Source organism: Geotrypetes seraphini, chromosome 7 (genome assembly GCF_902459505.1).
Source record: "Geotrypetes seraphini chromosome 7, aGeoSer1.1, whole genome shotgun sequence".
NCBI lineage: Eukaryota > Metazoa > Chordata > Amphibia > Gymnophiona > Dermophiidae > Geotrypetes > Geotrypetes seraphini.
This window is the reverse complement of record NC_047090.1, coordinates 191,116,035-191,254,641: the sequence shown is the minus strand read 5'-3', so window position 1 is coordinate 191,254,641 and position 138,607 is coordinate 191,116,035. Positions and strand designations below refer to the sequence as shown.

Below are 138,607 nucleotides of genomic sequence, written 5' to 3'. Positions count from 1 at the left end.
GAACCGCTGCCTCTGCTGCTCTTCACTCATGTCTGCCTTCGCCTGATCTCCTCTTCAAAGCTGCCTGCTGAGGATCGCTGGCCGGCTGTAGCAAACCTCACAGGCCGTTGTCGACCTCGGTAGCACGTTCCCTCTGATGCGATCCTGTACATCAGAGAAGGGGCGGGATCCCATCAGAGGGAACGTGCTACCGAGGTCGCCAGCGGTCTGCGAGGTTCACTAAAGCAGGCCAGCGATCCTCAACAGGCTGCTCTGAAGAGGAGACGTGGTGAAGGCAGCCGCGCATGAAGAGCAGCAGCAGCCGCTGCTGGCTGACCAGAGGAGACCAGGAAGCTGTGATGGAGGGAGGGTTGGAACAGCAGGCCAAATATTAAGCTGAGACTGGGAAGAAGGTGGGAAAACATGCAGGCCTTAGGAACGGGGGCAGGCCCTGGTGTAGAAGTACCCAGAGGGAGAGAAGGAGGAGTCCAGATGTGCATGTGCCAGACTGAGGAGGAGTGAGGGGAGAATAAGGATACAGACATTTAGGGACACAAATGGGGATACTGCAGAGAACAGAGTGACCAAGAAAATGCTAGATCAGGGGTGGGTGAAGAATGACAAAGGGAGATCATAAGCATGGAGAGAAGGAGTAAGGACACAGAGTGGATACTGGACATGTGGGAGGGGAAAGCAGGGAGGAAAGGGGAAGATGCTCAATGGAGAGGGGCTAGAGAGGAAATGCTGAACAAAGGAAGGGAGGGATAGAAAGAGATGCTAAAAAGAAAGGGAATATGTGGAGAAGAAATAAAACAGAGGAGAGGGAGAGAAAAATGGAATGGAGGAAGGGAAGGAACAGAAAGAGAGAGAAGTTGGACACAGGGGATGGTGTGGAGGGGGTATAGAGATACTGGATAGGAGGGTAGTTGGGAAGAGAAATGGAGAGATGGTGGACCCTGGGGTGGTGGGGAAAGAGGGAGAAATGCTGGATGAAAGGGTAGTTGAGAAACAGACAGATGGTGGGTCTGGGGATGGTGAGGTCCATTGCTGCACCTGCAAATATGGACACGAAAAAAAGGAAAGATGCCAGACCTCTGGATAGCGGCCCACAGAGGTCCTGTGATCCTGGTCACACTCAATTGGCTGAGGTGCCCGTGGAATGCCGATCTTGATTCATTCTCTTGTAATTTCGACTATAGACTACTGCAATGCCTTATATCAGGGCATAACCAAGAAAGAAATCCGTCGCTTACAACTACTACAAAATGCAGCTGTTAAATTAATTTATGCAAAAATATTTGACTATGTTACTCCTGTCCTCCGTAAAGCACATTGGTTACCCATCACTCATCACCTCACCTACAAAATACTTCTCACCTTTAAAACAAAAAACTCTAACCAACCAGCATTCATTGATAAACTACTGATCCCATATTCATCATCCAGAGCCCTCCAATCTAACAACCAAAACTTACTTTCCATACCATCAGTATGTGAACTGTTCTACAATACCATTCGCAAATCCATCTTTTCAGTTCCCGCTCCCTCTCTGTGAAATGCCCTTCAATTGGAGAACTCTCTTGAAAAATTTAAAGCTAACATTAAGACTTTTTTCTCTTTAAAGACGCCTGTACTCTTTAGTCCCACCTTTCGCTCGAAATGCCGTTTTATCTCGTGAACTCCCCTGGAAACATGTTGAATTGCCTTGAAACACCAAAACGCTTCTCTTGAAGCGATCCCCGCCCTAATGTGTCTCATACTTCCACTTACCTCCCCTTTTTCTTTTATTTCGATGTATTTATAAAACTTCCCCTCCCCTATTTCCCTTTTGTCCCATGTACGTCAGAGTGAATTTGTCCAGTATTTTAGTATTTCTTTTAATTTGTTCCTTTCATTCCTTTTTCTTTGTATTTATTTATACAATTTCACATTATTTATCAAGCATATCATCTTGTACAGAAAGTGTAATCAAGAAAACATAATTATTTCAGTTTACTTTCAGTCCTAAAAAATAAACCAAACTATAAAAAGAAGTACATCTTAAACTTAATCACACACTAGTCCTCAAAATTGGGATCCAAGACTTAAGAATAAGAGTAATTTAAATGAAAGATAACAGGCAAATGTGTTGCTGAAAGAAAGCTAATTATTATTTTGGTACAGATGTTTCTCCATTTTCAAGGCGCTTCAGAGAAAGGAAATCAGTCAAATGAGCCTTCATTTCTTTTTTAACCTCATTTAGACACTTGCTTGATAGACGGTATATCAAAAATAAAGAAACTTGAAACATGTCTGACTTGGAATCTCAATCTGCTTCTCCACTCTCTGGTTTGTCCGCCTTATGAGCCTCTGGAGCAGGCATCCCTCATGGATCTTACGATCAGGGCTGTATTTCTGGTGGCCATTACTGCCACCTGAAGGGGTTCGGAGCGGCAGGCTCTTTCCTACTAGGATCCCTTTTTGTGTATTACGGATTCCGGCGTGGTGCTGCGCACTGTTCCTTCTTTTCTTTTGAAAGTGGTTTCTGCTTTCCACATGAGTCAGGAACTCTGGCTTCCTGCTTTTACTTCTCCGGCTCAAGGGAGCAGGATAGGGTGTTGCAATCTTTGGACATGTGCAAGCTTTTGTTGCAGTACCTGAGGTTATGAACAATTTTTCCCTTCTTTTTATTCTGGCAGGTCCTGCCCGCAAGAGCAGGCTGACTTCCAAGGCCGCCATTTCCAGATGGATCCGTATGGCCATTTCCGCGGCTTACGTTGTGGCTTGTAAAAAAGCCCCCCCCCCCCTTGCGGTGAGGACTTTTGGGCAGAGTCATTGGCTGTTTCTTTGGACGCATTGTGCAGAGCCGCTACCTGGTCCTCTTTATATACGTTCATCAAGTTTTACACGATCAATGTGGTGGTCAAGCAGGATGCTACTTTTGGTGCCTCTGTTTTGGCAGCAGGCTCATCAGTCCCACCCTGATTCTCTGGGACTGCTCTGTTATGTCCCACTGGTCCCAGAATAAAATGGGATTGTACAAGAATGAAAGATTAGGTTCTTACCTTTGCTAATCTTTTTTCTTGTAAATCCACATTTTATTCTGGGAACTCATTCTATACCTTGCTGATTCACCGATTGTCTGCCTTTCCAAGAACTGGTAAGCTAGATTTCTGTTTCAGACCAACCTTTATAAGAGTGCAATCAGATTGGATTTAGCACTCAGTTTGGGGGGGGGGGGTGTCCATCAAGCCCAGTAGCCCATTCTCACGGTGGCCAATCCAGGTCACTAGTACCTGGCCAAAACCTAAGGTGTAGCAATATTCCATGCTACTGATACAGGGAAAGCAGTGGCTTCCCCCGTGTCTTTCTCAATAACAAACTATGGACCTTTCTTCCAGGAACTTGTCCAAACCTTTTTTAAAACCAGCTATGCTATCCTCTCTTACCACTTCCTCTGGCAAAGTGTTCCAGAGCTTAACTATTCTCTGAGTTAAAAAAAATTTCCTCCAATTGATTTTAAAAGTATTTCCCTGTAACTTCATCGAGTGTCCCCCTAGTCTTTGCAATTTTTGAAGGAGTGAAAAATCGATCTACTTATACCCGTTCTATTCAGGATTTTGTAGACTTCAATCATATCTCCCCTCAGCCATTTTTTTTCCAAGCTGAAGAGCCCTAACCATTTTAGTCTTTCCTCATACGAGAGGCGTTCCATCCCCTTTATCATCTTGGTCACTCTTCTTTAAACCTTTTCTAGCACCACTATATCTTTTTTGAGATAAGAAGACCAGAATTGAGCGCAATACTCCAGATGAGGTTGCACCATGGAACGATACAAGGGCATTATGACACTCTTAGTCTTGTTAACCATTCCTTTTTTAATAATTCCTAGCATCCTGTTTGCTTTTTTAGCCGCTGCTGCACATTGGGCGGAAGATTTCATCGTATTATCTACGATGACACCCTGATCATTTTCTTGGGTGCTAATCCCCAAGGTGGACCCTAGCATCTGGTGTCTGTGATTCAAGTTACTCTTCCCAATGTGCTTCACTTTGCATTTGTCCACATTAAATTTCATCTGCCATTTGGACGCCCAGTCGTCCAATTTTCTAAGGTCCACCTGCAATTTTCATCTGCAAATTTAATCACCTCACTCGTTGTTCCAATTTCCAGATCATTTATAAATAAGCTAAATAGCACAGACCCCTGCGGCACACCACTGTTTACTCTCCTCAATTGAGAAAAATGACCATTTAACCCTACCCTCTGTTTTCTATCCGATAACGAATTCCTAATCCACAATTGAACTTTGCCACCTATCCCATGACATTTTAATTTTCTCAGGAGTCTCTTGTGAGGAACTTTATCAAAAGCTTTATGAAAATCTAGATACACTATATCAAGCGGCTCACCTTTATCCACATGTTTATTCACACCTTCACACAAGTCCAGCAAATTGGTGAGATAAGATCTCCCTCGGCTAAACCCATGCTGTCTCTGTCTCATTAAATCATGTTTGTCTATGTGTTCCACAATTTTATTTTTTATAATCATTTGTACCATTTTGCCTGGCACCGAAGTGAGGTTTACTGGTCTGTAATTTCTTGGATCTCCTTTGGAACCCTTTTTAAAAATTGGTGCAACATTGGCCACTCTCCAATCTTCAGGTACTACAGATGATATTAGCAACAAGCTACAAATCAATAACAGCAGGTCAGCAATTTCATGTTTGAGTTCTTTTAATACTCTGGGATGTATACCATCCGGTCCTGGTGATTTATCACTCTTGCATGAGCTAAAACTCTTTATAGTTTATAAATCTTTCCTTTTGGCTAAGTCTTAATAATAATATTGTAATTTATAGCTAAAGAGACATATGCTCAAGAAACTGTTACTTTTGTGATTATGATAAACATACTGAGGGCCTCAAAATAGCACCAGGCGGGCTGTGAGTTTGAGACCACTGGTCTGACACAATATGGCTATTCTTGTGACAAGCAGGATTAATACCTCTGAAATAAAATTCTGAAGGACATGCTCTCAGAAGCCAGGTTTTGTACAGAGCAGTGGTTAGAGCTACAGCCTCAGCACCCTGAGGTTTTTTTTTTTTTTATTCAATTTTCTATACCGTTTTTTTCCCGAGGGAGCCCAGAACGACATACATGAATTTATTCAGGTACTCAAGCAAGGTTCCCATTCTGCTCCTTGTGACCCTGGGCAAGTCACTTAATCCCCCCATTGCCCCAGGCACATTAAATAGATTGTGAGCCTACTGGAACAGACAGGGAAAACTGCTTGAGTATCTGAATAAATTCATGTAGAACGTTCCAAGTTCCCCTGGGAGAACAGTATACATATTTTACAAATTGACATATAGCCCTGTATGATATTTGATTTTGAAGTGCTTGAGCACCATCTATGGGATTACCATCTGTACCCCTGAGGCAGGCTTTCATCACGAAGCCAAAACACGGACCTTGTCGGGTCCACAAGATAGATTGGCTATGATATATTGTGTAATATGAAATGTTTGGTTTTTAAGCATTGATTGATTGTACTCAATAAACTCCGCTATATCTCAGGTTGATGTGTGGGGTTCCTTCCCCACTTTCTTTCTGTTGCAGCCTCCGCATCCTGAGGTTGTGGGTTGAAATCCCACGCTTCTCTTTGTGACCCCGGGAAAGTCACTTAATCCTCCATTGCCCTAGGTACATTAGATAGATTGTGAGCCCGCCAGTTCAGAGAAGGAAAATGCTTGCAGTCCCTGACTTGTAACCCTTTGGGAGGATGAGCTAAAAAACCGATGAAGCAGCTGCTGAAAAGGAGTGCTTTGATGGTGAGGCGATGCTCATCCCTGCGAGTGGCTTTAGAACGTGATGATGTTCTAAGCTTCACAATGACCTGGTGAAGTCATGGAATAGTTTCAGGCTGGGGGGAGCTGAATCCTGAGATGGAAGCAGACACTGGAGCCAGCATGAATGTCGAGATGGAGCCAGTCGATGCCGAAGTGGTGCGCACCAAAGAGGTGGGGAGGAGTCTGGATTTTATATAGGGGGCAGAGCCTGATTAGCCAATTGGGTGCCAAGAACCAGTTGCATTTGCATCTTCCTACATTTTATAATGCTGTTAAGCCAAAGTGTCTCACCCACAATCCAAAAGGGGGCATGACCAGGGGAGGGGAATAGGCGGGTCAAGGGCATTCCATTATTTCGCTGCAGTGCTATTGAACAGCCGGGTTAAACGCCCAACTTGCGTGCCAGGATTTATGCCAGGTTTCAGCTTGTATAAGTCCCTACACTCAAAATTGGACACAGGAATCTGCTCTAAAGTGGTTTACATTTTATAAACAGGTAATTTCTCTATCTCTAGTGGGCTGACAATCTAAGTTGGTTTGGGGGGGGGGTTGTGCCTATGGTTAAGGGCCATTTTACTAAGCTCCATCACTACTACTAATGAACATTTCTATAGCGCTGATAGGCATACGCAGCGCTATACAACGGCATATTTAAGAGACGGTCCCTGCTCAGTAGAGCTTACAATCTAAATGAACAGCCAACAGGACAAGTAAGGGCTTAGGGAGTTTCTCAGGGTGCTTAGGGTGAGGGATTACGAGTTAAATGCTGTCTTGGCGGGCTTTTACTCTGGATTTGAATAGTTCCAGGGACGGAGCTTGATAAACTGACTCAGGAGAGAAAGGGAGCAGTCTAGAGTTGGGAGGAGAAGAGAGATTTGCCTGATGAATGGAATTCCCGGGTGGAGTGTAGGGAGAGACAGAGTGAATAAGAGGACTTTGGACTGCAGGTGGAGCCACCTGATGTGAGCGTAGCAACTCTGGTGGAATATAAGTTGTGCAGCCAGTGAGATAAGGGCTTTGCCATTGGTGTGCAGTATTTCCATACATCAGGGGCAGAAAATGAGTGTGCAAGCACTATTCAGCCAATGTGCACATCTGGAACGCCGGAGCCCTTAACACCTCCTGGGTTTCATAGTTTATTTAAAATTTGATTACACACTTATCACAATTCTAGGCGAAAGTACAATATTGATAGAAATAGGGGTACAATAGTTTACAACACAAATATCTTCAAACTAAAGACAAACCATACAGATTATACCTGGAAAGGAGGAAGGCGCTGGATGCGAAAAATGTCCTTGAAATGAGCTGTGTGCACTGGTCCCCAAAGTGACTTACCCAGGGTCACAAGGAGCCACAGTGGGAACTGAAAATATGACAGCCTTTGGCTTCCCTCAGACCCAGCGAGAGCCATCCATCCAGCCCCACATCCTAAGTCAGCTCTAGTCTTATTTTCCCCTTGACTTGCTGACCTTCCTTCTCGCCTTTGGTGCTGGTGAAAGGCCACTCGTAGACCGAAGCAGAGACAGTTGCAGAGCAGGCTGGGCACGATGGACCTCTGGTCTGACCCAGCAGAGGCACTTCTTATGTTCTTATGTTCCTCATACACCCTGCCTGCCAGTGAGCTGGAGCTGTCATTTCAGGCAGCCAGAGCCACTTGTGATGGAGGTTTGAATACATAGAAATGTCCTTGCTGACCTACACAGAGACCAACAACTCATTTTTTACACAACACAAGATCAGCCCAAGTTCTGTAGTCTTTTTCATATCTGACTCCTGTTGAAACAATCTCAGCTTTCAGCATCCATCACTCATGGTGATGATAAGAAAAGAAATTAGCAGCTGAATTAAAATGGTTGTGATGTCCAGTTTGATGGCCCTCCAACTGCAAAAGTCAATAAGAAAATGGGGAAAACGCAATTATTTGTCAACGCCTTCATGTGCTAATGCTATTTGCTGTTAATGCTTTCCCGTCCTGTAAATGTTTTTATGGGATTTTGTCTTTCCATCTTGTTGGATGAATTTGAAAAAAGGTTTTAATAATGATACTGTTAGTTAATGTTTTATTCTGCTTGTTCTGTTGAAACATATTTTAGTATTTTTAATATGTATGCATGTAATTTTGTAAACCGCATAGTTTTTATGCTGTATATAAATTTTTAAATAAATACAATAAATAATGTCTGATGTAGATTCAAGCTGCAGAGAGCCAGAAGGCCACATGGGGGAGCTGCTGTGCTACCACCCCATTTCATCTGAATTTTTCCCCCTCATCTGGGGAGTGAAATAAGGAGAGAGAGACAGGGCGCACAATGCCAGAGAGAGGGGGGAGGGGGGTCTCTGCTCTAGTTAACCTGCCAGCGCCGTGTCTGGCCAGTTAAATAATGCTAACTATTGGCTGGTGTGTGTCCAGGGAGATTTTGTAAGCCATGGGTTTGCAAGCAGTTTACCAGGGACTTTCTCTGTTCCTATGGAGGTCACAATCTAAGTCTTGAACTTGGGGCAACGAAGGGTTAAGGGTTAAAGAAGGGGCATGTACTTATCAAGCGGGAGAGGAGGGATTCTATAAAGTGGCAGAAGCCAGCAAGTATCGAACTGAAAATGTTTGCCTTTTCCTTAATGGGGAGCTTTTTCAAAGCCACGGTAGCAATTCACCAAAGCCCACTCAAGGGAGAATCGCTACCGTGGCTTTGGAATTACAATTCATCTTTTGTTCGTTGCTTTTTATAAGGCAATTTCCTTTGTATTATTGATGTTTTAGGATTGCTTTCTTTGATTTTGTTGCATATCTTTGGCTGTAACCTGCTCGGCACACGAGACTAGTGGGCTTCGAGTTTTATTATTCTTAATGACAGGATCTGGGTGCCCAGAATCGAGGAGATGATGCGGTATTTAAATCTAAATCTTAGATTAGATTAGTTTAAAGTGGCATGTACAATGACCATCTCAACTCTCTGGTAAAAAAAATGTTTTTTTAGTCTTCACATGTTGAGGAAAGTGAGATCCTGCTTCCGCCACCAACATTTTGCTGTCCTTGTACAATCAATCATTCTTTCCAGACTGGACTATTGTAACTCCATCTATCTAAGTCTAACCAAGAAAAGTCTTCAAAGGCTTCAGCGGATCCAGAACACTGCAGCTAGGTTGATCTTCGCAAAAAGCAAATTCGATCATGTTTTCCTGCTTCTGTCAAAACTTCACTGGCTTCCAGTTATTTCTAGGGTTCACTTTCAATGTTCCTGCCTAACATTCAAGATCCTACATGGCATTCTTCCTCCCCTAATTCCACTATCTTGGAATTCTTCAAGACCTGACACTACCAGATCCACCCAAAAACTTAAAACTATCTTTTCCCTCGTTAAAAGGCGTCATCTATGCAGGAAAATTAGGGAAATCTCTTTTCTTCAAAATCACTGAGCTTTGGAATAACCTTCCTGCCCTGCTGCAGAATCTGGGCTCCTTCCAATTATTCCGAAAGCATCTGAAAACCTGGCTTTTCTCAAAAATGTAAAGCCCCCTACCCTCTTTATAACCACTAATTCTTATTATGTTCTTCCCTCATTTATTAAAGTACCTGTAAACCGTGCCGAGCTCTATCTTTATGGAGAGGATGCGGTATATAAACTTAAGGTTTAGTTTACATGCCAGCATGAAGGAGTGCCCACTGATTTGATCATATTTCCCTATCTGTCCTGGAGGGCTCAAAATCTGTCTAGTGTACCTGCGGCAAGGAGGGGATTAAGTGACTTGCCCAGGGTCACAAGGAGCAGCAAGGGATTTGAACCCCTGCACCACAAACTCCTCGTACCATGCTGCCCTTTGGCACATAAATGACAGTATTTAAAGCAGGTGGCCATGATCATGAGAGATACCCATGCCTCACCCACATTGGCACAACCTTTCATTTGTGCCATGCAAACTAAGATTATAGAAAAATATTTGGCACTGACTAGCAGCTAGGCCCCAATCTGTAATATTCATACCTGCAAGTTCGACTATTTGATAATTTGAGAGTGCAGTGTGGATTTTTCGGCACACATGTTATAGTGTGAGGTGCAGGGGACAATTCTGTGCCCAGACACCTGCTCTTTAGCTTGTAGAGCACTAGTGTAACCCGTAGCAGAGTCCCTTACATGTCCGTTCCTCCAGTGGCGCCTAACTTGCAAACAGGCTCCTTCAGGGAACTGAGTGACTGGGCAGCTCTAGAAATGCAGCTCTTTGGGATTAATGGAGTGCTTTCTGCATTGCTCCTCAGTGCATTTCCTTTCTGTCTTTATGAATGATACTTGCATTTTTCAGGTGACACAGAGATCAGCAACTGAGGGGGGACACCCTGGAGGGATAGGCAATCTCAAAGCAATGGAAGTCAAACCCAGATGTCTCAATTCGTCTGGAGCCATATGGTAGCCCTAGGTGTGTAGGGACTGGGTCAGGAGCTGGTTGCACGGAAGGCGACAGAGGGTTAGGCACACTAGATAGGCCATATGGTCTTTATCTGCCTTCATTTTTCTCTGAATTGTTCAAGCAACCTGGCTTAGCACTTTCAGCTACTGTAGTTCAGGAGCAAAATAGGCAATTATTCTCTGGCCGAGTAGAGTGTTACATGCAACATTTGATCCTGCAGGATGAGTCCCTGAATCATTCTTTTGCTACAATTGTACAATCAATTATACATTAGGATGAGTGGAAGAAGATCCTTCCACAGACATTCAGGCGGGTCTGCCATGATATCTGTCACCACCGCAGATCTGGGACAGAGCAAATCCCAGAGGATGAAAACTTCTCGGATTAACTGTCCAGGAGGAGGAGCAGGACAAGGACTGAAAGATGTGTAGAGAGGAGAAGATTCAAAAAATGATAATGTTCAGTTCTCTCTGCCCCCACTTCCAGGGAACCCCCCTCCCCCACACACATATTCCTTCTGTATACACACTATACAGATAAATTGTATAGAGAGACTACAGACAGGCCAACCGACTCAAATGAATGGACAATATATAGAAACACATTTACACCGTAGTAATAGTAGTATATGTTTGTCCTCGGTGCATCTATCTTTTTGAACCCTTAAAAAATTCCAAATGAAAACCATCCATTAGGACAAAGGAAGGGCCACCCAAGGGGGCTCTGACTTCACATAAATGGTCCCCATAACCCCCTTACATTGCATGATGAGCCCTCCAAATTTCACCCAAAACCTACTGTACCCAATGGTATACCTCTCCAATAGAGAGAAATATATCCCACAACACGGAGGAAACACAACCCTATGTATGAAAATGTAAAACACAAGAGGAGGGGGAAAGGGACCCAATCAACCAACTTCAGGGACAATCGATTTATTTAAAAATATAAAGAACTGATACCCATACAACTTGTACACAAAAATATGCAGGTCTAACAAAAGAGACTTTCAATCCTTTTTGTGATGGTCTGTGTTTTGGCTATAAAAGCCTTCTTCAGGGGCATATAAATGTAATAATAATAATAATAACAGTTTATATACCGCAATACCGTTAAGTTCTATGTGGTTTACAAAAGATTATTGGGGTACAAGTTGAGTTGACGTACAAGTTGAATTAACTTAAGGGATGTGGGGAACAATTGGGAGAAAGGGCAAGAGAGGGGAAAGAGGGAAGTGGGTCATCTGTCTAGGTCTTTCGGGACTAGGTGGGTTTTGAGGCGTTTCCTGAATATCTCATAAGTGGTGGGCAATAGGAGTTGTTCTAGGTCTTTACCCCATAGAGCAGCCTGATGTGAGAGAAGATGCTCATGGTGTTTTTTTAGTTTGCATCCTTTAACCGGGGGAGAAACAAGGTCCGTGTTTCGGCAATAAAAGCCTTCTTCAGGGGGATATAAATGTAGTCCAGTAGATGGCGCCAAGATACAGGAAATAAAACCAAAAAGGAATACTCTTGGTGTGCTCTTGGCGCCATCTACTGGACTACATTTATATGCCCCTGAAGAAGGCTTTTATTGCTGAAACACGGACCTTGTTGGGGTCCATCACAAAAAGGACCGAAAGACTTGTGATCAACCTGCTGGGCACGATGGACCACTGGTCTGACCCAGCAGCGGCAATTGTTATGTTCTTAGTTCTTTATATTTTTTTCCTAAATTGATTGTCCCTGAAGTTGGTTGACTGTGCCCCTTGCCAATCCTCTCCAATAGCCCTTCTGCCTGCAGGTGTCGTCTATATGTCAGTACAGTTGGCTTTGGGTGGGTTTTGGAGGGCTCACACTTTCCACCATCAGTGGGCTATGGGTCTGTGTCCGCTCAACCATCACCAGGCCACTCCAGAAACTTGCTTGCTGCTCTAATGGGAGTGGCCAAACATCTCAAGCTGGTATTTACTGTTTCACTCAGATCTTTGGGGGGTGGGAGGGGGGCCATGCCTTCATGCCTCCAGTGGTCATCTGGTCAGTTTGACCACCTTTCTAGCACTTATTCATTACTGATACAGGTCTAGCCTCAAGCGTCCAAGTTTTGCCCTATTACATTATTGCAAAAAAAAAAAATAATAATAATAATAATAAAGTCCAAATCATAAGTCCACCCTAATCCCACCCAAAACTTGCCCCCAGTACGTCCCTTTGAGATTTAGAGGCACTGCTGATGAACAGCATAGAAAACTGTCTCAAAAATGTGTTTTGAAAATGGCAATTTGGATGTTTTAGCCGATAAAATGCCACTTTATGCTATTCTTTTGGATATTTTTCTGTTTTGAAAATGAGCAAAGAAGAGCGATGAACATACTGGATACTGGCCATGAAGCCCAGTATCCTTTTTCCAACAGTGGCCAACCCAGATCCTAAGTACCAGACAGAAACCCAAAGAGCTGAGATTCCACCAATAAGAGCTAAGCTCATCAGTGATGTCACAATGGCTTCTTTGTCCTAGACTTGGCTCACATAAGAACATAAGAAACGCCCTCACCGGATCAGACCGAGGTCCATCTAGTCCGATGATCCGCACACGCAGTGGCCCATTTAGGTACTCCTTTTTGGAGACCCGAATTTCCCGTATCCCTCAATATGATTTGCAAGAAGGTATGCATCCAACTTGCGCTTGAAACCCAGAACAGAAGTCTCCGCCACAACCTCCTCCGGAAGAGCATTCCAAGTGCCCACCACTCGTTGTGCGAAACAGAACTTCCCGACACTTGTCTTGAACCTGCTGCCACTCAGTTTCAGGCTATGACCTCTTGTCCATTTCACATCCGAAAATGTTAGTAATGCTGCTTCCTGGTCTATTATCAAATCCTTTTAATATTTTAAAAGTCTCAATCAAATCCCCTCTCAGTCTTCTCTTCTCGAGGGTGAACAGCCCCAGCTTTCGGAGTCGTTCTTTGTAGCACAAATTTTCCATACCTTTGACTAGTTTCGTGGCTCGCCTCTGCACCCTCTCCAGCAGAGTTATATCCTTCTTAAGGTATGGAGACCAGTGTTGGACACAGTATTCCAAATGCGGTCTGACCATTGCTCTGTAAAGTGGCATTATGACTTCTCCCGATCTACTCGTGATCCCCTTCTTAATCATGTCTAACATCCTGTTTGCTTTCTTCGCCGCCGCTGCGTATTGAGCCGAAGGCTTTAGGGTTCTGTCAATCAGTACCCCCAAATCCCTTTCCTGTTCGCATTTAGCTAATGTCACCCCCAACATCCTATACTCATGTTCTTTGTTTTTCCTTCCTAGATGCATCACCTTGCATTTGGCTATGTTAAAATTCATCTGCCACTTTGTCGCCCACATTTCCAGCTGGTTCAGATCCAGAGGGAAGGACAAATGCCTGTATCTTGGCGTAGTATACAGACCCCCAAGACAACAAGAAGACCTAGATATGGAATTAATCGGAGATATAGAGAATATCACCATGCGGGGGGACACAGTATTGGTAGGTGACTTCAACATGCCCGATGTGGATTAGGTCACACTTTCCTCTGCTTCCGGCAGCAGCAGGAAGCTATTAAACTCTTTGCATGGAGCAGGACTCAGGCAACTGGTATTTGAGTCAACAAGGGATTAGGCAATTTTGGACCTGGTACTTACCAATGGAGAAAGTATCACAGAGGTCTCGGTGGGTGAAACTTTGGCCTCCAGTGACCACAATATGATATGGTTCAATCTCAGGAAAGGTTTCACGAAATCTACCACACTGACCAAAGTTCTCAAGTTCAAGGACACAAACTTCCAAGACATGGGAGACTTCATTCACCAGGCGCTACAAATCCAAGCAGACACCAACAACGTGGAGGAAATGTGGTCAACTTTGAAAACTACCATACAGGAAGCAACTAACCGCTATGTTAAATCAGTAAGCAAACGGAGTAGGAACAACAAGCCACAGTGGTTCTCTATGGAGATCTCGGACCTCATCAAAGAGAAAAAAAAAGCATTCATCTCTTACAAACAATCAGGGACACAGGACTCCAGAGTAGATTATCTGACCAAGTCAAGAGCCGTCAAAGCTGCAGTTAGGGAGGCCAAATTCCGCTTGGAGGAGTCTCTAGCAAAGAACATCCAGAAGGGAGATAAATCCTTCTTCAGGTATATCAGCGAAAGAAAAAAGAACTCGGGCGGGATAGTACGACTCAGAAAAACAGACGGAGACTATGTAGAGACGGACTCGGAAAAAGCCCAACTGTTAAATGAATACTTCTGTTCAGTCTTCACCCGCGAGGCGCCGGGAATCGGCCCTCAGCCACAGACAAGGATTAAATCAGTAGACCTGTTTAGTAATTTCAAATTTACACCCAGCAGTGTCTACTGCGAGCTGTCAAAAATCAAGGTCAACAAGGCAATGGGGCCTGACAACCTACACCCTAGGGTACTCAGGGAGTTGGGTGATGTCTTAGCGGAACCGCTATCCACGCTCTTCAATCTCTCCCTTAGTACAGGTAACGTCCCGATGGACTGGAAGACGGCTAACGTCATTCCACTACACAAGAAAGGCTCCAGGATAGAGATGGCAAACTACAGGCCAGTGAGTCTCACTTCAATAGTGAGCAAACTAATGGAAACTCTGATCAAACGCCAATTGGATAGGATCATGGACGAGGAGAATCTACAGGATCCCCGCCAACATGGATTCACTAAGGGGAGATCCTGCCAATCCAACCTGATCAGCTTCTTTGACTGGGTGACGAAGAAGCTGGATGTTGGTGAGTCCCTGGACATCGTCTACCTGGATTTCAGCAAAGCATTTGATAGCGTGCCACACCGCAGGTTGCTGAGCAAGATGAGTTATTTAGGTTTGGGCGACACATTAACTAAATGGGTTGGGAACTGGCTTGGGGGTAGGCTTCAGAGGGTGGTGTTGAATGGCACCCCCTCCGAAATGTCCGAGGTGATAAGTGGAGTGCCACAAGGCTCTGTCCTGGGCCCAATCTTGTTCAACATCTATATAAGAGACTTGACAGAAGGGCTCCGAGGTAGAATAACATTATTCGCCGACGATGCCAAACTGAGCAATGTAGTGAGCAAAAGCACAACAGACAAAAAAGCAATGGCAGACGATATGGTGCATGACTTACTTCTGCTGGAGAACTGGTCTAGGTCCTGGCAACTCAGCTTCAATGCCAAAAAATGCAAAGTCATGCACCTGGGAAGCCAAAATCCATGCAAGATTTACACCCTAAATGGCGAGATTCTGACAAGAACTAAAGCAGAAAGAGACTTAGGGGTGATTGTCAGGGAAGACATGAAGGCTGCAAACCAAGTGGAGCAAGCTTCATCCAAAGCAAGGCAAATCATAGGTTGCATACGCAGGAGTTTCGTCAGCCGTAAACCTGAAGTCATTATGCCACTGTATAGATCCATGGTGAGACCGCACCTGGAGTACTATGTGCAATTCTGGAGGCCGCATTACCGCAAGGATGTGCTGAGACTGGAATCGGTACAGAGAATGGCCACCAGAATGGTCTCGGGACTCAAGGAGCTCCCGTACGAGGAGCGGTTAGGGAAATTGCAGCTCTACTCACTCGAGGAACATCGAGAGAGGGGAGATATGATCGAGACATTCAAGTATCTCACGGGCCGCATCGAGGTGGAAGAAGACATCTTCTTCTTCAAGGGTCCCGCGGCAACAAGGGGCATTCGTGGAAAATCAGGGGCGGGAAACTGCACAGTGACACTAGGAAGTTCTTCTTCACTGAAAGGGTGGTTGATCGCTGGAATAGTCTTTCACTTCAGGTTATTGAGGCCAGAAGTGTGCCAGATTTTAAGGCCAGATGGGATAGACATGTAGGATCTATCCGCAAAGATAGATAGGGAGGGTCACTGGGGTGGGCAGACTTGATGGGCCATGGCCCTTATCTGCCGTCCATTTCTATGTTTCTATGTTTCTGAAAATCCTTGCAGTCACTTAGAGAGCCAACCGCCCGACATAGTTTTGTATCATCTGCAAACTTTATTATATCGCATGTTGTTTCCTCTTCTAGGTCATTTATGAAAATGTTGAACAAGATAGGCCCGAGAACCGAGCCCTGGGGTACACCGCTAGTCTCTTCCATTCCGAGAATTTCCCATTTATGTTAACCCTCTGCATTCTGTTCTCTAGCCATTTACCGATCCATCTGTGGACTTCACCTCCTATTCCATGGTTTAATAGTTTTCTCATAAGCCTTGCATGAGGGAGACAAACAGGTTGCCGATAGGTTAAATTCATTCTTTGCCTCTGTCTTTACAAATGAGGACACTACAATAATGCCAGAAACGAGGAAGATATTCTCCGGAAGCATAGAGGAGAGCCTCGCAACAGTACATGTGGGGTTGGACATGATATATTTTTAGACTGATAGACTTAAAAGTAGCAAAGCCCCTGGACCGGACGGAATTCACCCAAGAGTATTAAAGGAACTTAAGATAGAAATTGGCGAACTATTACAATCCTTAGCTAACATGTCAATCAGAACCGGGCAAATACCGGATGACTGGAGGATAGCAAATGTCATCCCAATTTTCAAGAAAGGATCAAGAGGTGAACCGGGAAATTACAGACCTGTGAGTCTCACATCGGTTCCTGGGAAGATAATTGAAACACTAATTAAGGATACCATTGTACAACACCTGGAAGAGCACAACCTAATAAGTGCTAGTCAACACGGCTTTAGGAAAGGGAAGTCATGTTTGACAAATTTACTTCAATTTTTTTAACAAGGTGAATAAACAAATCGATATTGGAGATCCAGTGGACATAATTTATTTGGACTTCCAGAAAGCATTTGACAAGGTCCCGCACGCAAGGCTTATAAGTAAATTACTAAGTCATGGAATAGGAGGAGAAGTGCACAGATGGATCGGCAAATGGCTAGAGAACAGAAAACAGAGGGTGATAATAAATGGGAAATTCTCGGATTGGGAGAAGGTGACTAGCGGCGTGCTCCAGGGATCGGTTCTTGGACCCATCTTGTTCAATATTTTTATAAATGACCTTGAAGAGGAAACGACATGCAATATAATCAAGTTTGCAGATGACACAAAAATATGTCGGGGGGTTGGCTCTCCAAGGGACTGCGAGGATCTTCAGAAGGATCTGGACCAGCTGGGAAAATGGGCGATAAAGTGGCAAATGAATTTCAATATAGACAAATGCAAGGTGATGCATCTGGGAAAGAAAAATAAAGAACATGAATATAGAATATTGGGTGTGACATTAGCCAAATGCGAACAAGAAAGGGACTTGGGGGTCCTGATAGACAGAACCCTAAAACCATCGGTACAATGCGCGGCGGCAGCAAAAAAAGCAAACAGGATGTTGGGCATGATCAAAAAGGGGATCACGAATAGGTCGGAGGACGTCATAATGCCATTTTACAGAGCAATGGTCAGACCACACTTGGAGTACTGTGTCCAACATTGGTCTCTAAACCTCAAGAAGGATATAACTCTGCTGGAGAGGGTGCAGAGGCGAGCCACTAAACTAGTCAAAGGTATGGAGAATTTGAGCTACCAAGAACGCCTCCGAAAACTTGGACTGTTCAACCTCGAAAAGAGAAGATTGAGGGGGGATTTGATAGAGACTTTTAAAATATTAAAAGGATTTGACATAATAGACCAGGAAGAAGCATTACTGACATTTTCAGATGTGACACGGACAAGAGGTCATAGCCTGAAACTGTGTGGCAGCAGGTTCAGGACAAATGTCAGGAAGTTCTGCTTCACACAGCGAGTGGTGAGTGCTTGGAATGCTCTCCCAGAGGAGCTTGTGGCAGAGACTAGTGTTCAGGGTTTCAAGCGCAAGTTGGATGCACACCTTCTTGCAAATCATATCGAGGGATATGGGAGATCCGGGTCTCCAACAGGGAGCAACTAACTGGGCCTCCGCGTGTGCGGATTGCTGGACTAGATGGACCTAGGTCTGATCCGGTGAAGGCGTTTCTTATGTTCTTATGACCTTGTCAAATGCTTTCTGGAAGTCCAAGTAAATTATGTCCACTGGATTACCACTATCAATTTGTTTGTTCACCTTCTCAAAGAATTGAAGTAGATTTGTCAAACATGACTTCCCTTTCCTGAAGCCGTGTTGACTAGCCCTAATTAGGTTGTGCTCTTCCAAGTGTTGTACAAGAACATAAGAGCTGCCATACTGAGACAGACAGAAGGTGTATCGAGCCCAGTATCCTGTTTCCAACAGTGGCCAACCCAAGTCCCAAGTACCAGACAGAAACCCAAAGAGCTGAGATTGTGATGTCATAATGCTTCAATCCACAAATGCCTAAGAGCCAACCTCAGCATTGATGTCACAATGGCTTCATCTTGGCTCACATAAGAACAGAGGTGTCCAAAAGGTCGATCGCGATCAACCAGTAGATTGCAAAGGCAATGCGAGTCGATCGCAGAGCTCATCCCGGGCTTCGTGGTCGACTCGTGTTGCCTTTGCGTTCTGTTCTCCCTGCTTCCCAACGCCAAGCACCGGGCCCACAGCCTTCCACCTAATGTCAATTCTGACGTCGGAGAGGAAGTGCCGGGCCAGCCAATCGCCGACACGTTCACACGCACTGTGTGTGATACATTGTTCCCTGAGTAACTTGGATCCTAGTTGGGACTTTGTTTCATATTTTTTAGATGTGTTACTCTTAATAAAAGACTCGTCACTATCAGTTGGGTTTGACATCTCCAGTGCCTCTTTTTGTTGCTTGCTCTAGAAAGATACATCAAGCACAATTGTACAGAAAGAGATAGAAATAAACTTTACAAATACAGAATGGATTTAGAGTGTGTGTCTGGGTAGGTGAGAGGCTGTGTCCACAGAAAATAGAGAGAGAGAGAGAAACCCCCAAGAGGCCAAAGTGTGTGTGTGTGTGTGGGGGGGGGGGGGGGGGTGAACAAGGGCCCAGAGAGAGTGCAAGAGCGAGGGGGTGTGGGGGTAAAGCAGGGTCCAGAGAGGGAGAGAGTATAAACTGGTCCAGAGAGAGAGAGAGATAAAAGGAGAGAGTGTAAATGGGTCCAGAGCGAGAGAGAGAGGGTGGTCCAGGCTCCAGAGAGAGAGGGGGTTTTAAAACCTCTTACATTTATAAGTTTGAGACTTATTTTAAAAATAGAATCTATTGTGGTTAAGTGCCCCTATCTTTTGTAAACTGTTTGAAACAATGGTAAATAAGGTATGTGGGGTGTGAGAGACTGGGAAAGAAAAGAGGGAGAAACTGTCCCTCCTAGACTGCAGTTCCTGTTCATTTCCAGTATCCCTCTGACAATGGCTTCTGATTAACCGTGCAGCGGAGGCTACTGTCCATCTTATGCACCACATCTTATCTTCAGAACCTGAGGGCTGTGCCAAGGTCTTTTGTTACTTTTACGCACTGATAATTTAGATGTAATTTAGGCATTCTGAGGCTGATGGTCCGTGTGCGCTGACATCCCCTAAGATCAGATAATCTCCCATAGGCCTTTGCTGACGTTGGTTAGGCCAACAGAGAATGCTGACAGCTAGCAATGTAAGGCTGAGCTGACAAAGATTTTTGTCAGCTCTCAGTGGTTCTTGTTTAAAAATTAGTGAGCTACTGTGCCAGTCACTTGGGGTTATTGCCAACTCCCTCCATACAGCAAAAACAAACACATGCATATTAAAAGAGGTCAGTGATCTTTATAGAAACCAGATACAGTTGTCTGTCCTCACTAGAAGCATATACATTACAAACGTAACCCCCACCCCTTCCAAGAAAAGAACTGCAGAGCTGCCTGTACCAAGACCCAGAGAAGCAGCCTGTGTCTATCGGACATGTCGTGCTGTTACTTTCACTGTCCTAACACTGGGTCTGGGGCAGAATGTGTGATCTCTTCTCCGCTATGGTATCCATGTGCCTCACTGAATCTGCCGGTTCTACACTGCAGGAACAACCCATCAAGAAATCTATCACTTCTCCACTGCAGGAACAAACCATCATGGAGGAGAAGGAGGAGGACCATGACACAGACCTAGAGGATGAAGGTGAGTGGCTCTCCTACATCACACAGCATCTGGAATTTCAGAGTCAAACTAAGCCAATGCAAAAAAATTATTCTTTTTAACTCATCACTCATTGCATTGCAGTCTTCCCAGAGCAAGATTAAACCTTTGATGGGTCCTAGACAAATAAGCGTGTTGGGGCCCCATCATAATATTTTTAAATGTCCAGAAATGGGGGTGCATGTGGTTCTTTATGTAAGAAGTGCTGCTCGCTGTCTCCACCTGCTGACTGGAGAAAAAAGTGCAGGACACAGGGAGAACAGACAGACCTCTGTAGACAGCACTGGCTCTATTCCACACCCAATCTTTTATCTGCCGAGTCTTCCTCAGCTAGAAAAGCAGAAATACCGTACTTGCTAACCATGCATTGAACTGGTCAGTGGATGCCAGATGAAGAGAAGTGGGGCTTGGAGACCTTCATCACGCTTTCTTTTCATAGTTTGGACCAAAACACATATGTGCAGCTGGAGGTTTCCACTCTTACCTGGCTAGTGATTTTTTTCCTTTTATAATTAGTTTGCAACTGGAGGGTTAAAATGTGTGTGTGTGTGTGTGTGTTGGGTGGGGGAGGGGTGTTTCATAAAGAAGAAGAATTTATGAGAGGGAAGATGAGTGCTTTTCCAGGTGTTTGTTTCTGTTTTGTTTATTGATTGATTTACATGAACGTGATGTATCGCCATTGGCAATGACATGCAGAACAGTGGTCTACAATTTATATTAATGAAATAAAGAAATGAAAGGAGAAGGGAGGATAGGTTTAGGGAATATTAACCTTTTCTTCTTCACCCTGGCTCTCACAGGCCTGATGAATTGATAGACTCTGAGATTTCCAACAATGGCCAACCCAGGTCCCAAGTACCAGACAGAAACCCAAAGAGCAGCAACATTCCAGAGCTGAGATTGTGATGTCATAATGCCTCATTCCACCAATGCCTGAGAGCCAACCTCAGCAGTGATGTCACAATGGCTCGATTGTCCTAGACTTGTCTCATATAAAAACATAAGAGCTGCTGAACTGGGACAGACGGAAGGTCCATCAAGCTCAGTATCCTGATTCCAACAGTGGCCAAACCTGGTCCCAAGTACCTAACTAGATCCCAAGTAGTTAAACAGATTTTATGCTGCTTATCCTGGGAATAAGCAGTGGATTTCCCCAAGCCATCTCAAGAATGGCCTATGGACTTCTCTTTTGGGAAATTAGCCAAACCTTTTTTAAACCCCACTAAACTAACTGATTTCACCATATTCTCTGGCAATGAATTCCAGAATTTAATTCCACGTTGTGTGAAGAAATATTTTCCCTGGTTTGTTTTAAATCTACTACTTAGTAGCTTCATCGCATGCCCCCTAGTCCTAGTATTTTTGGAAAGAGTGAACAAGCGATTCACATCTACCCTTTCCACTCCACTTATTATTTTATAGACCTCTATCATATCACCCCTGAGCCATCTTTTCTCCAAGCTGAAGAGCCCTAGCCACTTTAGCTTCTCCTCATAGGGAAATCGTCCCATCCATTTTACCATTTTTTGTTGCCCTTCTCTGTACCTTTTCTAAATCCGTTATGTCTTTTTTGAGATACAGCAACCAGAACTGCACACAGTATTCGAGGTGCGGCCGTACCATAGAGCGATGTAAGGGCATTATAACATTTTCATCTTTGTTTCCCGATAATTCCTAACATTCTGTTTGCTTTCTTAGACGATGACACACATTGAGTTGAAGGTTTCAGCATATCCTCAACAATGACACCTAGAGCCTTTTCCTGGGCAGTGACTCCTCACAGAACCCAGCATTACATAGCTATAGTTCGGGTTCCTCTTTCTCACATGCATCACTCTACACTTGCTCACATTAAACATCATCTGCCATTTCTTCGCCTGGTTCCTTCGATATATCTAAACATGTCCTTCTCCAATGATTTATTTATTCTTCGTATTTATATACCACTTATAACCTAATGATCTTTCTCTTCTGACGGTCATAACTTCATAATTTGGGCTTCGAGTGATATCTTCCCGAATCGATTTGTTAGTTCTTTTGGCAGTCCACCGAATGCATAAAATCCTTCTCCAGCACCAAAGCTCAAATGAGTTGATCTTCTTTCTGTCTTGTGTCCAGATTTCACATTCATCGTTGACCACTGAGAAAATGAGTGCATGGACAAGTCTGACCTTTGTTTGGAGTGTGAATACTTTGCTGAGATCATTCATTGAAGAGTGACCAAGTGCTATTCTGAGACCAGGAGATTGAAATCCTTTATAAATTCTATTCTTTCGCTTTCAAGCTCAAAATCATCATTTTCCATGTTCATGATCTTCGTCTTGTTTATCTTCAGTTCTAATCCCATGTTATAACTTTCAGCTTTGACTTTTTTCAGTAGTTACAGCATATCTCCGTTGCTGGTGTTGAGAGTTACTGTATACTATCTGCATAGTGCAGGTTGGTTATATTTCAGACACCAACTTTGAAGCCAACGCTCTCTCCTTTCAATTTTACTTTTCTAATGATGGTTTCACCATAAAGGTTGAGCAGGTGAGGTGACAAGATGCATCCTTGCCTGACACATAGTACCATAGATGATTTTAATGACAGTAACATAGTAACATAACATAGTAGATGACGGCAGATAAAGACCCGAATGGTCCATTCAGTCTGCCCAACCTGATTCAATTTAAATTTATTACATTTTTTCTTCACAGCTATTTCTGGGCAAGAATCCAAAGCTCTACCCAGTACTGTGCTTGGGTTCCAACTGCCGAAATCTCCATTAAAACCTATTCCAGCCCATCTAAACCCTCCCAGCCATTGAAGCCCTCTCCAGCCCATCCTCCCCCAAACGGCCATTTACAGACACAGACCGTGCAACATTTGGTTCTTGAAATCTTTCAGGATACTGGGATGCATGTCATATGGTCCAGGTGATTCATTACTTTAGCTTATTACTTTTTCTGGTTCACTGGGATTTGTTGCAGTTGCTCCGTGTTGTCATTCTTGAGTACCATTTCTGTCACAGGGAGTTAGCTATACATTTGCCTCAATTTCTGATACTTTCCTGTTGTAATGATACAAAATAGTTTAATCTGGAGGTAATCCATCCATGTCTTTCAATCAAGTCTCAGTAACCAATAAAAATTGTGAAGAACATCGGAGACAATGTTCCATTTATTAGTTAATGAAAGGGAACAATGTAAAGTGTCAAGAGGATCAATCTGCAGCTAACAAGGTATAAGACTATTATATATTAGACCATATGCCCTCTAGTTCTGTGACTCTTCAAGCTGGAGTTACTGACTTAATCCTCCATAGCCCCAGGTACGTTAGATAGATTGTGAACCCACCGGGACAGATAGGGAAAATGCTTGAGTACCTGATTGTAAAACCGCTTAGAAAACCTTGATAGGCGGTATATAAAATCCTAATAAACTTAAACTTAAACTTAAACTCCAAGAGCAATGAGTGACCTGAATCAGGTCACAGGCCCATGGGTAGGATTTGCAGAAGCACCTTTTCCAATTGAGCAGCAATTACGGTATTTGCTGTGTGTGTTATGTAGAGCATTCCATAGGAGCCTTCAGACTTGCCATGCTGTGCTTTGTGTCCCTAGGATTATCATCGTTTCAAGCCCTGACTTATGAACAGCTGTATCTTGAGGCCTGTCGTCAGGTTGACGTGGTCCCTGTCTCATACTTCCTCCGACACATGCGTGATACCACCATGGATCTGAGTCACCATGGCCTTGGAGCTAAAGGAACCAGAGCAATCTGTATAGCACTGGTGGTGAGCATCCAGCCTTTCCCAGACACTTACAGAAGTCTCTTCTTTTATCAATGCAAAACAATTCACTTTTGTCTTAACTTCTCAGTCTAATGCCTTCATCACAAGCCTGAACCTGGACGATAACTGGATCTTGGCTGAAGGTGTCGCAGATTTGGCAGAAATGCTGAAGGAAAATTGTTTCATCCAGGAACTGGTAAGAGGCTTCACTCATTTCTGGCAGTGGGAGATTGGCACAAACTGGAAGGACAGTGTCTGAGCCTGAGAGCTTTTGAGGGAAGCAGGGGGCTGGTAGCTCAATTTCATTCTGATAACTCAAACCCGGTCAGAATTCCACCCACCCTCAATGTGTCTCAAATTTACCCCCTGATCTGGAGATTTACCTCCGTAATGCTGGAGGGTTTTCTCGCAGGCCACATCCACGTCTAAAACCAGTTTTAGCAAATGTACATGCCATGATTTCTATAGCGCTATCAAACGCACGCAGTACTGTACATAATACGCATGAAGTAAACCACTTAGACTATAAATGAGATATATAAATAAATAAAAATAAACACAATTTCTTTTTCAGGTCAATTTGATTTTATCATTTGCTCCCAGACTCTGGTTTCCTCTTTCTCTTTTTTCATCATCTGACTTGCCAGAACCTCCATATCCATTTGGCACGTTGTCTCTGCACTTCCATTATCCATGTATTCTCTGCCCAGCATCATCCCTGTGTCCCTGTCCCTATCCTCTCTCTGACCCTATTCATGTCCTGTCCAATATAACTCTTATGTCTTTATTTTCTTCCCCATCCCATAAGCCAGCATCTCTCCCTCTCTCTTGCCCCCTCCCCAGAGGACCAGCACCACCTCTCCCTCTTTCTTTGTTGTCCATAGGTCGCGTCATCTCTTCTCCCCCTACCCTTGTTCCAGCATCTTTTTCTCCCCTTCCCCAGACATTCTCTCTCTCCCTCTCCTTTCCCTACTTCTGCGGGTCAGCATCTTTCTCACTCCCCCCTCCCCCCATGGTCATTCAAACTTCTTTCTGCTGGTAGTATTAAAGATACTCTGCTTCATGCTGGCCTGGTGTCTTCCCTCTACCTTATCCCACCCTCAGAAACCAAAAGTAGTGTCAAAGGGTGGTGGTTAATGGTACCCTCTCTAAAACATCGGAGGTGACCAGTGGAGTGCCGCAGGGCTCGGTCCTGGGTCCACTCCTTTTCAACATATTCATAGGGGATCTGACTCAAGGGCTTCAAGGTAAAATAACACTATTCGCCGATGACGCCAAACTATGTAATATAGTATGTGAATGCAGTTTACAGAATTATATGGCGCAGGACCTGTTTACATTGGAAAGTTGGTCCTCAACCTGGCAGCTAGGCTTCAATGCTAAGAAATGTAAGGTCATGCACCTCGGAAGCGGAAATCCATGCAGGACGTACTTCTTGAACGGAGAAACTTTAACTAGGACTTCAGCAGAACGAGATTTAGGAGTAATCATCAGTGCAGACATGAAAACTGCCAATCAAGTGGAGAAGGCTTCATCTAAGGCAAGGCAGATATTGGGTTGTATCAATAGAAATTTCGTCAGCCGAAAGCCTGAAGTCATAATGCCGTTGTACAGGGCCTCCCCTCAGGGAGACAGTCATATGTATGCGGTCGGTATCAGGAGCTGAAAAGCTTGAAGAAGGAAGTCAAGTGACTAGAGGGAAGATACAGGAGCTAGAAGGACTTTACACCACAGAGGACCCAATCAGGACAGCTGAGGACTTCAGGAGTGAGAGACACATCGAGGAGGAAGTCAGGGAACTCGAGAAATTCATTGAGGAAGCATCCAGGAGGAGGGTGGAAGAGAACGAACTTCAGATGGAAGATGAAGTTACACCAACAACAACATGGAAGGGAGAACAACAAGCGGAAGAGAACGAACTTCAGATGGAAGATGAAGTTACACCAACATGGAAGGGAGAACAACAAGCAGATGACCTCAAAGAAGTCACCCACAGAGGAATACCACACGAGAGAGAGAAATTGGCTAGTCGATACCCAGGAGAAGAAAGAGCGAAGCACACCGAGGACATTGACTTGAGACCGAAGTGAAATTTGAAGAAGGGAAAGTCAGCGATCCTTGTAGGAGACTCGATCTTGAGGCATGTGGATAGCCACATAACAGGAGGTAGAGAGGATCGACTGGTGACCTGCCTCCCAGGAGCGAGAACCAAGGACATCGTGGACAAAATTGGAAAGATCCTGGAAGGAGCGGAGACGGAAGAGACCACAGTAATAATCCATATCGGGACAAACGATGTCAGCAGGAGAGACTACAGAAAAAGCACACTGATAAAACAATTCAAGATTCTGGGAAGAAAGCTGAAGATGAGGACCCAGAAGATAGCGTTCTCAGAGATCCTACCGGTACCGAGGACAGATGTGAAAAGGCAAGAGGAACTACAATCAATAAAAGCGTGGATGAGGAAATGGTGTGAGGAAGAAGGATTACACTTCGTGAGGAACTGGACAACGTTCTGGGGAAAGAGCAAGCTCTACAGGAGAGATGGATTACACCTGAGCGCGGCAGGAACTATACTTCTAACAAACAATGTCAGGAGAGGACTAGAACAGGCTTTAAACTGAGAGGAAGGGGAAAGCCGACAGTTGACCAAGCGTCGACGATTCGGAAGAAGGTATCCCGTGAAGATACTAAAGGGAAACAAGGCTGGAAAATAACAACAAGGGACAAATTACAGGAGTCGACTAACCCAGAAGAAGAGGTTAGAAAGATTGTAGCAAAAGAGAAGACACTAAAGAACGCAGCACAGGAAAAGGAAATGAAGACATCAAAATACCAGGATCTAAACTGCATATATACTAATGCAAGGAGCCTAAGAAATAAAATGGGGGAATTAGAAGCCATGGCCAATGCAGAGGACATAGACATCATTGGAATCTCTGAAACATGGTGGAATGAGGAAAGCAAATGGGATACAGCACTGCTGGGGTACAAGCTCTATCGCCAGGATAGGTCAGGACAGAAAGAAGGTGGAATAGCCCTATACATAAAAGAAAGCATACAATCAACAAGAATGGACACAGCAGAGACGACCAATAAGCTGGAATCGCTATGGGTTAAAATACCGGGAAGGAAAGGGCCTGAAATAAATATCATCCTCCCAGGCAAACTGGAGATATCAATGAAGAAATGGAAGCCGAGATGAAGCGAGAATGCAAAAGCGGTAACACGGTTATTATGGGAGACTTCAACTACCCCAGGATTGACTGGAGTCTTGGAAGCTCAAAATGCGCTAGGGAGACAGAATTCCTGGAGGCTACACAAGATTGCTTCATGGAGCAGCTTCTTAGAGAACTGACGAGAGGAAATACCAGATAACAGAACTACTGCGGCAAATTTGCAACCTCTTCCTGAAAACAGGCGTGATCCCGGAGGATTGGAAGATAGCCAATGTTACGCCCATTTTTAAAAAGGGATCAAGAGGTGACCCGGAAAACTACAGACCGGTGAGTCTGACCTCAGTTCCGGGGAAAATGGCAGAAGCATTGATAAAAGAAAGCATCGATGAACATTTTGAAAGAAACGAGCTTCTGATAACCAGCCAACATTGTTTCTGCAAGGAGAGATTGTGCCTAACTAATTTATTGCACTTTTTTGAAGGAATTAACAAACGGATGGACAGAGGAGACCCCATAGACATCATATACCTAGATTTCCAAAAAGCCTTTGACAAGGTGCCTCATGAACGTCTACTCCGGAAACTGAAGAACCATGGGGTGGAAGGAGACGTACATAGATGGATCAGAAACTGGTTGGCGGGTAGGAAACAGAGGGTAGGGGTGAAGGGCCACTACTCGGACTGGAGGAGGGTCACGAGTGGTGTTCCACAGGGCTCGGTGCTCGGGCCGCTGCTATTTAATATATTCATAAATGATCTAGAAACAGGGACAAAGTGTGAGATAATAAAATTTGCGGACGACACCAAACTATTCAGTGGAGCTCGGACTAAAGAGGACTGCGAAGAATTGCAAAGGGACTTGAACAAACTAGGGGAATGGGTGACGAGGTGGCAGATGAAGTTCAACGTTGAGAAATGTAAAGTATTACATGTGGGAAGCAGAAACCCGAGGTACAACTATTCGATGGGAGGGATGTTATTGAATGAGAGTACCCAAGAAAGGGACTTGGGGTAATGGTGGACATGACAATGATGCCGATGGCACAGTGCGCTAAGAGAGCGAATAGAATGCTAGGTATAATCAAGAAGGGTATTACAACCAGAACGAAAGAAGTTATCCTGCTGTTGTATCGGGCAATGGTGCGTCCGCATCTGGAGTACTGCGTCCAATATTGGTTGCCGTATCTTAAGAAGGATATGGCGTTACTCGAGAGGGTTCAGAGGAGAGCGACACGTCTGATAAAAGGGATGGAAAACCTTTCATACGCTGAGAGATTGGAGAAACTGGGTCTCTTTTCCCTGGAAAAGAGGAGACTTAGAGGGGATATGATAGAGATATACATAAGAACATAAGAACATAAGAAGTTGCCTCCACCGGGATCAGACCAGAGGTCCATCGCACCCAGCGGTCCGCACCCGCGGCGGCCCTTCAGGTCCATGACCTGTCAAGTGTTCCCTGCCCTAAAAAACCTATCCTTACTTCTATCTGTATCCCTCAATCCCCTTTTCCTTCAGGAATTTATCCAAACCTTCTTTGAATCCCTGTAGTGTCTTCTGCCCCACCACAACCTCCGGGAGTGCGTTCCATGTGTCCACCACTCTCTGGGTGAAGAAGAACTTCCTGGCATTGGTTCTAAACCTATCCCCTTTCAGTTTCTCCGAGTGCCTCCTTGTACTTGTTGTTCCCCACAGTCTGAAGAATCTGTCCCTGTCTACCTTATCTATGCCTTTCAGGATCTTGAAAGTTTGTATCATGTCTCCTCTAAGTCTCCTCTTTTCCAGGGAGAACAGCCCCAGCTGTTCTAGCCTGTCGGCATACGAAAGGTTTTCTATACCTCTTACCATTTTCGTCGCTCTTCTCTGGACCCCCTCAAGCAATGCTATGTCCTTCTTGAGGTACGGCGACCAATACTGGACACAGTACTCCAGATGCGGGCGCACCATTGCACGGTACAGTGGCATGATGACTTCCTTTGTCCTGGTCGTGATACCCTTCTTGATGATACCCAGCATTCTGTTTGCTTTCTTTGAGGCTGTCGCGCATTGTGCTGATGCTTTCATTGTTGTATCCACCAGCACACCCAGGTCTCTTTCAAGGGTACTTACATCTAGCAATGTTCCCCCCATTGTATAGCTGAACATCGGGTTCTTTTTCCCAACATGCATGACCTTGCATTTCTCTATATTAAAACGCATCTGCCACTTTTTGGCCCACTCTTCCAGCTTCGTTAGGTCCCTTTGCAGGTTTTCACAGTCTTCCGTGGTTCTAACCCTGCTGCAGAGTTTGGTGTCATCTGCAAATTTGATAACCTCACATTTCGTCCCTGTCTCCAGATCGTCTATAAATATATTGAACAGGAGCGGTCCCAACACCGACCCCTGCGGAACTCCGCTCGTGACCCGTTGCCAGTCTGAGTATTTGCCCTTCACTCCAACCCTCTGTTTTCTGCCCGCCAACCAGTGTTTAATCCATCGGTATACATCCCCCTCCACTCCGTGGTTCCACAGCTTCTTAAGCAGCCGTTCGTGGGGTACCTTGTCGAAAGCTTTTTGGAAGTCGAGGTAAATTATGTCTATGGGTTCCCCTTTGTCTATTTGGCTGTTTATTCCCTCAAAGAAATGTAGTAAGTTTGTGAGGCAAGACCTTCCCTTGCAGAAGCCATGTTGGCTCTCCCTCAGCTGCCCATTTTTTTCCATGTGCTCGCAGATCATACAAGATCATGAAGGGCATAGAGAGAGTAGAGAGGGACAGATTCTTCAAACTTTCAAAAAATAAAAGAACAAGAGGGCATTCGGAAAAGTTAAAAGGGGACAGATTCAAAACAAATGCTAGGAAGTTCTTCTTTACCCAACATGTGGTGGACACCTGGAATGCGCTTCCAGAGGACGTAATAGAGCAGAGAACGGTACTGGGGTTTAAGAAAGGATTGGACAATTTCCTGCTGGAAAAAGGGATAGAGGGGTATACATAGAGGATTACTGCACAGGTCCTGGACCTGTTGGGCCGCCATGTGAGCGGACTGCTGGGCACGATGTACCTCAGGTCTGACCCAGCAGAAGCATTGCTTATGTTCTTAAGGGCTCAGAGACTGTGAGAGTGAGAGACCTTCAAATTAATGTGATGCATTCCCTATGAATGACAGAAGGGGTCAGTGTTTCAGAGTGAGAGACCTTGAAATGAGTGTGACACACTTTTAATGAGTGAGAGAAGAGTCTCAGAGACTGTGAAAGTGAGAGACCTTCAAATGAGTGTGACACACTTTTAATGAGTGAGAGAACGGCTCAGAGACTTTGAGAGTCAGAGACCTTCATATGAGTGTGACACACTTTTAATGAGTGAGAGAACGGCTCAGAGACTGTGAGAGTCAGAGACCTTCAAATGAGTGTGACACACTTTTAATGAGTGAGAGTAGGGCTCAGAGAATGTGAGAGTGAGAGACCTTGAAATGAGTGTGACACACTTTTAATGAGTGAGAGAAGGGCTCAGAGAATGTGAGAGCGAGAGACCTTCAAATGAGTGTGACACACTTTTAATGAGTGAGAGAAGGGCTCAGAGAGTTTCAGAGTGAGAGACCTTCAAATTAATGTGATGCATTCCCTATGAATGACAGAAGGGGTCAGTGTTTCAGAGTGAGAGACCTTCAAATGAGTGTGACACACTTTTAATGAGTGAGAGTAGGGCTCAGAGAATGTGAGAGTGAGAGACCTTCAAATGAGTGTGATGCACTCGGGGTCAGTGTTTCAGAGTGAGAGACCTTCAAATGAGTGTGACACACTTTTAATGAGTGAGAGAAGGGCTCAGAGACTGTGAAAGTGAGAGACCTTCAAATGAGTGTGACACACTTTTAATGAGTGAGAGAAGGGCTCAGAGAATGTGAGAGCGAGAGACCTTGAAATGAGTGTGACACACTTTTAATGAGTGAGAGAAGGGCTCAGAGAATGTGAGAGCGAGAGACCTTGAAATGAGTGTGACACACTTTTAATGAGTGAGAGAAGGGCTCAGAGAATGTGAGAGCGAGAGACCTTGAAATGAGTGTGACACACTTTTAATGAGTGAGAGAAGGGCTCAGAGAGTTTCAGAGTGAGAGACCTTCAAATTAATGTGATGCATTCCCTATGAATGACAGAAGGGGTCAGTGTTTCAGAGTGAGAGACCTTCAAATGAGTGTGACACACTTTTAATGAGTGAGAGTAGGGCTCAGAGAATGTGAGAGTGAGAGACCTTCAAATGAGTGTGATGCACTCGGGGTCAGTGTTTCAGAGTGAGAGACCTTCAAATGAGTGTGACACACTTTTAATGAGTGAGAGAAGGGCTCAGAGAATGTGAGAGTGAGAGACCTTGAAATGAGTGTGACACACTTTTAATGAGTGAGAGAACAGCTCAGAGACTTTGAGAGTCAGAGACCTTCAAATGAGTGTGACACACTTTTAATGAGTGAGAGATGGGCTCAGAGACTGTTGGAGTCAGAGATCTTCAAATGAGTGTGACACACTTTTAATGAGTGAGAGTAGGGCTCAGAGAATGTGAGAGTGAGAGACCTTCAAATGAGTGTGACACACTTTTAATGAGTGAGAGAAGGGCTCAGAGAATGTGAGAGCGAGAGACCTTGAAATGAGTGTGACACACTTTTAATGAGTGAGAGAAGGGCTCAGAGAGTTTCAGAGTGAGAGACCTTCAAATTAATGTGATGCATTCCCTATGAATGACAGAAGGTGTCAGTGTTTCAGAGTGAGAGACCTTCAAATGAGTGTGACACACTTTTAATGAGTGAGAGTAGGGCTCAGAGAATGTGAGAGTGAGAGACCTTCAAATGAGTGTGATGCACTCGGGGTCAGTGTTTCAGAGTGAGAGACCTTCAAATGAGTGTGACACACTTTTAATGAGTGAGAGAAGGGTCTCAGAGACTGTGAAAGTGAGAGACCTTCAAATGAGTGTGACACACTTTTAATGAGTGAGAGAAGGGCTCAGAGAATGTGAGAGCGAGAGACCTTGAAATGAGTGTGACACACTTTTAATGAGTGAGAGAAGGGCTCAGAGAATGTGAGAGCGAGAGACCTTGAAATGAGTGTGACACACTTTTAATGAGTGAGAGAAGGGCTCAGAGAATGTGAGAGCGAGAGACCTTGAAATGAGTGTGACACACTTTTAATGAGTGAGAGAAGGGCTCAGAGAGTTTCAGAGTGAGAGACCTTCAAATTAATGTGATGCATTCCCTATGAATGACAGAAGGGGTCAGTGTTTCAGAGTGAGAGACCTTCAAATGAGTGTGACACACTTTTAATGAGTGAGAGTAGGGCTCAGAGAATGTGAGAGTGAGAGACCTTCAAATGAGTGTGATGCACTCGGGGTCAGTGTTTCAGAGTGAGAGACCTTCAAATGAGTGTGACACACTTTTAATGAGTGAGAGAAGGGTCTCAGAGACTGTGAAAGTGAGAGACCTTCAAATGAGTGTGACACACTTTTAATGAGTGAGAGAAGGGCTCAGAGAATGTGAGAGCGAGAGACCTTGAAATGAGTGTGACACACTTTTAATGAGTGAGAGAAGGGCTCAGAGAATGTGAGAGCGAGAGACCTTGAAATGAGTGTGACACACTTTTAATGAGTGAGAGAAGGGCTCAGAGAATGTGAGAGCGAGAGACCTTGAAATGAGTGTGACACACTTTTAATGAGTGAGAGAAGGGCTCAGAGAGTTTCAGAGTGAGAGACCTTCAAATTAATGTGATGCATTCCCTATGAATGACAGAAGGGGTCAGTGTTTCAGAGTGAGAGACCTTCAAATGAGTGTGACACACTTTTAATGAGTGAGAGAAGAGTCTCAGAGACTGTGAAAGTGAGAGACCTTCAAATGAGTGTGATGCACTCGGGGTCAGTGTTTCAGAGTGAGAGACCTTCAAATGAGTGTGACACACTTTTAATGAGTGAGAGAAGGGCTCAGAGAATGTGAGAGCGAGAGACCTTGAAATGAGTGTGACACACTTTTAATGAGTGAGAGAAGGGCTCAGAGAATGTGAGAGCGAGAGACCTTCAAATGAGTGTGACACACTTTTAATGAGTGAGAGAAGGGCTCAGAGAGTTTCAGAGTGAGAGACCTTCAAATTAATGTGATGCATTCCCTATGAATGACAGAAGGGGTCAGTGTTTCAGAGTGAGAGACCTTCAAATGAGTGTGACACACTTTTAATGAGTGAGAGTAGGGCTCAGAGAATGTGAGAGTGAGAGACCTTCAAATGAGTGTGATGCACTCGGGGTCAGTGTTTCAGAGTGAGAGACCTTCAAATGAGTGTGACACACTTTTAATGAGTGAGAGATGGGCTCAGAGACTGTGAGAGTCAGAGACCTTCAAATGAGTGTGACACACTTTTAATGAGTGAGAGAACAGCTCAGAGACTTTGAGAGTCAGAGACCTTGAAATGAGTGTGACACACTTTTAATGAGTGAGAGAAGGGTCTCAGAGACTGTGAAAGTGAGAGACCTTCAAATGAGTGTGACACACTTTTAATGAGTGAGAGAAGGGTTCAGAGAATGTGAGAGCGAGAGACCTTGAAATGAGTGTGACACACTTTTAATGAGTGAGAGAAGGGCTCAGAGAATGTGAGAGCGAGAGACCTTGAAATGAGTGTGACACACTTTTAATGAGTGAGAGAAGGGCTCAGAGAATGTGAGAGCGAGAGACCTTGAAATGAGTGTGACACACTTTTAATGAGTGAGAGAAGGGCTCAGAGAGTTTCAGAGTGAGAGACCTTCAAATTAATGTGATGCATTCCCTATGAATGACAGAAGGGGTCAGTGTTTCAGAGTGAGAGACCTTCAAATGAGTGTGACACACTTTTAATGAGTGAGAGTAGGGCTCAGAGAATGTGAGAGTGAGAGACCTTCAAATGAGTGTGATGCACTCGGGGTCAGTGTTTCAGAGTGAGAGACCTTCAAATGAGTGTGACACACTTTTAATGAGTGAGAGAAGGGTCTCAGAGACTGTGAAAGTGAGAGACCTTCAAATGAGTGTGACACACTTTTAATGAGTGAGAGAAGGGCTCAGAGAATGTGAGAGTGAGAGACTTTGAAATGAGTGTGACACACTTTTAATGAGTGAGAGAACAGCTCAGAGACTTTGAGAGTCAGAGACCTTGAAATGAGTGTGACACACTTTTAATGAGTGAGAGAAGGGCTCAGAGAATGTGAGAGCGAGAGACCTTGAAATGAGTGTGACACACTTTTAATGAGTGAGAGAAGGGCTCAGAGAATGTGAGAGTGAGAGACCTTGAAATGAGTGTGACACACTTTTAATGAGTGAGAGAAGGGCTCAGAGAATGTGAGAGTGAGAGACCTTCAAATGAGTGTGACACACTTTTAATGAGTGAGAGTAGGGCTCAGAGAATGTGAGAGTGAGAGACCTTCAAATGAGTGTGATGCACTCGGGGTCAGTGTTTCAGAGTGAGAGACCTTCAAATGAGTGTGACACACTTTTAATGAGTGAGAGAAGGGTCTCAGAGACTGTGAAAGTGAGAGACCTTCAAATGAGTGTGACACACTTTTAATGAGTGAGAGAAGGGCTCAGAGAATGTGAGAGCGAGAGACCTTGAAATGAGTGTGACACACTTTTAATGAGTGAGAGAAGGGCTCAGAGAATGTGAGAGCGAGAGACCTTGAAATGAGTGTGACACACTTTTAATGAGTGAGAGAAGGGCTCAGAGAATGTGAGAGCGAGAGACCTTGAAATGAGTGTGACACACTTTTAATGAGTGAGAGAAGGGCTCAGAGAGTTTCAGAGTGAGAGACCTTCAAATTAATGTGATGCATTCCCTATGAATGACAGAAGGGGCCAGTGTTTCAGAGTGAGAGACCTTCAAATGAGTGTGACACACTTTTAATGAGTGAGAGTAGGGCTCAGAGAATGTGAGAGTGAGAGACCTTCAAATGAGTGTGATGCACTCGGGGTCAGTGTTTCAGAGTGAGAGACCTTCAAATGAGTGTGACACACTTTTAATGAGTGAGAGATGGGCTCAGAGACTGTGAGAGTCAGAGACCTTCAAATGAGTGTGACACACTTTTAATGAGTGAGAGAACAGCTCAGAGACTTTGAGAGTCAGAGACCTTGAAATGAGTGTGACACACTTTTAATGAGTGAGAGAAGGGCTCAGAGAATGTGAGAGCGAGAGACCTTGAAATGAGTGTGACACACTTTTAATGAGTGAGAGAAGGGCTCAGAGAGTTTCAGAGTGAGAGACCTTCAAATTAATGTGATGCATTCCCTATGAATGACAGAAGGGGTCAGTGTTTCAGAGTGAGAGACCTTCAAATGAGTGTGACACACTTTTAATGAGTGAGAGTAGGGCTCAGAGAATGTGAGAGTGAGAGACCTTCAAATGAGTGTGATGCACTCGGGGTCAGTGTTTCAGAGTGAGAGACCTTCAAATGAGTGTGACACACTTTTAATGAGTGAGAGAAGGGTCTCAGAGACTGTGAAAGTGAGAGACCTTCAAATGAGTGTGACACACTTTTAATGAGTGAGAGAAGGGCTCAGAGAATGTGAGAGCGAGAGACCTTGAAATGAGTGTGACACACTTTTAATGAGTGAGAGAAGGGCTCAGAGAATGTGAGAGCGAGAGACCTTGAAATGAGTGTGACACACTTTTAATGAGTGAGAGAAGGGCTCAGAGAATGTGAGAGCGAGAGACCTTGAAATGAGTGTGACACACTTTTAATGAGTGAGAGAAGGGCTCAGAGAGTTTCAGAGTGAGAGACCTTCAAATTAATGTAATGCATTCCCTATGAATGACAGAAGGGGTCAGTGTTTCAGAGTGAGAGACCTTCAAATGAGTGTGACACACTTTTAATGAGTGAGAGTAGGGCTCAGAGAATGTGAGAGTGAGAGACCTTCAAATGAGTGTGATGCACTCGGGGTCAGTGTTTCAGAGTGAGAGACCTTCAAATGAGTGTGACACACTTTTAATGAGTGAGAGAAGGGTCTCAGAGACTGTGAAAGTGAGAGACCTTCAAATGAGTGTGACACACTTTTAATGAGTGAGAGAAGGGCTCAGAGAATGTGAGAGCGAGAGACCTTGAAATGAGTGTGACACACTTTTAATGAGTGAGAGAACAGCTCAGAGACTTTGAGAGTCAGAGACCTTGAAATGAGTGTGACACACTTTTAATGAGTGAGAGAAGGGCTCAGAGAATGTGAGAGCGAGAGACCTTGAAATGAGTGTGACACACTTTTAATGAGTGAGAGAAGGGCTCAGAGAGTTTCAGAGTGAGAGACCTTCAAATTAATGTGATGCATTCCCTATGAATGACAGAAGGGGTCAGTGTTTCAGAGTGAGAGACCTTCAAATGAGTGTGACACACTTTTAATGAGTGAGAGTAGGGCTCAGAGAATGTGAGAGTGAGAGACCTTCAAATGAGTGTGATGCACTCGGGGTCAGTGTTTCAGAGTGAGAGACCTTCAAATGAGTGTGACACACTTTTAATGAGTGAGAGAAGGGCTCAGAGAATGTGAGAGCGAGAGACCTTGAAATGAGTGTGACACACTTTTAATGAGTGAGAGAAGGGCTCAGAGAATGTGAGAGCGAGAGACCTTGAAATGAGTGTGACACACTTTTAATGAGTGAGAGAAGGGCTCAGAGAATGTGAGAGCGAGAGACCTTGAAATGAGTGTGACACACTTTTAATGAGTGAGAGAAGGGCTCAGAGAGTTTCAGAGTGAGAGACCTTGAAATTAATGTGATGCATTCCCTATGAATGACAGAAGGGGTCAGTGTTTCAGAGTGAGAGACCTTCAAATGAGTGTGACACACTTTTAATGAGTGAGAGTAGGGCTCAGAGAATGTGAGAGTGAGAGACCTTCAAATGAGTGTGATGCACTCGGGGTCAGTGTTTCAGAGTGAGAGACCTTCAAATGAGTGTGACACACTTTTAATGAGTGAGAGAAGGGCTCAGAGAATGTGAGAGCGAGAGACCTTGAAATGAGTGTGACACACTTTTAATGAGTGAGAGAAGGGCTCAGAGAATGTGAGAGCGAGAGACCTTGAAATGAGTGTGACACACTTTTAATGAGTGAGAGAAGGGCTCAGAGAATGTGAGAGCGAGAGACCTTGAAATGAGTGTGACACACTTTTAATGAGTGAGAGAAGGGCTCAGAGAGTTTCAGAGTGAGAGACCTTCAAATTAATGTGATGCATTCCCTATGAATGACAGAAGGGGTCAGTGTTTCAGAGTGAGAGACCTTCAAATGAGTGTGACACACTTTTAATGAGTGAGAGAAGGGTCTCAGAGACTGTGAAAGTGAGAGACCTTCAAATGAGTGTGACACTTTTAATGAGTGAGAGAAGGGCTCAGAGAATGTGAGAGTGAGAGACTTTGAAATGAGTGTGACACACTTTTAATGAGTGAGAGAACAGCTCAGAGACTTTGAGAGTCAGAGACCTTGAAATGAGTGTGACACACTTTTAATGAGTGAGAGAAGGGCTCAGAGAATGTGAGAGCGAGAGACCTTGAAATGAGTGTGACACACTTTTAATGAGTGAGAGAAGGGCTCAGAGAATGTGAGAGTGAGAGACCTTGAAATGAGTGTGACACACTTTTAATGAGTGAGAGAAGGGCTCAGAGAATGTGAGAGTGAGAGACCTTCAAATGAGTGTGACACACTTTTAATGAGTGAGAGTAGGGCTCAGAGAATGTGAGAGTGAGAGACCTTCAAATGAGTGTGATGCACTCGGGGTCAGTGTTTCAGAGTGAGAGACCTTCAAATGAGTGTGACACACTTTTAATGAGTGAGAGAAGGGTCTCAGAGACTGTGAAAGTGAGAGACCTTCAAATGAGTGTGACACACTTTTAATGAGTGAGAGAAGGGCTCAGAGAATGTGAGAGCGAGAGACCTTGAAATGAGTGTGACACACTTTTAATGAGTGAGAGAAGGGCTCAGAGAATGTGAGAGCGAGAGACCTTGAAATGAGTGTGACACACTTTTAATGAGTGAGAGAAGGGCTCAGAGAATGTGAGAGCGAGAGACCTTGAAATGAGTGTGACACACTTTTAATGAGTGAGAGAAGGGCTCAGAGAGTTTCAGAGTGAGAGACCTTCAAATTAATGTGATGCATTCCCTATGAATGACAGAAGGGGCCAGTGTTTCAGAGTGAGAGACCTTCAAATGAGTGTGACACACTTTTAATGAGTGAGAGTAGGGCTCAGAGAATGTGAGAGTGAGAGACCTTCAAATGAGTGTGATGCACTCGGGGTCAGTGTTTCAGAGTGAGAGACCTTCAAATGAGTGTGACACACTTTTAATGAGTGAGAGATGGGCTCAGAGACTGTGAGAGTCAGAGACCTTCAAATGAGTGTGACACACTTTTAATGAGTGAGAGAACAGCTCAGAGACTTTGAGAGTCAGAGACCTTGAAATGAGTGTGACACACTTTTAATGAGTGAGAGAAGGGCTCAGAGAATGTGAGAGCGAGAGACCTTGAAATGAGTGTGACACACTTTTAATGAGTGAGAGAAGGGCTCAGAGAGTTTCAGAGTGAGAGACCTTCAAATTAATGTGATGCATTCCCTATGAATGACAGAAGGGGTCAGTGTTTCAGAGTGAGAGACCTTCAAATGAGTGTGACACACTTTTAATGAGTGAGAGTAGGGCTCAGAGAATGTGAGAGTGAGAGACCTTCAAATGAGTGTGATGCACTCGGGGTCAGTGTTTCAGAGTGAGAGACCTTCAAATGAGTGTGACACACTTTTAATGAGTGAGAGAAGGGTCTCAGAGACTGTGAAAGTGAGAGACCTTCAAATGAGTGTGACACACTTTTAATGAGTGAGAGAAGGGCTCAGAGAATGTGAGAGCGAGAGACCTTGAAATGAGTGTGACACACTTTTAATGAGTGAGAGAAGGGCTCAGAGAATGTGAGAGCGAGAGACCTTGAAATGAGTGTGACACACTTTTAATGAGTGAGAGAAGGGCTCAGAGAATGTGAGAGCGAGAGACCTTGAAATGAGTGTGACACACTTTTAATGAGTGAGAGAAGGGCTCAGAGAGTTTCAGAGTGAGAGACCTTCAAATTAATGTAATGCATTCCCTATGAATGACAGAAGGGGTCAGTGTTTCAGAGTGAGAGACCTTCAAATGAGTGTGACACACTTTTAATGAGTGAGAGTAGGGCTCAGAGAATGTGAGAGTGAGAGACCTTCAAATGAGTGTGATGCACTCGGGGTCAGTGTTTCAGAGTGAGAGACCTTCAAATGAGTGTGACACACTTTTAATGAGTGAGAGAAGGGTCTCAGAGACTGTGAAAGTGAGAGACCTTCAAATGAGTGTGACACACTTTTAATGAGTGAGAGAAGGGCTCAGAGAATGTGAGAGCGAGAGACCTTGAAATGAGTGTGACACACTTTTAATGAGTGAGAGAACAGCTCAGAGACTTTGAGAGTCAGAGACCTTGAAATGAGTGTGACACACATTTAATGAGTGAGAGAAGGGCTCAGAGAATGTGAGAGCGAGAGACCTTGAAATGAGTGTGACACACTTTTAATGAGTGAGAGAAGGGCTCAGAGAGTTTCAGAGTGAGAGACCTTCAAATTAATGTGATGCATTCCCTATGAATGACAGAAGGGGTCAGTGTTTCAGAGTGAGAGACCTTCAAATGAGTGTGACACACTTTTAATGAGTGAGAGTAGGGCTCAGAGAATGTGAGAGTGAGAGACCTTCAAATGAGTGTGATGCACTCGGGGTCAGTGTTTCAGAGTGAGAGACCTTCAAATGAGTGTGACACACTTTTAATGAGTGAGAGAAGGGCTCAGAGAATGTGAGAGCGAGAGACCTTGAAATGAGTGTGACACACTTTTAATGAGTGAGAGAAGGGCTCAGAGAATGTGAGAGCGAGAGACCTTGAAATGAGTGTGACACACTTTTAATGAGTGAGAGAAGGGCTCAGAGAATGTGAGAGCGAGAGACCTTGAAATGAGTGTGACACACTTTTAATGAGTGAGAGAAGGGCTCAGAGAGTTTCAGAGTGAGAGACCTTCAAATTAATGTGATGCATTCCCTATGAATGACAGAAGGGGTCAGTGTTTCAGAGTGAGAGACCTTCAAATGAGTGTGACACACTTTTAATGAGTGAGAGTAGGGCTCAGAGAATGTGAGAGTGAGAGACCTTCAAATGAGTGTGATGCACTCGGGGTCAGTGTTTCAGAGTGAGAGACCTTCAAATGAGTGTGACACACTTTTAATGAGTGAGAGAAGGGTCTCAGAGACTGTGAAAGTGAGAGACCTTCAAATGAGTGTGACACACTTTTAATGAGTGAGAGAAGGGCTCAGAGAATGTGAGAGCGAGAGACCTTGAAATGAGTGTGACACACTTTTAATGAGTGAGAGAAGGGCTCAGAGAATGTGAGAGCGAGAGACCTTGAAATGAGTGTGACACACTTTTAATGAGTGAGAGAAGGGCTCAGAGAATGTGAGAGCGAGAGACCTTGAAATGAGTGTGACACACTTTTAATGAGTGAGAGAAGGGCTCAGAGAGTTTCAGAGTGAGAGACCTTCAAATTAATGTGATGCATTCCCTATGAATGACAGAAGGGGTCAGTGTTTCAGAGTGAGAGACCTTCAAATGAGTGTGACACACTTTTAATGAGTGAGAGTAGGGCTCAGAGAATGTGAGAGTGAGAGACCTTCAAATGAGTGTGATGCACTCGGGGTCAGTGTTTCAGAGTGAGAGACCTTCAAATGAGTGTGACACACTTTTAATGAGTGAGAGAAGGGTCTCAGAGACTGTGAAAGTGAGAGACCTTCAAATGAGTGTGACACACTTTTAATGAGTGAGAGAAGGGCTCAGAGAATGTGAGAGCGAGAGACCTTGAAATGAGTGTGACACACTTTTAATGAGTGAGAGAAGGGCTCAGAGAATGTGAGAGCGAGAGACCTTGAAATGAGTGTGACACACTTTTAATGAGTGAGAGAAGGGCTCAGAGAATGTGAGAGCGAGAGACCTTGAAATGAGTGTGACACACTTTTAATGAGTGAGAGAAGGGCTCAGAGAGTTTCAGAGTGAGAGACCTTCAAATTAATGTGATGCATTCCCTATGAATGACAGAAGGGGTCAGTGTTTCAGAGTGAGAGACCTTCAAATGAGTGTGACACACTTTTAATGAGTGAGAGTAGGGCTCAGAGAATGTGAGAGTGAGAGACCTTCAAATGAGTGTGATGCACTCGGGGTCAGTGTTTCAGAGTGAGAGACCTTCAAATGAGTGTGACACACTTTTAATGAGTGAGAGAAGGGTCTCAGAGACTGTGAAAGTGAGAGACCTTCAAATGAGTGTGACACACTTTTAATGAGTGAGAGAAGGGCTCAGAGAATGTGAGAGTGAGAGACCTTGAAATGAGTGTGACACACTTTTAATGAGTGAGAGAAGGGTCTCAGAGACTGTGAAAGTGAGAGACCTTCAAATGAGTGTGACACACTTTTAATGAGTGAGAGAAGGGCTCAGAGAATGTGAGAGTGAGAGACCTTGAAATGAGTGTGACACACTTTTAATGAGTGAGAGTAGGGCTCAGAGAATGTGAGAGTGAGAGACCTTCAAATGAGTGTGATGCACTCGGGGTCAGTGTTTCAGAGTGAGAGACCTTCAAATGAGTGTGACACACTTTTAATGAGTGAGAGAAGGGTCTCAGAGACTGTGAAAGTGAGAGACCTTCAAATGAGTGTGACACACTTTTAATGAGTGAGAGAAGGGCTCAGAGAATGTGAGAGCGAGAGACCTTGAAATGAGTGTGACACACTTTTAATGAGTGAGAGAAGGGCTCAGAGAATGTGAGAGCGAGAGACCTTGAAATGAGTGTGACACACTTTTAATGAGTGAGAGAAGGGCTCAGAGAGTGTGAGAGCGAGAGACCTTGAAATGAGTGTGACACACTTTTAATGAGTGAGAGAAGGGCTCAGAGAGTTTCAGAGTGAGAGACCTTCAAATTAATGTGATGCATTCCCTATGAATGACAGAAGGGGTCAGTGTTTCAGAGTGAGAGACCTTCAAATGAGTGTGACACACTTTTAATGAGTGAGAGTAGGGCTCAGAGAATGTGAGAGTGAGAGACCTTCAAATGAGTGTGATGCACTCGGGGTCAGTGTTTCAGAGTGAGAGACCTTCAAATGAGTGTGACACACTTTTAATGAGTGAGAGAAGGGTCTCAGAGACTGTGAAAGTGAGAGACCTTCAAATGAGTGTGACACACTTTTAATGAGTGAGAGAAGGGCTCAGAGAATGTGAGAGCGAGAGACCTTGAAATGAGTGTGACACACTTTTAATGAGTGAGAGAAGGGCTCAGAGAATGTGAGAGCGAGAGACCTTGAAATGAGTGTGACACACTTTTAATGAGTGAGAGAAGGGCTCAGAGAATGTGAGAGCGAGAGACCTTGAAATGAGTGTGACACACTTTTAATGAGTGAGAGAAGGGCTCAGAGAGTTTCAGAGTGAGAGACCTTCAAATTAATGTGATGCATTCCCTATGAATGACAGAAGGGGTCAGTGTTTCAGAGTGAGAGACCTTCAAATGAGTGTGACACACTTTTAATGAGTGAGAGTAGGGCTCAGAGAATGTGAGAGTGAGAGACCTTCAAATGAGTGTGATGCACTCGGGGTCAGTGTTTCAGAGTGAGAGACCTTCAAATGAGTGTGACACACTTTTAATGAGTGAGAGAAGGGTCTCAGAGACTGTGAAAGTGAGAGACCTTCAAATGAGTGTGACACACTTTTAATGAGTGAGAGAAGGGCTCAGAGAATGTGAGAGTGAGAGACCTTGAAATGAGTGTGACACACTTTTAATGAGTGAGAGAACAGCTCAGAGACTTTGAGAGTCAGAGACCTTCAAATGAGTGTGACACACTTTTAATGAGTGAGAGATGGGCTCAGAGACTGTTGGAGTCAGAGATCTTCAAATGAGTGTGACACACTTTTAATGAGTGAGAGTAGGGCTCAGAGAATGTGAGAGTGAGAGACCTTCAAATGAGTGTGATGCACTCGGGGTCAGTGTTTCAGAGTGAGAGACCTTCAAATGAGTGTGACACACTTTTAATGAGTGAGAGTAGGGCTCAGAGAATGTGAGAGTGAGAGACCTTCAAATGAGTGTGATGCACTCGGGGTCAGTGTTTCAGAGTGAGAGACCTTCAAATGAGTGTGACACACTTTTAATGAGTGAGAGAAGGGTCTCAGAGACTGTGAAAGTGAGAGACCTTCAAATGAGTGTGACACACTTTTAATGAGTGAGAGAAGGGCTCAGAGAATGTGAGAGCGAGAGACCTTGAAATGAGTGTGACACACTTTTAATGAGTGAGAGAAGGGCTCAGAGAATGTGAGAGCGAGAAACCTTGAAATGAGTGTGACACACTTTTAATGAGTGAGAGAAGGGCTCAGAGAATGTGAGAGCGAGAGACCTTGAAATGAGTGTGACACACTTTTAATGAGTGAGAGAAGGGCTCAGAGAGTTTCAGAGTGAGAGACCTTCAAATTAATGTGATGCATTCCCTATGAATGACAGAAGGGGTCAGTGTTTCAGAGTGAGAGACCTTCAAATGAGTGTGACACACTTTTAATGAGTGAGAGTAGGGCTCAGAGAATGTGAGAGTGAGAGACCTTCAAATGAGTGTGATGCACTCGGGGTCAGTGTTTCAGAGTGAGAGACCTTCAAATGAGTGTGACACACTTTTAATGAGTGAGAGATGGGCTCAGAGACTGTGAGAGTCAGAGACCTTCAAATGAGTGTGACACACTTTTAATGAGTGAGAGAACAGCTCAGAGACTTTGAGAGTCAGAGACTTTGAAATGAGTGTGACACACTTTTAATGAGTGAGAGAAGGGCTCAGAGAATGTGAGAGCGAGAGACCTTGAAATGAGTGTGACACACTTTTAATGAGTGAGAGAAGGGCTCAGAGAGTTTCAGAGTGAGAGACCTTCAAATTAATGTGATGCATTCCCTATGAATGACAGAAGGGGTCAGTGTTTCAGAGTGAGAGACCTTCAAATGAGTGTGACACACTTTTAATGAGTGAGAGTAGGGCTCAGAGAATGTGAGAGTGAGAGACCTTCAAATGAGTGTGATGCACTCGGGGTCAGTGTTTCAGAGTGAGAGACCTTCAAATGAGTGTGACACACTTTTAATGAGTGAGAGATGGGCTCAGAGACTGTGAGAGTCAGAGACCTTCAAATGAGTGTGACACACTTTTAATGAGTGAGAGAACAGCTCAGAGACTTTGAGAGTCAGAGACCTTGAAATGAGTGTGACACACTTTTAATGAGTGAGAGAAGGGCTCAGAGAATGTGAGAGCGAGAGACCTTGAAATGAGTGTGACACACTTTTAATGAGTGAGAGAAGGGCTCAGAGAGTTTCAGAGTGAGAGACCTTCAAATTAATGTGATGCATTCCCTATGAATGACAGAAGGGGTCAGTGTTTCAGAGTGAGAGACCTTCAAATGAGTGTGACACACTTTTAATGAGTGAGAGTAGGGCTCAGAGAATGTGAGAGTGAGAGACCTTCAAATGAGTGTGATGCACTCGGGGTCAGTGTTTCAGAGTGAGAGACCTTCAAATGAGTGTGACACACTTTTAATGAGTGAGAGAAGGGTCTCAGAGACTGTGAAAGCGAGAGACCTTCAAATGAGTGTGACACACTTTTAATGAGTGAGAGAAGGGCTCAGAGAATGTGAGAGCGAGAGACCTTGAAATGAGTGTGACACACTTTTAATGAGTGAGAGAAGGGCTCAGAGAATGTGAGAGCGAGAGACCTTGAAATGAGTGTGACACACTTTTAATGAGTGAGAGAAGGGCTCAGAGAATGTGAGAGCGAGAGACCTTGAAATGAGTGTGACACACTTTTAATGAGTGAGAGAAGGGCTCAGAGAGTTTCAGAGTGAGAGACCTTCAAATTAATGTGATGCATTCCCTATGAATGACAGAAGGGGTCAGTGTTTCAGAGTGAGAGACCTTCAAATGAGTGTGACACACTTTTAATGAGTGAGAGTAGGGCTCAGAGAATGTGAGAGTGAGAGACCTTCAAATGAGTGTGATGCACTCGGGGTCAGTGTTTCAGAGTGAGAGACCTTCAAATGAGTGTGACACACTTTTAATGAGTGAGAGAAGGGTCTCAGAGACTGTGAAAGTGAGAGACCTTCAAATGAGTGTGACACACTTTTAATGAGTGAGAGAAGGGCTCAGAGAATGTGAGAGTGAGAGACTTTGAAATGAGTGTGACACACTTTTAATGAGTGAGAGAACAGCTCAGAGACTTTGAGAGTCAGAGACCTTGAAATGAGTGTGACACACTTTTAATGAGTGAGAGAAGGGCTCAGAGAATGTGAGAGCGAGAGACCTTGAAATGAGTGTGACACACTTTTAATGAGTGAGAGAAGGGCTCAGAGAGTTTCAGAGTGAGAGACCTTCAAATTAATGTGATGCATTCCCTATGAATGACAGAAGGGGTCAGTGTTTCAGAGTGAGAGACCTTCAAATGAGTGTGACACACTTTTAATGAGTGAGAGTAGGGCTCAGAGAATGTGAGAGTGAGAGACCTTCAAATGAGTGTGATGCACTCGGGGTCAGTGTTTCAGAGTGAGAGACCTTCAAATGAGTGTGACACACTTTTAATGAGTGAGAGAAGGGTCTCAGAGACTGTGAAAGTGAGAGACCTTCAAATGAGTGTGACACACTTTTAATGAGTGAGAGAAGGGCTCAGAGAATGTGAGAGTGAGAGACCTTGAAATGAGTGTGACACACTTTTAATGAGTGAGAGAACAGCTCAGAGACTTTGAGAGTCAGAGACCTTCAAATGAGTGTGACACACTTTTAATGAGTGAGAGATGGGCTCAGAGACTGTTGGAGTCAGAGATCTTCAAATGAGTGTGACACACTTTTAATGAGTGAGAGTAGGGCTCAGAGAATGTGAGAGTGAGAGACCTTCAAATGAGTGTGACACACTTTTAATGAGTGAGAGAAGGGCTCAGAGAATGTGAGAGCGAGAGACCTTGAAATGAGTGTGACACACTTTTAATGAGTGAGAGAAGGGCTCAGAGAGTTTGAGAGTGAGAGACCTTCAAATTAATGTGATGCATTCCCTATGAATGACAGAAGGGGTCAGTGTTTCAGAGTGAGAGACCTTCAAATGAGTGTGACACACTTTTAATGAGTGAGAGTAGGGCTCAGAGAATGTGAGAGTGAGAGACCTTCAAATGAGTGTGATGCACTCGGGGTCAGTGTTTCAGAGTGAGAGACCTTCAAATGAGTGTGACACACTTTTAATGAGTGAGAGAAGGGTCTCAGAGACTGTGAAAGTGAGAGACCTTCAAATGAGTGTGACACACTTTTAATGAGTGAGAGAAGGGCTCAGAGAATGTGAGAGCGAGAGACCTTGAAATGAGTGTGACACACTTTTAATGAGTGAGAGAAGGGCTCAGAGAATGTGAGAGCGAGAGACCTTGAAATGAGTGTGACACACTTTTAATGAGTGAGAGAAGGGCTCAGAGAATGTGAGAGCGAGAGACCTTGAAATGAGTGTGACACACTTTTAATGAGTGAGAGAAGGGCTCAGAGAGTTTCAGAGTGAGAGACCTTCAAATTAATGTGATGCATTCCCTATGAATGACAGAAGGGGTCAGTGTTTCAGAGTGAGAGACCTTCAAATGAGTGTGACACACTTTTAATGAGTGAGAGAAGAGTCTCAGAGACTGTGAAAGTGAGAGACCTTCAAATGAGTGTGATGCACTCGGGGTCAGTGTTTCAGAGTGAGAGACCTTCAAATGAGTGTGACACACTTTTAATGAGTGAGAGAAGGGCTCAGAGAATGTGAGAGCGAGAGACCTTGAAATGAGTGTGACACACTTTTAATGAGTGAGAGAAGGGCTCAGAGAATGTGAGAGCGAGAGACCTTGAAATGAGTGTGACACACTTTTAATGAGTGATAGAAGGGCTCAGAGAATGTGAGAGCGAGAGACCTTGAAATGAGTGTGACACACTTTTAATGAGTGAGAGAAGGGCTCAGAGAGTTTCAGAGTGAGAGACCTTCAAATTAATGTGATGCATTCCCTATGAATGACAGAAGGGGTCAGTGTTTCAGAGTGAGAGACCTTCAAATGAGTGTGACACACTTTTAATGAGTGAGAGTAGGGCTCAGAGAATGTGAGAGTGAGAGACCTTCAAATGAGTGTGATGCACTCGGGGTCAGTGTTTCAGAGTGAGAGACCTTCAAATGAGTGTGACACACTTTTAATGAGTGAGAGATGGGCTCAGAGACTGTGAGAGTCAGAGACCTTCAAATGAGTGTGACACACTTTTAATGAGTGAGAGAACAGCTCAGAGACTTTGAGAGTCAGAGACCTTGAAATGAGTGTGACACACTTTTAATGAGTGAGAGAAGGGTCTCAGAGACTGTGAAAGTGAGAGACCTTCAAATGAGTGTGACACACTTTTAATGAGTGAGAGAAGGGCTCAGAGAATGTGAGAGCGAGAGACCTTGAAATGAGTGTGACACACTTTTAATGAGTGAGAGAAGGGCTCAGAGAATGTGAGAGCGAGAGACCTTGAAATGAGTGTGACACACTTTTAATGAGTGAGAGAAGGGCTCAGAGAGTTTCAGAGTGAGAGACCTTCAAATTAATGTGATGCATTCCCTATGAATGACAGAAGGGGTCAGTGTTTCAGAGTGAGAGACCTTCAAATGAGTGTGACACACTTTTAATGAGTGAGAGTAGGGCTCAGAGAATGTGAGAGTGAGAGACCTTCAAATGAGTGTGATGCACTCGGGGTCAGTGTTTCAGAGTGAGAGACCTTCAAATGAGTGTGACACACTTTTAATGAGTGAGAGAAGGGTCTCAGAGACTGTGAAAGTGAGAGACCTTCAAATGAGTGTGACACACTTTTAATGAGTGAGAGAAGGGCTCAGAGAATGTGAGAGCGAGAGACCTTGAAATGAGTGTGACACACTTTTAATGAGTGAGAGAAGGGCTCAGAGAATGTGAGAGCGAGAGACCTTGAAATGAGTGTGACACACTTTTAATGAGTGAGAGAAGGGCTCAGAGAATGTGAGAGCGAGAGACCTTGAAATGAGTGTGACACACTTTTAATGAGTGAGAGAAGGGTCTCAGAGACTGTGAAAGTGAGAGACCTTCAAATGAGTGTGACACACTTTTAATGAGTGAGAGAAGGGTCTCAGAGACTGTGAAAGTGAGAGACCTTCAAATGAGTGTGACACACTTTTAATGAGTGAGAGAAGGGCTCAGAGAATGTGAGAGTGAGAGACCTTGAAATGAGTGTGACACACTTTTAATGAGTGAGAGAACAGCTCAGAGACTTTGAGAGTCAGAGACCTTCAAATGAGTGTGACACACTTTTAATGAGTGAGAGAAGGGCTCAGAGAATGTGAGAGTGAGAGACCTTGAAATGAGTGTGACACACTTTTAATGAGTGAGAGAAGAGCTCAGAGACTTTGAGAGTCAGAGACCTTCAAATGAGTGTGACACACTTTTAATGAGTGAGAGATGGGCTCAGAGACTGTTGGAGTCAGAGATCTTCAAATGAGTGTGACGTACTCGGGGGTCAGTGTTTCAGAGCGAGAGACCTTCAAATGAGTGTGACACATTTTTAATGAGTGAGAGAAGGGCTCAGAGAATGTGAGAGTGAGAGACCTTGAAATGAATGTGACATACTCCCAATAAATGACAGAAGAGGTTAGTATTTGAGAGTGAGAGAGCCTTCAAATGAGTGTGACAAGTGGGTGGCCGTGGCGGAGTGAGGAAAGGTTGGGAGTGTCACCAAATTTGGATCCATGATGGCCCCTGCTTAGAGATAGCCCTGGATCCTTGATCTCTTCACTTGCTGAGTCACTAATGAGAGATCCCACACACCTCCCCCTTCTAAGTTTCTAATGAAAAATATTCCATATTGCTAACTTGCTGAGTTATTAGAGATCCAGAACTCCTCCCCTGCTCAGTAACTAATAAGAGTCATTAATGAGATCCCATACCCTGCCCCTCCTGAATCACTGAAAGTTCACATATCCCTCCCCTGCTGAGTCATTAATGAGAGATCCCATATTGCTCTCTGCTGAGTCACTTGAGAGATTCCACATCCCCCTGCTGAGTCACTGATGAGATGCCATGCCACTCCTGCTAAATACCTGTAACTAATGAAAAAGATCCCTCACTGAGTCCCAAACAAGAGAGATCTCACTTGCTCAGGCATTAATGATAGATTTCTATAACTATGAACAATTGCAAAGGTTAGGTTTTGAGATGGAAGAGGAATTTCTGTTGCCTGAAGGTTCTGCAGGTGAAGGATCTTATTTTCCTGTGGCCATGAGAGGATTACTCTTGGGAAATTGGTCTTTGGGATGTTCCCTGGTCATTTTGTTTCTACAGAATGTCCTTTGCAGGCTGCCTCCTATGCTCTTTACTGGTCTCCTTTGGTTTCAGAATCTGTCTGGTAACCACCTGGAAGAAGCTGGGGCTAGAATCGTCTCCAAACTACTCAAGAAAAATGTTTCACTGAACTCTTTGCAGCTGTCAGGTACTTTTCTTTCATTATTAATAACTAGTGTTTAAGCCCATTACATTAACGGGTGCTAGAGTAGATGTCTGTCTGGGTTTTTTTCTTTGTCTCTCTCTCCTTGGTCGCTGTCTGTCTGTCTGCCATTCTTTCTGTCTGTGTCTCTCCCTGGCCCCCTGTCTGTCTGTCTTTCTTTCTGTCTGTCTCCCTGGCCCCCCTGCCTGCTTGTATTTCTCTGTTGCGCCATGCCTGTCTCTCCGTGGCCCCCTTCTATTTCCCCCTCCCAGAACATTCCCCCCTCCCAGAACAAAGCATGATTGCTGTCTGCCCTCCAGCACACCCCTCACCCCAAAGCAGCCCTCTTTCCCTCTCCCCCTGCCCCCTATTGTGCCATGCCTGCCTGCTCCATGGCCATTCCTCCTCCCGTTCTTACCTCCCCTCCATCCATGGTTCCTGCCATCGCTGCTGCTCCTCTTCAACAAAGCAGTCTGCTGAGGTTCGCGGCCGGCTGTAGCGAACCTCGCAGGCCGCTCTCCACCTCGGTAGCACGTTCCCTCTGATGCGATCGCGTGGAGAGCAGCCTGCGAGGTTTGCTACAGCCGGCTGGCGAACCTCAGCAGGTTGCTTTGAAGAGGAACAGCAGCAGTTGGTGAGTGAGGACGGGAGGGGGGAGTCGCCGGTGTGTTCTGTGCCTCCGTGTTCCAAAATGGAATTCGGCACAGAGGGACAAAACACGGAGGCAAATAGCACAAAACCCTAAGTGCGCATGTGCGCTTAGGGTTTTATTATAGAGGATATTTTCCTATCACCACATAACCATAGGGTCCATAGTTGTCAGTTTTGTTCGTGGCCCCCACTATGTATGGTGGTAGGGGTTAAGTGAAAGGCGTACTGACAAACGCTGGTCCCAGATTCAGTTCCCTCACTGAAGACTCACCAGGAAGTAGAATCAAAGAGGCAAAGCCAGAGGTGATTGCATAAAGAATATATTATAGAAATAGTCTTACAGAAAAGCAATATTCTGAAGCATTACAATAATTAAGCATTACAATTAAGCAGAGAGCAAAGCAGTTTCCCTGCCTTACAGAGTTCAGAGGAAAAGAGAGACATAGAAGCTTGCAGTTCTAGGGAGAGCCAGAGAGAGAAAGAAAGAAAGAACAAGAGAGCCAAGGGCCCAGAGATAGATAGATTGATAGAGCAGAGAGGAGGCTTTTATACCTTGGAATCTTATTCTGAATATAGAAAATATTGTATGTCCCAGTATCTTTCTGTTTAGAACTTGCAAACTGAGACAATGGTCAATTTAATTGACAAAGGAGGGTGTGATACCTGCAAGCATGGAAGATGGGATTAGTCTCTGTGCTTGATCTGTGCACTTGGACCCATTGTCCTAAGCACCCTCTTAATCAGACATTAACACCTTTTAGCTAGTCATGATTCAATCAGGGCTACTTGAAACAGTTTCCCTGCCCTCAGGGTCTATCTGCATTCCCATGCCAGAGTCAGATTGATATAATTTCCCATAGGCCTTCGCTGACATAAGTAATGCCAACTGAAAATGCAGAATGGTAGCGATAGCTAGGCTGACAGCAGTGATATCTTTTACTACTATTAATTATTTCTAGTGCGCTACCAGATGTACATTAGTGCTGTACAGAGTTACAAAGGAGACAGTCGAGCTTGCAATAACAAGCAAGATAGATAAACAGGATGCCAGGGTTGGGTTACAATTAGGGGTGATGGTTAATCTGTTGGCTATATCTCAAATTAGGGCCCAGTTTTACCATCAGATGAACTAAGTGAATGCATACTGAAGCTGGCTTTTTCACAGTGGCAGTGATATCTACTACTACTATTAATTATTTCTAGTACGCTACCAGATGTACATTAGTGCTGTACAGAGTTACAAAGGAGACAGTCGAGCTTGCAATAACAGGCTAGATAGATAAACAGGATGCCAGGGTAGGGATACAATTAGGGGTGATGGTTAATCTGTTGGCTATATCTCAAATTAGGGCCCAGTTTTACCATCAGATGAACTAAGTGAATGCGGCAAAAGCCTACAGAGGGGAAAGTGGAGCTAACCCTTCCAGCCTGTATTTTTGCTTCCCACCACTCCTTCCTATGGGCCAGTTCTCATTAGTATGTAGTTCCTCTCCTCTCTGCTGATCTTGTGTTGATATTACATAAGATTCAGACTTATTCGTTATTCTGAATTGTGAAGAACAGGTTTTGCTGCCAATCAGATTACCAGTGGGGTAGAGGCAGAAGAGACAGTAGGCATTTGTTTGGAGGAGAGGCTTGGGAAGGGAGAGCAGGATGAGGAAAGTTTGGGGAATAAGCTAGACAGATGGATCTTGGTGAAAGTAAGAAAGGCAGGAAAGCAAATGGGCAAAACCCCCAATTAGGGAAGATGCTGGAGAAGGAGCAAACAGTGGCTTCCCCAATGTCTTTCTTAATAACAGACTATGGACCTTTCCTCCAGGAACTTGGCCAACCTTTCTTAAAACCAGCTACGCTATCTGCTCTTACATTACATTACATTAGTGACTTCTATTCTGCCTGTACCTTGCACATCCTCTGGCAACACGCTTCAGAGATTATTCTCTGAGTGAAAAAAATTTCCTCCTATTGGTTTTAAAAGTATTTCTCTGTAACTTCATCGAGTGTCTCCTAGTCTATGTAATTTTTGACGATCCACTTGTACCTGTTTACTCCCCTTAGGATTTTGTAGACTTCAATCCTATCTCCCCTCAGCCATCTCTTTTCCAGGCTGAAGAGCCCTAACCTTTTTAGTCTTTCCTCATATGAGAGGAGTTCCATCCCCTCTACCATCTTGGTTGCTCTTCTTTGAACCTTTTCTAGTGCCACTATATCTTTCTTGAGATAAGGAGACCAGAATTGAACGCAATACTCCAGATGAGGTCTCACCATGGAGCGATACTGGCGCATTATAACATTTCTTAGGCTTGTTAAGCATCCCTTTTTAAATTATTCCTAGCATTTTGTTTGCTTTTTTGGCCACTGCCAATTGGGCGGAAGGTCTACAATTACACCCAGATCCTTTTCTTGGGCGCTAACCCCCAAGGTAGAGAGAGAGAGTAGCGCCTGTGGGGGGAGGAAGGGAGAGAGAGAGAAGCACTGAAAGGGTACAGAGGATGGGAAGAAGGACCAAGGAAATAGGTGTAATTTGGGTAGGATCATGTGACCTCTTTTTGTCTTGACAAATGTGGCTCCCTATCTTTCTTCACTCTCATACTGATGGGTCTGTAAGCAAATTTTCAACAAGATACTGCCAGGAGCTGCCACAACAACTGCTTCTTTGGAGATTCCACACTTTACAAGTGTCTAAAGCACTTGTGTAGATTTCAAAATGAAAATACCCACAGTGGGAAAGAGATCGTTTTAGCCCCTCTTTTTACCCAGGTAAAGTCTCTTGCCTTCATCTTTTTCTCTCTTCTCTGTTGTGACTTTTGAATAGGTGGATTTGAGGTTCTGCATTCTCAGGCAGTTCTGTTGCTCAGTCCCTGCATCTGCTGCCTTCCTGCACTTCATTTCATTCCTGGAAGTATGGGAATTCCTTGGGCTAGGGTTACCAATTTGGGGAAAATCCTAGACATGTCCTCTTTTTAGAGGACTGTCTGGATGCTTGTCCAGGTTTTGGAAGGCCCTGAGCTCAGGGCCATGTATTTAGGGCCTCTGTGCATGCGTGGATGTTGACGTGATGATGTCACATGCATTCGAGTGACATCATCATGTCAGCATCCATGCACATGCAGAGGCCCTCTGGATACGGCCCCGGGGTGGAGTGAGGCCTGCTATTCTCTTTCTTTTAAAGAGGAAATCTGGTAACCCTACCTTGGACAAATCTCCCATGATGATTTAAAGCCCATGAAGTTCAGCAGAAGAATCACTCGTATGTTTGTCTCAGTACCAGTGTGGGATATACCCTTGAGGCAGTGACGTCAGACCTCCAGTGCACTAACCACAGTTCACTTCTGTTCCACAGGAAATAATTTTAAAGAAAATTCCTGCAAAGCCCTGGCAGCAGCCATGACCGTAAGTAGACAAACATTTTGGGTTCTTTTTCAATAAACCTCTTGACAAAGTAATCTGACTGCTAAACAAACCTTGGGGCTCATTTTCAAAAAAGAAAGCTATCCAAAAAGTGACAGATGGATATTTTTCTCGCTAGACCCTTCCAATTCACTGTTTTCAAAACTAATATCTATGCTGTTCATCCACAGGGCAGGATAAATTCTTCGAGGGCTCCTGGGCCCCCTAGCTCTGCCCCGCCTATGCCCCACCCCTGCCTGCCTATGCCCCGCCCTCATTTAATTAGCTGTTTTCTTCTTTACTTCTTTATTTCCACTTGTATTTCTTTTACAACAAAGATTACCATACCAGTGCCAGTGTACAGTTGTAGTTCTCTGTAAATCCCTCCTTCCTTCCCTTCCCACCTACTTGCCCAGGACTTTAACTCAGAACCCTTTCCTAATGTATATAAAAGTGTTCAAATGCATTGTACAGCAGTAATACTATCCGAAACATAAGTCTATATTAATAACCAAATTTGCAACACCTCTCAACTGCCTCACTCTATGTCGTCCAACTTTAACAACCAAATCTGTAACTCCTCTGGTACGTTCCACTCCATGTATGTTAATTTGTAACAAAACAACAAGGCAAGTGGTCCAAAGAATCCAATATGGAACAAAAGAAGATCGGCAGACAATAAGGAGATTCAAATCAGGTTTATTTTTCAAGGTGCTCCCAGGAACCATGCCGGTTGCATTTCACCAAACAAGGCTGGTCAACGCTATCAGAAAACCATGTCTTTCATACACACAGAACCATCCTCACCCAGTATGGAATAAGTAATCACAAACTAAACCCCCCTCTTTTTTTTTTTTTTTTTTACAAAAGCACAGAAGAGGTTTTTAGCGCTGGCTGGCGGGCTGAAAGTTCTGCGCTTTCTGACGATCATCGGAGCAGTGCAGGGCATTCAGCATGCTGGCTTGTGCTACAAACCAAAGGAACGGTACAGTTTAGAGGGTGATATCCCCCAATACTGAACAAACTATAAAGATAGCAGATGTACATTTGAAACAAGAGAAATAACAAACCACTTTACAAATAAAAATAAAACAAAAAATGGAAAATAAGATAATACCATTTTATTGGACTAATACATTTTAAAATTAGCTTTCAGAGGTCAAACCCTCTTTCCTTGGGTCAGTAAAGTATTACAGTATCCTGTCCTGACTTGAGGAAGGAGAATTTGAAAGTTAGTCAAAAATGTATTAACATTAGTCCAATAAAAGGATCACCATCTTTCCATTTTCTGTTTATAAACATTTATCAACACATCTTAATTTTCAGCTGAATTATGTGTTTGGGGATTCTCATTTGCACTAGAGTTCTCCATAGTTTATTGTAATCCACACAGTCAATAGCTTTGGTATAGGGGGTTTTGGTGTTCTTTGCTCTTCTCCAATATTCATCTAACGTTGGACTAGGACTCGAGCACGAGTAGATGGCACCTAACAACCATAGCAAGCATTCCTCTTGTCACAAAGCTACAGGAAGGATTGGCCAACCTACAAGTAATAGACTACCTAGACAAATTTAACACCCTCAGTGAACAGCACAGACACCATCATAGCTTCCATACCAAACCACCTCTATGATCTTTTCAGCAAAGGCAAAAGCGCATTGATTCTGCAACTAGACCTTAGCAGTGCGTTCGACCTAGTAGACCACGAAATCATGCTACTGTGCCTTGACGCAATAGGAAAGGTAAGGAATGGTTCCAAGAATTCCTAACAAACAGATCCTACCGAGTACCCAGCAATGGAAATTACTCCAACCCATGGAAAAACCCATCAGGGGTGCCCCAAGGCTCCCCTCTATCACCCACATTATTCAACATCTACCTCGCATCCTTAGGTCACCTACTACAAAAATTAAACTTAAAGCACTATATATATGCAGACAATATTTCCATCCTAATCCCCTTAAATGACATCACAAACGAAACTATAGATAACCTCTCACACACAATGATAAAAATGAAAAATGGACCACCAGCTTCAAACTAAAACTAAACACAGAGAAAACAAAAGTCTTTTTGGCAAGCCCCAACAACAAAATAACGAAAACATCATTAAAAATAAACAGCCATGAATATCCAATCGCCAAAACCATAAAAATACTGGGCATCACTCTAGATACTCACTTAACCATGGCTGACCACACAAACCTACTGGTGAAGAAATGCTTCTACACGCTGTGGAAGCTAAGGACTATAAGAAAATACTTTGAAACAACATCATTCAGATTACTGGCGCAGTCGCTGATCCTATCTACCCTAGATTACTGCAACATCGCCTACCTGGGTATCCCAAAAAATCAGTACAAAAATTAAGATTAGTGCAAAACACTGCAGTTCGCTTGATCTTCGGACTGAGAAAAAAAGACCACATTAGCCCCTATTACAAGAAATTACACTGGAGGCGCGAATACTGTTCAAATTTGCTTGTATCTGCTTCAAGCAAGTCTGGGGCCTAGAACCTTCCTACCTGCAAACACACTTCACACTTCACTCTACACAACCCCATACGAACAACCAGAAACAAAAACATCTTTGCAAATCCGAAGATCACAGGCTGCAAATATAAATCCTTCCTAGACAGAACCTTCATGTTCCAAGCAAACAGACAGCAATCCTGGCTGGGAAACCACATAAATAAAGCCAGACAGACCTACAACACATTCCGAAAATCAATTAAAACCGCTCTATTTGATAAATTCCTTGCCTAATCAGATGACCTCTCTCAGGTATTCTTTCCCCTTATAACCCCAATGTATTATGTAACATCTTTCTTCTCTCATGTATTCTTTCCCCATGTTTCTCCAATTTATTATGTAACATCCTTCTTCTTGCATTTTGTAATTCGCTGATTGTCCAGCCTTCTTTCTATGTGAACCGCCTAGAAGTCACTTTCACTATGGTGGTATAGAAAAATAAAGTTATTATTATTATTTCCTTCGCCCCTCCACTATCTCACTAATTCTCTTCTTCTCCCATCCAGTATATGCCCTTTTTCTTTATTCCCTACTTCCATCCAGTATGTGTTCTTTCTCCACTTCCGTTCAGCATTTGCTCTCTCCTCTGAACTGATATCTGTCTGCTCCCTTCTCTCCCTCTCCCCCTTCTCCCCACTTCCATCATCTGCCCCTTCTCTCTCTCCCTCTACCCCAGGCCCATCTCCCTCCCTTCCCCTCACCTTTGCTGGTCACCACTCACCTATCTTTCTGCTTTTTTTTTCAAATGGCGACAAGTAAGATCAGAAATATCCCCTCACTCAGAGCGGCAATGCTCCCATCCCTCTGGCATCAACGGCACTTAAGATCAGTATTGGCAACAGCCCTACCGTCTCCCTTCACTTCACCCTTTTTTTCTTCAAACAGCTACGGCAAGTAAGATCAGCTACAGCCCCCCTCCTCCAACATCAATGGCACTTAAAAAATCGGTAACGGTCCCCCCGGCATCAACAACAATTAAGATTGTCAATACGATGCTCAGCCCAAAGCTTCTCTCTGACTCAGCTTCCTATTTCCGCCCAGGCAGTTCGTGTCAGAGGGGAAGCTTTGGGCTGAGCACCGCATTGCCGATCTTACTTGTTGTTGATACCGGGGGGCCCTTGCTGATCTTTTAAGTGCTGTTGATGCCGGAGGGGGGGAGCATAGCCAATCTTACTTGCCGTCCATGGCACAATTTTGATGAATGGGGCTAGACTTGTTTTAACAACGAATAAGTGCCAAACAAGTGCCCACACTGAGCAGATGACCACTGGAGGGATGCAAACAGATCACTGGCCACCCCCTTACACCCCCTAAAGATGTGAATGAAACAATTCATACCTGTCTGTTGGACAGCTTCAGATATTGTGATCAGTCCTAGCAGAAGAGGAAGCGGGTTCCTGGCGTAACCTGGTGGGTGAAGCATTCAACCATAAAAAGTTATTAAAGGAGCTTTATTTCATCTTAGAATATTATCTACAGTAAAATGTTTTATGACACTGTCAGACTTTTGAACAGTGGTACATAGTTTGGTGATTACGAAACTAGACTTTTGTAATGAATTGTTCGTAGTATTGTTCTCGTTATGTGCACATTTCACCCAATTAAGTTTAGGATTGAGCATGAAATCCTAACAATTGTCCATCAGACAATCTATGGAGTGGTACCATGGTATTTATTAGAGAATAAGCAAAAACAAAAGGAATTGACCCCGAAATATCCACAAAGAAGAAAATCCAGAGAAAACAAAAAAAACTCTGTGGAGTGACGATGTTCCTAAATGGACTTTATTTGAAAGTGTCAAAGTTCCAAAGGTCCACTGAAATCATCCACATAAAATAATTCCATCCACATAAAAATAAATCATCCACATAAGAGCCTTAAAGGACCTAGTCCGCTAGGGATACAGGACCCAACACGGTCCGCGTTTTGACAAAAAGTCTTCTTCAGGGGTCCCTGTGGGTCCTATAAAGGTGAGTACGTGGGAAACAATTGTGTGGTGAACTGGAAGTGAGACACTTTCCATTGCAAAAGTAAGCAGTGTCTCACTTCCAGCTCACCACACAATTGTTTTCCACATACTCACCTTTATAGGACCCCGAGGGACCCTTGAAGAAGACTTTTTGTCGAAACGCGGACCATATTGGGTCCTGTATCCCTAGCGGACTAGAAACATAGAAACATAGAAGATGACGGCAGAAAAGGGCTACAGCCCATCAAGTCTGCCCACTCTGCTTACCCACCCCCTGTCTATGCCCTAATGATCCAATTTCCTTATCTTGACTCTCGCAGGGATCCCACATGGGTATCCCATTTATTCTTAAAGTCTGGCACGCTGTCTGCCTCAATCACCTGCACTGGAAGCTTGTTCCAATGATCAAACACTCTATCTGTGAAGAAATACTTTCTGGTGTCGCCATGAAATTTTCCGCCCCTGAGTTTGAGCGGGTGCCCTCTTGTGGCCGAAGGTCCCTTGAGAAAGAAAATATCATCTTCCACTTCGACACGTCCCGTGAGGTACTTACCGTATTTTCACGCAAATAACACGCACCCGTATAAAACGCGCACACGTGTATAGCGCGCAGAAATCACGATGATAAGCACAAAAACTTTGGTATAACGCGCTCACGATTATACCGCGCATGCTGCCCGACTCTCCGTTCACCCCCCTGACTTCCGTGCACTGCCCCGCCTCTCCGTGCGCTGTCCCGACTCTCCGTTCACCCCCCCTGACTTCCGTGCACTGCCCCGCCTCTCCGTGCGCTGTCCCGACTCTCCGTTCACCCCCCCCCTGACTTCCATGCACTGCCCTGACTTTCCGTGCGCTGTCCCGACTCTCCGTTCACCCCCCCTGACTTCCGTGCACTGCCCTGACTTTCCGTGCGCTGTCCCGACTCTCCGTTCACCCCCCCTGACTTCCGTGCACTGCCCTGACTTTCCGTGCGCTGTCCCGACTCTCCGTTCACCCCCCTGACTTCCGTGCACTGCCCCGCCTCTCCGTGCGCTGTCCCGACTCTCCGTTCACCCCCCCCCCCGACGTCCGATTCATCCCCCCCCCCGGCAGGACCATTCGCACCCCCACCCCGAAGGACCGCCGACTCCCCGACAATATCGGGCCAGGAGGGAGCCCAAACCCTCCTGGCCACGGCGACCCCCTACCCCCACCCCGCACTACATTACGGGCAGGAGGGATCCCAGGCCCTCCTGCCCTCGACGCAAACCCCCCTCCCCCCCAACGACCGCCCCCCCCAAGAACCTCCGACCGCTCCCCCAGCCGACCCGCGACCCCCCCTGGCGACCCCACGACCCCCCCACCCCCCTTCCCCGTACCTTTGGTAGTTGGGCCAGAAGGGAGCCCAAACCCTCCTGGCCACGGCGACCCCCTAACCCCACCCCGCACTACATTACGGGCAGGAGGGATCCCAGGCCCTCCTGCCCTCGACGCAAACCCCCCTCCCCCCCAACGACCGCCCCCCCCCCAAGAACCTCCGACCGCTCCCCCAGCCGACCCGCGACCCCCCTGGCGACCCCCACGACCCCCCCACCCCCCTTCCCCGTACCTTTGGAAGTTGGCCGGACAGACGGGAGCCAAACCCGCCTGTCCGGCAGGCAGCCAACGAAGGAATGAGGCCGGATTGGCCCATCCGTCCTAAAGCTCCGCCTACTGGTGGGGCCTAAGGCGCGTGGGCCAATCAGAATAGGCCCTGAAGCCTTAGGTCCCACCTGGGGGCGCGGCCTGAGGCACATGGGCCCAACCCGACCATGTGCCTCAGGCCGCGCCCCCAGGTGGGACCTAAGGCTCCAGGGCCTATTCTGATTGGCCCACGCGCCTTAGGCCCCACCAGTAGGCGGAGCTTTAGGACGGATGGGCCAATCCGGCCTCATTCCTTCGTTGGCTGCCTGCCGGACAGGCGGGTTTGGCTCCCGTCTGTCCGGCCAACTTCCAAAGGTACGGGGAAGGGGGGTGGGGGGGTCGTGGGGGTCGGCCAGGGGGGTCGCGGGTCGGCTGGGGGGGCGGTCGGAGGTTCTTGGGGGGGGGACGGTCGTTGGGGGGGAGGGGGGTTTGCGTCGAGGGCAGGAGGGCCTGGGATCCCTCCTGCCCGTAATGTAGTGCGGGGTGGGGTTAGGGGGTCGCCGTGGCCAGGAGGGTTTGGGCTCCCTTCTGGCCCGATATTGTCGGGAAGTCGGCGGTCCTTCGGGGTGGGGGTGCGAGTGGTCCTGCCGGGGGGGGGGGGATGTATCGGACGTCGGGGAGTCGGCCGGGCAAGAGGGCTTGGGCTCCCTCTTGCTCCGATCGTGGATGCGGGTGCGGGTGGGAGCGCGTGCGAGTGGTCGTTCGGGGTGGGGGTGCGAGTGGTCCTTCTGGGGGGGTGAATCGGGCGTCGGGCGGGGTGGGAACTATGTTTGAAAACTTTCGTATACCGCGCTCACGCATATAACGCGCGAGGGGTATGCGCGGTAGGTAAAAACGCGTATAACGCGCGCGTTATATGCGTGAAAATACGGTAAATGTTTCGATCATGTCTCCCCTCTCCCTACATTCCTCGAGAGTGTAGAGCTGCAATTTGTTCAGTCTCTCTTCGTACGAGAGACCCTTGAGCCCTGAGATCATCCTGGTGGCCATCCGCTGAACCGATTCAATTCTGCGCACATCTTTACTGTAATGTGACCTCCAGAATTGCACACAGTACTCCAGATGAGGTCTCACCATGGCCCTGTACAACGGCATTATGACTTCAGGCTTTTGGCTGACGAAACTTCTATTGATACAACCCAATATCTGCCTTGCCTTAGATGAAGCCTTCTCCACTTGATTGGCAGTTTTCATGTCTGCACTGATGATTACTCCTAAATCTCGTTCTGCTGAAGTCCTAGTTAAAGTTTCTCCGTTCAAGAAGTACGTCCTGCATGGATTTCCGTTTCCGAGGTGCATGACCTTACATTTCTTAGCATTGAAGCCTAGCTGCCAGGCTTCAGTGCTCTTATGTGGATGATTTATTTTTATGTGGATGGAATTATTTTATGTGGATGATTTCAGTGTACCTTTGGAACTTTGACACTTTCAAATAAAGTCCATTTAGGAACATTGTCACTCCACAGAGTTTTTTTGGTTTTCTCTGGATTTATCGCAGACACTACGGACATACACACCGCCGTGTTCATTAAGATCTGAATCGGAAATGAGATTATCAACCGAATCAGTTGGGGAAGCAGCAGGCCCATAATTGTGGAATCGTCTGCTAGGTTGCGTGAGCCTCTGAAAGGACTTGAAATCTTTTAGAAAAGAACAGAAAACTCATTGATTTGTACAAGCATTTTATTAATGTGGAATACTTTTCTAGATAATTAGATATTATGATAGTAGAAGTTAGATGTGAATGCTGACATGTTGCTTTCAATGTTAGATGTAGGAGCTTATGTATGTGCTTTTAATGTAATCCACTTAGGTTTTAAGTGGAATAGAAATGTTAAAATAAATAGATAAAGCTTGGACTGGCTTGTATCTCACTCTAACCACTACCCCTTCTAGTGGAACATGTGAGTCTTCCAAAACCCATCCTATACATAGATGCCACCTACAACAGTACAACAGTTGAGTCCAGTAGGTTGTGGGTGCGTTTTCTATTTCCTGGGTGAATTTACTCCAGGGATTATATCAAATCTGATCATGTTATGGTCACACATATCAAGAGGCCCCTGCACCATTATCTGCTCCACTAAAGACTAGGTCTAGTTACAAGTGGCGTAGCAAGGGTGAATGGCGCCCAGGGCAGTGATACCACTCCCCTGCCCTCTTTTCCGCACCCCTGTGTCCCCTTTCCCTTTTTAATTTTCCCTGTGTGAGCAGCATTACAAACTTGCTGCCTGTGTCGTGTCGGCTATCCCCTTGACGTCACTCCCTAGCCGCGGGGCCCAGAAGTGACGTCAGAGAGAGGCGACACCGATGCAGGCAGCAAGTTTGTAATGCTGCTCACCCAGGGAAAATTAAAGAGGTACTCCTACTCCTATTTATCTTTTATATAGCGCTGAAAGGCGTATACAGCGCTATACATTTTGACATTTATAGGCAGTCCCTGCTCGGAAGAGCTTACAATCTAACTTGGACAGACAGACATGACAAATAGGGTTGGAGATGCAGAACCCAAGGCGAGAGGAGTTAGGAATCGAAAGCACTCTCCAAGAGGTGGGCCTTGAACACTGCCCGAGACGGAGCCCACCATAGGGATTCCGGCAGCTTGTTCCAAGCATATGGTGCAGCAAAGCAGAAGGGACAGAGTCTGGAGTTGACAGCTGAAGAGAAGGGCACAGACAGGAGGGACTTACCAGCTGAGCAGATCCTCTCTGATGTCAGAATTGATGTCGGAGGTGAAGTTTTGTAAGTCCGGCGCTTGTACACGCCAGGCCTGGCTTGGGGAAGCAGCAGGGAGGAAAAGATTGCAAAGGCAACACGGTTGACTCGCGTTGCCTTTGCGATCTACTGGTTGATCACGATCAACCATTTGGGCACCCCTAGGTAGGCTCTCTTTCTCCTTCTTTACCACTTTCCTAACCACTCCCCCCTCTCTTTCCTTTAATCTCCTACTTTTGAAGTTGATTATGGTTTACTATTTAGTACAGTCAAACCTTGGATAGCGAGTAACGTGGTTTATGAGGTGTTTTCCAAGACGAGCAAAACATGTTCTTAAATTTTAACATGATAAATGAGTGTCGTCTTACAGAACGAGCACATATGCGTGCGTCACGTCAAATACGCACAATATATGAGCGTTGCATCACTGATCACTTCTGAACGTAATACATGCACCTGCAGTTCAAGTGATGCGCACATCTCACGCTGAGCGCAGCTGAACGGAATAAAAGCATCACTGTTCGAAACGAGTGAGATCTTGCAATACAAGTACGTACAGGACTGTATTTTCTATTCAAGTTTTTGGGATGTGGAACGAATCATCCGAGTTTCCACCTAACACCCCTCTCCAATGAACAACAATCTCCTCCCCCCCCTTCCACCTCTCTTTTCCCAACCTACCCACCCCCTCCCCCCCTAACCTACCCCCCTCTCTTCTCCTAACTTCATTCTACCTCCTTGCTCCAAATATTGTTCAATTGTTTTCGAACCACTTATTATTTATTGCTTGCCTCTAATATTGTTCAATTGTTTTTAAACCACTTGTAATTTTTTGTTAATCTAATGTAAACCGCCTAGAACTCCTTGGGTATGGCGGTATACAAAAATAAAGTTATTATTATTATTATTATTATTTCCTCTGTGGAAATTCGCTTTGGATTACGAGCATGCTTCTGAAACGAATTATGCTCACAAACCAAGGTACCACTGTATACTGTTATCTTTTTCGGTGATATTTCCTGTTTAAATTTCTGATGCTAAACATTTTCTGTATCAAATGTTATACTTGATTGAAATTAAAACATCTATAAATAAAAACATTTAAATAAAAAAATTCCAAATTAAAAATGCTAAATAAATGCGAGGGTTAAGTGAATAAAAGATGGGATTTGATAGACTGATAGACTGTACTTCAGCTTGGAGAAAAGGCGACTCAGGGGTGATATGACAGGTCTATAAAATACTGAATAGAGTGGAAAGGGTAGATGTGAAATGTGAATCACCTGTTCACTCTTTCAAAATAATACTAGGACTAGGGGACATGCAATGAAGCTACTAAGTAGTAGATTTAAAACAAACTGGAGAAAATATTTCTTCACACAACGTGTAATTAAGCTCTGGAATTTGTTGCTGGAGAATGTGGTGAAATCAGTTAGCTTAGCAGGGTTTAAAAAAGCTTTGGATAATTCCCTTACAGCGAAGTCCATAGGCCATTCTTGAGATGGCTTGGGGAAATCCACTGCTTATTTTCAAGAGCATCATTACTATAATAGTTAATAGAGTACATATTAAGTGATTTTAATGTTGATTTTTCACGTATATTTTGAGCTTGAAACACATTTGTAAGGTCCAAGGATGTTTTCACACTCTGCATTACCCTTTTGGGTACACAAAGTTGAACAACTCTGGAAGCAGATTTCTCTGTGAGCGACTTGTGATTACGGAGGACCCTCATCACCACTTATTTTCTGCATTATATTGTAAAGGCTTTCTGTCTTTATCTGTTTTTAAGTCCATTATTCTAATTTGTATTTTATCTGTATCCCATGTATTAGCTCACCTTGTTGTGAACCGCCTAGAACTTTTTTGGTATGGTGGTATATAAGAATAAAATGATTATTATTATTTATATGAACATGTTCAGATAGTAACATTTATTGTGGTCACTCAATATCTTTATCTCTTTTTTGTGCTTAGTATATGAAAGAATATTTTTCTATCTATTCCTAGGATAAGCAACATGAAATCTGTGTTTTACTCCTTGGGACCTGGGTTGGCCAGTGTTGGAAACAGGATACTGGGCTTGATGGACCTTCAGCCTGTTCTCGTAACTTGATGAGAGTCACAAGAGGCTGCAGTAGAAATTGGACCTGGCTCCCCTGGTTCTTAGGCCATGGCTGTATTGATTAGGCTCCTCCTCCGTTCCAGTTCAAAAGAGGCTGGGACACCTTCATCCCAATTCCGAGTTCTTAAAGAGGAAATGACCCCCTTTCTCCCTTCAACTAAAAAATATGCCCCATCCCATACCCAAACCCCCCCCCCCCCAATGAGACCCTAATGAGCGTGCAGGACTTACGTTTTCCTCCTGACCACTTGGCTCCATTGTCACTATGACAACCTGATGTATCGTGTTGTCATAGCGACTCTGCAGCCAGGAATTAGTGGATTTTCCCATAAATACCCCTCTCTCTTCGCAGAAATTTGGCGTGGGGATCTAGAACCTAAAAGTTATTAGGTGCCATAGTTACACCAGCACGCAGACTTCTGGAGGCTCTGGCCTTTTCCAGAAGGAATACTAGTATTATCATATTCCAATCAGAGGAAAATCAGGTTTTGGTGGGAGGCTCCCCTGAGCATAAAACCTGTCTTAGTTGTCATATGCAACTGTCATTTGTTTTCTGCCTTCCCAGCCGCTGGCCATATTCTCTTAGGAGGAGCCACGTAGATCCCAAAAGTCTACACACTCTATACCAGTGGCCCGCCAGGTACTATTTTGAGGCCCTCGGTATTATAAAGAATTATTCTTTATGGAAAACTTGTGCCTTAAGTGACCAGCAGTCGTGTCCTCTCCACTCCACTTCACAATCACCTACAGACACAGGAAAGCGCTTGCGTGAGGTTACAGCAGTGAGGCGGGCAACGTTCCAGAACTTAAGGTAACCATTGGAGGTAGTGCAGCTTGTACTGGAGGAGGTGAGAGCTGAAGGAGGGTCCAGAGGAGGGCGACGAAAATGATAGGAGGCTTGCGCCAGAAGACGTATGAGGAGAGACTGCAAGCCCTGAATATGTATACCCTAGAGGAAAGGAGAGACAGGGGAGATATGATTCAGACGTTCAAATACTTAAAGGGTATTAACGTAGAACAAAATCTTTTCCAGAGAAAGGAAAATGGTAAAACCAGAGGACATAATTTGAGGTTGAGGAGTGGTAGATTCAGGGGCAATGTTAGGAAATTCTACTTTACGGAGAGGGTGGTGGATGCCTGGAATGCGCTCCCGAGAGAGGTGGTGGAGAGTAAAACTGTGACTGAGTTCAAAGAAGCGTGGGATGAACACAGAAGATTTAGAATCAGAAAATAATATTAAAGATTGAACTAGGCCAGTTACTGGGCAGACTTGCACGGTCTGTGTCTGTGCATGGCCGTTTGGAGGAGGATGGGCAGGGGAGGGCTTCAATGGCTGGGAGGGTGTAGATGGGCTGGAGTAAGTCTTAACAGAGATTTCGGCAGTTGGAACCCAAGCACAGTACCGGGAAAAGCTTTGGATTCTCGCCCAGAAATAGCTAAGAAGAAAAAAAAAAAAAAAAAAATTTAAATTGAATCAGGTTGGGCAGACTGGATGGACCATTCGGGTCTTTATCTGCCGTCATCTACTATGTTACTATGTTACTATGTTACTATGAAGGTGGTTGCGGACACTTAAGGCACAAGTTTTCCATAAACAATCATTCGTTATAATACTGAGGGCCTCAAAATAGTTGGTCCAAAATCTTGTCTCTTGCCATTGATACTTTGATAGTTTTTCACTTTCTGCATGTTGCACTGTTTCAGCTGTGAATAGCTGAAATTATCAGAAGCAATTAAGGAAAGATTTATAAAGTATAACGAGTTTTATCTCATGCAAAGTTGTCATTTCTTTAATAAGACGTTATTTTTTCTGCGGCCCTCCAAGTACCTCCAAATCCAAAATGTGGACCTGTAAAGGGTTTGAGTTTGAGTTTCAGACCACTGACGTCACTTCCAGGACCCGTATCTAGGAAGCGATGTCAAAGGGCAAGCCGACACCGATGTGGGCATGCGGCTCACGCCAGAGAAGTTAAAAAGGTACCGGGAAAAGGGAAGGGGGCGCACGCACGGCGGGGAGAGGCGCCTGGAGGTAGGGACATTCATAGAAAATTCCTGGAGAGGTTTTACAGTAAATTGGACCTGTGTAGACGCCAACTAAGGATTGTTGGTCGGAGAGAGTTTGGAAAAGATCGTCTGCAGATGGGCCTTTAGTTGAAGAGGAAGGACTTCACAGCTTTTTAAGAGAGAGAGAAGATGTATCAAGGTAGATTAAGCATCAGAGACATTGGTGGTTATTTCTGAAGCTTCATTCTTGTTTTTTTCAAGGGCAGGTTATGGACGTCTAACACTGCAGTATGTCCATATGGCAAGGGGAGTTTTGGAGCCCAAATATGGATGTGCAACTCGGAATCACAGACGGGGAAAGGACTTCCAAGTCTAAAAAGACAGGCATTGCTACTTAGACCTGGTTTTTATCATGTCCAGATTACACAAAGGTGCTCTGATTGAGCAAAGATCCACTGGAAGGATTAAGACACTCCACCTACTTATGCATGCAAATAACTATGGTGAATTTAGGAAACACCTAAAAACATACCTGTTCTTGAAGTACCTAAGTAGCTGATCTGCACAATCTCTCCCGTAACAACTGATCTCATAAACTGTTAGCCACTAATCTCCAACTATGGAAGTTCCACTCAATTTGTAGCATCTTTCTAATCAATGTAAACCGCATAGAACTTCACGGTCCTGCGGTATATAAACTTATTATTAATCCCCCCAGTGTTTGAGATCCCACTCCTTCTCCACTGAACATGAAACCAGCAATAGATGTCAGGCTCTATGACAGCCACAGGTATTATGGAGGTTCAGAGTGGACTAGCTCATTGAGAGAATGGCAAGGGTAGAGAGAATAAAGTTGCTTATAGCCTCCTGGAGAATCACAATTCCAGTCCCAACCAAATAAATACTGTTCACTTATAGTAGAGAGGGTGGTTTCTATTCTAGCTGAAACTGAATTCACAGCTGAAATTTGCCGCTTGATTTCGGCCAGAACTGGAACTGAAACAGTATCTCATGGGTCCTCCTGGGCCAACTGCCACCACTGCTACTCCCTAGAAGAGGGCCAGCCAGCCTCCTGATCCTCCCACCACCTGAAAAGCCTTCTCCAGGCCTACGTTTGCTTTAAACAGCCTGGTGGTCTAATAGCTTCTTCTGGGCAAGATTGATCCCTGGTTGCTCTTGCCCCCGCTGGTTCCTAAGCAAAATACCTGCCGAGACTGCCTTGGGAAGTTCTAGCAGCCATTTTGGGATTGGAAGTAGCATAAGCAGTCCAGTTGCTTCCAGCCCCAAAATGGTCACATTCAAAACACTCTAGCTACAATAGAACTCCATCCAAGGCAGGGACAGGGGGGTCAGAGGAGATCCAGAAGAGACACAGTCGGAGGCTTATAGTAGGCATGGAGAGAGAGACTCTTTATATTTGTTTAATATATGTGCTCTAAGTATCATTTTGGCCCTGCACATCTCTACAACTCGGTTGGTTACTTTTTCAGCACACTGCAGGCATTGCACCATCATGGTCGGCATTCCAGAACAATTGCTCTGAACCCTTGTGCCACAGATGCACCCGTCTGCCCCAAGCTGAAGGAAACACAGTTTGTGTTGGGGTCTCCGCTGAAATTTCTGCCTTAGACTCCATCATGTGTAACACCAGCTCCTCGCACTGGTTATCTGTGGGGAAAGGTCTAAACATCTTCAGGGCTTGTTGTGGCTTCAGTAAACCACATGTAATGCTTGCTCTGCTGGCTCTAGAAGGTTACTTGTCCTCTCAGTAGCCCAGGTAAGATTGTTTGCCACACAAGATTGTTTTGTTAGAGGTTGGCCCATTTACTTGGAACTCAGGAATCATCTAGATTATTTGTTCTGTAGGAGCCAGTTGAAAGCTCTGCTGTTTTGACATGCTTTGGGGATTTGTTGATTGGTTTAGGATTCTTAGGAGACTTAGTAGACTTAGTAGTTAAGGACAGGTTGTTCACCCTCTCCAAGGTAGTGAGAACAAGAGTGAACTCTCTAAAATTGGACGGGGATAGATTCCGTATGAACGTAAGGAAGTTCTTCTTCACCCAGAGAGTGGTGGAAAACTGGAACACTCTTCCGGAGTCTGTCTTAGGGGAAAACACCCTCCAGGGATTCAAGACAAAGTTAGACAAGTTCCTGCTGAACCAGAACGTACGCAGGTAGGGCTAGTCTCAGCTAGGACGCTTGTCTTTGACCAGAGGGCTGCCTATGAGCGGAGTGCTGGGCACTATGGATCACTGGTCTGACCCAGCAGTGGCAATTCTTATGTTCTTATTAAGGGCCAGATTCTACAAATGGAGCTACAGATTCTGCACTGATTAAAATTGGGTGCTCAATGCTTTTCTATAACGGGCACTTCAGAATGAGAAATATATCTGGAATACTGTCGAGTACCAAATTTGGCACTCACTTTGGGGCACAGAATTCAGCACTCAGATGTAGGCGTGAGGATATTACGCCAGCTGAAACCTGTTGTAAATCCTGACCCGCAAAATGGGCGTGGATCACTGTACAAGTTTTGTGAACGCCTCTGATCTATCCCATTGCCACACCTCCTGTTCATTGTGAGCTTTCCAGTTTAGGCAGCCATTGCTACACAACATTGTGTAGCCAAGTGCTTGTTAGCTTCAATTAAATCACTGGAGCCCATTAACAAATTATTCTGGGCAACCTTTACAGAATCCAGGGTAAATATCTATTGTACGATTGCTATCTTTGTAGTTTTTGTGCTGCTGTTTCACATGTTGTATGTTGCAGCTGTGTGTATTATTATGAACTAGTCTTTAAGCCTGTTATATTAACGGGTGCTAGATTATATGTCTTTCTTTCTTTCTTTCTGTCTCTCTCCCTACCCCTGTCTCTTTCTTTTTGTCTCTCTCCCTCCCACTGTCTTTCTTCCTGTCTGTCTCTCTCCCTGGCCCTGTTTCTTTCTTCCTGTCTCCCTCCCGCTATCTTTCTTTCTTTCTTTCTCCCTCCCTCATGCTGTCTGTCTGTCTTTCTATCTGTCTCTCTCTCTGCCCCCTATGCAGCAGCAGCATTTCCTTCCCCCCCACTTCCCTGTGCAGTAGCCGCAGCAGCATTCCCTCCCCCTCCACTTCCCTGTGCAGCAGCATTTCCCTCACCCCCCACTTCCCTGTGCAGCACCCGCAGCAGCATTCCCTCCCCCTCCATTTCCCTGTGCAGCAGCATTTCCATCCCCCCCCACTTCCCTGTGCAGCAGCAGCAGCAGCAGCAGTATTTCCCTCCCCCTCCACTTCTCTGTGCAGCAGCAGTGGTATTTCCCTCCCCCTCCACATCCCTGTGCAGCAGCAGCAGCATTCCCCCCTCCCCTGTCCCTTCCTTTCCCTTCCCAGCAGCTGAGTGTTTATGGCCGGCTCCCTTAGTTCCTTTTTTTTTCCCTTTCATATAAAAGTACGTCTGAGCTCACCTTTGTGTCGGCGATTCGGAGTTCAGTGAAGCCCACAAAAAAAAAATAAAAGGAAAAGAAAAGTCAGCTCTGTATGTAAGCCATAAACTCTTTCCAGTCAGAGCCACTCAAGTCCCGCCCACGCCTCTTCAAGTAAAACCAGTGGATATTTGAAAACCTAGCATAAACTTTACTTGGAGCACTTTCCAAACAAAAACGCAGCTAAAACAGCTCCCTTAGTTCCTTGCTGGAGTTATTTTTAAGTTTAAAGCTGCCGCCGCGGCTCCTCTCACAATCCCTGCCTGCGTCAGAAGCCTTCTCCAATGCAGGTACGGCTCGTGAGAGGAGCCGCCGCGGCAGCTTTGAACTTAAAAGTAACTTCGGCCAGGGAGTGTAAGGGAGCCGGCCAGACCGCAGAACATTACCTTGGGGTCCGCAAGTGTGGGGCCATTGTTGTATTTCCTCCCAAGCTAATAGAACCCTAAGCGTGCCTGTGCACTCCTACCTGCCATGGACCTACAGATCATGAATCACGCAGGTAGGAGTGCACATGCGCGCTTAGGGTTTTATTTTTTTTTTTTTTATAATTGAAATTTTATTAATAAAGAAAATGCACAAGAGAGCAAGGCAATACACATCACAAGCGAAAACAAAGGCTATCAACAATCAGGTTCTCAAGAACAAAATAAGAGAAACAATGCTGTACAATATAATACGCAAAAATACGAAATCAGCCACTCAACAACGTCCCCTCCCCCCCCCCCCCCCCCGGTGACAAGCCCAGACTCCCACTCCAACAGTGGACAGGAAAGGTTCAAAGAGCAATCAGTAAAGAAAAAGGTACCCCGAAAGGAAAGCATAGACCAAACAGTCCCACCCCCCACAGAAAATGTCCCACAGAAGTCAAGTAAGGGAGCGAAAATTCCTCCATATATGAGCAAAGCTATGGCGGAGCCCATGCTGAGCCGCTGTAAGGCGGTACAAGAGTTGCCACTGGTGCAACTTCAATTCCACCTCCTGCCAAGATGGAGGTACCGGTTGCTTCCACCTAGAGGCCAAAAGCAAGCGGGCAGCAGTAAGAGCTAAAATGCAAAAGGAGGATTCACCCCGTTCCAAGTCCAGCTCATGCCAAAACAGCAAGGCATGGCGCCAGTCTGCTGGAATCCTCCGCTGCAGAATGAAAGAAATATGATCAAAAATTTCGATCCAATAATCCCACACAATCCTACAAGACCACCACATATGGAGATAGGTGGCCACTTCCCCACAGCCCCTCCAACAGAAACCCCCACCCCCCACCCTCCCCATCTTGGCCAATAGCAGGGGGGTATAATACCACTGAAGCAGAACCTTAAACCCATTTTCCACAATCAAAGTAGCAATACCAGAAGAAGAGATCGCCCGCCAAATTTCCACCCACACCTCCCTCGGGATAGGGGCACCCCAATCACCCTCCCAGGATGTCACATAAGGCAATACACTCACCCCCCCCAGCATTCAAACACCTGTAGATCGCCGACAGAGCTCCCTTCCTAACCACAGGGCCCAATAAGAGCTCAAATCCTGTTTTACCCCCCAGCATCTCAGTCAGGAAACCAGAGGATTGAACATAGTGAACCACCTGCAAATAAGGGAAAATATCCCGGGGCAACAACTGGTAGCGAGGCTGGAGCTCCCCAAAAGACCTCACCCTCTTTGTTTCCAAATCGCAAAATTGTCCCAAACAAACCAAACCCTGAGCCTCCCACCTCTTAAACACCCCGGCTCCCCTTCCCGGAATAAACTCAGGATTAAAGCGCAAAGGGGCATACCAAGAATATTGCCGCCCCTGTAAAAGCACACAGCACACCTCTCTCCACACCCGCATCGCTGTCCGGACGGAGGACATCCGACATCTACCCCCCCCCCCACTCCCCGAGACCCACGGCAGATGCATCAAGGGCACACCCCCCTCCAAGCCCTGTTCAAGGTCCACCCAAAGTTTTGGGGCCTGAGTCTGCCACTCCAAGAGTGCTCGCAGCTGCGCCGCCTGGTAATACTTCAGCACATTGGGTACCGCCAACCCACCCTCGCCCTTTCCCAAATACAAGACTCGGCGACTCACCCTCGGTCTTTTTCCCGCCCAAATAAAGTGGAGAACAGCCACCGCGGGATCCACAAGGGTAGAGCCTGAAAGAAAAAGAGGAGGCGAGGCAGAATCATCATTTTGACTACCTCTATTCTTCCCAGCCAAGAAAAATAATAACTATCCCAGCTGACCAAATCCAAACGAATACGACGAAACAAAGGAAGATAATTAAGATCAAACAAATTCGAACCAGGAGGCTCAAAATACACACCCAAATACCTCAAAGAATGTTTAACCCACCGAAAAGGAAACCGTTGCTTTAGCGCCTCCACCCAATCCACCGACAAATTCACATTCAACACTTCCGATTTCCCAACATTGACCCGAAAACCCGACACCGCCCTGAACTCCTTCAATTCCTCCAACACTGCAGGCAAGGAGTTGTCCGGGTCCTCCACCGTAAAAAGCATATCATTCGCAAACAAATTCACTTTGGAGTACCCAGAAGGGGTACGGACTCCCCGAATGCGGGCGCTGGCACGGATCCGCTGTGCAAGGGGCTCCACCATCAACGCGAACAAGATGGGAGACAGGGGGCAACCCTGCCGGGTACCCCGAAACAAGGGGAAAGTAGCAGAGTACCCCCCATTCACCTTAACACAGGCCAGCGGATTAGTATATAAAATACGGATCCATTCCCTCAAGCGTGGCCCCAACCCTACAGCCTCCAAGACCTGAAACAAAAATGGCCAAGAAACCCTATCGAAAGCCTTCTCGGCATCTATAGAAAGAAACACAGTATCGTCCCCCCGGGTCCGAGCAAACTCCAACAAATCATAAACTCTCCGAACACTATCCCCAACCTGCCGTCCCACCACAAAGCCTGTCTGGTCAGGATGAATCAAACGTGGGATCCAACTCATCAGGCGATCCGCTAAGACCCGTGTGAAAATTTTGGTGTCAACCCCCAACAGAGAGATTGGGCGATAAGACTCACAACGCACAGGGTCCTTCACCTCCTTAGCCAACACAGTAACCCCCGCTAAGCGCATGAAAAAGGGTAATTGACCGCCCCCTTGCAAAGAATTAAGGAAAGTCACCAACGGGGGCAACAACAAATGTTGGAAGCGTTTATAATATCGCACCATAAAACCGTCCAACCCAGGAGATTTACCCACATGCATAGAATGCAAAGCCCCAGTCGCTTCCAGGACCGAAAGGGGTCTATCTAGGCGTTCCACATCAACCTCCGCTATCTGAGGCAGAGAGGCCGACTCAAGATAGCGCTTCCGATCAAGGGGGGTACAATCCGCCTCAGGGGTATACAACTTACCATAATACTCTACAAAACGTGCCCGAATGGCATCTTCCCTATGGAGAAGCTCCCCGGAAGCCGTCCGGAGAGCCAAGATATGGTTCTGAGAACGACGCACCTTCAACCGGTGAGCGGCCAAACGACTAGCCTTATTGGAGAACTCAAAGTACTTCTGCTGTAATAACTGAAGGTTAAAACGCAAGCGGTCGAGTTCAAGAGCATGCAAGTCACTGCGCGCCTTCTGTAACTGGCTGCTCACAGTTACATTCCAGGGCTGACGCTTATGGATCCCCTCAAGTCTCCCAATTGTGGCCAACAGGGCATCCACTTCCTCCCGCTGACGTTTGCGCCGGAAGGATGCCAAAGAAATCAGCCGACCCCTGAGGGTAACTTTCAATCCTTCCCAGACAGATTCTGGGGAGGCCCCACACTCCAAATTATCCGTTAAATAATCCTGAATCCACCCCGCAATTTGATCCGCTACCGAAGGATCATTCAGCAAGCTGTCATTGAAACGCCAGTATTTCAGCCCAACACCACCACCCGTACCAGCAAGCTGTAACCAAACAGGCGCATGATCGGACCAAGTGATCCGCTCAATGCCCGCCCTCTCCACTCTGCGAAGGAGACCCCGTTCAACAAAAATATAGTCAATCCTAGAATAGGAAGCATGTACCCGCGAAAAATAGGAATAATCTCGCACCCGAGGGTGCAACCAGCGCCACCCATCTTCCACATTAAGTTCCCGGAGCGCAGCCCGCAACAGGTTCCGATCTCGTCTACCATAACCCCCAGCAGACCCGGAGTTATCCAAGTGCGGTGTGACAGTAAGATTGAAATCCCCACCCAAAATTAAGGCCCCACCCTTAAACTGCAGAATCCTGGTCGACAGGTCCCGAACAAAAGAGCCCTGACCCTCATTGGGAGCGTAAACATTAACCAAGGAATACAGACAGCCCTCCAACAGCACCTCCACCATAATATAGCGACCCTGGGGGTCCCGTACCACCCGTTTAACCTCACACCTCAGGTGCTTACTAAACAAAATCCCCACCCCTCCCGTCTTGGAGCGACCCGCCCGAGATGCCAAGAGTGCGGTAGGGAATCGGGGGTCACGGGCCAGTTTCTCGTGAGACCGCAACAAATGTGTTTCCTGGACAAAGCATAGGAAGCCCTCAGACGGACCAGCTCCCGAAATAAAGCCTTCCGTTTATGGGGAGAGTTAAGCCCCCTAACATTATAAGAGATAAACTTAATACCAGCCATAGAGAGAAAAAGAAAACCAACAGGTACCCAAAGCCCAAAAAGAAAGTATAGAAAGAAGAACCCCCAAGTCAAGAACTGTCACCCCCCACAGCCCAACCCCACCCCATCCCACACCGTACCCACCCACCACACCCCTCCATCCCCCAACCCCCACAATGGGAGTAGCCAAACCTCCCATGTACAAACCCGGAAGTTAACAGTCCCCAACGCCCTTTACACAGCCCAAGACATACAGCAAATTTATCCCCATAGACAAACAGCCAACCCACCAACAACCGTCCCCACCCCACAACTGCCCCCAACTCACTAAGCAAAGTCACTTTTCAAAGGAGCAACAAACCAGGTACAACAACCAGCTATCCCCCTCCAGCCACCCGAACCCGGATGCCCCCTAGCCCTAAGGCACATCTTTTATCCCCCCCCACCCCAAGGGGCATAGGCACAGGCCTATAGGCACATGGAGATAGTACCCACACCTAGCACAGTTCAAGTGAGTCCTGAAGAGGTAGAAGCCACTGCTGGTGGGGAGGTTCCACCACCCGGACCTCCACGGCTCCCTCGAGCACCACGCTCCACATGCTGCCATCCAGAAGGGGCAGAGGGCCTACCAGGGCTGGCTCTGCCCCGTAGCTCCGGGCCCGACACCTCCGACACCTCAATGCCCGCTTTCAACAGCAGTTCTCGTGCTTCTCGTACAGTCACAACCCTGGTATGGACTCCATTGATGGTAATAACCACACCGAAGGGATAGGTCCAGCGATAGCGGAGATTGCCCCGCTGGAGAGCTTTGGTGATCTCCCGGAAGGAGCACCGCTTCTGCAGGGTGCTAGCAGCCAGATCTTGATAAAATTCCAGGCGATGACCCTCCCAGGTCACCGTACCCAACTCCCGGGCCCTCCGCAAGGCCCGTTCCTTGATCACAAAGCTCTGCAAGCAAACCACCACATCCTTAGGCTGGTCCGAGAGTCGCGGGCCCAAAGCTCGGTGTGCCCGTTCTATCCCCGGGTCAAGGGAGTCATCCTGGAGCAGCCAGTGCAGCAGACGCAGAACCACCTCACAAACATCCCTATATTCCGGAAGCTCTGGGAGTCCCCGCACTCGCAAATTATTCCGACGAGTGCGGTTTTCCAAATCCTCGACTTTATCTAACAGGAGCAGGTAATCAGCGCCAGAATCCTCCAATTTGCGCTGCAAACCAGTGACAGAAGCCTCGCACGTGTCCAGCCGGGTCTCAACCACATCCACACGAGAGCCCACCTCAAGGAGATCCGAGCGCAGTTCCTGCACAGTCTCCCAAACCTGCACTGCTACAGTCGCAATATCAGATTTCACCTCCTGTATCCAGGGCTGCATGTCAGCCTTAGTCAACGGGTCTGCCGAGCTCACAGCCGATTCCAGGGCTGCCGGATCTGACGCATACCCCACCGCAAGCAGGGCCCCACTGCCACCATCATCTGGGCCCGAGCCACCACGTGCGCCCCTGCCACGGGTCTGCTCCAGCGTGCGTTGCCCGAGTTTGTCTCCGGGCAGCCGTTTCCGCGTCGCCATTGCCGGATCGCACTCCCTCACAACCGGGACCCAACGAACAAAAAACAAAGCGCGATTGCACAGCCGAAATGGGGATTTTTGCGCGGGCTGGAACGGAGCTCACCTAGCAAGCGTCCATTTGTGCCGGTGACGTCACTCCCTCTTAGGGTTTTATTATTAGTGATTTGTGTATCCAAATATGACATATTATAAAAACAGTAAATGAAGCAGTTGCATAGGAACATAGAAACATAGAAATAGACGGCAGATAAGGGCCATGGCCCATCTAGTTTGCCCACCCCAATGACCCTCCCCTACCTTTCTCTGTGAATAGATCCCACGTATCTGTCCCATTTGGCCTTACAATCAGGCACGCTGCTGGCCTCAATAACCTGAAGTGGAAGACTATTCCAGCGATCAATCACCCTTTCAGTGAAAAAGAATTTCCTGGTGTCCCAGTGCAGTTTCCCGCCCCTGATTTTCCACGGATGCCCCCTTGTTGCCGCGGGACCCTTGAAAAAGAAGATATCTTCTTCCACCTCGATGTGGCCCGTGAGATACTTGAATGTCTCGATCATGTCACCCCTCTCTCTGCGTTCCTCGAGTGAGTACAGCTGCAACTTATCCAGCCGTTCCTCATACGGGAGATCTTTGAGTCCCGAGACCATCCGGGTGGCCATTCTCTGGACCGGCTCCAGTCTCAGCACATCCTTACGGTAATGCAGCCTCCAGAATTGCACACAGTATTCCAGGTGGGGCCTCACCATGGATCTATACAATGGCATAATGACTTCAGACTTATGGCTGACGAAACTCCTGCGTATGCAACCTATGATTTGTCTTGCCTTGGCTGAAGCTTGCTCCACTTGATTGGCAGTCTTCATGTTCTCACTGACGATCACCCCTAAGTCTCGTTCTGCTTCAGTTCTTGTTAGGATCTCGCCATTAAGGGTGTAAGTCTTGCATGGATTTTGGCTGCCCAGGTGCATGACTTTGCATTTTTTGGCATATAGATTGCAATTTTCATTAAGGGTTTTGACTGTCCACCCAAGCTGGAGAATTTGTTCCCCTCACACAGAGCTCAGATCTATTGATCTATCTATCATAAGAACATAAGAATTGTCGCTGCTGGGTCAGACCAGTGGTCCATCGTGCCCAGCAGTCTGCTACACATGGCGGCCCCCAGGTCAAAGACCAGTGCCCTAACTGAGACTAGCCCTACCTGCGTACATTCCGGTTCAGCAGGAACTTGTCTAACTTTGTCTTGAATCCCTGGAGGGTGTTTTCCCCTATAACAGACTCCGGAAGAGCGTTCCAGTTTTCTACCACTCTCTGGGTGAAGAAGAACTTCCTTATGTTTGTATGGAATCTATTCCCTTTCAACTTTAGCCGTGTCCTTCATGAATGGCGACAAGTGCTGGACGCAGTACTCCAGGTGAGGGCGTACCATGGCCCGGTACAGCGGCATGATAACCTTCTCCGATCTGTTCACGATCCCTTTCTTAGTCATTCCTAGCATTCTGTTCACCCTTTTCACCGCCGCCGCACATTGCGCAAATGACTTCATCAACTTGTCAATCAGAACTCCCAACTCTTTCCTGGGAGGTCTCTCCAAGTACCGTCCCGGACATCCTGTATTCATACATGAGATTTTTGTTACCGACATGCGTCACTTTACACTTATCTACGTTGAACCTCATTTCTTTCTTACATAAGAATTGCCGCTGCTGGGTCAGACCAGTGGTCCATCGTGCCCAGCAGTCCGCTCACGCAGCAGCCCGTAGGTCAAAGCCCAGTGCCCTATTTGAGTCAAGCCTTACCTGCTTATGTTCTGTTCCAGTAGGAACTTATCCAACCTTGTCTTGAATCCCTGAAGGGTGCTTTCCCCTATAACAGCCTCTGGAAGAATGTTCTAGATTTCTACCACTCTCTGAGTGAAGAAGAACTTCCTTACATTTGTACGGAATCTTTTCCCTTCTAACTTTAGCGAGTGCCCTCTCGTTCCCTTCACCTTGGAGAGGGTGAACAATCTCTCTTTCTCTACTAAGTCAATTCCCTTCAATATCTTGAATGTTTCGATCATGTCCCCTCAGTCTCTTCTTTTCAAAAGAAAAGAGGCCCAGTTTTTGTAGCCTCTCATTGTACGGCAACTCCCCCAGTCCCTTAACCATTTTTGTTGCTCTTCTCTGAACCCTTTCGAGTAGTACTATGTCTTTTTTCATGTATAGCGACAATGGAGGCGTAACATGGCCTGGTATAAACCTTTTCAGATCTGTTTGTGATCCCTTTCTTAATCATTCCTAGCATTCTGTTTGCCATTTTTGCTGCCGCCGCCACACATTGTGCGGACGGTTTCATTGACTTGTCTACAAGCCCTCCCAAGTCTCTTTCCTGGGGGCTCTCTCCGAGTATAGCACTGGACATCCTGTATTCGTGCATATGATTTTTGTTACCAACATGCATCACCTTGCACTTATCCACGTTGAACCTCATTTGCCATTTCGCGGCCCATTTCTCGAGCGTGTTTATGTCGCATTGCAGGTCTTTGCAATCCTTCTATGTCTTCACTACTCTGAATAACTTTGTATCATCTGCAAATTTAATCACCTCGCTCGTCGTACCAATTTCCAGGTCGTTTATAAATATGTTGAAGAGCACGGGTCCAAGCACCCTGCGGCAGTCCACTCGTGACGCTTTTCCAGTCCGAGTATTGTCCATTTACCACCACTCTCTGTTTCCTATCCGCCAACCAGTTTTTAATCCACGTGAGTATTTCACCCTCGATTCCATGGCTCACAATTTTTCGAAGTAGACGTTCATGCGGGACCTTGACAAACACCTTCTGAAAATCTAGATTTATGATGTTGACTGGGTCACCTTCGTCTATCTGGCTGTTTACTCCCTCGAAAAAGTGAAGTAAATTTGTCAAGCAAGATCTTCCTTTGCTGAAGCTGTGCTGGCTGGTCCTCATCAGTTCGTGTCCGTCAAGGTGATCGATGATGCGGTCCTTTATCAGTGCCTCAACCATCTTTCCTGGTACCGAATTCAGACTCGCTGGTCTGTAGTTTCCCAGATCATCTTCTTTCTTTCTTTTTCTTCTCCCCACAGGTATAAACAAGAATAAATTGAAATAAATTAAATGTCTAGGCTGCCCTATCAATGTACTATGGACTGAAGAGCAAATGTATTTATTCAGTTTTTAATACTATTTTCCCATCCTTTCTTAAACAACAGACTCAAGGGTGTAACGATCCCAGGCGTAAATTCAAAATGGAAACCCTTTGTTGCATAAGATTCACTAACCTTCCCGATCTAATGCGTGGGTGATCTGTGGTAGGCCGACTGATCCACAACGCATCCTCATGCGAATGGGGGTAATCGGAGGCATACGCAGATCATCTTCTTTGCCTATAGATGGTCTGCGCATGCTCTCTGCGCAAGGAAGAGCTGGAAACTTTACTTTTTCATTTATTTTTTTATTTTTTATTTTATTTATTTAGATTTATATCCCGTTCTCCCAGTAGCTCAGAACGGTCTACAAGTAAACATACACAGTAGAAGTAATTAGGCAAATAAGATGTACAATAGATTTAGATGCTTGGACATACAAGATTGTGCAGTATTTATCAGGGTACAAACAATTTTTCAGAGTACAGACTAAGAGAGGACTATACTGAAATTTAGGAGAAGTTAAATAGGGGAGAGAAGAGAGAGGTGGGGTTTAAGGGGGGGTGTAGACTGAGGGAGACCTTTAGTTGAAGAGGAGGGTCTTTACCATTTTACGGAATGTCAATAAAGAGCTCTGTTGCCTGAGTTGGGGGGGGAGTTTATTCCAGAGATGTGGGATGAAGTGGCTGTAGGATCGTTTGCGGGCAGTTTCTGAGAGGAGGGACCTTCCAGGGGGAATGCATAGGCGTATTTCCATGAGCCCATGGTTTTAACCCGTGGGTTTACAGCGGGGCTGCACTGCGGCGTGTTCTGGAACTTAACAGAACACAGCGTAGTGCAGCCCTGCTGTAAACCTGCAGGTTAAAACCACAGAGTCGGAGTGGCAAGAGCAGGAGAGTCGGGGTAGAGAGCAGGGTTTCTATACAAGTGGCTGGTCCTCAGCAGTCTCTTGTTTTTGGATCGGCCAGCCCAGTTGGTGTGCCTGCATGTTTAGTGAATCGAGGCCCTTCCTACTTTGCATGCGCAGATTGGATCGGATTGGAGGATGATCGGCCACGAGCTTAGTGAGTCTAGCCCAAAGAGTGTCCTAACATGGCTCTGTCCATTTGTCTTTCCACAGGTCAATTACAGTATCGAAGAGCTGGACCTGAGTCACAATGATTTTTGTGAGAGAGGAGGAGAGCATATTGGACACATGTTGGGTAATACTGACCTTTAACCTTCAAACATGCCTTGGGATGGATGGGATAAGTTTCTGACGAACACCTGCAAAAGGACATGCATGTGCGTGTTGATGCCAGATACCGTAGATGCATTTATCATCTCTACTTTTGTTGACTGTGGTATTTTGTAGAGGTATTTCTCCATTTTTTTTTGTTTATTATTGTACACATATGCAGAAATACACACACATACAAGCATCACTTTGACTTGCAGAAGTGTTTCTGTTCCAATTCTTTTGCATTGTAAAAGCAGTGAGCTTAGCAGGGTTTAAAAAAAGGATTGTACAATTTCCTAAAAGAAAAGTGTACTCTAGATGATGCGGTATATAAATTTAAGGTTTAGATTAGATTAGATTAGATTAGATTAGATTAGAAGCAATTATTAAGATGGACAGGAAAATCCACTGCTTATTCCTAGGATATACAGCATAAAATCTATTTTACTGTTTGGGATCTTGCCCAGTACTTGTGACCTGGGTTGGCCAATGTTGGAAAAAGGATTCTGGGCTTGATAGAAAATCACAGAACTAAGGCCTAGATTCACTAACCTGACTGAGTCAGTCCGCTCCGTGTCCGATCCAACGCAGGCCGACTGATTCACAACGGGCCTGTATTCAAATGGGGCGATCGGAGGATCACCTCCCACCGACCTCACAGATTGCTCTCCAGACGCATGCTCAGACCATCTACTTTGCCTGTAGATGGTCTGCGCATGTGTTTGATGTCGGTGTTTTTAAAAATTTACTTTTTACTCGCAAGCCTGTGGTTTTAACCTGTGGGTTTAAAGCGGGTTAAAATCACGGGCTCGAGTCGGGACAGGAGAATCAGAGCAGAGATCGGGGGCAGGAGAGTTGGGGCAGAGCTCGGGGCAGACAGCAGGGATGGAAGATTGGGGCAGGAGAGTCAGCAAGGCTGTGTGCGACTGGTCCGCAGCAGTTGCTTCTTCTGTAGATCGGCCAGCCCAGTCGGTGTCCCAGATTTGTTTAGTGAATCGCATTCCTGCCGTTTCCCCTCATTTGCATACTCGGATAGGAATCAGATCGGGACAGGGGTTAGTGAATCAGGTTGGAGGAAACTCGGGTCGCAAAGGGGTCGCAATCTAGCCCTAAGTGTGTAGCCCTCGATGGAGACTGTCTATAAGACCAACCAGAAAGCAATGTTACTTACCGTAACAGTTGTTATCCAGGGACAGCAGGCAGGTATTCTCACTAGTGGGTGATGTCATCAGACAGAGCCCCGGTACGGACGTCTCACAAGCACGTGTTGCTTGTAGAAACTTAAAGTTTCGAGATGCCCGCACCGCGCATGCGCCAGTGCCTTCCCGCCCGATGCTCCGGGCGTGTCTCCTCAGTTCAGGTAGCTAGCAGAGAAGCCAACCCAGGGGAGGTGGGTGGGACGTGAGAATAGCTGCCTGCTGTCCCTGGATAACAACTGTTACGGTAAGTAACATTGCTTTATCCCAGGACAAGCAGGCAGGTATTCTCACTAGTGGGTGACCTCCAAGCTAACCTCAGTGGGATGGAGGGGGAGTTGGCGATTTAAGAGAATAAATTTTTCAATACTGTTTGGCCAAACTGTCCATCCCGTCTGGAGAGAGTATCCAGACAATAATGTGAGGTGAATGTGTGAACCGAGGACCAGGTGGCAGCCTTACAAATTTCCTCGATTGGTGTTGATCTGAGGAATGCTACTGAGGCTGCCATTGCTCTGACCTTATGGGCTGTGACCTTACAAGGAAGTGATAATCCAGCCTGGGCATAGCAGAAAGAGATACAAGCCGCCATCCAATTAGAGATGGTGCGCTTCGATACGGGTCTTCCCAACTTGTTAGGGTCGAAGGAGACAAAAAGTTGAGGGGTGGTTCTGTGTGGCTTGGTGCGATCCAGGTAGAAAGCCAAGGCACGTTTACAGTCTAGAGTGTGAAGGGCCGATTCTCCGTGGTGAGAATGGGGCTTAGGGAAGAATACTGGAAGTACAATGGATTGGTTGAGATGGAATTCGGAGACCACCTTAGGCAGGAATTTCGGGTGAGTGCGTAGGACCACCTTGTCATGATGGAATACTGTGAATGGTGGATCCGCCATCAATGCCTGGAGTTCGCTGACTCTGCGAGCGGACGTAAGGGCTACAAGAAAAAGCACTTTCCAGGTGAGGTACTTAAGAGGGGCCCTGTTGAGTGGTTCAAACGGGGGCTTCATGAGATGGGAAAGGACTACATTGAGGTCCCAAACTACTGGGGGTGGTTTGAGAGGAGGGTTAACATGGAAGAGTCCTTTCATAAATCTGGCGACCACTGGATGGGCCGAGAGGGGTTTCCCTTGTAGGGGCTGGTGGAACGCCGCAATAGCGCTCAGGTGGACTCGTATGGATGTGGACTTGAGCCCAGATTGAGATAGGTGTAGGAGATAGTCCAGCACGGAGGATAAGGAAGCTCGCTGAGGTTCCTTTGACTTAGAAACACACCATGAGGAGAATCTGGTCCATTTCTGGGAGTAGCATTGTCGAGTGGCGGGCTTCCTGGAAGCTTCCAAGACCTCCCTCACTTCTTGTGAGAATTGGTGAGGGGTTACGTTGAGAGGAACCAAGCTGTCAGGTGGAGAGACTGCAGGTTGGGATGAAGTAGTGATCCTTGATGTTGAGTAAGCAGTGAAGGAAACACTGGAAGTGGTACTGGTTCCCTGCTGCTGAGTTGGAGTAGGAGGGAGAACCAAGGTTGTCTGGGCCACCGAGGAGCTATTAGAATCATGGTGGCCCGTTCGAGTTTCAGCTTGACCAGAGTCTTCTGGATCAGCGGGAATGGTGGGAACGCATATAGAAATCGTTTCCCCCAGTTCAGTAGAAAAGCATCTGCCTCGAGGCGATGAGGAGTGTAGATCCTGGAGCAAAACTGAGGCAGTTTGGAGTTGTGGGGAGCCGCAAAGAGGTCTATCTGAGGCGTCCCCCATTGCTTGAAGATTTGGTGAAGGGGCTGGAATGGAGAGTCCATTCGTGCGGTTGTAGCAGACGGCTTAGTTTGTCTGCTAAGACGTTGTTCTCCCCCTGGATGTATACTGCTCTGAGTAGGGCGTTGTGGCGCACCGCCCAGTCCCAGACTCGTAGAGCTTCCTGGCAAAGGAGGGCCGAGCCCGTGCCTCCTTGCTTGTTGATATAATACATGGCGGCCTGATTGTCTGTGCGAATGAGGATTACCATGTCGTGAAGTAGATGTTGGAAAGCTTGGAGCGCATTGAAGATGGCTCTGAGTTCCAGTAGATTGATTTGGTGTAGTCTTTCCGCACTGGTCCAGAATCCTTGGGTGCGGAGACCATCCAGGTGGGCCCCCCATGCATAATTCGACGAATCGGTTGTGAGAACTTTCTGATGGGGGGGAGAGTGCATCAGCAAACCTCTGGATAGATTCGAAGAGGTCATCCACCAAAGTAGAGACTGCCGAAGAGCAGGTGTGACTGAGATGTGTTTGGATAGTGGATCGGACGCGTGTACTGTGGAGGCCATATGGCCCAGGAGCACCATCAGTTGTCTCGCCGGTAGAGTTTGGCGAGTAACATAGAAACATAGAAGGTGACGGCAGATAAGGGCCAAGGCCCATCAAGTCTGCCCACATCAATGACCCTCCCCTACCTCTCCTTGCGAAGAGATCCCACCTTTCGATCCCATTTAGCCTTAAAATCAGGCACACTGCTGGCCTCAATCACCTGCATCGGAAGACCATTCCATCGATCCACCACCCTCTCGGTGAAGAAGTATTTCCTGGTGTCGCCATGTAATGTCCCTCCCCTGATTTTCCATGGATGCCCTCGTGTTGACGTGGGTTCCTTGAAGAAGAAGATATCCTCCCCCACCTCGATACGGCGCGTGAGGTACTTGAATGTCTCGATCATGTCCCCCCTCTCCCTGCGTTCCTCAAGGGAGTAGAGCTGCAGCTTATTCAGCCGTTCCTCATACGGGAGATCCCTGAGCCCCGTGACCATCCGTGTGGCCATTCGCTGGACCGACTCTAGTCTCAGCACATCTTTGCGGTAATGTGGTCTCCAGAATTGTACACAGTATTCCAGATGGGGTCTCACCATGGACCTATATAATGGCATTATGACTTCGGGCTTACGGCTAACGAAACTCCTTCGTATGCAACCCATGATTTGTCTGGCTTTAGATGAAGCTTTCTCCACCTGAGTTGCAGTCTTCATGTCCTCACTGATGATTACCCCTAAGTCTCGTTCCGCTACAGTTCTCTCTAGGATCTCACCATTAAGAGTGTAAGTCTTACATGGATTTCTGTTGCCTAGGTGCATGACCTTGCATTTTTTGGCATTGAAGTTTAGTTGCCAGGTCCTGGACCAATTCTCCAGTAGGAGGAGGTCGTGTGCCATACTATCGGTCTTGGATTTGTTGTCAGGTCCTGTTGTGTTCTTGTCCACTATATTGCATAATTTGGCATCATCGGCGAATAACGTTAATTTACCCTGAAGCCCTTCAGCCAAGTCCCTTATGAAGATGTTGAACAAGATTGGGCCCAAGACCGAGCCCTGCGGCACTCCACTTAACACCTCTGTCGTTTCGGAGGGGGAGCCATTCACCACCACCCTCTGAAGTCTACCTCCTAGCCAGTCCCCCACCCATGTAGTCAAGGTATCTCCCAAACCTATAGAGCTCATCTTGCTCAACAACCTGCGGTGTGGTACGCTATCGAATGCTTTGCTGAAATCCAAGTACACGACATCCAGGGACTCCCCAATATCCAGCTTCCTCGTCACCCAGTCAAAGAAGCTGATCAGGTTGGATTGACAGGACCTCCCCTTTGTAAACCCATGTTGACGGGGATTTCGCAGATTCCCCTCGTTAAGGACCGCATCCAATTGGTGTTTGATTAGAGTTTCCATTAGTTTGCTTACTATTGATGTGAGACTCACTGGTCTGTAGTTCGTAGCTTCCGTCCTACTTCCTTTTTTGTGGAGTGGAATGACATTAGCCGTTTTCCAGTCTAGCGGGACTTTTCCTTTGCTAAGGGAGAGATTGAAGAGTGTTGATAGTGGTTTCGCCAAGGTGTCTTTTAACTCTCTGAGTACTCTGGGGTGTATGTTGTCTGGCCCCATGGCTTTGTGAACCTTGAGTTTGGATAGTTCACTGTAGACACTATTGGGCGTTATCTCGAAGCTGCAAAACGGGTCTATCGAGCTATCCCCTGTTGGTAGTTGAGGGCCGGATCCCTGCGCCTCGCGGGTGAAAACTGAGCAAAAGTATTCATTTAACAGTTTAGCCTTCTCGGAGTCCGATTCTACATAGTTCCCGTCCAGTTTCCTAAGGCGTACTATCCCTCCTGTGTTCCTGTTTCTATCACTAATATACCTAAAGAATGCTTTATCGCCCTTTTTGATATTCTTTGCTAGATTCTCCTCCACCTGCAATTTGGCCTCTCTGACTGCTGTTTTGACGGTTCTTGACTTGGCCAGATAGTCTTCTCTGGATCCCTGCTTCCCTGAATGTTTGAAGGAGATGAATGCTCTCTTCTTCTCTTTTATGAGGTTGGAGACCTCCGTAGAGAACCACTGCGGTTTGTTTTTTCTTCGTCGTTTACTTACAGATTTGATAAATCTGTTTGTTGCTTCGTGTATGGTAGTTTTCAGTGTTGACCACAATTCCTCTACATTATCAGTCTCTGCTTGGTTTTGCAGCGACTGATGGATGAATTCCCCCATGTCCTCGAAGTTGGTGTCCTTGAAGCTGAGGACCTTAGTTAATGTGTTGGGTTTGGCGAAACCTTTTCTGAGGTTAAACCATACCATGTTGTGGTCACTGGATGACAGCGTGTCTCCCACAGAGACATCTGTGACACTTTCTCCGTTGGTAAGTATTAGGTCTAGAATCGCCTGATCCCTAGTTGGCTCCGAAACCATTTGCTTGAGTCTGGCTCCCTTTATAGAGTTTAATAGCCTTTTGCTGCTTCCAGTCGCAGAGGAAAGTGTGTTCCAATTCACGTCAGGCATATTGAAGTCCCCCATCAATACTGTGTCCCCACGCAAGGTGATATTCTCTATGTCCTCTATTAATTCCATATCAAGGTCTTCCTGTTGCCTTGGAGGTCTGTATACTATGCCGAGGTACAGGCATTTGTCCTTTCCCCTGGCCATATTTACCCACAGGGATTCCCCTGTGTACCTAACATCTGTGATTCTGGTAACTTTAATGTCATCTTTGGCATATAGTGCTACCCCTCCTCCCATTTTGCCCTCCCTGTCTTGGCGGAACAGATTGTAACCCGGTATGACCACGTCCCACCTGTGGGAGTCCGTAAGCCAGGTTTCGGATATTGCCACCACATCTAGGTCGGCGCCCCTCATTTCCATTTCCAATTCCAGAATCTTGTTGCCCAAACTGTGGGCATTGACGTACATAGCCTTCCAAGTCCTAGGTTTGTTATGGCTATCTAGTGATATTCCCGATTGAGCTCCATCGGCTCCTTTGGTATTGTTTGCGATGTGTGTATTCTTCTTAGACCCTGAAACACAGTGTGAACTTACCCCGGATTCGAAAATGTCAGTATCCCCCCTGAACCCGGAATTGTGAGCACCCCCCCTAGATCCATGATTGCTATGTGTATATACCTCAGATCCTGAATGGTATTTGCAGCTTACTTCATTAGATAGGTTATTATTGCCCGTACCCTCCCCCAACTTACCTAGTTTAAAGCCCTATGGAGTAGGCGGGCTAATCGGTGTCCAAAGACGTTCTTCCCTCTGCTGGACAGGTGCAACCCATCTGGTCCCTGTAGTCCCTGTAGTGCCTCTCCGTGGTTCAGGAACCCGAAGTTCATCTCCTTGCACCATCCTTGCAGCCAGTCGTTTGCCTTCTGGATCCGATTCTCTCTGGCTCTTCCCTTGCCTCTTACTGGAAGGATCGAGGAGAACACAACCTGCGCATCTAACCTCCTCAGCTTCTCACCCAGGGCACCAAAGTCCTCAGGTATCCTCTCCGGGGTGACACCGCCTGGCAGAGATGAAGAAGGGACTCCATGCGTTGCAGGGGCAGGAATGCTCGGAGTCGGGTGGTGTCCAGGACCGCTCCGATGAAGGGGAGGGACTGGGAGGGTTGTAGATGAGACTTGGAGAAGTTGATCTCGAAGCCCAAATTTTGGAGGAAGTAGGTTGTAGCCAAGGCCGCCGAAGTGACCTCTGGGGCTGACGGGGCCTTGATGAGCCAGTCGTCGAGGTATGGGAACACCTGTAGACTCCTGTCCCGGAGTGCTGCGGCCACTACCACCAGGCACTTTGTGAAGACTCTGGGGGACGAAGATAGGCCGAATGGTAGCACTCGGTACTGTAGGTGCAGATTTCCCACCCGAAATCTGAGGAACTTTCGGGAGGCCGGGTGAATGGGGATGTGAGTGTAGGCCTCCTTGAGATCCAGGGAGCATAACCAGTCGTTCTGCTCGAGGAGGGGGTATAGAGAAGCCAGAGTCAGCATGCGAAACTTCTCTTTGACCAGAAACTTGTTGAGGGCCCGAAGGTCTAAAATGGGTCGCAGGTCGCCCGTTTTCTTCGGGACGAGGAAGTACCGGGAGTAAAACCCTCGGTTCAATTGGTCTAACGGGACCGGCTCGACAGCCCGAAGCTGAAGTAAGGTTTGGACTTCCTGAAGAAGAAGGGCGGTCTGCGTCGAGCTTGAAGGATGCTCTCTTGGAGGATGGTCCGGGGGGACCCGGTGGAATTGAAGAGAGTATCCTTCTCTTATGATGGTGAGGACCCATAGGTCCGTGGTTATGGCCTCCCATCGATGGTAAAAAAGATGGAGGCGGCCCCCTATGGGAGAGGCCGAGGTTATGCTCCCGGGAGGGGCGTCAAAAGGGCTGGGGAGCCTTAGGTGCAGCCGGTGGCTGAGGTTTTTGCTGAGACTTCTGGGGAGGTTGTCTCTTCGCAGGTTGTCTCGCAGCAGGCGTTTGTCTGGGCATGTAACGCCGCTGGTAAATCAGGGGTGGCCTGGAAGGTCGAGACTGTTGAGGTTTGGGTTTGGGCCGCAGGATGGATTGAAAAGATTTTTCATGATCCGACAGCTTCTTGGTAACAGTTTCGATAGACTCATCGAACAGGTCAGCTCCAGCACATGGTACGTTGGCGAGTCTGTCCTGGAGGTTGGGGTCCATATCGATTGTACGGAGCCATGCCAGGCGACGCATAGCTACCGCGCTTGCGGCGGCGCGTGCCGAGAGTTCGAATGCATTGAAGGAGGATTGCATCAGCTGGAGGCGTAATTGGGAGAGGGAGGCTACCACTTCCTCGAACTTGAATCGAGCTTGGTTGTCTATGAACGGAGTAAACTTGCGGAGCACCGGCAAGAAGAACTCCAGATAGGAAGAGAAAAAGAAATTGTAGTTTAGCACCCGTGACGCCATCATGGAGTTTTGGTAGAATTTTCTACCAAATTTGTCCATCGTTCTCCCCTCTCGGCCCGGCGGTACAGAGGCGTAGACCTGGGAGGGATGAGAGCGTTTAAGAGAGGACTCGACCAGTAGGGATTGGTGGGAGAGTTGAGGGCCCTCAAACCCTTTATGGTGCACGATGCGGTATCGAGCATCGAGTTTGCTGGGGATCGCTGGTATGGAATACGGTGTTTCGAAGCATTGCATGAAGGTCTGGTCCAGTAATTTGTGCAAGGGGAGCCGAAGCGACTCCGTTGGAGGGTTAGGTAAATGCATGGTGTCCAGATACTCTTTGGAGTATCGGGAGCCCGTGTCAAGGGTCACATCCAGATCATCCGCCATTTGTCGGAGGAATGATGAGAAGGACAATTGTTCCGCCAGCGTCGGTCTGTGGGACGGGCTGGAGGAGGGGGAGGCCTCCAGGTCCATGGACATCGGGGAGTGGCAAGGAGAATCGGGCACCGATGTCTCCTCGTACTCCGGGCCCCCCGGAGGGGACACCTCTGATGAGGAGTATCCCCTACGTTGCAGTTTTTTCTGCGGTGACACTTCCGAATGGCGTGAGGAGTGCCAGGATGAGTGTCTCGATCGGTGCCCGTCTCGGTGGCGAGACGGGGATCGGGATCGTCTGTGCATCGCATGGTCTCCCGAGGCCCCCAAGTGGATAGGGCTGGAAGCGGTGGATCGCAACTGGGTTTGCGATGCGGGTTCTTGCGATGCTACCCAAGTCTGGTAAGGAGTACGGAAGAACTCTTCCTGACTATGCCCAGGGCTTCGAGTATCGATCGGAGGTCTGGTCCCATGTTGGCGCGGAGGCGTAATGGGTTCTAATGGCGGCATATCGGTAAGCGAGGCTTGCCGCGTGGGCATCGCCGCCCTCCCCCGTTCGTCCTCGTCGGTTGTCGAGGTCGAACGGTGTGGGGGAGGGGGAGGGGGCGGACCGCCCCTTTGGACCGGTACCGGGGGGTCACCCTGTATGGCAGCGATGAGCCCGGGTCCGATGGTCTGCATGAGCTCAACGAATTGAGCTTCCAGCACGGACCGTAGCGAAGCCGATAAGGAGGGATCCGCACCGAAAGGGGGTCCTCCTGCACGGACATCGCGCTCCTTCGAGGCCGAGTGCTTCTGCTTAGTAGCTTTCGGCACTTTGATGACCATTGGTGGCACTGTGGAAGGAAGAGGTACCTGAACCGAGGAGACCGGGGCAGGCACCGACGTCGAGCTCGTGGATGGTGTCGGGTTGAGCGATGCCGGTTTCACCACACTCGATGCAGGAGGGGTCGATACTGGTTTCGCCCGAATCGGGGAGGTATCAGATGAAGTGGAGGCTGAGGGATCCTTAGCTGCATCCATCTTGAACATCGATTCCCACAATAGGCAACGCCGCTTGAATGAGCGTGCCGTAAGGGTAGAGCAAGGCCTGCACGATTTCGGGATGTGGTCAGGGCCCAAACACTGCAAACAGCGCCAGTGAGGGTCCGTGAGTGAAATCGCGCGTTGGCACTTGCTGCACTTTTTAAACCCGGTGATTGGCCGGGACATAGGCCGGAAAATCTCCGCAGCGAGGTCGAAGCCAGTGGGCCTGAGCCACGTGGCCGGCCCGTTCGACCCGCCGGAGGAAATAATCTTCTTTTTTTTTTGAAAAAGAAAAGAACTGTTAACTGTAATTAAAAGAAAGCGAAAACGCGGACAAGGAAGGCAAATTTAACTGAATTCAGCTAGCGCATGATGAAGTTGAACTTCTCAGCTCCGCGGAAAAGAAAGAACTGAGGAGACACGCCCGGATCTCCGGGTAGGAAGGCACCGGCGCATGCGCGGTGCGGGCATCTAGAAACTTTAAGTTTCTACAAGCAACACGTGCTTGTGAGACGTCCGTACCGGGGCTCTGTCTGATGACATCACCCACTAGTGAGAATACCTGCCTGCTTGTCCTGGGATAAACTGCAATCTATTTGCCATACCCAAGCATTACCGGCTGTAAATACAAAACCTTTCTGGATAGGACTTTTATGTACCAAGCAAACAAACAACAACACTGGCTAGACAACTACATTCATGGAGCTAGACTGACCTCCGACGCTTTTAGAAAAGACATAAAAACTGTCTTATTCGACAGATATATCACCTAAACAGTAACTACACCAAACACTAAATCCAATTCTATTACTTCTAATATGTCCACTCTTGCCTATAAGTCTGTAATTTTTAATAAACTGTATAGTGTAACTCACTGATTGTCCAGCTCTTCAATGTGAACCGCTTAGAAGTCACACGATTATGGCGGTATAGAAGAGTAAAATTATTATTATTATTCTTCAACTTTGTTAGTTGGGCTGAGAACTTCTCAGCGACCCCCTCAGAGGGGACTGGGGTGTCAGTGACTTACAGGTGGGTCTGGGAGTGTGGGGTGGTAGAGAGAGGGAGGGAGTGGGGGCTGTTCCCAGTCAGGGGCTGGGTCAGTTTCAGTTTGTGCTTTGGTTCTGGCCAAAACCAAGTGACAAATTTCCCTGTCTTATGACCTCCTCCACTATCCTGTCAAGGCTACTGTGTAAAGTGAAAACATGGTGACAGATGCTCCTGTGCTATGTGTGGGCTTTGCTCGAGAGGCATCCCTGTATCTGAATGAGGTAAATGCAGAAAGATCTCCTGGGCAAAATGCTGGAGTTGAGTTCAGACTATTTTCCTGCTTTTTCAGCAGCCAATTCAGTTCTGCAAGTGTTGGACCTTAGCTGGAACCACATCCGGATGAAGGGGGCTGTGACACTCAGTGCTGGGCTCAAGGTACGATCCTGACGCTGTCTTTTTACCAGACGTCCAGATTTTCCTGGAGTTTGTCCAGGTTTTGCAAAGCTTCCAGCTAGGAGCGACGTCGGGACAACATCTGCGCATGTGCAGATCCAAGGCGGTGACATCACACCAGCGCATGCGCGGATGCCATCCCGACAAGTGAAGAGGTTGAGGGGGGCAGAATGGGGCATGACTTGGGCGGAACTGGGGGTCCGGATTTTAGTTCCGGAAAATCTGCTAACCCTATTTATGGGCCTTAGGCAAACCAGTGTGTTAGGCCTCCAAGGCAGATGCAGATGGGCCTAGAGTGTGGGGAGAGAGACAGACTTCTGATCTTCCCCCGCCCTCTCCCCAACTTTTCTTTCTGCTAGCGGAGCCGTGGAATTCGCACAGGTGAGAGCCCTGGGTCCTAGGCCTGGGCCCACTTTGCCTATGCCTTCATCATGACCCGAGGCTGAGTTCTGCAGAGGGGGGACAGTCTGGAGCAGGGAGGGAAGAGCGGGCCTTTGCACCATCTGTGACTGAGAAGCTTTCTCTCCTCTGCAGCTGAATAGCTCATTAAAGGTGCTGAACCTCTCCCACAACGGCTTCAGCAATGACGGAGCCCTGGCTCTGAGAGAGGTGCTGAAATTCAACAGTTGCCTAACGCACCTGGACATCAGCAGTAACCGGATTGGTAGTGAAGGAGCAGGCGCTCTGAGCAAAGGGCTGGAGGCGAACCGTACCCTGCAGGTGTTAAAGGTAAACGCCGGAAGGATCCACAGGGGAGAGGGAGAGGAATTTCTTTGACTTTGGTTCTTAAGCCTCATCATATCTTACGCTTTGCTAACTCGGTTCTGTGAAAACTTATTTTGATTTAGCAGTTTTAAAATCTCTTGCATTTGGGTTAGTTTTGAGTCGATTATTTCTGTTATAGTCTGTCACTATTTTAAAGTTTATTTTATTCTACCTTTGATTGTTTTATTTGTTGGGAATGACAGCAGTCAGAAAAATGGTATATACACTTATTAATAAATTGCTAAACAAGGGCTCCTTATACAAAGCCTTGATAGAGGATCCTACCGTGGGCCAGCGAATTCTTTGAGCATTGGAACATTTATCTCACCGGCCCACAGTAGAAACGTCCACCACAGCTTTGTTTAAGCCAGAATAAGACTACTGTAATTCTCTGCATCATGAATTCTAAAATATAGCCTTCATTGTCTTCTACTTGTTCAAAATTCAGCAGCACAACTTCTTACATTTCACCAGTTCTTAAGTCCTTAAATTAGCTTTCAATAGGAACATATAAAAACGAATTCTTTATATGTGTACGTGGCCTCAGTGCATAAGTGAAAGCGGCTTCTGCAACTTGAAGGGAGCTATTTTTCAAGCCCCTCTGTGTACCATCATAGGCTTACAAACGTATTTGATTTAGTGCATGCATGTGAGCCTATGATGGTGCACCGAGGGGCTTGAAAAATAGCTCCCTTCAAGTTGCAGAAGCCGCTTTCACTTATGCACTGAGGCCACATACACATATAAAGAATTCGTTTTTATATATTCCTATTGGGAACATGTCAGTGCAATCAACTTTCCCAAGATTGCATCAGGGGATTACATATATTGTACTATCATTGGTTAGCTGCCAAGGCATGACTTCACCGGTGAGCATCTGTTCACAGCTGGTTAACTCCCAATAAATATCAACCTCAGCATTTCTATACCTGAAAATTCAGCCTCTCACAAACTTTTTGATGAACTGCTAACAAAGTGACAAGTCTTCCTTTATTTCCTGTGCGAGAGCAGAGTATGTGAGTGTGTGTGTATGTCTGAAATTTGTTCTGTCATTGCTAGATCATTCCATGTCAAGTGGTCCGATTTTGAAATATGTCCCCAGTCGACCATCTCAGAAATCCATGAAATTTTATGTATGAGTAGCCTTTGGTTTTAAACTAAGCTGTGCCAAATATTAGACTGAGTTATGCATTTGTGACTGAAATAGAGCATCTGATATGCGTTGTGCTCGTCAGGCTGCACGCAACCAGAAACATAGTGGCTGCTTTCAGTATCTACAGAATCTTACCAATACAAAAAGTTTCTAGATAGAATGTTATCATTCCAGGCAGCCAGGCTGAACACATGGCTTGGAAAGCCCATAATTGAGGCCACTCCATACGCAGACTTTAGAAAATCCCTGAAAACTCGACTGTTTAACAAATTCTAAATTCCCATACCCAACTCTTCCTCGCCATGACCCTTCCACCTCGCCCCCTAATTCCAAGGCCCGAAACTAATTATACTTTCCACCTTGAATCTCATGTACTGACATAATGTATCTTTATTGTAACCCATGTACTGACTAAATGTATCTTTATGGTAACCCACCTGTATCCCTTACACTGACAAAATGCACCTTGATAGTAAACCACTTGTATTGTAAACCGTTTCTATCCCATGTACTGTCAAATGTATCTTTATTGTAAACCGCTTCGAACTTCACGGTATAGCGGTATATAATAAATAAATTATTATTATTATTATTACATTACATAAACCAAAACTGATACAAAGCTCAAATTTGGCTTATCTATACAGTTTTTGACATTGAATTTAGATATACTGATGGGATTACCCAATTAGATGACTTTTTTCATTATTGCCCAGCAAAATGGGCCAAAAAATTCATTGCACAAAATGAGGCTCATACTTTGGTCATCAATAACTTTGAAAATATTTATCAAATGCCGCATAACTTTACACTTATATTAACAATGCTAGTTTCTATGCAAATATAAATTCTGAGCTGTCCAGCAAGAATCCCTGTAAAAATGTGGCCTGAAAAAAATGCCCTTGTGAACTTGTGCATTAATTTTGCCTTGTTTTCAGGGCACAGTATCTCCATGTGGGCCATCTTAGATTTTACCACAAGAAAGAACATCTTTTCTTCTACAAAGGACGATGGTCGGCATCTTGCTCTCAGACCTTCTGTGCTTTTTAACTGCTTGAAACACAAGCATGTTCCATGATGCATGTTGGATTGTTATTACAGGTCCTCATCATCCTTGCATTGGTTCATGGTGGCTTTGCCACTGCCAGTTCAATGAACTGGTAACTCTATCACCTAGGGGTCAGGTCAGTTAGCCAGGCAGGGCCAGCCATGGGTCAGGAATCAGTATTCACCAAATGAACAGAAGGTGAATTGAATCATCATCTCCCCAAAAAGATCTTTAATATGGGTTCCTAAGCCCAATGGGTTTTTGCCACTGGTTCCCAAGCCAGTAATTCTGGGTTTCATACTCGAGGTTCTCAAGCCTTTGTGTTTCCCAAGCTGAAGTCCTATAAAAAAAAAAAAATTCACAAAAAATGTTTAAAAATTTTTTTTAACTCGTTTATGAATTTTTTTAAAATTTTCTATTATTTGTCTTTCAAGTGTTACGATTTTTTATGAGCAGCAAACAAACAACAAAGATGACCAGTTGGTGCTTAGTCTCTTATTATGATGAAGTCGACACGATCGTGTTTCGGCCCTCAAGGGCCTGCCTCAGGAGTCTAAAATGTAACATGTAATATGAATATGCAATTATATCAGCATCCTCTTCATTAGAAAAGAATCATAAAAACATTAATAAATCATATATGATATACATGTACATCATACAACAAAATCAAAAACATCATAAATGAGAAGTCATAAACCATAAAAATGAACATGAATATGTCATATATAACCCATGTATGTCACAATAAACTTTTAAAAATTTCATATAACCTCTCAAATTTTTTAAATAATGTCCAAAATAAGTATTTATAAATAACATAAACAAAGTTTTATGATTAAAAACAGAAAATTATGAATAACATAAATATGTTCAAACCAGACATCAAAAAACATGACTGAGTGAAAGAACATAAATAAATTATATTAACTCACAAAACCCAGTGGGTAGAAGATATCACTCATGCTATCAATCCCTGTGCTAATCAGATCGTACAAAATCCACAAAATTTTCAACACATTCTATAGAACACTGAGATTCGAGAGAAAAGAAAGAAGAACAGGAAACAAATGCATAATTAACCCGTTGTGGAAAAATATACAGATTTAACATTATCTAAACTAAACTAAAGCTTAACTTTATATACTGGGTCGGCAACCTAAGGAAGCTCGACTCGGTTTACAACAATTACATAAAAACTAAAGAAAGTTTACAATGACTAAATAAAAACTAAAAAAAAGTAATAGCAAAGGTTTCAAATAGATTAGTTTTCAAAATGTTTGGCAAAAAGAAAAGTTTTTAGAAGTTTGTGGAAAGATTGGAAAGAACTGGGGCTCCTCAGAATTAAGAGGAGTTCATTCCATAGTTGAGAAAGTTTAAAAGCCAGAGATTAACTGAAGATCTTAACTCCTTTAATTCCTTTTCTAGATGAAAGGGAGAGTTTGAATTGTTGGATGCCTCTTGCAAAGGAAAATCTGTAAGCATTCCATAATAAGGGAACGAGGGGAATAAAAATGCCATATAAAATTCTGAAAGAGATGCAGGCACATTTGAATTGAATTCTAAGATAAACTGGGAGCCAATGAAGACTCAGGAGCAAAGGGGTCACATGGTCAAATTTACTTTTTCTAAAGATCAGCTTCGCAGAATTCTGGATTAATTGTAATCTTTGGAAACAGATCTTTGTGATACCAAGATAGATAGCGTTACAGTAATCTAGTCTAGATAATATGATTGATTGGACCAAGACAGAGAAATGTCGATGATGAAAAAGATGTCTAACCTTCCTCAACATTCATAAACTAAAAAGCATTTCTTGACCAGGGAATTTATTTGGTCCTTAAAGGTAAGAGAGGAATCAAAAAGGACTCCCAATATCTTAGATGAGAACTCAATCTGCAAAGAGGCCCCAGATTCCAAAGCTACAGTAGGAGGAAGACAGTCCAATTTTGGACCTAACCACAGAAGTTTAGTTTTAGTTGTATTAAGCTTCATCCAGACAGAAAGAGCCCAGGCTTGAAGTTTGGAAATGCAATGATTTACTTTGGAAACTAAATTGGTAATATCTAAATCGATCTCAATTAGTATAAAGATATCATCTACATAGGTGAACAGCATTTCCCAAGCTGACAGCTTAAAAGTATTCAGTGTAGTCATACAGAGATTAAATAAAGTTGGAGAAAGAGGAGAGCCCTGGGGAATCTCACAAGGAGGCCGCCAAGAATTGGAGATATCACCTTCAATATTCACTGAATAAGAGCGAAACAAAAGAAATTTAGAGAACCAATCCAGAACAACCTGATGGAGACCTATATCTGAAAGTAAATGAAGTAAAATGTCGTGATGTACTACATCGAATGCCACAGATAAATCAAACTGGAGCAAAATAGAACATTTATTTTGAAGACGTAATTGTTGAATTTTTGAAAGAAGAGAGATCAATAAGGTTTCAGGACTAAAATTAGAACGAAACCCATGTTGAAACAGCTGGAGTAATGAGAATTTCTCCAAATAATCAGTAAGTTGACCAGCTACAATTGATTCTAACATTTTTGTTAACAAAGGTATATTGGCAATTGGTCGATAGTGAGAAGGGATAGTAGGATCTAAATCTATAATCAAATATCAAGAAGCAAATTAAACATATTATGGTAGGAAAACAAGAACTTAAATTCTCATAGGGCCATCTTTTGTCACACTTTTGTATAAGAACCAATCAAATAAATAGTAAAAAAAAACAAACATGTCTAGAGGTATCACATGATAAGAACTGGTATCATAAAATTGATAATGTCATAAGAGTTAATAATATCATAAAAATTAAAATTAATAACTGACTTCTTAAAAATATGTCAATATTGATATGAACAAACATGAGTGAGAATGATGAATGTAATGAATCAAAAAATATATAAAAACTTATGCAAATGATAATAAAGAGCTTGTTGAATAGTAAAAAGACAAGTCTCCAAAAATATCGACCAATAATGATCATTGTCTTAACAATTTTTTAATAACTGATTTCATCAAAAATGTATTATTATTGATATAAAAGAAACTGAGATCAACTTATTTAAAAACATGAATGTAATAAATCATCAAGTTTGCAGATGACACTAAGTTATGATCAGATCACAAAAGGTCAACGAGGAACTCCAAAGAGACTTGAGCCAGTTAGTGAGATGGGCAGAGAAATGGCAGATGAAGTTTAATGTGGAAAAATGCAAAGTAATGCATTTGGGCAGAAAGAACAAGGAGCACAAGTATAGAATATCAGATGTAACATTGGGTAAGAGCAAATAAGAAAAGGACCTGGGTGTATTGATTGATAGGACCCTGAAACCGTCGGCGCAATGTCTGGCGGCGGAAAAGAAAGCAAACAGGATGTTGGACATGATAAAGAAGGGAATCACGAGTAATTCAGAGGAGGTTATAATGCCGCTCTATAGAGCAATGGTCAGACCACACTTGGAATATTGTATCCAACACTGGTCTCCCTACCTAAAGAAGGATATAAAACTGCTGGAGAGGGTGCAGAGGTGAGCAATGAAGCTAGTAAAAGGTACGGAGAACTTGAGCTACAAAGAACGACTTAGAAAACTGGGACTGTTCTCCCTTGAGAAGAGGAGACTGCGAGGAGATCTGATTGAGACTTTCAAAATACTAAAAGGATTCAACAAAATAGAGCAGGAAAAAAAGTTATTTAAGATGTCAAATGTGACTAGGACAAGAGGTCATGGACTGAAGATGAGGGGGGACAAGCCCAGGACAAATGCCAGGAAGTTCTGCTTCACACAGCAAGTGGTGGACATTTGGAACGCTCTCCCAGTGGAGGTTGCTGTGGAATCCACCGTTCTAGGATTTAAAGGCAAGTTAGATGCACATCTCCTCACAAGATGCATAGAAGGATACAGGTGACTAAGGATTTGCCAGGTTACACCTGGCTGGGCCTCCGTGTGGGCGGATCACCGGACTTGATGGACCTAAGGTCTGATCCGGAGATGGCAGTTCTTATGACATATGAGGCCCTTTAAATGTCATAGACTTCGGACAAGCTTAAACTGATAAAATGTATAAGAAAAACAATGAACCTCTATGTATTTAAGTAGGTGTTGTTGCAAACCCAACGATTTAATGACATGTAATCCTTTCTAGACAGTTTAAATATGAAAACAAGGCTCAAAACGTTACATGATGGCATACATTGTTGATTTGGAAAAATCCTTAAGCATTAATGCTTCACTGTGCAATGACTACATGGTGTCGTCTGGCCGTCCCCGCTAAAAACTAGGCGGCACTAAATACTAGGCCTGCCTCTCAATAGAGAGAAGGCCCTACAGACAGTGCTGGCTAATAAGGTTTGCCAGAGCACCCAGAGAAACTCACAAAAGTCACTAAGGCAAGGCTTTAATTGTTGAAAACAAAAGTAGAAACATAGGAACATAGAAGATGACGGCAGAAAAGGGCTACAGCCCATCAAGTCTGCCCGCTCTGCTTACCCACCCCCTGTCTATGCCCTAATGACCCAATTTCCTTATCTTGACCCTCGTAGGGATCCCACATGGGTATCCCATTTATTCTTAAAGTCTGGCACGCTGTCTGCCTCGATCACCTGCACTGGAAGCTTGTTCCAATGATCAACCACTCTCTCTGTGAAGAAATACTTTCTGGTGTCGCCATGAAATTTTCCGCCCCTGAGTTTGAGTGGGTGCCCTCTTGTGGCCGAGGGTCCCTTGAGAAAGAAAATATCATCTTCCACTTCGACACTTAAATGTTTCGATCATGTCTCCCCTCTCCCTACGTTCCTCAAGAGTGTAGAGCTGCAATTTGTTCAGTCTCTCTTCGTACCAGAGACCCTTGAGCCCCGAGATCATCCTGGTGGCCGTCCGTTGAACCGATTCAATAGACTTTTATTATGCAGTCTTTGCAAAGTAAACAAGTTTTCCAGCAAGACAAAATCTATCTCCAAAACAGAGCAAAAAAGTATAATAGAAAATATGCAGTGCACAAGAATAAAATAACGCAGCCCTTGAAACCAACACCAAAACAATAGGCAGGTATGGATGATGGCTGTCTGCTTGCATTCAGTGGATCTTTGGCTTTCTTCAGCCTGGTTGGATGTCACGCCCAGATTCTGCGTAGGCCTTGTTTCCAGGATATCAGGAGGCTCATAAGAGAGGAGAAAAATAACCTTGAGTAAGTTCCAAATACAAACACCCCTTCACTGGTTCATTTAGCAGCACTGCTACATAAGTATTGATTAGCTAAGCCCTCACAGTATGTAGGGTGCAGCATAGGTTTCACAGTTCAGTAAAGTCTTTCAATTAGTCCCAGCCAAAAAAGAAGAGAGACAAAAAAACAGCCATGAAACAAAACACAGTTCAAGATGATTGTTCTCGGGTGAGAGCAATAAAGGTTTCCTGCACTATTCCTTAGCAATGAGGCAAGCAAAAAGAGAAAAAGAATCCCTTCTCCAAGAAAGAAAAAAAACAATAAGCAGGATTCATTCAGCTAATGTCAATATCTTCATCCAGCTCACCTTGTACAGGTACTGTTTCACACATTTCCTCAGGAGTAGGCCAGGTTGACTGAGTGGGCAGTCCAGCTTCCTCCAGTTCCATTAACTCCTCACCAGGACTGGATCTGGGCTGAGCTCTGTTCCACCTTCTAGTCCGCTCCACTGGCACCTTCAGCTGGGCTGGTTTCCATCCACCTTCCTGAGTCTCTCCCTTTCCTGTTTGAGGCTCTGAGGTATGGGAATGGGCCAGTACTGCTGTTGACCATAATGAAAATAGCGGTCAGAGAACCTATGCTGCTTAAAGGCAGTTTTAAAAGATTTTATTCTTTGCCTGGAATAGGCTCCTTTTGCAGAGCTGCTTCTCTCATTCTGCACAGAGCTGGCCTCTAAGGTTTCTGTACTATAGGCAGCCTCATAGCTAGGGAAATTCCTCTGACGGAATTTACTACGACCTGAAATATTGTTCTCCCTGTTTTTACCATGGGGCAAGTTGGAAGCAGGGCCAGACTTGCCACAATGGGCATATTCTTACCAAGAGACTGAGCACTGGGGTGAAGGCACTTTCTCCTGTTTTTTTATGAAACATTTCTTCCACTGGATAGCTCTGCAGTCTTCCTATTGTGCTGACTGTAGGAGCTGGAAGAGTTGCAATGATCTAGTATGCAGCTCCAGCACCCAGCATGTATCTGCCCTAACAAGCCAGTGGAAAGACGTAGCAGGTCCTTTTGGATGCGTAAAGCTTATCAAAGCATCACATTCCTGAAAAGAAATTTCACAAATATTAGCAAAGCAACGAAAGAAGAAGCCGAGGAGATGTCAAAACCAACCTTCAGGTATATGAATTCATAAACAAGGCCTTCACATATAATGCACATGTGGTTCCGACTAGGATCCAAGTTTTGGCAAGTAACGTCACCTTCCTTAGGGGACAACAAGGAACTTGTAATACTTCGCAAATGTCGTACGGGAGCTGCAGTCATAAAAGAAATAAAGACCATAAACTGTAGGTGCACCAGACTATAGAAATGACTAAAATTTGGTAAAAGATGTTGAAGTTTCTTACCACTCCAGCATCTCTGCTTAAAAAGGAAGCGCCAATTTGGGACATACCATCAATAAAGTACATGTAACCGAAGGTTGGTTTTAACATCTCCTCTGCTTCTTCTTTTGTTCCTACTACTACGATGAATTATTTCTATCTCGCTACCAGACGCACAAAGAAAATAGTCCCTGCTCAAAAGAGCTTACAATGTAAACAGACAAGAGAGACAAACAGGATGTCATGGATACAGTTAAGGGGAACGGTTAATCTGCTGGCTGGGTTGGAGGGCAGAGGAGTAGGGTTATGCTTTTAAACAAGGGAAGGGGCTTGATGGAAAAAACTTGGGTAATTTATTCCAGGCATAGGGGGCAGCTAGATGAAAGGAACAAAGTCTGGAATTGGCAGTGGAAGAGAAGGGTAACGTTAAGAACGACTTATCTGAGGAATGGAGTTCTCTGGGAGGAGTATAAGGAGAGAGAAGAGAGGAGAGATATTGGGGGGCAGCAGAATGAACACACTTGTAGGTCAGAAATAAGATCTTGAACTGGATGCGATGGCAGATAGGGAGCCAGTAAAGTGACTTAAGGAGAGGGGTGACATGAGCGTAGCGAGGTTGATAGAAGATGAGTCATGCAGCAGAGTTTTGCACAGATTGCAAGGGGGAGAGGCGACACTGCGGGAGACCAGTTAGAAGTAGATTGCAGTAATCTAAGCATGAGGTTATGAGAGCTTGGACAAGGGTCTGGGTAGTGTGCTCAGAGAGGAAGGGGCAAATTTTGGCGATACTGAACGACAGGTCTTAGCAGCTTGTTGGAAAATGAGAGGTCAGAATTGAAGACCACTCCAAGGCTGCGAGCAGAGGAGAATGGAACAACAACAGTATTATTTACAGAGATGGAGAAAGGAGGAGGAGGAGCAAAGGGTTTAGGAGGAAAGAGGAGCAGCTCAGTCTTGGACATATTTCATTTCAGATGACGGCAATGTTGCTCTGTTTTACTCCAAGGACTGAGACCTTCTTTCTCTTTTTTTCTACACATATTAACAATCCACCAATTTTTGTCATACATGCAAGCAATGGACTGTCCAGTTTACAAATCCCGGTACAGCATGTTCTGTTTCAAAGAGACTGGCTACAAAGGACACAACATCAGCAAACACTCTGCTTATTCCAGTTTCTGTCTTGACTAGATTGTAAGCTCTTTTGAGTAGGGACTGTCTCTACTATGTTTTGAGTATGTCTAGCAGCACTATAGATGCTCTAGTTTTGCATATTTGAGTTTTGATTCTCTCATATTTTGCACCGCTTGGTTTTAGACCTACATAAAATTTCTTGGAATTCTGATATGGACCACGTGAACTGGAATGACCCTGCCGCTAGTGGTGAATTTATTTAGTAGTGTTCAAAGGTCATAATAGAGGATATTCTGCAATCAGTTGCTTGTACCGAGAAGTTCCAGGATGAAACTTGACACAGGGAGCAGAGCTTGCAGACATCGAAAAAGGGAGGAGGCTGTGAAATGGAAGTTTCCTTTGAAAATGTGCTTGGTATGCACACTGTGGATTGAAAATATCCACACGTTTTTATGGCAGTATTGCAGCAGATGTCAAGCGCTCACCACAAACGATGTGCAATGATTTCAAAAGAAAGGAAGCAATTTAACTGGCCAGAAATGCCTCCTGATTGGCTAAATTGCTTGTCCGAGGCTAGCCACACATTTATAATGGCGCTTTACTGGTTAATGTTAAACTCAAAATCGGCTCTTTTGGGGGGGGGGGGGTGTAGGCACTTTGCCGATATTTGCAATTTAACTGGCCAGGTTAACTGCATAAGTAGGACCAGATAAAAGTCAGCCCTATCTTAATTTGGAAAGCCATAGCCAGCTATGAATCTGGACATGGCCTGGCATTGAGTTTCCAGTGGTGATCGGCAAAATGCTGGAGTGCTGTTGGCTGAATATTGATTCCAAAATGTATGTGTCCATTTGCCCTCCTCTGATGACCAATCATGGTGCTTTTTCCTTCAGGCTTTTATCTTCACTAAGAGGGCAACTTTTATCTGCATAAAACTGCTTTTGAAACACGTTTATCTGCATTAAAATCAATAAAATAAAAAAACACTTTGAAAATGACCCTCCGTGTGATTACAGGGCAGGTCTAGGATCTGCAAATTTCATCTGATCTTTAAGCCCACTTTGATTCAGTTGTTTCAGAATCCTCTGAATATGGAAGCGGCCACAATGCTCCTTACATCCATCAGGAAAAATCATGGGAGCAAGATGAAAGAGCTCGACATCAAAGTAAGACTCCAGAGCACCCTCTTTCCCCATGTTTCTGGTATGTTCTGGGAGGGAACCTCACGCAACCACAGCAGGTGTCTTAGTGGTACATGTTACATAGGTGTCTGATAGGGCCCAGTGAGCACAGATGATTCTCTGGGGGTTTCACAAGAGTCTACTAGAAGGCATGGCAAAGCCAAAAGCCTCCTCTTGCTTAAGAAGAACCTTTGCGCATTGCGATGCCTTCTAGCGGACTCTTGTAAAATATCTTAAATGATGCAGTTGACATTTCAAGATGTGCTACAGAGAGGTGCACAAGATATTAGTAGAAAGGGCCCATTTCTTCCTGAAGTTTTCAATTTCCTCTCTCCCTCCCTTTTCTGCATGAATTCTGCCTCTGTTTTGGCTCCTAGAACCTCTGCTGGAAGTTTCTTCCAAATGTTCACCTTCCTTTCAGTTCCTTTTGGAACGTCCCATTTCGTAAAATGACTATTGTCCTCCATTCTATGGAAAATGCTTTTATTGAACTCAACTACACACTTGATAGGGATGGAGGAGTAGCCTAATGGTTAGAGTAGCTGAAGGCCCAGGTTCAGATCCCATGGCAGCAACATGTGCCCTTGGGCAAGCCATCTAACCCTCTTTCTCCTTAGAAGGTGGCCATAGCATGCCATGGAAATATCACACTTGAGGTAGCCCCAAAGGCCATTCACAGAGAGAGAGATGATAACATCATGCTGAAATCTGATGTTTCTTGCAGATAAGATAGTAGGATAACCCACATGTGGGTGATTTCTTCTTGATAACTCAGTCCCAGCCAGAATTCAGATTCTGAACCAACGGGTTTACTTAAAAATAGTCTTTAAGCAAGAAAGACAAAGTCACAACCACAGTAAGTCACAGAACACAAATTACAGCAAATCCACGTACCACAGATTCTTAAATCTGTCCTAAGGGACTGCCAGCCAGTCAGGTTTTCAGGATATCCCTAATGAATATGCATGAGATGAATTTGCATACCTATCACCTCCATTAGGTGCAAATTTGTCTCATGCTTATTCATTAGATTATGAAATCAGAAATAATTCTGTTCTTGACTTAATTCTAATGGTAATGTATTCTATAAAGTAGGAACAATGCAGAAAGCTCATGCATAACATAACATAAAATAGACTTAAATACCGTATATTAGCGGTATATAAGAATTAAATTAAATAACCGTGAGGATCTATGCGGTTTACAAAAGATGAACTTATATCACAAAGAGAACAGTCAACTAAACTGGGCTTTCTTTCAGTATCGGAAGATCTTGAAATGGTCATGTATGTTATGTGTGCTAAATTCTTACGTTTCTCCAGGACCAATTCTCTTCTAAGACCCTGCCCAACTGCTTTCTTTCCATTCCTCCCGGCTCTAGAATGTGTTAGTAAATGAGCAGTTCCTCAGCCTGCTGGATGCCACCTGCAAGGAACGTCCGAATCTACAAGTTATCTATGGTGCAGTGACGGGCTTAATTGCCAAGAAGATGGAGCAGAAGACTGACACAATGAAGACGATCCAGGTGAGCAGCTGATGAGGTGTGGCAGAAGGTGATTGTGTAAAGCCTGGGCATTTACGCCCATCGGTTAGAGAAACTGTCATTGATTGCCATGGTGTCAGCGGGTGCTGTGGACATGTTGACTTCTACAATTACAGAATTGGCTCTGGAGCTTGGATTTAACATCTTGTGTTTTTCTGTAGTAAAGGGAGCTTAAGGATTTGGCTTGCTATTGGACCATTTGAATAGTTGCCTCGGACCAGTGTCTCGTTAGGAGGGGCCATTTCCTGGGCTACTTCCATTTCCTGACAACACACTTTCCCTTCAATCTTCCACTCTACTTTCAGCTGGTAAAAAACTCCCAAACCTCCTTTTCCTTTACTGTTTGGGACGTTTGTTTCTCATCTGCTTGAGTCTCTGTTAAATTAAGGATTTATACTCCCACTCACCCTCTCCATTTCCCACCAACCCCTGGGTTTGCTACTGATATATGGCGCTGCCCAATTTAGGGAAAACTTTTCGATTCAATTCAGCCTATTGAATCAGTTTTTTAATTTGATTCAATTCGCTTTTCCTGCCCAAACAGGTGTTTGTTTGTTTTTCACAAACATCCTGGTGGGTTTATTTTGTAGCCTCTTCACCCTCCCCACTCCCTTTCCTCTCTCCAGTGCTATAAACAAAATAAACAAAAAAACACTTTTCCTCTGTTAGGTTTTAGCTCATGCTCGCTGTCTATCACCAGCTCTGGTAGGATACACATTTCAAATCTGATATATTGCAATCAAAAAATAGAAAGTACAATTATTTTTTCTACCTGTTGTTGTCTGGTCATTCAAATCATTCTAATTCTCCCTCTTGCCGAGAATCTCAGAGATCTCCAAGAATCTCGGCGAGAGGGAGAATTAGAAGGCCTTGAGCATGCGCAGATGCATGCTCAAGGCCCGGCAGAGGCAGGAAGTTCTTCAAGCGGCACCGGAACGTCCTGTGGGCTGCGTGCTGGTGCCAGACGGGGGATAAGTTTCAAGTTGTTCGGGTGGGGGATGGCGGTTCGTGCAGGGGGGGGACCTTTGCGAGCAGGGAGGAGCGCTGCCGGTTGTCTGGGGAGGTGCTCACAAATCAAGTCAACACTCGGTTTACAAGACAAGTTTTGTGAGAATGTTTTGCTCGTCTTGCAAAACACTCGCAAACCGAGGTTTGACTGTCTTAAGGAGGAGCTCTGTAAACTTAAGCAGGAATTGGATTTAATTAAAGCAGCTTCCATCACTCCATAGAATCATACTAATTTACCACCACTGCCTCAAGAATAAAACAATCCAGGAATAAATAAATCACAGTAAGGTCAGGTAGACTGTGACATGTGACACAGAAACATCCATCCTCATAATTGTTGCACTTATAGAGTTATTTTGCTCCATTAGAGCATTGCAATGCTCAAGAATAAAGAATTGAGATGGAACCAGAACCAGTGAAGGTAACTCAAGAAGAAAAGTACCCCCAAAGGAAAAAAAAGAAAGCTCAAACCAGAAAATTAATGCTGTTAGGGGATTCCATCATCAGAGGCATTAACCTTGGAATACAAGTCAAGGAGCATAAAACAGTGAAGTGTCTCCCAGGATCCTAGGTTACTAGGAGTACCAGTGGTGTACCAAGGGGGGGGGGCAGTCTTCCCCGGGTGCCGCCCCAAAGGGATGCACAGTTGGCCACCCACCGGGGAATAGGCTGCCACCGGGGAATAAGCTGCCACTGCCGCCATCGGGAACAAGCCGGCGCCGTGTTCTCCCTGCTTTTCTTCCCCGTGGGGCTGATCAACTCTCTGGCTGCTCTCTCCTGCCTGGTCATTCGCAGTCGGAAAATACCGTGAATAACTGGGACCGCGAATGACCAGGGGAGCACTGTATTCTTATCTACCAGAACTGGTATTGGTATTCAAAGGTGATGATGCAGAGAAACTGAAAGAAATCTCTGTGAATCTGGAAGATGTACTAAGCCAAATCGTCAAGATAAAAAGTGATAAATCACCTGGACCAGATGTTATACATCCCAGGGAACTAAAGGAACTCAAACATTAAATTGCTGATCTGTTAGTCGCCAAAATCATCTGTAGTACTTGAAGATTGGAGGGTTGCCAATGTTACACCGATTTATAAAAAAGGTTCCAGTGGAAATTACAGATCGGTAAGCCTGACTTCAGTACCGGGCAAAATGGTGGAAACAATTATAAAAAATAAAATTGTGGAAGATGTGGACAAACATGATTTAATGAGATGGAGTCAGCATGGGTTCAGCCAAGGGAGATCTTGCCTCACCAATTTGCTTGACTTCTTTGAAGGTATGAATAAACATGTGGATAAAGGTGAGCCAGTTAATATAGTATATCTAGATTTTCAGAAAGCTTTTGATAAAGTTCCTCACAAGAGGCTCCTGAGAAAATTAAAGAGTCATGGGATAGGTGGCAAAGTTCAGTTGTGGATAGGAATTGGTTATCGGATAGAAAACAGAGGGTAGGGTTAAATGGTCATTTTTCTCAGTGGAGGAGAGTAAACAGTGGAGTGCCACAGGGACATGTTCTGGGACCTGTGCTATTTAACTGATGTATAAATGATCTGGAAATTGGAACGACGATTGAGGTGATTAAATTTGCAGATGACACTAAACTGTTCAAAGTTGTTAAAACGCAGGTGGATTGTGAAACATTGCAGGCAGACCTTAGGAATTTGGAAGACTGGGCATCCAAGTGGCAGATGAAATTTAATGTGGTCAATGCAAAGTGATGCACATTGGAAAGAATAACCCAAATCACAGTTATTGAAACTAGGGTCCACCTTGGGGGGTTAACGCCCAAGAAAAGGATCTGGGTGTCATTGTAGATAATACATTGAAACCTTTCACCAAATGTGTGCCAGCGGCCAAAAAAGCAAACAAGATGCCAGGAATTATTTTAAAAGGGATAGTTAACAAGGCTAAAGATATTATAATTCCTTTGTATGCTCCATGGGCAAACTCTTCTGGAGTATTGCGTTCAATTCTGGTCTCCTTATCTCAAGAAAGCACTAGAAAAGGTTCAAAGAAGAGGAGCCCAGATGATAAAGGGGATGGAACTCCTCTCATATGAGGAAAGACTAAAACGGTTAGGGCTTTTCAGCTTGGAAAAGAGACGGCTGAGGGGAGATATGACTGAAGTCTACAAAATCCTGAGTGGAGTAGAACGGGTACAAAGACTAGGGGACACTCAATGAAGTTACAGGGAAAAAGTTTTAAAACCAATAGGAGGAAATATTTTTTCAGTCAGAGAATAGTTAATAATAATAATAATAATTTATTTCTTATATACCGCTATACCCTAAGTTCGAAGCGGTCTGGAGAGAGTACAGTGTTAACAGTAGGATACAGGGTAATACAAAATGAGAAGGTACTGGGGTGTTTACAATGGTACAAGATGTTAACAAAAGAACAGTTGCAGGATGTTTACGATATGATACAGGATACTACAAAGGTAGCCGGTACAGGGGTGTTACAATAAGGTACAAGGTACAAGATAGAAACAAGGGAAGTTATCGGATGTTTACAATGAGGACCCGATACAATACAATGCAATACAATAAGGTATGATACAATATGAGCAGTTAGAAGAGAGCAATGCTGTTTACAGTTAGATATCTACAATGTGCGTGAGAGAGGTACAGCTTAAGCATTGGGGGAAGGGAAAGGGGGGAGGACTTTCGGAGAGGATTATAACTGGTGGGGGGGGAGAGATTGGGTGGAGTTAAAGAGACGGGTCTTCAGAGATTTTCTGAAGTCAGCGTATGATGTGGCTTCGAGTATTGGTTTTGCTAGCCATGAGTTCAGTTGGGCTGCCTGGAAAGAAAGCATTCTGTTTAGGTACTTCTTGTAGTGACGTGATTTCTGGGATGGGTAAGTAAAGAGGTTTGTTCTGCGGGAGGTCTTTTTTGGGCAGGAGGTGAGGAATTGGGACGCTAAGTAAGATGGTAGCATCCCGAATATCGCTTTAAAGCTGTTGCAGGCAAACTTGAAAAGTATTCTGGATTCAACTGGTAACCAGTGGAGTGTTTGGAGATATGGAGAGATGTGTTCCCATTTCTTGAGTCCGAAGATGAGATGGACGGCAGTGTTTTGGATTAATCTTAGTTTGTGGAGGGACTTTTTGTACGCTCCCAAAAATATAATGTTGCAGTAGTCCAGGGTACTCAGGATGGAGGCTTGTACTATTAGACGGAAGGATGATTCGTCGAAAAATTTTTTAATGGTGCGAAGTTTCCAGGGGGTAGAGATACATTTTTTGAACATTAGGTCAGTGTGTTTATCTAGTGTTAGGTGTCTGTCAAGGGTAACCCCTAGTATTTTAATAGATTGATCAATTTCGTAGTCTTTACCATTCACGTGAATCTTGTTGTCTTTTATCTGCTCATTGGGAGAGGCTAGGAAAAATTTGGTTTTTTCTGTGTTCAGTTTGAGTTTGTAGGCCTTCATCCAAAGTTCTATTTGGTTTAGGATATTGGATAGGTGAATGATGAATTTCGGTGAAATATCGGATAATGGAAGCAAGACGGTGATATCGTCAGCGTAAATGTGGAAGGTGAGGTTTAAGCTCTGTAATAGGTGTCCCAGTGAGATGAGGTAGATATTGAAGAGGGTCGGTGAGAGCGGGGAGCCTTGGGGGAGTCCGCAGTTGTTGTTCCAGCTGAAGGAGAGATTATCATCTTTGAGTACTTGATAGGACCTGAGTTCGAGGAATCCCCGGAACCAGGTAAGAGTGTTTCCTGAGATGCCTATTGCCTCCAAACAGTTCAGCATGATGGAGTGGTCAACTAGGTCAAAGGCGCTGCTTAGATCCAGTTGGAGGATGAAAACATTGGAGCCTTGACTGAGAAGGGAGTGTAGGAAGTTTAGCAGAGAGGCCATTATAGTTTCGGTGCTGAATCCGGGTCTGAAACCGGATTGGTTGGTATGTAGTAGGTTGAATTTGTCTAAGTGGTTGTTTAGGTCAGCATTTACCAGGCCTTCCATTAATTTGGAAGCCAGAGGGATGTTTGCGACGGGTCTGTAGTTTCATATGTTGTTGGTTGCTTCTTTTTTGTTCTTTTTTATAGGGGTAATAATAATTTGGCCTAGGTCTTCTGGGAATTTCCCGACTGATAATTGTAGGTTGATCCAGGTGAGAAGGTTGGTTTTGAAGTTAAGGGGGGCAGATTTCATCACGTTAGGGGGGCAGGGGTCTAATTTGCAGTAAGATTTTGTATATTTATTGTAATATTTGTTGAACATTAGCCAGTCAGTTTCCTTGAAGTTGATCCAGCTCATGTCGGCTTTAGAGGAGGAGTCAGGGTCCTGGAGGATGGTGTATCTCTGGAACGCATTGCCAGAGGTTATGGTAAGAGGGGATAGCATAGCTGGTTATAAGAAAGGTTTAGGCAAGTTCCTGGAGGAAAAGTCCATAGTCTGCCACTGCTTACCCTGGGTCGGTAGCATGGAATATTACTACTCCTTGGATTTTGGCCAGGTACTAGGGATCTGGATTAGCCACCATGAGAATGGACTACTGGGCTTGATGGACCATTGGTATGACCCAGTAAGGATGTTCTTATGTTCTTATGTTATTTGTTTTGGGATAACAGTAAAGAAGAGAATGCGACAGCAGCTGGTTTTGGAGCAGGTTGCTTAGCAGGGTTAAAATAGCCTCTGGACATTGGAAAATCTAATGTAGGCTTCTTCTTTTTTAACTCCCGTGACCTACACAAATTCAGGGCAATGGACTTTCTCCAGAGCTGGAATGTGCATGTGGTCTACAAGCCCATTTGTCTGGTAGCCACTCTGAGGAAATCAATTGACTTTGCATGGATTCTGAGGCAATTTTCAAACCTAGCCGCACTGATGTGAACTTTATGGATGCCTTTAGCTGCTGCCTTGGCCTCAGTTTTCAAAGCGTCTGCTTTCCATTTGAGAATTAATTCAGGGAAAAGAACCACCAGAGTTTCAATGGCCTTTTCTGCAGGAATTCTACCTGGAAAGCAATGTCTGCAATTTTGAAAAAGTACATGGTGCCGCCTGATATGACCCACCTCTGAGCCCACCTGCTTTTCCCACTGGGTTTATTTAATAAGATTTTGAAACTGCCTTTTAGAGAAATTCACCCAAGGTGGTAAAGAGCACATGTAATTGGTCAATTGTAACGTGCCATCGTAGCCTTTCAATGTGAGTCGTTATAAAAAAAAAATCCTAGTACATTAATTTGTCTCAGGAAGTGGCTTTTGAAAATGGCCCTGACAGAATTCGATGATCTTCTGACATGACAGTTTGCAATGTCTTGCCAAACTCATGTGCAAAGGTCCTATGTTCTGCGGTCCGTAGCGAACCCTGAAATTCGATGCCTGGCATTGAATTTCCGGGGTTGGTTCTTTTTTTGGCCACTTAGAGAGCCAGTTAAGCCAAAATTCATCAGCTGGCCAACTCAGTAATCGTGGCTAAAGATAGACCTGCTATTTATACGGGTATATCTGGCCACTAATCTTATCCAGTCGGTCAATGAATATTGTCACTAACGGGCTACGGTTTATGCCTCACATGTTTCTGAATACTGAATATTAGAAATTAGTCAGCTAAGTGCTATTTAACTGGTCAGGAGCCGTCCCTGGTCGGTTAGGGCGAAAAGATAGTTAAAGCTGTACAAACTTGACAACAAAACTTCCTGAAGCTGTCAGCAGATGGCACTGTTCCTCTTCCTTAAAAAGAGATGTCTCTCCCTGCCTCTGACATACCTGAAAATTCACTGCTTACACACCAAGTACACCAGCCCTGTTCATTCACAGCTACACTACAGAAAATCACATCACCCATAGCAGCACCCCAGGGGAAATGAACTGCACCAAGATCAATGATATCCCAAGGGGGATCATGCGACACCCACCAATACTTTAATGGCGAACTATGTGTGACGCTCGAGGGGAAGCTCTCTCCCAGCAGAGGTGGTAGAGACAAGGGCAGTATCTGAATTCAATAAAACAGTGTTTCTCAATTTCTTCAAACTGAGAACCCCTGATCTCTGATCAGCTCTGGCAGAGATGCACGTTTCAAAAACTGGCATATTCTAATCAAGAAATACCCTAGAAAATAAAATGACTTTTTCTATCTTTGTTATCTGATCAAAAAGGGAGAGTGGTTAAAGCTACAGCCTCAGCACCCTGAAGTTGTGGGTTCAAACCCCCACTGCTCCTTGTGACCCTGGGCAAATCATTTAATCCCCCCATTGCCCCAGGTACATTAGACAGATTATGAGCCCACAAGGACAGACAGGGGAAAATGCTTGAATAATTGAATAAATTAACATAAGAACATAAGCACTGCCTCTGCTGGGTCAGACACAGGTCCATCATGCCCAGCAGTCGGCTCATGCGGCGGCTCATCAGGTCCAGGACCTGTATAGTAATCCTCTATCCATACCCTTCTATCCCCATTTCCTTCAGGAAATTGTCTAATCCCTTCTTGAACCCAAATACCGTACTCTATCCTATCACGCCCTCTGGGAGCGCATTCCAGGTGTCCACCACCCTTTGGGTGAAGAAGAACTTCCTAGCATTGGTTCTGAATCTGTATAATTAATATAAACCGTTCTGAGATCCTTAGGGAGAACGGTATAGAAAACTGAATAAATAAATACATTTTATTTTTCTGATTGGAAAACCCCCTAGTGGTGATGTGATGCATTGCATTACAATTTAATTATTACAATTAAATGTATGAGGTGTTATAATCATGGTCAGATGTTTCAATAGGCTTCTCCCTTCAATTTATGCCAACACAGAGGTTAAACATTTAAATACAGTCAAACCTTGGTTTGTGAGTGTTTTGCAAGACGAGCAAAACACTCCAGCAAACTTTGACTCGCAAACTGAGTACTGCCTCAGTAAATGAGCACTTCCGTGCCGCCTGTGAGCCTCTGCCGGTTGGTGTCTACTCTTCCTTTCTCTGTCTGCAGCAACTCCAGCACGAGGCCACGCTACCAGGGCACAGAAGGCAAAGGCTGCATTTGCGGAGACACCAGCATCACATCCGCCACCAACTCAAACATCGCCAGAGTCTGAGAACACCAGGGAGGTTGCACAGATGCCCATCCACCCGCGCACCTATTCGGCCACTTCCCGGCCAACTGCAGGGCACCGGGAACTGAAACTGAGCTCGGGGCTGCTGCCATTTCACCATAAAAGGGCAATCCTTCGCTCAGTTTGCTTTCCCGAACTCAGGCGGGTGTTGGGTTGCTAAAAAAGTGACTGCTGACTAGAAAGAATCCCACTGGAGGATCTGTGGCTGTTAGAGGCGGAGACGCTGGCAGCCGGCTAATGGGTGATGCTTGACGGGGGACTTCTAATTTCTGGACTGCAGGTGACAGTGGTGCTGGCACTCCACCATGCCGCACACAGTGGAGCTCCCGATGCTGGAGTGAAGGAGATGAACTGGGCAATGAAGGAAGTACAGTAGTCGGTCTGGTTTGTTCCGCCTCCTTTAGGCTTGGCTAAGGAATTGGGTTTAATTTCCTCTGCAGCTCCTTGTGGCTCTGGCAAAGTCACTTAACCCTCCCTCTTCTGCATCTACTTACTACCGGTACAAGTTTTGGGGATGTGGAAAGAATCGTCCGAGTTTCCATTGTTTTCTATGGGGAAATGTGCTTTGATATACGAGTACTTTGGATTATGAGCATGCTTCTGGAACGAATTATGCTCGCAAACCAAGGTACCACTGTATATGTATTTATTTGTTGCAACTTTAAAAAAAATCAATAACAATTGAGGGTGAAAGAAAACTAAATACAACGTGACATAATCTGCAACGTGACATAAATCTGACATAAATCTGCAACGTGACATAATCAGGCTCGAGGAATGGGCATCGACATGGCAGATGAGATTCAACGTGGATAAGTGTAAAGTGATGCATGTAGGTAGCAAAAATCTCATGCACGAATACAGGATGTCCGGGGCGGTACTTGGAGAGACCTCCCAGGAAAGAGACTTGGGAGCTCTGATCGACAAGTCGATGAAACCATCCATGCAATGTGCGGTGGCAGCGAAAAGTGCGAACAGAATGCTAGGAATGATAAAGAAAAGGATCATGAACAGATTGGAGAATGTTATCATGCCGTTGTACCGGGCTATTGTGCGCCCTCACCTGGAGTACTGCGTCCAGCACTGGTCGCCATACATGAAGGAAACGGTACTACTTGAAAGGGTCCAGAGAAGAGTGACTAAGATGATTAAGGGGCTGGATGAATTGCCGTACAGTGAAAGATTGGAGAAACTGGGCCTCTTCTCCCTCGAACAGAGGAGATTGAGAGGGGACATGATAGAAACATTCAAGGTACTGAAGGGAATAGACTTGGTAGATAAGGACAGGTTGTTCACCCTCTCCAAGGTAGGGAGAACGAGAGGGCACTCTCTAAAATTGAAAGGGGATAAATTCCGTACGAACATAAGGAAGTTCTTCTTCACCCAGAGAGTGGTAGAAAACTGGAACGCTCTTCCGGAGTCTGTCATAGTGGAAAACACCCTTCAGGGATTCAAGACAAAGTTAGACAAGTTCCTGCTGAGCCAGAAGGTACGCATGTAGGGCTAGTCTCAGTTAAGGCTCAGGTCCTTGACCTAAGGGCTGCCACAGGAGCGGACTGCTGGGCACGATAGACCACTGGTCTGACCCAGCAGCAGCAATTCTTATGTTCTTATCAGATGTTGTTTAAACAAGGTAAATTAAATTTAAATATAAATGAATAGCAAAGCTAATTTACCATTCATGTGGAATCAATGGTGTGATTATAACATTTTAGCTAGTGATAATATTCAACCTCAAATGTGTCATGCCTTTCAACTTAATACCAACTTTGTTCTAAGATAACCAGAACCACAGGTAAGTATTTGAGTAGGTGACTCTTAAAACCAGAGAGTGTTTCTGAGTCCCAAAGTTCAATAAAATACAAAAATGTATATCTGTGTGCACACAAAAATATATTTTTTTAAACCAGTTCTCACCGTAATGCCACTCCCTTGCATTGAGTACTGCTGAGTTGTTTTCCTGCCACCTGTCTGAACCAGCAGCTCCTCTGATAATTTGGATGCTTGCTTCTATCCTATCTGTAAATAAATGAAAGGAAGCAAATCCCTAACCTCCCTAGATGAATGCAGGCTAAAGTCAGTGTCTTCTTAGGCAAAGGCTATGTATTTCTAACTACATGTACAAAAGAATAGATAATTCTTTTATCCCTAATATGACCCTCCTAGGACCCCCCCCAAAAATGCTTCAAATATGAAATCAGCTCACAGAGTTTCAACACACACATTCACACAATATCTGAATCACCTCAGCTGTATCTGAAAATCCAAGTATCTTTGATTCAGAATTAATGAAACTCCTCAGTAATTACCTCACAGTCTCACAGCTTCTTCACACAAAGCCTGATAGTGCTTTATATCAGGAATACTGACTGGAAATAGTTCTGCACCACAGAACTTCCTAGAATCCCTAGACAATAGATCACTCCCGAGGCTCCAGTTCTCAAAATAACATTCAGCCCGTTCAAGTTTCAGATTCTCCAAACTTCACATAACTATGTACACTGGTTGAGGACTCAGCAGATTAACAACCAGAAAAGTCTGCAGCTGGGGCACATTATTTGAAAAGAAAATCAGACAAACCACTAATCACCAGTATAAAGGACAAAGATAGTACTTATCTAACCAATGTTGAAGATATCCTACTCAGATTCAAAAACTTTTACCAGTACCTCTATACTGCTGAAACTACCAATGCACTTCAGCAATATGACATATTGTTTGGTCTTCCTCACCCAACACTAACCACTGCAGGTTGTAAACATTTAAATAAACAAATATCTAATGTAGAAATAGGACAGAATATTAAAAGCATGTCTTCCAATAAGTCACCAGGTCCTGATGGCCTCACTGTAGAATTCTATAGAGCATTTTCTCCTACCCCACATGCAAAACTTTTTCTTGTTTTTAATTCAATCAGGTGCTGCTGCGGCTCTTTCATGGAAGCAACCATAATAGTCATCCCCAAACCTGGAAAAGATCCTCAGGAAGTACAGAATTATAGGTCACTCTCTTTGATTAGCGTGGATGTTATGATCTATGCCAAAATTCTTGCATCTTGGCTACAAGAAACATTACCAACACTCATATCAGCTGAGCAATCTGGTTTTATGAATGATCGATTTTCACATAACAATACCAGAGTTTTTCTCACATTGACGTCTTCCCATGCTTCCAGACTTGTAGCTATTGGATTAGATGCTGAAAAAGCCTTTGACAGAGTAGAGTGACTATTCATGTTTAAAAATTTACATTGGTTTGGTTTCCCTACAGAATGCATGACCATGGCCTCAGTGCTTTCCTATAACCAGAATTCAAGTTAATGGATCCTTTTCTAAGTCTTTTCTGCCTAGTAGAGGAACAAGACAAGACTGCTTCTATCTCCCCTCTTATTTAACATTGTTTTGGAACCTCAAAGCATTCTCAACTAAATTATCTGTATATGCAGATGACATATTACCTTATTTAATTCCTGATTCTATTCCCACTTTATTAGATACCATAAAACTATATTCTGTCTCTTCTGGATAAAAACTTAATAATTATAAATTATAAATTCCTGGAATAAGGTTTGAAGTACTATATGTAGGATTATTGATATTGACGAACCCTTAAGCTTAAAATCAATCCTAATGGGTCAGACTGGGCCGCAAACACCTTTATCAGAAAGCAAGAGCAAGCTCTTCAATATTCTAGTTCTCTTGGCTATCAAAAATATACTATTCTACTGGAAAAACTTATTCAATATTGCGAACACTATGGGCCAAATTCTATAAATGGTGTCCCATTTATAGATGGCAGTAGGTGTCCTACTGCTGTCTAACCAGCCAATCGGGATGCACAGTAGGCATCTGTCGGAGGTGCCTAGGGATGCTTAAGCTCAGCCAAGGCTGGGTGTGGGCATGGTTTCACCCGGAAGTGGCCTTAGATGAGCTTAAGTGGGCCTAGGGCTGCGATAGGTGCCTGAAATGTAGGCCATCAAAATGCTGGCCAACATTTCAAATAGATGCGGATGCTAAACTGATTGCAAAAAGGAAATCTCCCTGCCACTATCAGCTGAGCGGCTGTGGCAGAGAACTCCCAAACCCCACCACAAGTTGACCAGCAGGAGGGATGCCTACTCCCTCCCGCCGCCACCCCAGAACCTCCCCACACTGTCTGCGGCAGGAGGGATGCCAAATTCTTCCTGCCGCAAACCTCAAAACAATCCTCAGCAAAACGGATGTCCACTCCCTCCTGCCGGCACCCCCCCAAACCCCCACTCCCCAAAACTCTGTCCTCCCACCCCCCAAAGTCTACCTGGACCCCCCATACTTTTATCATCAAGGCCAACTAGAGAGATGCCTACTCCCTCTGACCGGCAGGCCTGCCTCTTCAGAATGTGGGCCTTCCCCTTCCTGGTGTATCCTGGGATACACCAGGGAGGGGCCTAAGACCCTAAGGCCCATAGGAGGAGGGGCTTTAGGTGTTTGGACCAACTGGAGTCTTAGGTCTCCTTCCCAGTTGGAGTCTTAGGCCACTCCCAGTGCATCCCAGAATGCACTGTGAAAGAGGCCTAAGACTCTGGTTGGCCTAGGTACCTAAAGCCCTTCCTATGGGAGGGACATTAGGTGCCTGGGCCAATCAGGGTCTTAGACCTCTCCCTGGTGTATCCCAAGATGCACTGGGAAGGGGAAATCATGCTATTCTGAACAGGCAGGCCTGCTGGCCAGAGGAAATAGGCATCCCTCATGCCGGCCTTGCAGATAAAATTCCAAGGGTCCACATGGGCTTTGGGGGTGGAGGGTCAGAGTTTTGGGGGATGGAGGGTTTAGGGGGGTCATGTATTGGGGGGGTGCTGGCAGGAGGGAGTGGGCATCCCTCCTGCTGCAGACAGTGTGCGGGGGAGGGTTCAGGGGGAGTGGTGGGAGGGAGTGGGGGATTCCTTGCCATGATCAGCTCAGCGGCAGAAAGATTCTCCAAAGGGCACCTGTGACATGGACGCCAGTTACAGAATTGGAATGGTTAGGCCGGACCCCCATGTGCGACTCTCAAAAGCCGCTGATACAGAATCAGGCCCTATATTCCTAACTCTTAAATCTGAAGAACTGAACACAGTTAGTTCTTATCTGAAAGTCTGGGATCCTCTTCAAAATGATTGTGACACACCCTCTTAACAATTCTCTTATCACCCTTGTCGCTCAGAAACATCAAGCCTTTTCTATTCTTATACACTTATTCACTAATACTTATGTCATGTTATAATAGCATTTCTAATTTACACCACATTGTTTGCAATTACAGTGGTCCCTTGGTTTACGAGTGCACTGGTTTGCGAGTGTTTTGCAAGATGAGCAAAACATTTGCAAAATTGGTGCCTCGGAAACCGAGCATGGCTCGATTTACGAGTGCCCCCCCCCCCCCCCCCCGCAATCCGGCACCCCCCGCCACAATCCGGCACCTCCCCCCCGACACGATCGGGCATCCCCCGCCACTTCTTACCCTCATCTCGGCACCCCGAAGATCGGCCTCCTCGTCTGCTAGGCCGGATCGCAGGGGGGGGGCCTTCGAGGGGAGCAATGCCGGTTCTCAGGGGGGGGGGAACGCATTAAAGCGAGTTTCCATTATTTCCTATGGGGAAACTCACTTTGATAAACGAGCATTTTGGATTACGAGCATGCTCCTGGAACGGATTATGCTCGTAATCCAAGGTACCACTGTATATCTGTGATATGTTTTATTACAATAACAATACTAAGAGCGCAGACTTAGGGCTCCTTTTACTAAGCTGCGTTAGGGCATTAGCGCACGCTAGGCACTAATGCCAACATTGAGCTGGCATTAGTTCTAGCCGCGTAGAGCTAAATCTGCTGCGTGCGCTAAAAACGCTAGCGCACATTTGTTAACTTCATACCAACGATGGATGGCCAGTATTGGAATCTTTATCATCTTTACTGCTAGATGCAGCTAATGGATGTGTTTGACAAAGTTGATTTTGTATATTACAGACTACAATAAAGTTTTATTTGAACTAAAAAAAAGAAGTCTGCAGGAATACATTCCAATACTGCAGCAGAAAACAGTTGAATACCAAATTAAATATAAAACATTTGCTTTAAACACCGATAAAATTTAGGCAATCTGAGTTGAATCGGGGTCTTACACAGTGAAGGGATTAAATCTCTCTTTTTCCCAGTACTTAACACTTCTTTTTAGCAACAGGAGTCACAAAACTTCAGTTTAAATTCTGAAACACACTTTATTTATTTATTTTAAAAATTTGTCCTCTGAAATATAATGCAAAACTTAATTTAAAAATCTCCTTCACAGCCTTCTCATTATACACCTCAGCCCAACAGCCCATAATCAGATTTAATTTGCAGCATTTCTCATGAAATCCAGCATTTATAGGAAATATTATTTAAAAAAAATATTTATTGCTTCCACACACAAACTCCAGAGCTGACATAAAAACCCTTATCCAGTAGCTACAAACCATTTCCTCACCAATAACTTGTGCTGCCTTAATCTCTCTGCTCTCCTGTAGCTCAGAATAACAGTTCTGGAGCTCTTAATGATAGAGCTGCTATTATGTGCAGCTTCCTGCTGCAGACTCTCTGTCTTTCATCTCTCTGATCTCCTTGCAGCTTACAGCTTCTGTGCATAGGCCCATCCCCCGAACAGCCCTTAGCATTTCCCTCCTGCCTCTCTCCTATAAATGCTCCAAATCTATTAATTTTTTCTTCCTATTACATGATCATACTGGTCTCAGCATCTGGTTTCTGGTTTCCTCTATGTTCTCTTGTCAGGATATAATCTCTGACTCTCTTCCTCCCCTCCCCCTGCCACACAGCCATCTCCTCTATGACACATATAATCTCTCTCTCTTTTTCCTTGCCATGCAATCATCTCCTGTGTGTGTATATGTGTATGTTTCTCTCTTCTTTTCTCCCTTGTCATGCAGTCATCAACACTTTGACTCTCTCTCTCTTCCTCCTCCCCCCTTGCAGGTCAACATCACTTGGTCTCTCTCTGTCTCTCCCTTCCCTTCCCTTCCCTACTCCATATCCAGCATCAGCCTGTTTAACTTCTTTCCATTCAGCATCCAGCATCACCCCTTTCTCCTTTCTTCCCCTCCCCTCCCTGGCTCACCTTGCTGCCTTTCCAAGTTGTTGGCTGCAGCAGCTATGGAGCAGCGGAAAGCATGAAGATGTGTAGGACTATTTCCCTGTTCACACAGCTTCCTATTCTGCCAGGCCTGCCTCCAAATGCAGGAAGTTACATCAGAGGGGCATGAGTGGAGACCACAGAGAAATGATCTTGTGCCTCGGGAGAGGGAGGGTCACATTTTGGGCTATATACTCTACGGGGTACTTCTGTTGACAGATTTCAGGGAGCTCCAGCATTTACACTGGCTAGTTCACCAAGAACTGTGTGTTCCCTATTTATGTGTCAAGGGATGTGCGATGTGTACCACATGCTGGGAACATCTGTAATAAAGCACAAGACAAGCACAGAGAGTCTCTGAGGAAGAGGAAGGAGTTGTAAGGCTTAGTAGTCGGTGTGGATGGGCAGACTGGATGGGCCCACATGCTGTTTATCTGCTGTCTTTTTTTATAATTTAGAAAGTAAAAATAAAATCGTTCAAGTTAATTAATATTATGGATGCACAGTATTTAATTACATTATGTACAGAGACATCAATAGGAAGAACAGTACCCAGGTTGTGGTATGTGCAGACACGTCCTGGAGGGATCCACAGCCTCCCACCTTTAGAGCTGTACCACAGTACCACACTTAGTGATGCTTTCGGGGACGATGGTATCCGAGTCACAGTCCCGAGGACTAAATCACAGAAAACCAACCTGCAGGGAGCTGCATCACGCACCGCAAAATTCTGTACATGTGTGTGTATGGGGGGTGGGAAATAGCACCCAAGAGCAAAGTGCAGCAGGTAAATTGATACTCCAGGGCAACGTAGACTACATCCAAAGATATTTGGGGGAAGATGAAGATCTGGTGAGGCAAGCAGCTGCCCTTAAGCAGTCAAGCCCCCTGTTTCACACCATGTTCTTCCTTCTATCCCTCTCTCCCCTACCCAGCCAGGCCATAAATCCCAGCCACAGACCTGTCAGCTCCCCAATCTCAGCTGCTTTCCCAGACATTAAATCCTTTCATGTTGCAACAGCAAAGGACTCGTGCTGTCGGTCCACTGAAATGGTCTGGGGTGTGACTGCTGCTCCGGACAGGTTACTCCACTCCACCAAACCTTCATATGGGGTTGCAAGAGCTGTTGTTTGCAGGCGACCCCTCCTCAACCCTGCTGGTGTTTCAGAATACAATATAAGATCAATAACGATGATGACTTTTACAGTTTAGGTGTTATACTTAAATTCACTTTATTTATCAGCTGCCCTCATACATAGTAACCCTAACTCAGCCCCTAGTAACAATGAGGATGTCCTTATCCCCCCTCAGATATACCTAGATGAGAAGAAGCTGAGACTGTGGGATTTCTTCCGCAATATGGACAATGATGGTACCATGCTGATCCCCGTCGGCCAGTTTCGAAGAGCTCTAAAGGTGAGAGTAGTTTGCACAGACCGATAAATAAAACTGAGTGCCCTTCGTATGGGCCTAATGTGACTGACTGGGATAGAAACTGGTTGAGTGGAAGGTGACAGGGTGGTATTAAGTGGAGCTCATTCTGAGGAAAGGGATTTACTGCAAGATTCTGTTCTTGGGCCAGTTCTTTTTAACATTTTAGTAAGCAATATTGTGGAAGAGTTGTCTGGTAAAATTTGCCTAGTTGTCTATGATACCAAAATCTGTAATAGTGGATGGAGGAGTTGCCGTACAGTGAGAGATTAGAGAAACTGGGCCTCTTCTCCCTTGAAAAGAGGAGACCGAGATGGGACATGATCGAAACATTCAAGTTACTGAAGGGAATAGACTTAGCAGATAAATTCAGGTTGTTCACCCTCTCCAAGGTAAAGATAACGAGAGGGCATTCTCTAAAGTTGAAAGGGGATCGATTCCGTACAAACGTAAGGAAGTTCTTCTTCACCCAGAGAGTGGTAGAAAACTGGAACACTCTTCTGGAGTCTGTCATAGGGAAAAACACCCTCCAGGGATTCAAGACAAAGTTAGACAAGTTCCTGCTGAACTGGAACGTACGCAGGTAAGGCTAGTCTCAGTTAGGGCACTGGTCTTTGACCTAAGGCCCACTGCAGGAGCAGACTGCTGGGCACGATGGACCACTGATCTGACCCAGCAGCAGCAATTCTTATGTTCTTATGTTGTGGAAAGCATGAGGAAGGACCTAGAGAAGTTTGAAAAATGGTCCAGTTTGGCAGCTAAGATTTGATTCTAAAAAATGTAGGGTCATCCATTTGGGCTACAGTTTAGAGAGTGAAGTACTTGCGTGCATGGAAGAGGAGTGGGACTTGGGTGTGATCGTATGTGATGATCTTATAGTGGCCAAACAGGTAGAAAAGTTGACAGCAAAAGCTAGAAAGATTCTTGAGTGCACAGAAAGAGGAATGGCCAGCAGGAAAAAGGAGGTGATAATGTCTTCGTATTACAGACCGGTGAGTCTTACATCCATAGTGTGCAAACTCATGGAAACACTGATCAAACAGAATCTTGACAAAATTCTAGACGAAGAAAATTTACGTGATCCACACCAACACGGATTTACCAGGGGAAGGTCCTGCCAAACTAATCTGATTGACTTTTTTGACTGGGTGACCAGTCATCTGGATGCCGGGGAGTCCCTGGACGTGATATATTTGGACTTCAGCAAAGCTTTTGATAGCGTCCCACACCGCAGGCTGTTGAACAAACTAAAATCGATGGGATTGGGGGATACATTCACTAAATGGGTAAAGGAATGGCTTGATGGTAGGATTCAAAGGGTGATGGTAAATGGTACCCCCTCCAAAACGTCAGCTGTGACGAGTGGAGTACCTCAGGGCTCCGTCTTAGGGCCGATTCTATTCAATTTATTCATAGGAGATTTGACTCAAGGGCTTAGAGGAAAAATATCACTGTTTGCCGACGACGCCAAACTATGCAACATAGTAGGCAAAAGCAGTGGGCCTGACTTTATGACGCAGGACCTACGGCAGTTGGAACAGTGGTCATCAACTTGGCAGCTAAGCTTCAATGCTAAAAAATGTAAGGTAATGCACCTAGGCAAAAAAAATCCACACAGAACTTACACACTAAATGGTGAAACCTTGTCCAGGACCACAATAGAACGGGATTTAGGAGTGATCATTAGCGATGATATGAAGGCTGCCAATCAGGTGGAGAAGGCTTCGTCCAGGGCAAGACAAATGATGGGCTGCATCCGTAGGGGTTTTGTCAGCAGAAAACCTGAAGTCATAATGCCACTGTACAGATCCATGGTGAGACCTCATCTCGAGTATTGTGTTCAATTCTGGAGACCACACTACCGGAAAGATGTGTTGAGAATTGAATCGGTTCAGCGAATGGCTACCAAGATGGTCTTGGGGCTCAGGGATCTCACGTATGAAGAAAGACTAAAGAAACTGCGGATGTACTCACTGGAGGAGCGAAGAGAGAGAGGGGACATGATTGAGACCTTTAAGTATATCACGGGGCGTATAGAGATGAAAGATGATATCTTTAGTCTTACAGGGCCCTCGATTACCAGAGGACACTCGCTGAAAATCAGGGGAGGGAAATTTCAAGGTGATGCTAGAAAGTACTTCTTCACCGAGAGGGTGGTCGATCATTGGAACGAGCTGCCTCAGCAGGTGATTGAGGCCAACAGCGTGTCAGATTTTAAGAGAAAATGGGATATTCACATGGGATCAATAGGGGAGTAAAAGTCAGGGTCATTGGCATGGGCAGACTCGATGGGCTATAGCCCTTTTCTGCCGTCAATTTCTATGTTTCTATGTATAAGTCTCTGGTGAGGCCTCTTTTAGAATACTGTGTCCAATGCTGGAGAAGGCACCTTCAAAAAGATATAAACAGGCTGGAGTCAGTCCAGAAGAAGGCTACTGAAATGGTCAGTGGTATTCATCATAAAGCATACGAGGACAGACTTAAAGATCTCCATATGTATAATTTGGAAGAAAGATGGGAAAGAGGAAATATGATAGCGATTTTTAAATACCTTTATGGCATAAATGCACAGTAGGTAAGTCTCTTTCAATTAAAAGGAAGCTCTGGAATGAGCAGACATGGGATGAAGGTAAAAGGGGACAGAAAGGGGGGTGAATTTGTGATGAGCTGGTGAAGACGAAGACTGTTTCTGAATTCAAGAGAGCTTGGTACAAGTACATAGGTTCTCTACGAAGAGGAAGGGATAGAGCAGACGAGATATCTGCCTTAATTTATTTCTACTAATTGGGGGTGGGGGGAAATGTTCTTTAGCATGACAGGAGCTGCTTAAGAAACTTATGCTTTTTGGGAATGCTGGTGGAAGTGAATGCTCAATTCTCTCATGCTACTGATGTACAAAGAGTACGACTTGATGGAAGCTAGATGAGAGACAGCAGAAGTCACAGAGGGCAGGTGGTGATTTCTCATAGGAATGAGTTCCATCTTTAGTGTACATTTTCTCATGTCTGTTCTTCCTCCTTCTAGAATCAAACCAACATCCCACTGAATAAAGCACAAATTGAGGAATTAGTGTGGAAACTGGACAAGGATGGAACGGGGGCTGTGGATTACAGGTAAGTCTGGGACGGTCACCACCTACCTGATGCTGAATAAAATGGAGACAGGCACCACGGATTAAAGGTGAGACTGGGATCACCAGCTTGCATCTGACTCTGGGTACTGGGGATAGATTTGTGGGTCGGTTCAAGGTTGTGGTCAGCGTTGTGATGGCTGTGAATTTCTCAACAGTGCTGGAGCTGGTGTGAGTTAAGGGTAAGAGATTTAGCTACCACCTTTCTGTGGTACAACCAAAGTGGTTTACATATGTTATCTGCAGATAGTTTCTCTGTCTCTAGCAGGTTCACAGTCTAGGTTTAGTACCTGGGGCAATGAAAGGTTGAGTAACTTGCCCATGGGAGGCTCAGGCCGGTTAAACCCTGCTGAGTGAGCAATTAACTGATTAAAGCTGAATATGTCCACTAACCAGCTAGTCCTTAACCAGACAGGTTAGTGGAAGATTAAGTTTATACCTTTGATAATCTTCTTTCTGTTAGTCCCTGAAGGATTCCATACTCTAGGTCACAGGTGTCGAAGTCGGTCCTCGAGGGCCGCAATCCAGTCGGGTTTTCAGAATTTCCCCAATGAATATGCATTGAAAGCAGTGCATGCACATAGATCTCATGCATATTCATTGGGGAAATCTTGAAAACCCGACTGGATTGCGGCCCTCGAGGACCGACTTCGACACCCCTGCTCTAGGTGTTCAATCTCAACCCGCAATCTGGGAGTTGCAGAAACCCACAAACATTTCTGAGCACATTCTCCACCCCCTTAGCCTGAGAGTCCCAAAGCCAAGCAACATACCTGGACAAATTCATGACAAGGGGGCACGGGGGAGGATCCCCAGCAACATAAGAAATTCTTGAACTGGTTTGCTCTGCAAAATATTAACAAGCGATAAACAGGCACAAAGGTAACTCAGAAACATTGAGGAACAATGTAGAACTAACCTGATATGTGCAACGAGCACCCCAAGAAAGGCCTTCGGTAATGCATACTCACAGAAAACTCCGAATGCCCTCAACACCAAGATCCCAAAAAGTGGAATCAGAACTAGCCGCCACATCCACTTGATAAAAACCAGGTAAAGGTATGACGAGAGGACCAAAGTTCATCAGGATGAATCGCCTGAGACTCCACGATGCAGCCATACTTCCAGTCAAGTGGGCGTTAAGCAAAATTGGCGGCTGCTTGCCACAGGCGATGGAAGTCACGGAAATGGCCATTCAAGAGATTGAGCGATCGAAGCCTTGACTGCTGGCTGACCACAGCGAGAGGCAGCAGTCAGGACAAATAGGCAATCAGACAGCCAGAAAACCTTAGTCCTCTCCAAACAGTGGAGCTAGACTTCCCTGACAGCCAATTTGCACAAGATCCAATCCTTTCGCTTCAAGCCTGAACTTCATGTTTGACATGGAAGGCAGAAACCACTTTCGGTAGAAAGGAAGGAAGGTACAGTGCTCTAAAGCATGAAAGACCTGCATCATGAACTTTAAAGGAGGCCACTGTTAAACCTGTTTCTAGACCTACCTGAAGAAAAACCAGGACCACCGAAAAGGGAGCCCTCTCAGGTTCCACATGATTCTTAACACACCACTGTTGAAAAGCCTTACAGGCTTTTGCATAAGATGCCACAGTAGAGGGTGTCATTGAGTGCAAAAAACGAATCGAGATAACTACATCTGAAAAACCGTGCTTCCGCCAAGCTGAGCGCTCAAGAGCTATGCCGTAAGACCAAAGCATCGTGGGATCTCCATGGGTACTGACCCCTGACCGAGAAAATATTGATGAAGAGGGGGCCGGAGTCTCTCACTCCATGGAAGACGGACGAGATCCGCATACCATGAACACCGAGGCCAGTCTCAAACTACTAGAATCACCAGGCTGGGATGCAAAGCTATCTGGCGGAGGACCCGACCGACCAGAGATCCCAGAGGGAACATCATACAGGAGCTCATGAGCCAGCCATGGCCAAACCAAGGCATCTGGCCCTAGCTTCCTCACTGTTCATTGACCAAAAAAAACGACTTCTGAATGAAATTGTAACTGGATATATTTGCTAGCTCTCAGGCTAAGGGGGTGGAACATGTGCTCAGAAAAGTTTGCGGATTTCTGCAACTCCCGGATTGCGGGTTGGAATTGAACACCTAGCGTATGGAATCCGGAAGGGACGTAACAGAAAGGCTGGCTGGGAGCAGAGTATCATCTTAGCTAGTTAGTTAGTGGTGATTTTCATTGTCCTAATTTTTAACTAGGAACTGGTCTGAATATCAACCAGTATACAATTAACTTTTGAGCTGGTGGACATACCAGTTATTTATTGCTAGGAGCTGCACATGCCCCAGCATTGAATATCCAGGGTTTGTTCAGCCCATGGCTGGAAAATATTTACTAACCATTTACTACCACAAGCTTAATATCAGACCCTATATGGATATTCGGCACATAACCATTAGCACATACTTTACAGAATCACCCTCATGGTACAGAAACTCCCTGCTTCCTCCACAGACCCACCAATCAGAGACTCCCAGCTTCTTCCACAACACCCACCACAGATCCACCAATCAGAGACTCCCAGCTTCCTCCACAACACCCGCCACAGATCCAGCAATCAGAAACTCCCAGCTTCTTCCACAACACCCGCCACAGATCCACCAATCAGAAACTCCCAGCTTCTTCCACAACACCCGCCACAGATCCACCAATCAGAAACTCCCAGCTTCTTCCACAACACCCGCCACAGATCCACCAATCAGAAACTCCCAGCTTCTTCCACAACACCCGCCACAGATCCACCAATCAGAGACTCCCAGCTTCTTCCACAACACCCGCCACAGATCCACCAATCAGAAACTCCCAGCTTCTTCCACAACACCCGCCACAGATCCACCAATCAGAAACTCCCAGCTTCTTCCACAACACCCGCCACAGATCCACCAATCAGAGACTCCCAGCTTCCTCCACAACACCCGCCACAGATCCAGCAATCAGAAACTCCCAGCTTCTTCCACAACACCCGCCACAGATCCAGCAATCAGAAACTCCCAGCTTCTTCCACAACACCCGCCACAGATCCACCAATCAGAGACTCCCAGCTTCTTCCACAACACCCGCCACAGATCCACCAATCAGAAACTCCCAGCTTCTTCCACAACACCCGCCACAGATCCACCAATCAGAAACTCCCAGCTTCTTCCACAACACCCGCCACAGATCCAGCAATCAGAAACTCCCAGCTTCTTCCACAACACCCGCCACAGATCTACCAATCAGAAACTCCCAGCTTCTTCCACAACACCCGCCACAGATCTACCAATCAGAAACTCCCAGCTTCTTCCACAACACCCGCCACAGATCTACCAATCAGAGACTCCCAGCTTCTTCCACAACACCCGCCACAGATCTACCAATCAGAAACTCCCAGCTTCTTCCACAACACCCGCCACAGATCCACCAATCAGAAACTCCCAGCTTCTTCCACAACACCCGCCACAGATCCACCAATCAGAAACTCCCAGCTTCTTCAACAACACCCACCACAGATCCACCAATCAGAGACTCCCAGCTTCTTCCACAACACCCGCCACAGATCCACCAATCAGAAACTCCCAGCTTCTTCCACAACACCCGCCACAGATCCACCAATCAGAAACTCCCAACTATATTAGCGCTATTCTATAAATTTAGGCATATCTTACATAGTGTGTATTTGACAGATGTGTGTACACACAGACAGAGTGGGGGAATACTATAAGCTATGTGTGTATCTCCATCATTGAGGTCCAAACACATATACCAGTTCTATGGTTGGTGTAAGAGCTCATTCCGAAATTATAGGCACATATTTCACCTGTTATGCTGGTATTCTATAAAGGAAAGCAGGCACCTCCTCTGCTTTAGAAAATATTCAACACACAGGTGTTATGTTATCGAATGATCAGAGTCATGAAGGAGCCAGGAATCAGGTGTGCGTTGCTGAATGCAAAGACCTAAAGAGGTTCACTCAGTCCCAGGGGGTTCTTTGCATTTTGCCTTTCTTTAATCTGTTTCTGCTCCTCATTTCTTGAACTAGTTTCTTGAAAGCGGAGGAGGACGATGAACTGTAGCCCGTAGAGAGGCTGAGAGCCGACCCCTCTGTAATTTGGAGAAGGTGCTGGAGATGCCTCTTACTGTAGCCTGGAACGCTGTCAAGAACATTTCAGAGTAGAGAATAAAGGTTTCATTTTCACGTGCTGACCGCATAGATCTTCATTATTGAATTATTATAACCATCTCTTTGACACTTATCTTTCAGTTTAAAGCTCGATGACACAAGTACCGAAATAAGAGCTTTGTGATAAATTTCAATACATTAACACAACACTAACCTAAAACACGCCACAAAACCCCAATGACAACCTCCAAAAGTAATAAACTGCCATCCCTACTAAATGCTTTGGGAAATAGCCAGGTCTTCAGTAGATTTGGAAACTGCTGTAATCATGATTCACTTGAGCTTCTAAATTGGCGCATTAAAAAGCCACCTCCCAGATAAGAACTAGCCAGACTTAGAAGACCTTGTTGAAACAGATGATAGGGGAAAATCCTGCCCACTTGTAGAAGGTGTCCACTAATAGGTTCATCTACAGAACAACCCTGCCCAGAGAAGGGAATGTAAAAGGGACTGTGTCAAATGCTCACTAATGTGGATGGAGCAATTCTGCCTTTGAGATCACTGGCAGACGAAAGATATGAAAAGCACAAAATGTTACACCTTTGCTCTGGCCAGTTCCTGCACAGGAAGCGCCATTTTGGTCTGCTACTGGTAGAAGTCATCCTTCCAGCCTTCATTTCACCCTGGTCTGGCTTCAGCCTTTGGAACAGACACCCCTCAGCCCCCTTTGCCCCAATCCACCCAGTGTCTCCACTTTGGCCTGCACCTGCCTTCTAGGCACTGATTGGGCGTTGCCTCATCTTCATTCAGCACTTGAAAATCTGCAATAGAGTAGACACACCAGATGGTGTGAATAACATGAAGAAAGACCTGGTGAAGCTTGAAGAATGGTCTGAAATTTGGCAGCTAAAATTTAATGCTAAAAAATGCAAGGTCATGCATATGGGTTGCAAAAACCCAAGGGAGTGACAAACTTATGTGCATGACAGAAAAGCGGGACTTGGGTGTGATTGTATGTGATGATCTTAAGGTGGCCAAACAGGTTGAAAAGGTGACGGCGAAAGCTAGAAGGATGCTAGGGTGCATAGGGAGGGAGAGGTATGGCCAGTATGAAAAAGGAGGTATTGATGCCCCTGTATAAGACTTTGGTGAGACCTCATTTAGAATATTGTGTACAATTCTGGAGGCTGCACCTTCCAAAAGATATAAAAAGGATGGATTCAGTCCAAAGGAAGGCTACTGAAAAGGTATGTGGTCTTCATCATAAGGCATATGGAGACAGACTTAAAAATCTCAATCTGTATAATTTGGAGGAAAAGCGGGAGAGGGGAGATATGATAGAGATTTTTAAATACCTACGTAATGTAAATGCACATGAGTCGAGTCTCTTTCATTTGAAAGGAAGCTCTGGAATGAGAGGGCATAGGATGAAGTTAAGAGATGAAAGGCTCCGGAGTAATCTAAGGAAATACCTTTGTACAGAAAGGGTGGTAGATGCGTGGAACAATCTCCCAGAAGAGGTAGTGGAGACAGAGACTGTGTCTGAATTCAGAAGGGCCTGGGATAGGCATGTGGGATCTCTCAGAGAGAGAAAGAGATAATGGTTACTGCGGATGGGCCATTTGGCCTTTATCTGCCATCATGTTTCTATGAAAGTTCCCTAGTATCGTTTCTTTTATGTATTAAAACTGAATTAGCCACCTCTTGTAAACACAGCAGGATAGGGTACAATAACCTAGTAATAAAAGAAAAAGAAAGCTCAGCTGAAGAGAATTCCCCCCTACAACAATGCCATTCTGTAGTAAAGGTGGATTTTCTAATGAGCAATCGGCAGATGTGAGCTGGATCTCATTCAGTCCTATTTTTCTTGTCCCTACCCCTTTGCCTGTACAGGAGCCTAGTGGATGCCCGGAAGCAGATGTTGCGAGTGGAGAGGCAGCGGATAAAGCAGGAGAAGTCTCAGAAGAAGATGCGGAAGCAGAGGAATGAGCGTGTGCTGAGAACATTCAAGAGTGCCATGACACCACAGGGCTCCATACTCATGTCGCCTGCTCCCAAACTCCCTGAGATCGGTGGCTCGCCCCATTTCTCAGCTACACCCCTCAGTTCCTGGTATCAGTCCATGGAATCCAACAGCACCCTGCATTCGGCATCATCATTCGGCACCAAGGGAGCCCAGCACCTTCCCTCAGGATCTGAGCAGACCCATTCACAGAAGTGTATGGAGACCCCCAGCCAGAAAATATAACTGTCTGCTAGCAACAGCACACTTCCCTCTGGCTATGGAAATAGCTGACCTGGTCTAACTGGAGAAAGAGCCTGAGTAGCTGAGAACACAGGGGATTATGGAGAGTTGTAATCACCTCACCAAGCATTGTGACTATTCCTTCCTTCCTCAGGAAGTCTAGGGTGATCTTGGATAACTGCTTTTCTCTTTCGATCCTGAATCTGATAGTGACCTTTCTCCCTCCCGCTGGGTCTCCCTCTGAATTAGTACCCAATGAGACGGTCAATGCAAAATTTGGGGCACATGATTTAATTTACTTCTCTTCCCAAATCTAAGCTTAAGACAAGTTACATTCAGGCACATTGAACCTGAGGAGGTGATGGCTGGAGGGACTTGTGCGAGGCGTATTAGCAGAAGAAATGTGCTTGGCGTTCAGCTTCCTCAGGTGAAGGGGATGGCGCTTTCTCTGCCCTGCATCCCCCTGCGTGAAGAGCAAAGATTGTGGGGTAACAGTGTAGGCATGCTCCAGCTTTCCAGAAATTTCTGACTTCTTGTCGTAGCTTGATCTCTTTTATCCATGGGAGCCACCTAGGGCTCAGGACACAGAAGTGGCGAATGCTCCCCGATTTCTACAAGCGCTATGTTAAGTGAATCCAATCCAATCCCATAAGTTTCGTATTGCTGTTACCTCCAGGATCCTGGTTGGTATCAGTATTTCTTTCTTTATTCAATTTTCTATATCGTTCTTCCAGGGGAGCTCAGAACGGTTTACATGAATTTATTCAGGTTCTCAAGCATTTTTTCCCTGTCTGTCCTGGAGGGCTCACAATCTATCTAATGTACCTGGGGCAATAAAGGGAAGATTAAGTGGCTTGCCCAGGGTCACAAGGAGCAGCGTGGATTTGAACCCACAACCTCAGGATGCCAAGGCTGTAGCTTTAACCACTGCGCCACATACTCCCACTCTCTTGCACTTTTCCCAGTGTGCATCAGACTCATCCCCAGAATAGACGGCACACCACAGTCCTCTCCTACCGCCCAGGGCCTGTCCAAGCCAAGGCAGCCACTGAGCCCAGTACGGTAATACACCTGCAACTCAACAGAGTCCTCTATTTGGATGGATGTTTGACCGTGTCGGGAGAACTGAAAAAAATCTCTCTCTCTGTACAGAGAAAGGCTCTAACCGAATGGGGAGAGTGTCGGTTTGAGCAAGTATCTCATAGCACAAAGGACTCAGAGACCTGGGAATGGGTATCTTCTGTATGAGGAGGTTTCATAGTCTGTACAGAGATCAGTCTGGGAAAGTCACTCAACAATGGTAGAGAGTCACTGCATGGGTTCTCAATGAGCAGGGTGTCTCTGTCCAAGCATTTCACCGTGTTAGGAGATGGCTTCTGTCTGAGGGAGATCTCTGGTGGGTTCAGAGACCTGGATTAGATGTTCTCTCAGGGTTTCCACAGCAGGCAAATTTCTGACCAACTGATTTTCCCGCCAAAATTCAAATTGGTGGACTGCCCTGTTCCTAATCAGGTCAGCGAACCCACTATTTACAAAGACAAACTGGAGACCTCACAGCCTACCCTGAAGAAAGCCACAGCATGGTGGCTGAAACGTCAGTTTCTACCTGACAAGACGCAGCGAGACCCTGCTAAGCTAACTGATTTCACCCCATTCTCTGTCAACGAATTCCAGACTTTAATTACATGTTGTGTGAAGAACTATTTTTCCCCATTTGTTTTAAATCTACTACTTTGTGTGCTTTAGTTTTTGATTCTCAGCAAGTAATGAAATGTAATAAGAGTCTATACTAAAAACTCTCCTGTTACCCTAATTAGAATAATTGACTAGAAATTAAGACTAGGAGTGCATAACTGTGCTGGGGGAGGGCGTCTATCATATCTCTCTTCTCTCGCCTTTCTTCCAAATGGATATCTTTAAGTCTGTCCCCACGCACTCTTATGACTGTTTTGTCAGGATTGCCATCTTTGGTTCAGGTTTCCGATCTGAAAAAGGAGGTTTTGCCTTTGGAAAGCAGCCACACTATTTTATCAAAAGCTAATCAAAAATGTGCTTAGTTCAAGTGAAATATCATCTTCTTTCACATTTTGGGGGGTTTATTTCTTAACCAGTGTTGTGTAATTCTGCCTAATTTAAAACCCGGCCTAGTCAGTCAGTCTCTAGAGAACACTTGGGAGGTAATACACAGAGCCACACAGAACATGGTGGGAGGGAAGGAACTTGTAAAATAAGGGAGAGGAAAGCACCAGTTAAAAAAAGCCTCTTATCTACTGAAATTTCCATCTATAATCTAAGCAACTCATCAAATTAACAAGTAATATGAAACTCTCTCTTTTTCGAAAATGTCACGCAAAACATTTGGATCGAAAGCCAGAAAAAGCTAGCCGGGCCCCTGCGAGAATGAGAGAGCTTTCCTGGGTCTGGTGATTTATATTCAACACTCAGCCCAATTCCTGGCAATTCAATTAACACCAGTGCTATCACAGCTAACACCTAAAACTGCTAAGATTTCAAAGTCGCAGAATTAGCAGCCCTGAAACTTAGGAAAAGAAAAATATTGCTCTCACCTTCATCATCTGACCCTCACTCAGGCCCAGATTCTCAAAACTTTAACACCGTCACTAAACTGTTTTCCGGCGGTTTAGCCTGTACGCAGTTTAGCGACGGATTGTCAAAAGGGATTATCTCCGGCTTTTGCGAGGATTCTAGCAGTCTCCGACACTGACATGCAAATGGGCTCAACACTGAAATGAGCCCTTCAGTGGATTCTTAAAAAATGCCGAGTCATTTTTTAAAAGCGGCGTCAGCTTTTGGCAACTACTAAAAAACCCGACTGATCCAGGGGTGCTGGCCAGTGTCATAGACTGATAGAAACCCCTGTGTGAGATGCCAATTCTCTCTGCTGCATCAAAACACCCCTTCCCAGCAGCAGCAGCGGAAAACACCAACCTCCTCCTGGAACGGCAGCGACCTTCCTCCCCCTGCAGCGAGAGAGATGCCCACACTTAAATCCCTGCAGCGACTTCCGCTGTGGGCAGGGTGTCATCAGAGGCGGCTGCGATGGCAGGGAAGATTCGGAGGAGATGGATGCGGGGTTGGGGGGAGGTGTTACTTGCCAGCAGGGGAAAGTGGGCATCTCTCCCGCTGCAGGCGGGCAGGGGGGTGTCATCGGAGATGGCTGCAATGCTAGGGGGGGGGGTGCAGTGGAGACGGATGCGGGGGGTTACTTGCCAGCAAGGGAGAGTGGGCATTTCTCCCTTGCTGTAGGGGTTGGGTCAGTCATGTCAGGGATTTTGGTGCAACGGGAAAGTGTGGGCATCTCTCCTGCTGCTGGGGAGGGGAGGGTCTGCAGCGGTGGGGATTTATGCAGCGGGAGAGTTGTGGGCAACTCTTCTGCTGCTGGGGGGTGTTTGCTGGTTTACAGTGGGCTGTTGCGTTTTGAGGGGTTTCTTGACACATTTTTTTCTGTGCATGCGGGGGTTTTAAAAAAAATGTTTCGCTTTTTTAGATTCGCTATCAAAACGGCTGTGTTAGCAGACCATCGCTTTTTAATGCGGGTTTCTGAAAATCCTGCCCTCAGAGTCTCTGACCTCCAGAAATTCCTTACTATAGACCAAAGACAGCCCATCAAATTGACAAGTACTGTGGAACTCTGTGGTTTTTAAAATCTCCGGCAAAGCCCTGTTAGAAAAAGCCAGAACAATCAGCCTCAGAATGGCTTGGTTCTGGTTGGTACTTTGAAATATGGGGGAAAGGAATGGGACATGACATACAGGAGACTCTCAGTTAACCAGCACCCATGGGGATTGCGAGATGCCGGATAAATGGAGTTTCTGGTTGCTTGAGAGTTACTATTAAAAATAAGCCTAATATTATACCCCATACAAAGCCATGCCATAAACTGTTCCAGTCAAACTACCGGACATGTGGTAGGCAAAGCAGCTGTGGTGTAACAAGTTTACACTTAAATTTCTGCCAGAAATTGATTTTACTTTCATTTTTATTTAAAATATGGCAGCATTTCTTAGATTTTATTTTCTGGTTCCTTGAGAGTTCTGGGTAATTGAGTTCCGGTTAACAGAGAGTCTACTGTACTGCCTTTCTGTGGCTATCATTACAGGTACTTATTTTGTATCTGGGGCAATGAAGGGTTAACTGTGGGAATCAAACCCAGTTCCCCAGGTTCCTAGGCTGCCACACCTTCTATAGGATGTGCAATTCCGGTCACCACATCTCAAAAAAGATACAGTGGAATTAGAAAAGGTACAGAGAAGGGGGCAAAAAAGATAAAGGGATCAGAACAACTTCCCAGTGAGGAAAGGCTAAAGTGGCTAGGGCTTTTCAGCTTGAAGGTGAAATGGCTGAGGGGAGATATGATAGAGGTCTATAAAATACTGAGGGAGTGGAAAGGGTAGCTATGAATCACTTGCTTATGCTTTCCAAAAGTACTAGGATGACGGGGCATGAGATGAAGCTACTAAGTAATAGATTTAAAACAAATTAGAGAAAATATTTCTTCAGTCAACATGTAATTAAACTCTGGAATTTGTTACTAGAGAATGTGGTGAAAGCAGTTAGCTTAGCAGGGATTAAAAAAAACAACTTTTGGCTAACTTCCTAAATGAGAAGTCCATAAGCCATTATTAAGATGGCCGTAGGGAAATCCTAGGATAAGTAGAATAAAATCTGTTTCCTTTCTTGGGATGTCATCAGGGACTGTTGGAAACCGAATACTGGGCTTGATGCAACTCATATCCTCTTATGTTCTAACCACGAGGCTAATCCTCCACTGACAAATATTTGCTTGTATGTAGTGTTGTGTATTCCTTTTCAGTTGGTCACTGCTCTGAGCTCTCCCGGGCCTCGAGGATTGTCAGCAGCTTAAACTCACTGGATGTGTAACCTGAACATTATCAGACTGCACTAGTCTGAATTCTTTAAGTAAATCTTGAATACAGAACTCAAAATAAAGAAATAAACTTATGACACCTCCCAGAGCTTTACAAGAAAAAAAAAATCTTCGTGTATAGCTGCTTTAAAATCAGCAATCTGTTTGCATTCAAGTTTCAAGTTTCAAGTTTTATTTAAATTTGATGGTTCGCTTAATATTTCTAAGCGAATTACATAAAATGTACAATTGGGGTAAAACATTAAAAATATTAATAAAGTTTCTACAATAAATAAAACATTAAAAATATTAATAAAGTTTCTACAATAAATAAAACAGGGCAATTTCAAACTGACAATACTGACAAATACTACAAAACTGGAGTGAATTGGAGAGAACGTGAGGGAAAAAGTTACAAAATTTTGTTTCCTAGTGCGGAGAAAAAGAAGGTTGAAGGTGGGAGGGTAAAAACATTAGGGTTTGGGTATAAGAAACTGAAATTAAAAATTTACATGGAAGGATGAGAATTTAGAGGTTAAATGCAGCTTTAAAGAGGAATGTTTTTAAATTATTTTTAAATGAGTTGAGATCTTTAGTATTTCTAATATACAAAGGAAGGGTATTCCAAACAAGCGGTGCCTTAACTGAGAAGATGTCGTGGCGTCTGGTTCCTATTGTTTTTAATGAGGGGACCATTAATAGATCTTGAAACTGAATGGGAACAGTTCTGACTGCCACCTGTTGAGGAAACAGGAGAATTGCATCCAGTTCATCTATGTTAGATTGCAGAGGGGGTTGGATAACACCTTATGCAAATCATGCACTGAGGGATGAACACACAGACATTTGGGAAGAATGTTATACTATTTCATGAAGGGACTATTTCATGAATGTGAAAAAAAGATGGTGGGCCCAACTGAATTTATTATCCTCTTCTCCCCAAAGAGCTCAGAACGGGTTACAGGTTAACAAATATAGTCTTAGTTAGGATACAAGTTTTTATCCTAGCTCAACACATACTAGGGATCTAAGGTGGGGATTTAAACTGAGAAGAGCTGAATCAGAATAGGGGAACTAGAAGTCTATTCCCCATGAGTTCAAAAGGGGATGAAATGAGTTTGGTGAAATGAGTTTTATACTGTGCATTATACTCATTTGGGAGATAGCTCTCTAGAGGGGAAACCCTGTCACTGAGAGCTGGTTTTCTGAGTTACCAGCAGAGGTGCTCCGGAAGAAAAGAAGACCAACAGCCCTTGGGAGCTAAGCTCAAAGCAAATGGCCTTTGGGAGCAGTTCAGGGCAGAATAAAAGGGCCTGTGGAGGCACTATCAGTGTCTAAGTGCTGGGAAGAGCAGAGGCAGCTCTGTTGAGGACGGTAGTTTAAACCCCACCAGGGAACTACCCCGGAGGCTCCTCTTGAACAGGGGCAAGGCTACTGGGGTGCAGTCAGCACTAGTAGCCCAGCCCAGGAACCAGGCTACCAGGATGTGGGTCAGCACTTGTAGTCCAATGGAGGAACCTGGCTACCATTGTGCAATCATTCAGCGGTGGGGATAAGCTCTTGGGAGGACAACCAGGAGAAGGCTCGCCAGTCTGGAAGAACAGCGGCCACCTACTCCTGAGAGCTTCAATTCATTGGTGAGATCTTGGGGACTGGGTGAGGGTAGATTGGAAAGGAGTGGAGGGATTTAGGCACACAGCTATTGACTAAACTGAGAAATTTGGCAGGAGCTTGCAACGACAGCGTTGGCAGTCAGAACTGAAAGAGGTGTGCAGGTTCTAAAGATTTCTGAAACACAGACTAATGTTGGGTTAACTGCATAAGGACTGGTTTAAGTGTGTGATTAGGCCTTTGTACATCGTTCAAATCAATCTGTTTAATAGCCAGCCTTGCTCATAGAAGCTTTGTGGATTTTTCACGGGGGGAAGCCCTAACTGAGCGAGTGCCCGACGGAGACTGTCTTCAGGGGTCTCCAGCCAGGTTGGACCCCAGACCCAGAGCTGCCATGAAGGGGGAGTTCTACTTTCAATTCAGTTGCTCAAACTCAAACCCTTTGGGGGGGCCACAAAACTAATAGTTAATGACAATTTTTCATGAGGTAAAACTCTTTATAGTTTATAAATCTTTCCTTTAACTGTTAAACGAAAGATTTATAAAGAGTTTTACCTCATGCAAAATTGTCATTTCTTTAATACGACATTAACTATT

General features: G+C 45.2%; 1 protein-coding gene across 1 annotated transcript; it reads left to right on the top strand.

Annotated features, from left to right (window-relative positions):
* Nucleotides 1-20,187: 20,187 nt before the first annotated feature.
* On the top strand, nt 20,188-131,514 carry LRRC74A (leucine rich repeat containing 74A). The gene is made up of 13 exons (XM_033953276.1): nt 20,188-20,240; nt 23,863-24,035; nt 24,121-24,228; nt 49,649-49,742; nt 53,731-53,780; nt 80,670-80,751; nt 91,881-91,966; nt 92,519-92,713; nt 103,712-103,807; nt 105,204-105,347; nt 121,892-121,996; nt 125,036-125,124; nt 131,160-131,514. The coding sequence occupies exons 1-13, from the start codon at nt 20,195-20,197 to the stop codon at nt 131,512-131,514; spliced, it is 1,623 nt and encodes a 540-aa protein (XP_033809167.1). The 5' UTR covers nt 20,188-20,194.
* The last annotated feature ends 7,093 nt before the right edge of the window (nt 131,515-138,607 follow it).

Bases quoted from the DNA above. Each gene is read 5' to 3' on its own strand.
- LRRC74A (XM_033953276.1), top strand. From the start codon at position 20,195: ATGGAGGAGAAGGAGGAGGACCATGACACAGACCTAGAGGATGAAG. The intron at 24,229-49,648 runs GTAAGAGGCTTC...CTTTGGTTTCAG, and splicing joins ATTGTTTCATCCAGGAACTG to AATCTGTCTGGTAACCACCT. The intron at 53,781-80,669 runs GTAAGTAGACAA...GTCTTTCCACAG, and splicing joins CCCTGGCAGCAGCCATGACC to GTCAATTACAGTATCGAAGA.